The following is a 144,179-nucleotide window of genomic DNA, read 5'->3' on the forward strand; positions in this document are numbered from 1 at the left end:
TGAACAGGACCCCGTGGTGTTGCCTCTAGATGAACAGGACCCCGATCGATCGAGCCGGTTGGGGCTGGATGAACAGGACCCCGTGGAGGGCTGGATGAACAGGACGACCCCGTGGAGGGCTGGATGAACAGGACGACCCCGTGGAGGGCTGGATGAGGAGTAGACGGTGGAGGGCTGGATAAACAGTAGCCCGTGGAGGGTGGTTGAACAGGAGCCCGTGGAGAGGGCTGGTTGAACAGTAGCCGGTGGAGTAGCGCGCCGTGGAGGCTGGATGAACAGGAGCCCGTGGATGAACAGTCGCAGGTGGAGGCTGGAGGAGGTCGACGGCGGATGAACAGTAGCCCGTGGAGGCTGGAGGGGGTCGACGGTGGAGATGAACAGTACCCTGTGGAGTCCCGTTTTGCGGTACGCCACACCCCTCCCGATGAACAGGACCCCCGTTTCGACCGTAGCGCTCCAACACAAGTCTGTTTCCTTCGTTTTGCGGTACGCCACACCCCTCCCGATCAACAGGACCCCCGTTTCGACCATAGGAGGTCCGTTTCCTCCATTTTGCGGTACGCCAGACCCCTCCCGATGAACAGGATCCTATTTCGAACGTGGCCGGTCGAACACAAGGCTGTTTCCTCCGTTCTGCGATACGCCAGGCCTCGTTTCCATCGGCTGTTCCGTCCAAGCCCTCCCGATGAACACGACGATGCATCCCGTTCCGACCCAGCCGGTTGGCTCCCCATGAACACGACGACGATGACACTGTTTCTCCGTTCCGAACCAGCCATGTACACGAGCCCTGGCCGTACGTACGCGCGAGTAGGCGTTCGAGACCCGCCCGTATGTACGTATGTGGCCGTATTTACTTTCTTGCACCCTAGCCGCTATACGTACGTGTACATGCTACATTCACGCCTCTGTTACGACACGTGCACGCCTCTACATTGACAAGTATGACAACGCTACGTACGCTTCGACCAGGTGGGTCCCGACCGTCAGGCACTTCCTTGCGTGCGAAGATGTAGCTGGTGGGTCCCAGCAGTCAGGGGGGCGAATCGTTTTTTTTTGGACGCACTTCCTTGCGTGCGAAGATGTAGCTGGTGGGTCCCAGCAGTCAGGGGGAAACGGTTTTTTGCAAAATATGGTGGCCCGTCCGGTGGGTCCCCACTGTCAGGTGGAGGAATAATTATTTTGCGCGTAATAAGGAGGCACTTCCTTGCTTTGGCCGTGGACCTAGCTGTCAGCCTCTCCACGTACAGTCCAGGTCCGATGGAAGCCGTTCCTTGACCACATTGACCACGCCGCGCAGAGAGCACCAGGGCGGTGGACGACGGCGAGGCCTAGGAAGGGGACGACGCGGAGCCGGGGAAGACGCGACAGTGGATGCCCACGCGTAGAGGAGTATGAGGGTTCACTGGTTCGCTGCGGTGTGAGGCTGCCGTCGCCACAGAATAACAGGGGGTGTGGGTGAGTAGAGGGATGGCCTGGCCAGTAGTGGGAATAGTAGGGGGCGGTGAGGCCTCCGTGGCAGCACAACCGGCCACGGGAGGCAGGAGCATGCAGCACGACCGGCGCTGCTTTGGGCGGCTGGAGCAAGAAGACCAGAGGTTGAAGAAGAACTACGGCCGTTGGATGGACATCGTACGGTCACTGGAGCTAGAATCGTTCATATTGACTAAGTTGACAAAGCACTCCGTCCCCGTCAACTTAGTAGGCCCACAAGTCAGACTCCCACCAAGGTGGGTCCCAACCAGCAGGGGGAGTATTCATTTTTTTGTGCGTAATAAGGAGGCACTTCCGGTGGGTCCGAGCTGACAGCGGGGGGAACGTTTTTTTTGCGAAATACGGTGGCCCGTTCGGTGGGTCCCGGCAGTCGGGGGAAAACATTTTTTTCGCGAAATACGGTGGCCCGTCCAGTGGGTCCCTGCTGTCAGGTGGAGGAATCATTATTTTCCGCGTAATAAGGAGGCACTTCCTTGCTGCCGTCGTGGACCTAGCTGTCAGCCTCTCCACGTACAGTCCACGTCCGATGGAAGCCGTTCCTTGACCATGTTGACCATGCCGCGCCGAGAGCACCAGGGCGGTGGACGACGGCGAGGCATAGGAAGGGGACGACGCAGAGCCGGGGAAGACGCGACAGTGGAAGCCCGCGCGGAGAGGAGTACGAGGGTTCACTGGTTCGGTTGCGGTGTGAGGATGCCGTCGCCACAGAATAACAGGGGGAGTGGGTGAGTGAGGGATGGCCCGGCCTGCGGTGGGAGTAGTAGGGGGCGGTGAGGCCTCCGCGGCATCACAACCGGCCACGAAAGGCAGGAGCACACGACACGACCGACGCTGCTTTGGGCGGCTGGAGCAAGAAGACCAGAGGTTGAAGAAGCACTACGGCCGTTGGATGGACATCGTACGGTCACTGCAGCTAGAATCGTTTATATTGACTAAGTTGACAAAGCCCTTGGTACGCGTCGACTTAGTAGGCCCACAGGTCAGCCTCCGAAATGGTGCGCCCCAGATGTCAGGGGGAGGAATCATTTTTTGGGCGGCTAAAGCAAGAATATCCAGGATTGAAGAAGAAGCACGACATCCGACGGATGGACATCCAACGACCACAGTTGCCAGAACCGTGTGTTGTTGACAAAGCCTTGCATACACGTCAACTTAGTTTTTTTTAGAGGACGCATCAACTTAGAAGGCCCACAAGTGTGTGGCAGAGAACATATAGCCCATGTGCGATTTTAAGAATGTACAACCCATTTTTTTAATTCTAATGGAATTTACTACAGCCCGTTTACAGTTTGTTAAAAGTACAGCCCATTTTCTAGCTAGGACAACGATTAATAATTTCAACCAACCACTCAAAACAGAATTCAAAAAAAATTCCCACATTTTTACGGGATCCGAAATATTTTTATCCGAAATTTCTAGTCAGATTAAATATAATTTCAAAATAAAGTTGTATTACGTTAAAATCCAACGAAATATTGCGCGCGTAACAAGTAATGAAATTAAAATTTTCAAATTCCAAAAATAATATATTTTTTAAACTAATTACGCGTTTGGTGCATTTTTTTATAGTTACTGCCCAGTTATTATAATTACATCCCATTTATATTTCTTAAAGTCCATTTTCTTGTTAAGCCTAATGCATACCTCCTAGGAAAGTTTGCAGCCCAGCGGGGCGGAGAATAACAAGTTGACCCGGATATTGTGTACAACTGTCGACCCAGTTGCATTGCTGATGTTGAAAAAAAGGCCTGTGTAGTACAGTACAACCTAACATGGCTACTCAGCCCACATTCAGCGATGCCGAAAAGGCCCAAACAAGGCTTCTATAAAACTTTTTGAAGTCAATGAGCTCAATTAATAACTTAAGAAAAAAGTTAGATTACAGTGGAACCTAATTAAAAGCTGTCACGAGCAAAGAAATAATTCAATGGGTCCCACTTGTGCGTGTGTGCGTGTGTGAGTGTGTGTGTGTGTGAGAGAGAGAGACCCATCGGTCGATGCTCGTAAATACATCTTTCAGCGATATGCATTGCTGATGCTCAGTAAAAACTTATATAGTTAACACAATCATATAGTACATCATAGCACACTGAACTTGCATACAAAAATTTCACGCAGGCGGCACAATCAGGATGGAAGCAGTGGATCGCTACGGGTAGGGCTATGTTGAAACCAATGAACTCGTACATAACGGTTCATCATCTTTATCAATGAGAGGGAAATATCTTGAATGCTGTGCAAAGAAAACAAACAGACAACACAATAAGTTCTACTAGCACATTAAGTTGACGTACAACCCTTTCTAAAAAAAATTCAGGTACAAAATTAGAACAGGTCATAATCAAATGTACTGGCACATCAGTGCTTCACACCCATAGCTCGGATTTAACTAGTATCTAAAAAGATTCAGTTGCTACCTCAAATTAGAGCACATCCAGGCAGCCAACCCTGCCTCTTCTCCCAAAGAAGCACTGGCCTCCGTCGCGCGACGGAGTAGGCCCTGTGCCATCCATCGTTCCAAGCAACACGGGGAAAGTCTGACGTTGACTCCTGTAATGGATGTTGTCGACGGACCCTGGCATCAGCGGCGGCGGCAGGACTTCGATTGATGGATTGACCACTTCTTCGACATGCACGAACACTCGATACAGGCACATCCCTAACGTGGTCCGCGGCGGCCTTGGTGGCGACGAATAGTACAACCCCGGTTCCTGCACCGGTATCTCAACACCAATCACCTTCGGTATGGTGGACGGCTTCTTCATCCATGCCATAACCGTCAGAGCCCAGCTGTCTGGAGGAACAAACATACTTACGAGCTCACCTCCAAGGTCGTTGATAAGCTCATTCATGGACTCGCTATTCCAAGCACGTCGAGGCATGCCGTGGAAGGTAAGCTTTGTTAAAAACTCAAGCTCAGAGGGCACCGAGCCCCATCCTGGGTGCCACCGATCAAAGCTCACCAGGGCGCCATCACAGAACAAACGCCGGGAAGATTCGAACACACGTCTGCAGTCAAAAGTTGTCCGAAACCTGACGAAGAAATCAGCCGGTGGCGGACAGACTTCGACGAGCAAGTCACTTATTTGGATGCCGTGCGCAATGCTAAGAGCTTTGACAAGGTCGTCCGGCGAGACGGGAGGCCGGTCGCCGTTGATGTTACCATCAACACTTTGCTGGCAAACTGGTCGTCAAGCGCCGCCATGCCACTGTTGAGCGACAGCATGCAGCGACCGAAGGCAGGACGGACCTCGGGATCTCCGGCTCAGAGATCCGCATTGACCGACGACATGATAGTGAGCTTGAGCACAGGGAGTAAAGGAGGGGGATTTGGGGGAACTGGAGTAGGAATCGAGATTCCAGAGGTGGGGGAGGGGCGGGAGATTGGGGGTGAAAAGGTAGCTTGAATTTCGAACACACGCCAATATGCTCTCGGCGCGCAAGCGCACGAAAACACCGGTGGCGCCCACATGTCAGCCTAAGAGTCCTTATTCTTTCTTTTTTGGAGAGCCCGACCTTTTTTTGAGGATCTTTTGAGAGCCCGGCCTGAGAGTCATAATTGACCTGTTTGGCATTGCGTTACTACTCGGCCCATATTCAACGACACCTCACTGGCCCAAACAAGTGTACATCATCGAAAAGACACTGAGCTCAAATTATATAACTTGAAAAAAGGAGATACACTCTGAACCCTGGAGAATGGTGATGCCCTCATTTAGCCCACCAGTAGTTCGAGACAATAAACAGTTCGAAACAACGATATATACAACATTCAAACACTGACTAGTGACTACTACTGACATAAACAGCAAGACATGATAGTGCATAAGAAGTCTTGCTACACCACCAAAACGCACCCATCTGCAGTGCTCAGACTCTCGTGATCCAGACGAGAATGACATTCTAAACAGAGGCAACTATTACATAGTAAGAGTGACATAGACGAGGATGACCAAATGACAAGGAATATGCATAACAAAAGAAAGAACTACCCATCCAGAACAAGCAGCAAAGACAATAAAGTCATTCGAAGAGATGATCCAACACCATCATAATTTGCAGCCCCGCTTCAGCGACCAATGATCCGGAGACACCAGTACTCCACCCTTTCGACGCAACAGCCCAATTACCTATCAACCTGAAGGCTTGAACCACATCACTGCCTGCCGTAATTGAGACTTCCAAGGATCAAAGTTAACCCGGATGCCTTTGTAGTTCTCACCTTCTTTTGGCTGCAGGCTGTATCGTTGACAATCAGGGGAGTTTGCTCCCGAACTCCTAGGGCTCGCCGTGTAGACATAGTTTTGCATAGCAAATAGAGCCTCTCTGCCATCAAGGTCCTTGCCAACGGTGATCTCCTGGTTAATCGGATAATTGAGTCTGAGAAACAGAGAGTGTGAACCAAGGCTGTTTACCCGCCTCCAACTAAAAAATCCTGAAGGCCCCAACAACCTGGTATCCTGCTCATAGACGTAACAGCCACTGTCCGGATACTCACGTATTTCATGATGCTTGTATTCAGTGGGGATTTTGCAATATAACTTTTCCGGCTCATGTGTTCGAATGATCATCAGTCTTTGACGTCGTCTGATCGAGCGAGGAACCAGTTGTGCTTCCCTGGTTTTGGCAAAGGTGGTGTGATTACAAAGGGCAGTAACTGTAGGGACACTACATCATATCAAAAAGGACAGGCATTGTTAATGTAAGATCGGCATTGTTCAGAGTATGAGTAGGATAATGCAAGAAACAACATTGATATGTCCCAGTTGGAACTGGAGGGAAAATACAGGGAAATGTATACTGGGTTCAAAAATATAGAAGTGCCATGCATGGTTATACTCATGTTATCTCGCAATCGATTCTTCACAGGAAACTACCATGTCATGCATCTTATGTAATCATGTTCTGTCCTCACAAACAAATTCTTCAAGGTAACTAACAGACCATGCATTGTTATATACTCATGTTCTGTGGGCAAAATTTTTGTGAGGATATTATTCTAGCCATTGATTGCTGAAGGGCGAATATAGGTATGTACACATGGTAAGCATTACAGGATTCCACTACTTTCAAATATAGAGTTCTCCGTATGCACATTTACTTCCCTAATGTATGGTTAGATGAAACCAACAGTGTGGTGCATGTTTCTACATCATGAAAATGAGGAAACTAACATGGCCATTGATACACACTCATATTTAGTAGTAGTATATAGATTACTGTAAAATAAGGAGAATATCCATATATTCCTAACCATTTGATTATTCAGGGGTACAAATTGGCTGTAATGACATGCTCACAATCGCATGAATTAACTCATTCCAAATATAGCTGATTTACGGCGTCTCTAATACATTGCCATAGTTCTACTCAAATTCTGCTCAAACAGGGATATGCCAATCATCACAAAAAGTTCAAACAGTGTCATGGCGTCATCATTAACATGAGAAGGAAACAACTTACACGCGTTGTCCCAGCAATACGTGGTGCCATCTGCTTTGTCGATCGCGTAGATGATGCCATTGTATTCAATAGCATCACAGAAGTGTGTATCAGCTTTGACGATGATCCACTGCGAGCTGAGTTGTCTCCAGCTAAAGAAGGCACCGGCGTAAAGATAGGCGAGTCCGCGGTCGAACAAGGAACTTAGTTTGAAGTCTTCGTAATTCGCATGTCGAGTGGGCACTTGGCAGATTACAATCTTCTGCAAAACAAGGTCCGTCCAACTGACGTGGTAATCTAGATGACTAGGACCGCGATGGTAAAACTCTATATAATCCAACGGAGGAAGGATAATCTCATGGGAGGTATGGAAGTTCACGAGCACCAACTTTTTACCGTCTTCTCTGAAGGCAGCCATCCAGTGGGAGTTCATGCCGACCCAATACATACCTGCCAAGAAGTTTCAGGCGATGGTGATTGGATCGAAGTCGAGGGAAATGATGTACGGCGAGCCACTACATACCTGCAAAGCAGTTTCGGCTAATGGAGATTGGACTGAAGTCGAGGGGCATCATGTACGCTTCCGTATCATGGTGAGCCAATCTCGCAAGACCAGATACAGCAAGCAGGGTGTCTTGAAAAGCTTTGGCCTCACTTCGATGATGGCCGTGTGCATGCCCCTCGAGCATCCAGCCAGCCGCAGGGCGCTCAACATATCCATACACGAACAACAAAGGTTGAGGACGTCACTAGGGAGATTGCTCCAATCGCGGCTCATATGGATCCTGCGCGGTTTGCGTTCGGCCATGGTGGAGTTTGGATGGTGGGGTTTTGGGGGGCTTGATTTACGGTGGAGAAGGCTGTCAGTGCTGGAGCGGCTAGCGAGGGAATAGTGGTATTAGGGGAGGCGAGCGAGGCGAGGGTATGCGGGGGCATAGTGAGATAATGAAGAGTGACCTCAGGATCTCCGGCGAGACGGAGAAGGAGATGGAGTGGTGCTAGGGGAGAGGGAGACGAGGCGAGGCATGCTATACAGCGGCAGTGACAGTGACTGCACAGTGCACAAGGTGAGGCTGACTTTGGTAACCCGGACACGCTGCCTGGACTGGTGTCACCTCGGGCACAGGGCCTTGTCACTTCACTGTGAGGACCGGATGAATAATAGTATTTTCACCATCAAGTGTACCACAGTTGTAGTACTACTACTAGTAGGAGTAGTAGGAACATGAGTACACTCCCGTGATAGCATGCCTCTGGGTTCACTTCATCCTCCAGCTATCATCCATATTGCAAGCAGAACCAAATTCTCGTGCATGCGGAAGCGCGAAGAAGGACTTTTCTTTTTTGAGGATAACCGCATATTCCTTAACCGTAGTAGGAACATGAGTAGTACTCTCTCCGGTCCTCTTTTGTCTATGCATAACTTTTTTCAGTATTTCTCTAATTATTCTGCGTATATACCCTTTTGCATGCGCCCATTTCCCTCCATGCCCCGCATTCACAGCATTAATTAGCGTACGCATGAGCAGCAGCAGCCAGACTCGAGCCAATAAACTGCAGCATGCAAGTGGGCCATTCTTTGTGCGTGGGAGAGAGAAAAGGCAACGAAAGAGCCCGTCCAATCCATTGCATGCAGCTGCCAAACCACCGCAGCTCTCCTCATGCATGCGCATAACTTCTCCCGTTAACTTCTCCATCGGGAACCGATTTTCCTCGGCTTTTTCACTAATCCTTGATCCAAACCACACTGCATTCACATTGTTTTAACCTCTTCACATCCTCCTGGAGTAATTCCGAAGCCCCTATAAATAATCTTCTTCTTCAGTTAGACTAGCCATCTAATCCTAATTCTCGAAACCATACCCTCCGGTCCAGCGGTTCCAAATGGCGAAAGAGATCGAGATGCAGGTTTTTAGCGTCCAACATGTCCTCGTCGAAGGCTCGTTGAGCATAGTTGCCACAGTCACCGACCACCCAAGGGTTGTTCGGAAGTGGATCAACAATGTATCCAACTCCCTCCAAAAGGTGGAGATGAATATCATCCGTCTCGACGCAGAGTACACGGAGCGTGCCACTGGGAAGATCCAACGCGCCGCTGTCCTTCAGCTGTGCCTCGAAGATGATGTTTTTGTGTACCACATCATACACGCGCCCTCCATACCAGGTGAGCTTTACGATTTCTTGTCTCGGGAGGACATACACTTCTGTGGGGCAGCCATCGCAGGGGACAAACAGAAGTTGGAGCCGTACAACCTTGATTTGAAAAGCATCGGTGACCTACAAACCAAAATAAAAATTCCTGTAGAAGATTGTGATAAACCGACACCATCCCTATTCGATGTAGCAAATTTTGTGCTAGGAACAAATCTTCAGAAGGGTGATGAGACGCTGGCATTAAGGTCGTCTGGATGGGAGAATTATCCCTTGACGTACGAGCGGATGAAATATGCTGCCCTCCATGCCCGTGTGAGTTTTGAGATAGCTGCAAGGTCCAGAGAGCTTGTTGCGAAGCCATCTCCCACAGAAAATGAGAACAACAACAAGAAGAAGAAGATGCTGCACCAGCAGCAGGGCATTATGGATGGATGAACTATTTCCTCTCTTGTAAAAAAATATTCCCTCTCTATGTATATTGATATAGATGGATTATTTCGATGGTGTGCATGTCTTTGGAACAAGTAGTAGCATGGGTCCGCTTGACTATAAGGAACTATTTATCCGCCTAGCTTTCTCTACTACTCCTTCCAGTGATCGGTATGCAATGCATCTGTCCGTAGACATGACAGCTTGTCCATGGAAGTTCAACTACGGCGACCATCATGTTTCATCCACTGCCACTCGCGATTCCCACGATGCAGCTCCAACCCACGACACCACGTCCCCCGACGTGCACCTCACCCCTCTCGGCCGCACCGCCCCTCTGCCTTTGTGTGCATGACATGTGGGCCACCTTAAATGCGGCGAGCATCAAGTTTCTACCACAGCCACACGCGATTCCCACGACGTCGCACGAACCCATGACACCACACGTCCCCCGACCTGCGGCTCACCCCTCTCGGCCCCACTGCCCCTCTAAATTTGAATTTGGAACTTATAAAATGAAAAGATTCAAAACAAATAAACTGGGAGAGAGGGAGTATATCGTAGGATGTGTCCCATACAAAACAAGTCCCCTGGTTTGTCACCGCGAAGATGCGGTTAGAAAGGAGCACAGCGTCTTCGTACTCGTACGGCAACAAATCGGCCGCAGACAGCATGGTCCACCTTTGACCGCCATGTGCAAGGTTCGTGCTATCTTATTCAATCTCACCGTGGTTCTATCTTACCAAATCATGCGGTGGCCCGTTGCATGGCTGATCCCAATGTTGGACAAAGGTTCTACGGGAACGGTGTCACCATTGTAAATGTTGTGCAAATTGATGTTGCTACCCTCCTGTACATATGCAAGCCAATCTCCACTCGCACCGAGCCTAACCTGTGAAACAGTGGGCAGGGGGAGAATTAGGAAATGGACACGGAAGTAGTCTTTAGAATGCATTTACTATGTGATCAAACTCATCTTACCTGCTCATCGGAGGAAATCCGAGTGCCCCTCAACGTCGGCATCTCAAGGGGCGTCAACTTGCAAGTACGGCCACACCGCGCTGGAGAGACCCCCAAGGAAACATCCTCGTGTGTTCCACGGAACATCGAGATGCATTTGTATGAGTAGTTTATCTTGTGAGAGAAAAGGATTAACGAGGGAAGGCCTCTAGAGATAGAGATAGACACTACTACTACCAATGTGCTTGCCCGTGCGTTGCAATGGATCCAAAGTAGTAGAATAATACTTGTTCACGTGCTTGAAATATAAACACTCTAGTTTTGATATACATGTGTCAGCAGACATGACAGCTTGTCCATGGAAGTTGAACCACGACGACCATCACGTTTCTTGTTTCTACCACTGACACACCCACACGCGATTCCCACGACGCCGCTCCAACCCTACCTGTAAGCACGACGTCCCCCGACGTGGACATGGATCCTCTGACGTGGCTATCACTGCCTTACCCTGCCTTTCCTTCGCTGACTGGTGGGACCCACACTTGTGGGTCCCACATGTCAGTGATAGAATCGTAGGATTGTTCATGTCAGGGGATCCTCATCCCCCGACGTGCGCCTCATCCCTCTCGGCCCCACCGCTCCTCTGCCTTTGTGTGCATGACATGCGGGCTAGCTGAACTGCATCGACCATCAACTTTCTACCACAGCCACACCCGATTGGACGCGGTTTGCCTGCTCCGCAGCTGTGCTCCGATCCGTACTCCCGCACCATCGAATTTTCATCCAGCGGCTGTGACACATTTCGTCCCGGGCATCAATCCTCAGCCGGAGTACTTCTGTACTACAGGTAGTACCCGCCGGTGTGGCCATCTACGCCTCGTAACGCCCCGACGCCCAGCTGTGGCACCCTCGCCACAGCCACGCCACCACCGGCCGGTTCATCTCGAACGAGTGAGTCATGAACCACACCACCACCATGAGAATGACATGTGGGCCAGCCGCATTTAAGGTCCGCATGTCATTGACTCATAGGCCAGGCACTAAGCCACTGAAGTTCGGTCCCATGGGCCCCGAGAGGGAAATGTAACTCCTGCGGCAGGCCTTGTGGTGCTCTCGCAGTACGAGCTCGTGCCAAACCCGGAATTTGTTTCTTACTACTACCAACTACTAGCAAGGTACACGTGCATTGCACGCATGAGATTCTGGTGGTTTGTGCATTATGCTTCTACATGTGGAGTCTTCTAGATTCTACATGTGGCAAAATCTGGTGGAATGTAGATGATATCCAACGGCCAGTAGTGCTCGGATTTGCCATCTTTGTACCGTCGGATTGGCTTCATCCAACGACTAACTTTCAAAGTTATGGTTTGGTTTGCAGCCTAAGGTTGCCACGCCTAAGCTTAGGCATGCCACAAGTGTGTTTGGTTGCATTCTCATCTCAGCATAGTTGTTCCCTCTTCATGCATGCTCAACTCAACACCCCTCTTCATGTATGCTCTCTTCATGCATGCTTCTAGTGTATTTGTGCTAATCTAGTGTGGACTCATGCACCCTCCATACACTCTACCAAACACCCAAAAGTGGGTCGAGAAGGGAACTCTTGGGATCATGCACCCTTCATACACCCTACCAAACACACTAGGCATGTGTTTGGTTCATTGCTACACTTGTGGCTTGCCACACTTTTCTAGCTACAAGTTCCACATGTCATAGACTCAACTTCTTGCCAAATCTTGCCACACTTGTGGTGGCAATTTTGTTAGCCACATTTTTTGTGGCAGACACACTTTTCCTAAGCTTAGTTGTGGCAAAGTTAGTCATGAATGAAGTTCAACCATGGAGTCTTCTAGATTCTACATGTGGCAGCATCTGGTGGAATGTAGATGATATCCAACGGCCAGTAGTGCTCGGATTTGCCATCTTTGTACCGTCGGATTGGCTTCATCCAACGACCAACTTTCAAAGTTATTCACACACTATATAGGGGGTATAGATATAGATGTGCCGGCCCGTTGCAATGGATCCAAAGTATATCTGTTTAGTGGAGTGCACTCTAAACACGTTATCTATTTATTTTTCTCTAACCTTTCGTAGCCATGCAACCAAGCCACATAAGCTTCATGGGTGCCCCCCACATCATATTATTCATACTACGTTGACTGAAAAAAGATAAATCACCCAAAACAAGATCTTCCCGTTTTCTGTTCCTACGATGCTGTGCCGTGCACGTACCTACTAGTTGTATAGTGCTAGTACTAGTTGTATAGTACAAACTTGGTACTAGTAGGAGTAGAGTAGTACGGAAAGCTCCTACTCTATCAACGAGCCCCATCTGACACCAAATTTCTTGGCTTCGGTGCTACAGCTAGATCTTCCCCTCGTTTCTGTTTTCCAATCCGGCGGCGGGCGGGGTGCGGTTTGCCAATAGTCGGTTTGCTCAACGGCGGTCCCACATGAAAGTGAAAATGCTAGGCAACACGCCTTCCCTAAGCTATGTGTCGTGCCAGACGAGCCGTGGAGTACTCCCGATTCCCGGGCATGTGTGGGGGGAGTGCGACGCGAACGCGGCAGGCCTTTTCCTTTTACTAGCAATGTGCCCGTGCGTTGTGATGGATCCAAAGTAGTAGAATAGTAGTACTTGTTCACAAACTTGAAAGAAATCACTCTTGTTTTGACATACTCCTAATATATTATTCCCTCCGTTCCTAAATATTTGTCTTTTTAGATATTTCAAATGGACTATCACATACGGATTATATAGACATATTTTGAAGTGTAGATTCACTCATTTTGCTCCGTATGTAGTCACTTATTGAAATCTCTAGAAGGACAAATTTTTAGGAACGGAGGGAGTACTTTTCACTCAAAAAATATTTCTCAGGCTGTTTTGATGAGGTGAGGGAGGGATGTGGTTGCTTTCAAGATAATAAGGGGTTTTCTACAAATTGGAGCAGAGAAGTGGGCTATTGTTGCAAAAATGCCACAACTTACCTCATAGCCGTTAGATGCAGATCTAATGGTCAGAAACGACGGATGGCAGACACACCACCATCACCAACTGAGTCTTTTATAGGAGTAGGAGTAGAGAAACATGTATAAATTGTAACATTTTGGTTCTGCTCCTTGGCACGATCGATAGATAGAAATAACGATTGGAAACGCTAGGGCGGGGCTATTTCCGCCAAATAAGCAAGGTACGTAGTAGCTAGGTTGGCGCATCGTCGGTTTGGTCACACGCGGTCCGACATGTTCTAGTGTTTCTAGCAAGATGCCCGCGCGTTGCACGAAGTTGATGGAAAAGGTAAGCACAACTTATAAATTGACGGATGGAGTACTAGTTACAGTGATGCATATAATTAAGCAACGGGATCGCACATGTCGGTATTGACTGGAACGGGAATGCAATAGCACAATAAGAATTAAGGCCACGATGATGATGCGATCGCAGTGGTGTTTACAGAAGGCAAGAAGAAAGATGCATCCATCAACGTACGACCTCCTCCTCCTCAACTTAGTGCGCCGGGCCACCGACCGGCGGCTAAGGAGCGGCGGCTTTTGTGGCGTGGTCGAGGTGCTTCTCAGCAAAGGCATCCAAGGCTTCCAGCCGGTTGAGGAAGGCCAACGTCATAGCGTCCTCACTGGCCTTGTAGATACCTATGTACACGATTTGCTCGTACACGTGGATGTGTAGGTTGACGAAATCTTGCAGGGCGAGGCGCCTCGCGGCGAGCGCGACCTCCAGGTGGACATTCTTCGTGGCGTCGGCGGGCAGTCGCAGGGCCACCAGTGCTTGAAAGAGGTTCTGGCCATGGAGGCCGATTAGGGTGGCAGGCAATGAGGAGCCCGGGCGCGCGGGCTGGGGGAGTACGGCGATGTCGTCCGCGAGCTTCTTGAGGACGGTGAACTTCTTGGTGGTGGCAACGATCATCTGGTCCAACTGAGAGTCGTAGTTGGCGTCGACGGCGGCCATCCACCAGCCGGTCTTCAACACCATCTGGAGACGATCCTCGGCGCCATGCCGCAGGCCGACGTCGTGGACCATCTGGCATAGCCGCTAGCCGCTCGCGTGCATCGCCGCCATGGGTCTGGAGTGAGCTCTTTTGCGCTTAGTGTAGGTGCTTAGGTGCGTACGATGTGGTAGATGCATTGGAATGGAGGGGCGCCTTTATATGAGGGCAAACTGCGTTGCATTCACATCGTGCAGCCTCTTTTCCCGGTCCTCCTCCCATTACTTCCCTCATGCATCAATTGAAGGAGGATGCACTGGCCGTTCAACATTTCAGGAACCGCTACTCCCTCCCTCGTCTGCATTAAAGCCGTATCGGGAACTGCGCCGCCCGCTGTCAAATCGAATAGTACTGCATCGCCCGCTGCACGCCCGGCTGAACACACCTCCTCGCCTCCATCAAACCCCTCTGTTAAACCCGCATGCAAACCGAGAAACCTACTTCGGCCACACGTCCGTTCATGAGCGGGCTGGAATTAAACGCAACATAGGCCGAGCTCCTCCCGTCCGCCCTCAGTTTAAACGAGGCCAGACGTCGGCCAAGCTCCTACCGTCCGACCTCTATTTACACGAGGCTAGACAGACAGCAGGCAAGAATCACACACCTCCGCTGCTCCCCCATCTCCTCCTTCACCATTTTCTCCACTCTTCCGATGGCTTCTGAGGAGCCGTTCTCCGGCATATTACCCGGCTGGGTGGCCCGCCGAGCCCTCCGGATACGGGCGAGGCCGCTCGGTGCTTCACCAACCTCGCTTGGCCCGATGGAGCCAGTTGCCGCCCCAAGCAGGCGCGTGGTTCAGCAACTCGCCGCTCCAGTGCAGTTCGATGAGGAGTGGCGAGTTGCTCCACGCTGGCACGGCGGCGAGCACACCGGTATGGGCGTCGTCGCTGCCGCGTCGTACCGCGCCACCAGTGTCTACAGTGTCGCGCCTCCCGTGTCTGTGGGCGCGCCTCTCGTGCCTGCGGAAGTGCCATGTAGGCAGAGACAGAAGCCGGGTGCCTGGAGAGCGACGAGTCGGTGGCCAGCTTCTCCGTGTCCGCCGCCATCATCGAGGAGAAGTAGAACACGGGAGGCCGCCGCTACTTGGGTCCCATGAAGGCCACCGCCGATGCGACGACTACGCATTCAGGTGGTTGCTTTGCATCTTCGTCTCTTCCGAGGACCTTCGTCGACCCCCCAAAGTGTCTGCCGGACATGAGGAAGAAAAAGGGATCCGCGGGCGGCCATTTAGATTATGTACTCCCTCTCCAGCTGGCGGAAATTTTTTGTTCTAAGAATGGATAAATTGTATGTATCTATAACTAAAATAAGTCTAGATACATCCATTTCTAGGACAAGTATTTCCGGACGGAGGGAGTATTAATTATACCAAGAGAGCCGGATTGGCACCGCTTAGTTCATGTAAATGTAATGAAATCCATCATGCTTATATGAAGATCCGGCTTTTTTATACGAAATCCTTCATGCTTATATGAAATCAGTCCGTGTTTGCATGAATTTCATCTGGTTGGTTAGAGTTGTGAAAATGTATGCCGTTGGCGTTTGATGTCGTCCTCCGCGGAAGGAAGCGGGAGGAAATTTGCCGGCTGTCGTTGGAGATGCTCTTATGCTGGAAATAATAGTGACATCCAATCCATTTGAGTTAATTGCGTGTATGATTGTCCCTCTATAAAAAGTTAATTGCATGTACAGTGTACACGTGACTTGCAGGGTGGCTACAGCTTCGTACAGAAAGTTAAAAAGAAACAAGTCCATCCTTAATCTTGTATTCTAAGTACTCTATGGGTTCCACTGTCAGTACAATAGCAAAAGAAGTATATATTAAATAAGTAATATATAATATAAAAATCTAAAGTTAAAGACGGAATTCGAACTCATGTCATCGCGTTGCGAGCATCCGGCGCTAACCAGTCCAGCACATTTTTGTTGTAGACCATGCTGGAGATATATCTCCATGTCTACTCTTATACTCCATCCGTTCCTAAATATTTTTCTTTTTCAGATTTCAAATGGACTACCACATACGGATGTGTATGTAGACATATTTTAGAGTGTAGATTCACTCATTTTGGTCCATATGTAGTCACTTGTTGAAATCTCTAAAAAGATAAATATTTAGGAACGGAGGGAGTAGAAAACAGAGTTGGTGATGATGGTGTGCGTGCCATCCTGCAATATAGGCCGTCGGATTTATATCTAACGGATAGGAAGAAAACTATGGCAATTTTGCAAAAATATACCCACACCCCTCTCCACGTTCGCAAATACGGCCTTCCCTCGTTCATCCTTTTCTCTCACAAGATAAACTACTCATACAAATGCATCTTGATGTTCCGTGCAACGCACGGGCATCTAGCTAGTTTCTTTTAAAATAGTTACTGCGATAATTGGGTTGAAGTGATATATTTTATGTCTACCCCGAATGATTTTAGATTCACTAGTAGTAACAAAGAAAAGGTTGCCTTGTTAATTAACAGAAAACAGGGTGAAAACTATCACATGAGGCCGGTAAAAATGAGGCACACTGGGTTCAGCGTCATCATCACTACAGCTGTGCGCGCGCGAGAAGTCTACATATCGAAGGGGCTAATGAGCGAGGCACAGAGACACAATGTTCGAGAGAGAAACCAATTGACAGATTACGATCAGATCGAGTTGTCACCCTTCTGCTGTCATTGCTGGGGTGGGGGGGGGGGGGAGGGGGAGGGAGAGAAAGACGTATCGAGAGTGTGCGCGGTAGGCACAGAGGCACAACTAGCGAGTGTGTGTGTATGTGTGTGTGTTTGAAAGAGGAGTAGATAGATTACTATCAAGATCGAGGTGCCGCCCTACTCCTTCGGTGTCGGGTAGTGTGTGTGTGCGTGTGTGTGTTTGAGAGAGAAGCCAGTCAATAGATTAGTATCAAGATCGAGGTGTCACCCTACTCCTTCGATGTTGGGAAGTGTGTGTGTGTGTGGTTGTGGGTGTGTGTGGGGGGGGGCCAGTGACACTTACATATCCCTACTCTTATAAAAAACAGAGTTGGTGATGATGGTGTTCCTGCCATCCTGCAATATAGGCCATCCGATTTATATCCGACGGATAGGAAGGAAACTGTGGCAATTTTGCAAAAAGATACCCACACCCCTCTCCGCATTTGCAAATAAGGCATTCCCTCGTTCATCCTTTTCTCCCACAAGATAAACTACTCATACAAATGCATCTTGATGTTTAGTGCAACGCATGGGCATCTTGCTAGTAGGGAGAAGGAGTTTGTGTGACACATATCTAGCTATATTAAGGGATAGGTAGATAGCATTTGTGCGAGGCATACTTAAAGCATCACAAAGATAAACAAAATTGTGTGCATGCAAGTGCCGGAAAAAATGAAGCGAGAAACAATGTGTGTGTGCACGCGCGCGCGCGTGTGTGAGAGAGAGAGGGGGGAGAGAGAGCGAAATCTCAAAACAAAAGGTGCTCTGCTGGAATCCCATTGTATGATTCATATGGTTCCGGAACTCGAGTTAACCTTAGGCATATGTGTGAGAGACATTATTATATTTTGAGACATTAGTGGCTGTGGGTGGGCGGAATTAAAGGGGTGGGCGTGTTCGACAGAGAGAGCGTGTGTGTTTCTATGTGAGAGACTTGTAGGACGGGGTAGAAAGACGAATTCTAACCTTGACGAAGGGTGAGAAATACACGAAGTGCGCGTGTGTGATTCCGATGCCCACAGGGAAATGAGATATGTATGCGTGTGAGAGAGATTGCACAATTCATTCACGTATCACTATCTAGCGATCGTGGATGTGCATCGCTTGAACATAAATCAATATCTACTTCGTATCGTGGCCAAAGGTACAATATCGATTCAACGCTATAAAGATTGGACACTCACATATCACATTTTTTTCTATTTAAATAAACCTTTTCAGTTGTGCATGCCAAAGTTATAGTGATGTTTCTTCAAATAACCAATGTAGCTATCATGTACATGCACCATTGTTACTCTTGCATTCAAAATCATTAGTCTGGGATGATTTAAGGTTCTATTATGAAGTAATATATGTAATATTCATATATGAATTCAATGGGTACGCAATTTATGAAATGGAGGCTATGTAATCATATGAGGTAACACTTTTAAGTAGCGGACTACAATATCCATTTCTTTTTGTGCGCCTCTACACTAACACGTCAATGCATTATGTTTAAAGTAAATAACCAATTGCACTAAATTATCTATTTACACGAGAAATACATAGGCTGAGCGTTTGATCCCTTTTTTTGTGAACGCACCACTACACCCGTATGATTGGCCGCGCCCGTGTGAACGTCCAAATTATCGGCGCATCATCCTGAGTTATTGTCTTTTTTCTGGGGTGGACTTCACACCAGTTATTAACTACTGACGCGTGCCCCGTGTACACAGTCTCGCATGACCTTCCCGCTAGCACGGTCCGAAATTAGTTGAAACTGGATACGAACGATCCCGCGAGCGGCAAAATCTCCCGCCTCCTTCTAAAATTTCCGCCACCTTAGTATTTAGCATGCGAAATTCCCCTTTTGTCCTTGGTGCACGGAGACCAACAGTTACAATACCGCCCTCATCTACATAATAGGTCGGGGCTGCTTTGGTAACTTCCGGTTCCCCCCACTACACGTGTGACGCCCCCGGTTCGACTGTACATTAATCATACACGCAAATGTGTACGATCAAGATCAGGGACTCACGGAAAGATATCACAACACAACTATAGACACAAATTAAATAATACAAGCTTCATATTACAAGCCAGGGGCCTTGAGGGCTCGAATACAAGCTTGATACACAATAGTCAGCGGAAGCAACAATATCTGAGTACAGACATAAGTTAAACAAGTTTTGCCTTAAGAAGGCTATCACAAACATCAACGATCGAAGAGGCAAGGCCTCCTGCCTGGGACCTCCTAACTACTCCTGGCTGTCGGCAGGCTCCACGTAGTAGTAGGCACCCTCAGGGTAGTGGCAATAGTCGTCGGGGGTGGCATCTAACTCCTGGGGGCCACCATCTGGTTGCATCAACCGGAAAGGAGAAGGAAGAGGGAAAAGGGGGAGCAAAGCAACCGTGAGTACTCACCCAAAGTACTCGCAAGCATCAGATCTATACTAAGTATGCATTGGTATCAAATGGAAGGGTTGTATCTGTGGACTGAACTGCAGAATACCAGAATAGAGGGGAAGGCCTAGCCTATCGAAGACTAGCATCTTCAAGAAGGTCCAAGCATCTTGCAGCATGTAGAAGAGTAAAGAATAGCAGTTTATGATTAACAAGCATGTTGTAGAATTAATGCCCAGAGATCCTTCCTCGACTCCCTGCGAGAAAGCAATCCCGGAGCCACATATCCATCACATATCAAGTATCCATTTCTAGTTGTATAAGATCAGGATACAAGTCTGAACGTCCATTACCGTGGACACGGTATTCAAATATATATCTTCCCTCTAGGGGTGCACCACGTTTTCCAACACGCTCGATCACTCTGGCCGAACACACCTTTCTGTGTTCAATGCCCGGCCTCGAAAGATCAACACGTCGTAGCCCTACCTAGGCTCAGCAGAGAGGTCCCCGCCGGTCTACATCCTAAGCACTCCGGGGTCTGGGCCCATCGCCCGTTGCACTCCGGGTCGTTACGTGCAGGGCGGGTCCAGGCTCCACCACTACAGGATGGTGCCGGCCTAGCCGTGCCGCAATGCTGAACTGGACATCTGACAAAGCTTCGGCTGATACTGCGACGTCGAGGCCCATAACTATTCTTGCGTGGTGGTTAGTGTGTAAAGGCCAAAGGCCAATTCAGAACAAATACCCAAACCTCTTAGTGCATTAACAATTAAAGTAGTGACGGCTGTCGGGACAAGTCCGGAGCTATCACCCCTCTTGGGTGATACCGCTAAACAGCCAGCCACCACCGTAACAACTCCTCGGGTGCTCTCCGGGCCCGCCCGACTTTCACAACGGTCTCAAGCAACGTCAAGGTAACTGTGTGTCCAGACATCAAGGGGAAAACCCGAGGAATCACCCCCGGTGGATTCCACTCGATGTAATCATCAAGGTGAACGTATGAGGAAACCACCCTCGAGGTTCACACTTGAGGTGTTGCACGACAGAGCCGTATCAGGAATGGTGAAAGAGGAAATCACCCTCGATGACCACGACCGAATAGCTACACTACAGAATTATCATCAAGAGTGCGTTATGATGGATCACCCTCGGCACTCGATAGTAGCTCTGCAGAGTCGAGCAACAAAAGGGGCGTGATGTGATGTGAGGTGTCGGGCTCTGGTCGTTGATCGAGTCGGCGATGATGAAGCAGGGGCAACAAGGACAAGGTGGGGGTCACTGATGGATCACTAACCAACCTATACTAAGTAGTTTAGGATAAGCAGATAAGGTACAATGAGTAGGTTACAAAAGCAGGCTATGCATCAAAATAGCAGCAATCAATTACAATAGCAAAATCTAATGCAAGCATGAGAGAATGGAATGGGCGATATCGGGATGATCAAAGGGGGGCTTGCCTGGAAGCTCTGCTGAAAGGGAAGAAGGGTCGTCGTCGACGTAGTCGATCACAGGGGCATCAGCAGCGGTCTCGGGGTCTACCGGAGAGAAGAGGGGGAAGAAATAGTAAATACATAGCAAGCAAGAGCATAACAGGATAACAGGCAGAGCTAGACGTGTTCTAACGCGGTGCTACACGATACTGACGAAGAGGGATAACATCCAGAAATGCTTTCCCGGCATTTTTGGATAGATGAAACAGCGGGGGAAGGTTGCATGTTCTCTATGCTAGGGACATGTGACAGATGAACGGAGAGCGTATTCGGATTCTTCTCGTCATTCTGAGCAACTTTCATGTATAAAACTGTTTCATCCAAGTTACGGATTATTTTCTATGATTCTTTTAAAGATATAAACAATATCCTCAAAGTGCCTGAAATTCTTCTAAGGCTGAGAATTCGCCAGTTTTAAACATCTTTAAGCTGTTTTCAAAAGGCTACAACTATGGATCTGTACCTCCTATGATTTTGTGCCTTATATCAATTTTGAGCATTTTTCTGTGATCTACAAGATGATAGCACTTTCATCTCTGTTAGAGTTCATTTGCTTGATCATTAACAGCTCTAAAGTAGCTAAGAAATTAAAACTGTTTTCGGATTTTCTATTAACAGAACATTGAACTTTGTGATTTCGTAGGAATTAATCCATACATCAAGAGGATTTGGTCCAGTGGGATAAAATGGAGCTTGTCATGTATACTTTCTACTCATATTTTTCTTAACCTTATTAACAGTTGTTTAACCGCAGTTTAGGGGCTGCCCAGGGGGTTACTCAATGTAAAATCTTAAAAGCTAGCTAGTAGCATCTACAGTAGCAATCAACAGCAGCAGCAGTACAACAAGCAGCGACGCAAGCAGTAACTGCAGCAGTGGGCGTAGCAGAGGAGCATGTAGCGGACGGCAGCGGGCGCGCGTAGCGCAGGGGACAGCAGGGGTGGTGCAGGGTGCGGGCGCGGCCAAGCAGTAGGCGGGGAAGAAAATCGTATACGACTAGGTCGTACAGGCACAAACGTGAGACCCACCTCTCTGTGCAACACGTGGCATCCCGAATCTCAAAGCAGCGGCCATGGTTCATCGATTCCAAGTTTCAACCCACCCCGAATCCCACGACCATACACACCATCGTCATCTCTACCCATCACGCCGGCGACGGACAGAATATAGCAGAGCCCAACAATGGCAACGGGTCACCGGAGCAAGGAATGCAGATGGCAACTTGCCCACCGAAACCTCCTCTGCCCACATCTTCTACTAGCCGACGGGGACAAGCATCAGGGGCGGTGCCGTGAGCTACGCAGCGGACGAGCCTAGACGTTGCCGGCGGTGAGGGAGCGCGCCGAGCTGGGGAGTTGCACCTGTCTTCGACGAGCGCACCGGCAATGATGCGGCGAGCACCGAGGCACCGGCTGGAGTTTGAACATCGAACCTGGGCTATAGAAATTGGGATTTGGCAAAGGGGATTAATGGCTACTTTGAGATTCGGTTTGCCACGTGTCGCACAGAGAGGCGGGAGCAGGAGGGGGCCGCGGTGGTAGGAAGCAGCAGCCGCACACGGGCGCCGGCGACAAGCGGCACGCGCGGAAGCAGACGGCTTCAGCCGCAGGAGCAGCAGCAGCAGCAAACCGCGGCGGCTCGCAGGGGCGCGCGGTGGGGTGCGTCGGCTGCGGCATAGGGCAGAAGTAGCAGACCCACAGCGAGTAGGGGGCGACAGTGGGCGGAGCGAAGTTCCAGCGCGTCCACGGCGATCGAGACGGACGGTGCTACGGTGATGGAATCAAGAGGAAAAAACGGGGAAGAAGAGTGCATGCTCACAGTGGAGAAGGGGAGCCGCACGGGGTGGTCGGGGATGCGGTGATGGCGAGGGGATCGACGTCAGTGTCGCGCTGGCCGGAGGTGGAAGAAGAGGGCGTCGGTGTCGATGTAGGGGCTCCCAGCCGCAACGGTTGGCGTACGGCGATGTAGACGAGGCCGGCGATTCTTGTGGACACGCCGGTGGGTGCGGGGAGGTCAGTGGCGCGGCTGCGATGGGGGCCGTCGTCTTGGAGGTCCTCGGCGCCGTCACGGTGGTGCAGACGGGGCCGCATAGTACGGCGGTCCTTCTGGACACACGAGCGGGGCTCGGGGTTGTCGAGGAGCACGCGGACGACGAAGGCGATGGCGGCGCGTCGGGCGTAGCGGCTTCGGGCGCCCGAGGGCGGAGGCGAGTCTAGAGGGGGGGAAGAAGTGGATCTGCGAGAAGGCGGAGAGGGGGAAAGTGGAGCGGGGAGGCGAGGGGACCGAGGGGAGGGCGACCTTATCCCCTCCTTGTCGGCGCCGGCGAGACGGTCGGGGGCGACCCGCCCTGTAGCGACTCGGTCGCACGAACAGGAGAGAGGGGAGGGACCGGGGATGGTGGGCTGGCCTCGCGGTCCAGCTGGGCCGAGGCCCAGTGAGGGGGGGGGTGATTTGTTTTATTTTGTTGTTTGGGTTTTATTTTTCTATTGTTTATTTTTTGCTCTGTTTTCATTCAACTTTTAATTTATTAAAGTTCTATAAAATATATAATTTGTTCCTAAATTAGTATTCCTAATTATACCAACGCCACAAAAAGTTTCACCCAAAAATAAAATATTTTAACATTTTAGAAATTACAAAAGCCATTTAAATAATTATTTAAGCCACTGTTTTATTTATTTTTGAGCACCTAAACATTTTATAAGAATTTGGTTTCTTCACCAATAATATTTATGAATTATTTTCCACAGCTTGCACATTTTTGTTTTGACATTTAAAAACTTATATTTTTGACTTTATTTTAAATTTGAATTCGGACCGGATTCGAACCAGCGCGAGTTTAACAACAGTAACAGTGATGACGTGGCATCATTAGCAGAGAATTACTGTAACGTAATTATCCGGGCATTAAAACACGGCACCCCCAGTTCCTCCCCCCTCCCGCAAAAACGACTAAATCCACAGCACTAGAGCATCTCTCATCACGCCGTCCGTACTTCATCGGCCTTTCTCCCCTCCCCTCTCAAAACCCTAGACCGCATCCACCGGCGTACAAGAGCCCATTCACTGCTAGCGGCGTCCACCTCGCCGGATCTGCTTCTGCGGCCGGATCTACCCCTCCCACCTCCCCTAGAAACAAGTAGACTGCTCATCCACCACTGTACCACAGCCCATTCAGTGCCGGCCTTGTCCACGGCGCCGGATCTGCTTCGCCGGTACTCTTGTCAACCGCAGTGCATCTGCAACGGCTCATTCATACTCCCCACCGGAGACACTTCGTCCCCCCCGGAGCCGCCCCACCGACGCCCCCGTCGATGGCCTCTGATCCTCTTCGCCGAAACCTTCCTCAACCCTACCGGATCCGCTTCGCCGACACCATCGTCAACCCCACCGGAGTAGCTTCGCCTATACCATTTTCAACCCTACCGGGGCCGCTTTGCCAACTCACAAGTCCACGGCCTCAGATCCGCTTCCTCGCACCCGCATCCAACCTACCGGAGCAGCTTCTGACGCCCCGTCCACGGCCGCAGATCCGCATCGTTGATACCATCCTTAACCCAACCACCGGAGCAGCTTCACATACGCCCTCGTCCACGGCCACAGATCCGCTTCGCCCACACCGTAGTCCACCCTACCGGAGCCGCTCCACAAACACCCTATTCGACGGTTCTAGATCTCCTTACCGGATCCCGACAGCCAGCGCAGCGTCATCACCCTTGACGTTTCTAACCTGATTCCCACCGTCTGGCAAGATGCCAAGCACCCGCCACGGCCTAGGTACTTGTCACCTTTAAACCCGTGCAGCATCACCTGCCCGATGTACTTCAAATATACTAACATGTCGCTCTTACCTGTTATGCAGCTGGCAAAAACTACAAGGACGATGTTTCTTCTGGATCTAACAGCTTGGCCAACCAAGATCCTAGACCGAGGCATTGCTATGATCTTGTAAGCGTGTCTCTCTCTCTCTTGTATTGTTCTGTGCCTGCCAGCATGCTTTGCTAGGATTTTCGACCAGTAATCCCTTTGTGCAGGCAATGATTTCTACTACTGGCTGCTAAATTAGATATGTAGATGTCATACATGATACTACCTCGTACCTCCGTTCCTAAATATAAGTCTTTCTAGAGATTCCACTATAGGCTACATACGGAGCAAAATGAGTGAATCTACACTCGAAAATGCATATATATACATCTGTATGTGGTCCATACTGGAATCTCTACATAGACATATATTTAGGAACAGAGGCAGTACATTACACAAAATCGTAGGTGGCATGTAGGAATTCTAGTAAAGTACATTAGGCTCTCTTAGAGTGCCTGCTAGTCCAGCATGCAGAGTCATGGCTAGTTTATGCTACGCACACAATCATTAATTGGTGGTTTAAATATGTGGAAAGGATATGCAATGTATTATCATGTAGAGATGTCTGAAATTAGCCGTGTCAACTTGCAGATAGGGTTACACAATGAAAAAGTACAAGATGTATGTGGCAATTTCATGGAACATCGCAAAAAAAGGAGAGCAAGCGGTGAGCCTATACAGTGTGCTATGGTACGTCACTCCTCCATTGCAATCATCGTGACATGTTATTTGTATGTCAGTTCTATTGGCCAAGTTTCTTAGGGACAGTTATTACGAGTTATCCTAAGAAAATAAGCACTTGTGAATATAAGCTCCATGTAATAAGCCAACCAGTTCTTTTCATTGCGTTTTCAGCTTATCTTTGGTATGATCAGTGAAAAGTCTAGATTGCATTATATTTTTTCATTTTGCTGCCCATATGAAAATTAATTTGACTTGCAAACATCACAAATTGAACCCAGTGCAGTAATTAATATGATAGGAAAACAGACCATCACTATTTGCTCAAAATGCAAATACAAAGATACCATCTACTTGGCACAATCTGCTTTGGTCAATGTTTTCCATAGAGATCCCATTGCCTAATTTAAACGAAAAACGCATGACCCACATTTAAATGAAGAACAATTATTTATTGAAATTCGATGGTCCAAGTGGCTGGTTATTATCATATAGCAGCACCACCTGAAAGCATCATATAGCAGCAGCAGCTCATAGCAACTCATCAAATAGCAGCAGCAGCAGTGTGCAATTCATCATATACCAGCAGTAGCTCATAGCAATTCATCATATAGCAGCAGCAGGAGCAACTCATAGCAATTCATCATATAGCAGCAGCAGGAGCAGCTCATAGCAATTCATCATATAGCATCAGCAGGAGCAGCTCATAGCAATTCATCATACAGCAACAGCAGGAGCAGCTTATAGCAACTCATCATATAGCAGCAGCAACAGCTCATAGCAATTCATCATATAGCAGCAGCAGCTCATAGCAATTCATCATATAGCAGCAGTAGTAGCTCATAGCAATTCATCATATAGCAGCAGCAGGAGCACCTCATAGAAATGCATCATGTAGCAGCAGCAGAAGCAGCTCATAGCAATTCATCGTATAGTGGATCAGAATGAAAATTTGGCAAAAAATCAAAGGAGATCCTCACCTTGTTGGATGAGCTCATCCTTCAACAGCACCTCAAGGCCACGGCCTGGGAGGTGGGGAGGGGGAATAAGGTGCCTTCTGCCACAGTGTGGCATTAGCCGTAGTTGTGCAGCGCCTGCCGGAGGTGAGACGCGGGCGTCAGCAGTTGCATTTTGAGTGTAATATAGGCAGACAACAGAGTCATTTCACTATTCCCCTTCCCTTCAATTTTTAGTGAGGTTCTACCCGAAACACCCCCCTCCAAAGCGAAATTAGTTAAGCCCAAGCCCATAACTCAAAAATGACTTCTTTACATCTTTTATGGCTTATTTTGACAATAAGCCCTGAATAGGCGGAATAGAACTGGCCCTTAACCTGAATTCAATTGTGCGTGCAATGATGAATCACTCCTGCCTGCTATAGTGTACATTTAGGCATCATCATACATGGCATAACCTAATACATATGCATTCCATTGTAGAATCTGGAATGTGCAATGTTTATGTTAGTTCATACGTTGCACATGATGTTTAAATGCCCCTTAAATCTGGTCAGTCAAGTGATGGTCTTTAAGCCTCCTTCTTTGCTTCTTTTCTTGATATGTAAGATTTGCTCACACATCTGTTCAATTGCTTGTTTGCATCAGCCAGCCATACTAGGACTGTTTGCTTTGATTACTTGCTGTTCTTGACCTAACACTCTAACAGAGCTTGTCAACGATTTAAACACTAAGGGTTGCTGTAGTGGGGCCATTTCTAACTCATAGGTGACATAAAGGTTTGGCTGTACACTGAAGTAGGCTCTCCAAGAGTACCTGGAGATCCAGTTCGAAGGTATGCCTAGTTTTTACATAGTGCAGACATAGTAAATGCTCATTTCATTGTGTGCAAGTGGAAGAGATGCGATATGTTTCATTATGTGGTGTTGTTTTGTTATAATCTCATCCTTTTGTGTTCACAGACTGGAAAGTATGCATATTTATCTTCCAAGGAGACGAGTAACTAGTTTGTGTCACCTTGCAGAGGGGGTGCAATGAAGATAAGATTGAGGATTTCCAAGTACAAGATGTTAGGAAGGAGCCTTGCAAGAGAAGTAGGAGCTGCGCTAAGCCTCTTCAACCTGTTAAGGTAAGTCACTGTATCCAACTCAACAGTTCAATTCCTTGTTTGTTTCAGGCATAGTTAATTTGCTCTTTTCAATTGCTTTATTTGTCCTCAGTTAATGTGATGCCCAAAGAATGATGTCTGATGTTGGGTACTTCTATAACTATTAGTTGACATAATTAAAGGCCTTACCATTTAATTACTCTGCCGAAGTGCGCCTGAAGCTTTGAAGTCTATTAACCAACTATTATTGCATGAGGCTCACAATCTAGTTTATACTAGGCTAATGATTGCATAGTTTTGCTTCTGTAGTATGTTTGTATGAAACCCTCTCCTGTTCATTATGCTCCCTAAGACTTTAATTGAGCTACAGAATGGCCAACTGCTTGCTTACTTCTACGCAACGTGTTGTCTAAATTTGTAACTTGTCTGTGTTTTGGATTGGGCCCCAACATCATGCTCCTCTGGTGAGCTAAGAGAGATTTCTGTATGCAGGCTGCACAGACTACCTTTTTTATAATTTTTAAAATATCACCTACTTATGCTTCATGACGTGTAACATTATTGTTAGTCCTGTTTTGCCATGTACAAAATTGTCTGTCTTGCTCGCTTCACTGTTGTAACTATATATTTGCCCTAGTCATGCGTACTTACAGAAACATTTCAGGATGAAGTGACATCAACACAAAGATCTGCGAGCAGTACGGCATGGCCGTTACCGAATGATTATGGATTGGAATTGGAATGTGCTGATGTTCTCAAGCATCAACTAGAGGTGGCAAGACAACGTGTACATGATTCTGAACGTACAATCAACAAGTGGAGACTGCACATGCAGGTATTAGATACAGGAGTGAAAAAAATGAAACAAGACACTGAGGTAACAACGAAGGAATTGGAGATTTTGCAGACTGAAATTTGTGCTATCTAAATCCGGCCAATCCTATTTTCTGAAGAAATTATAGTTCAAATGGTAAGTTATGTTGATGCGCGTCCATGATGTATTAGCTGTATTTGCCCAGTGTATGTAATTTGCTGTTTGTGTATGCTTCATTATCACTGGTGCCGAACCATAATGCCAAGTGGGTATAATCAGCTGTAATTTCTTTATTGTATAGTGTAGGATTATTCTACGTTTCTATGCCTAGTGTATGTTTTTTAGAGGTGATAGTATAGAGTAGGATAATTCTTTGAATATGCTATATCGTTCAAACGGGGGCCAACTCGCCCAAACGTTGTAGTGACCATGGCCCTCCACAGGCCGTACGATCCATGGGCCATCTACGGGACGGACGATCCATGGCCTTCTATGGCCGTCGGATCCGTGGGCCTTCTATGGGCTGCCGGATCCGTGGGCCTTCTATCGGCTGTCGGATCCATGTGCCTTCTATGGGCCCTCGGATCCATGGGCCTTCTATGGCCCGTCGGATCAATGGGCCTTCTATGGGTCGTCGGGTCAATGGGCCTTCTACGTCCCGTAGGATCCATGGGCCTTCTATGGGCCGTCTCATCTATGGGCCTTGTAGAGGCCGTATAAGGGGCCGTAAATGGGCTAGAGTGGAAATCGTACGTTTTATGGGCTGACCATAACGGGTCGTTAATAGGCCGTATTTGATGATGCTATGAAAATGGCCCAACAGAGTAACGGGCCACAAACGGGCTGACTGTATCCACGGGCTGAATTTGGCCCACAAGCAGAAAAGGCCAGTAACGGGCTGTAAGTAACTGAATGCTGGAAATGAGCCCAAGAATAAATGGGCCCTCAGAAGGCCGAAAGGTAACACGGGCTGGAAACGACTCAATGGAATAATGGGCCGCTAATGGGTATAAAGCGATACACTGTTCATTACGGGCCGGTTTCACCACGGGCCATTAATGGGCCAAGAGTTACAAAGGGAGTCATATGGCCGAAATACGTCATGGGCCATACATGGGACGGAAGTTAAAATGGGCTGGAATTATATTGGACGGCCCAGATGACGCTACTGGGCCTAATTCGGATAGGCCGTCAACGGGCCCTGGGTTAGCGGGTTGTAAATGGGCTATATGCGAACATGCCGTTAACAGGCTTGCCGTGGGCCGGCCCGCCACCATTTGACCAAGTCACACGGGCCGGCCTTTTGCACAAGAATGGGCCTCTGTTGGGCCGTGCCACGTGTCGACGTATCATAGGCGCTTTGGGTCCAATGAGTGGATGACATCTATCCCAACGGTGAGCCGACACATGTTTCCTCCAGCCAATGATGATTTTACACGTGGAAAATCCCCATTGGTTGGGGCTGTTAACGGGTTATCGGATCCAAAAACGGACCCGGTAGCTTAACGGCGTTCTGTTACGGTGGATGGCACGTGTCGGTCACCCTTGACGAAAGCACTTCTGTGACGCGCAATTTATCGTCATGGAAGTGGACACTTCCGTGATGATAATTTTGGTAATGTCATGGAACACTTCTACGACAGCACAGGTATGACTATCTTGATTCTGTCATAAAATTGTCATGGATGTACATGCATGACAGAAAACGTGACCTACTGTGACAAACACGTATCATCACGGAAGTGTATTTTTTTTGTAGTGAATAGTTGCAAGAGCAATAGTTGGCGAGACGACCATGTGACGACACGTTGATAGAGATCAAGGTGATGGAGATCATGGTGTCATGCCAGTGACGATGGAGATCATGACGGTACTTTGGAGATGGAGATCGAAGGCGCAAGATGATCATGGCCATATCATGTCACATATTTTGATTGCATGTGATGTTTATCCTTTATGCATCTAATTTTGCTTAGTTCGGCGGTAGCATTATAAGATGATCCCTCACTAAATTTCAAGGTATAAGTGTTCTCCCTGAGTATGCACCATTGCGATAATCCTTCGTGCTGAGACACCACGTGATGATCGGGTGTGATAAGCTCTACGTTCACATACAACGGGTGCAAGCCAGTTTTGCACACGCAGAATACTCGGGTTAAACTTGACGAGCCTAGCATATGCAGATATGGCCTCGGAACACTGAGACCGAAAGGTCGAGCGTGAATCATATAGTAGATATGATCAACATAGTGATGTTCACCTTTGAAAACTACTCCATCTCACGTGATGATCGGACATGGTTTAGTTGATATGGATCACGTGATCATTTAGATGACTAGAGGGATGTCTATCTAAGTGGGAGTTCTTAAGTAATATGATTAATTGAACTTTAATTTATCATGAACTTAGTCCTGATAGTATTTGCATAACTATGTTGTAGATCAATAGCTTGTGATGTAGCTCCCCGTTAATTTTGATATGTTCCAAGAGAAAAACTATGTTGAAAAATGTTAGTAGCAATGATGCGGACTAGGTCCGTAATCTAAGGATTATCCTCATTGCTGCACAGAAGAATTATGCCCTTGATGCACTGCTAGGTGACAGACCTATTGCAGGAGCAGATGCACACGTTATGAATGCTTGACAAAGCTCGGTATGATGACTACTTAATAGTTTAGTGCACCATACTTTACGGCTTAGAACCGGGACTTAAAAAATGTTTTGAAATGTCATGGAGCATATGAGATGTTCCAAGAGTTGAAATTGGTATTTCAGACTCATGCCCGAGTCGAGAGGTATGACACCTCTGACAAGTACTTTGCCTACAAGATGGAGGAGAATAGCTCAACCAGTAAGCATGTGCTCAGAAAGTCTGAGTACTACAATCGCTTGAATCAAATGGGAGTTAATCTTCCAGATAAGATAGTGATTGACAGAGTTCTCTAGTCACTATCACCAAGTTACTCGAACTTTGTGATGAACTATAATATGCAAGGGATGATGAAAACGATTCCCCGAGCTCTTCGCGATGCTGAAATCGGTGAAGGTAGAAATCAAGAAAAACATCAAGTGTTGATGGTTGAAAAGACCACTAGTTTCAAGTAAAAGGGCAAGGGAAAGAAAGGGAACTTCAAGAAGAATGGCAAGCAAGTTGCCACTCCCATGAAGAAGCCCAAAGCTAGACCCAAGCCTGAAACTAAGTGCTTCTACTGCAAAGGAAATGGTCACTTGAAGTGGAACTGCCCTAGATACTTGGCGGATAAGAAGGACGGCAAAGTGAACAAAGGTATATTTGATATACATGTTATTGATGTGTACTTTACTAGTGTTTATAGCAACCCCTCGGTATTTGATACTGGTTCAGTTACTAAAGAGTAGTAACTTGAAATGGAAGTTTCAAAATGAACAGAAACTAGTTGAGGGCAAAGTGACGATGTGTGTTGGAAGTGATTCCAAGGTTGATAAGATCATCATCGCACACTCCTATACTTTCGGGATTGGTGTTGGACCTAAATAAATGTTATTTGGTGTTTGCGTTGACCATGAATATGATTTGATCATGTTTATTGCGATACGGTTATTCATTTAAGTCAGAGAATAATTGTTGTTCTGTTTACATGAATAAAACCTTCTATGGTCATACATCCAATGTAAATGGTTTACTGAATCTCGATCGTAATAATACACATATTCATAATAGTGATGCCAAAAGATGCAAAGTTAATAATGATAGTGCAACATATTTGTGGCACTGCCGTTTAGGTCATATTGGTGTAAAGCGCATGAAGAAACTCCATGCTGATGGGGTTTTGGAATCACTTGATTATGAATCACTTGATGCTTGCGAACCATGCCTCATGGGCAAGATGACTAAGACTCCGTTCTCTGGAACAATGGAGCGAGCAACAGACTTGTTGGAAATAATACATACTGATGTATGCGGTCCGATGAGTGTCGAGGCTCGCGGCAGGTATTGTTATTTTCTGACCATCACAGATGATTTGAGCAGATATGGGTATATCTACTTGATGAAACATAAGTTAGAAACGTTTGAAAAGTTCAAAGAATTTCAGAGTGAAGTGGAAAATCATCGTAACAAGAAAATAAAGTTTCTACGATCTGATCATGGAGACGAATATTTGAGTTACGAGTTTGGTCTTCATTTGAAACAATGTGGAATAGTTTCACAAACTCATGCCACCTGGAACACCACAGCATAATGGTGTGTCCGAAGGTCATAACCGTACTTTATTGGATATAGTGCAATCTATGATGTCTCTTACCGATTTACCACTATTGTTTTGGGGTTATACATCAGAGACATCTGCATTCACGTTAAATAGGGCACCATCTAAATCCGTTGAGACGACACCTTATGAACTGTGGTTTAGCAAGAAACCTAAGCTGTCGTTTCTTAAAGTTTGGGGTTGCGATGCTTATGTGAAATAGTTTCAACCTGATAAGCTCGTACCCAAATCGGAGAAATGCGTCTTCATAGGATACCCAAAGGAAACTGTTGGGTACACCTTCTATCACAGATCCAAAGGCAAGATATTTGTTGTTAAGAATGGATCCTTTCTAGAGAAGAAGTTTCTCTCGAAAGAAGTGAGTGGGAGGAAAGTAGAATTTGATGCGGTAATTGTACCTGCTCCCGAATTGGAAAGTAGTTCATCACAGAAATCAGTTCCAGTGATTCCTACACCAATTAGTGAGGAAGTTAATGATAGTGATCATGAAACTTCAGATCAAGTTACTACCGAAACTCCTAGGTCAAACAGAGTACGTTCCGCACCAGAGTGGTATGGTAATCCTATTCTGGAGTTCATGTTACTTGACCATGACGAAGCTACGAACTATGAGGAAGCGATGATGAGCCCAGATTCTGTGAAATGGCTTGTGGCCATGAAATCTGAGATGGGGTCCATGTATGAGAACAAAGTGTAGACTTTGGTTGACTTGCCCGATGATCGGCAAGCCATAGAAAATAAATGGATCTTCAAGAGGAAGACGGACGCTGATAGTAGTGTTACTATCTACAAAGCTAGACTTGTCGAAAAAGGTTTTTGACAAAGTTCAAGGTGTTTACTACAATGAGATCTTCTCACTCGCAGTGATGCTTAAGTCTGTCTGAATCATGTTAGCGAATTGCCACATTTTATGAAATCCGGCAAATAGATGTCAAAATTATCCTTAGTGGAATAAGGATATGTTTCTCGATTATGGAGGTGACAAAAGGTTCGTCGTAAAGGGTTACATCGATGCAAGTTTTGACACTGGTCCCGATGGCTCTAAGTCTCAATCTGGATACATATTGAAAGTGGGAGCAATTAGCTAGAGTAGCTCTGTGCAGAGCATTGTTGACATAGAAATTTGCAAAATACATGCGGATCTGAATATGGCAGACCCGTTGACTAAACTTCTCTCACAAGCAAAACATGATCACACCTTAGTACTCTTTGGGTGTTAATCACATGGCGATGTGAACTAAGATTACTGACTCTAGTAAACCATTTGAGTGTTGGTCACATGGCGATGTGAACTATGGGTATTAATCACATCACTACAAAAAAATACACTTCCGTGATGATACGTGTTTGTCACAGTAGGTCGCGTTTTCTGTCATGCATGTATATCCATGACAAATTTATGACAGAATCAAGATAGTCGTACATGTGCTGCCGTAGAAGTGTTCCATGACATTGCCAAAATTATCATCATGGAAGTGTCCACTTCCATGACGATAAATCGCGTGTCACAGAAGTGCTTTCGTCAAGGGTGACCGACACGTGGCATCCACCGTAACGGAACGCCGTTAAGCTATCGGGTCGGATTTTGGATCCGATAACCCGTTAACAGCCACGACCAATGCCGATTTTCCACGTGTAAAATTCTCATTGGCTGACGGATCCACGCGTCAGCTCCGTGTTGGCACAGGTGTCACTCATCCAACGGTCGAGATGGGCCTATGATATGTTGACATGTGGACCGGCCCAAAAGTGGCCCACAAAGTTTAAATAGGCCGGCCCAACCGAAGTCCCATAAGATTTAGCGGACCATAATGGGCCGGCCCAGCTAAAGGCCCACAAAATTTAGCAGACCATAATGGGCCGGCCCAGCTAAAGGCCCACAGGATTTTGCAGACCATAATGGGCCGGCCCATCTAAAGGCCCACAAGATTTTGTGGACCACAATGGGCCGGCCCAGCTAAAGGCCCACAAGATTCTGCAGACCATAATGGGCCGGCCCAGCTAAAGGCCCAACATTCTCTGTCAAATCGGCCCGTCAACGGCCTGTCCTAAACTTGTCATCAACGCGGCCCATGGTCACTTCTGGCCCATTAACAGTCCGCTAAGTAATTGGGCCGAATTACGGCCCGGTGTATTTCTGGCCTGTTAAAGGTCCGGCTTCATTTGGGCCCATTTACAGGCCATCAAAACTTTCGGCCCATAAACGACCGTGAAGGATTTGGGTCATATTCGGCCATGTCTGACATTCGGCCTGTTAGAGGCCCACTATAGCTTTGGGTCACTTTTGGCCTGTTGTCATTTTCGGCCTGTTAACGCCGGACGTAAACCATGGGCCATATGTGGCCCAACATCATATCGGGCCCATTAACGGCCCATATAAAAATGATGATAATCTAGCCCGACCGAAGTTCCGGCCTATTAAAGGCCCGTGTATTAGGTCGGCGCATTTACGGCCCGTCCGAATTTCGTCCTGTCAAAGATCCGCATCGTAAATGGGCCACCATTTCGGCCTGCTAAATCCATTGGGTTATTTGGCACAATCAGGGCCCAATCTCACTTTCGGTCTATTAAAGGCCCATGTTTTTTATGGGCTCGAGATATTTACCTGTAAACGGCCTATTTTTACTGAGGGCCCAAATTATGTTTAGGCCTGTTAAAGGCCCACTATGGGCATAGGCCTACCAGAAAAATATGAAAGCTTATGCTGATTTAGGCCCAGATATTTTTAGTGGGCTACATGCCAATTTCGGCCCGTAATCGTTTTTAGCCCAATTGGAATGGGCCCGGCGAATGTTGGCATGTTGAGCTCCTACGAAGCTTTCGGCCGAATACATTACTAAGATAAACCTACACTATACAAAAATAGTGTCGTAATTACTTCAGCCTGAGGCAGCATCATAAATGTTGTATCACAACAATATAAATTCCAACCATACAACAAAAGGCCTGTTGGCATAAAGTTTACAGTCCTTACAGATAAAAGCACCATCAGATGTATAGAAGCACATATCATTTGACCTGAGTGCTAATGTTTCAGGCTGTAGAATCTGATGGAGCAGCACGATCTCCACCTTTTTTCCGCCATTGCTCTTGAACAACGAAGCGAATGTCTGATAGTCTGGTTTCAAAACCATTCATATCTTGACGACATTTCTCAACGACTATTCTTGTTTCCGAAACAACGTCCATTAGGGATTGGACTTGTGTCTGGAGCACAGATATATCACTCTGTCTAGCAGGAAGATTTTGCTCAGTAGGCGATTTGGACGAGGTTACCTTGACAACCAACCCAGAATTACGCAGGAAGGTGCTTTTTGCACTGTTAGTGGAGAGATACTGACGCACTGCAGCAAGAGGTGACATTGTGCCTGTAGTAGCCTCGTCACCTTCAGGTGGTTGTGGCTGTTCAATCATTTGTTCCATAGCTTCCTGAAAGTTTGAACTTGTAGATTAGTGTACCAGATAAGTTACTAATGAGACAAAAACAAACAAAGTAGGTTAAACGTTTATACGTAACTTATTTTGGTGAACTAATGTAATACATTAGCATGTATTGTAGTGCCAACTACATAATAAAATCACTTTCGGAACATATGTCCATGTAGCATGCCTACTGTATTGTCTATTTCCTCACATTCGTTGACATCTAAGGATAAAGAGACATGGTTTAAAGTAGGATGAACATAGTATGACATCATTCATATCATGGGCAAACAGATATAAAACAAACAGGCTATTTTATCATTGTGTGCGCACGTGAACATAACAACTATATTACAGATCAAGACCAAAAGAATATCCTTCATCTCTTTTAAACCATGTAAGGTGAAATGATACGTTAAGACAACTGTGAATAAAAGTGAACTGAGTAACTGATATTGGCTGCAAACCAAGTAGTTAAATGAACACATCACAGTACCAATCAGTTCAAGGCAGGACGAGTAAGGACTTACAACAGCGGCTTGAACTGGTGTGCTCATGCCCTTCATCTTGCTGGTGTGGCAATCCTTGAAGATTTGCACTGCATTCGGTTCAGGTTCTTTTTGGTCCGCACGGGCTTTCCTCTGTATTTGGAACAAGTCAATATAGATACGATAATATGGCACAAAAAAGAAGGAAGTAGCAGCTATTTACAAGAGCCTCGCAGTGTGCAATATAGCTACGAGATCCTGTTGTTTGTTGGAATTTCACTTTAGAACGGTTGGTTTTGTTCTTCAAACAGTTAGCCTAGAAGAAGATACACTTGTAAGGCACATACATAAATACAAGTTCAATATGTGGTCTGATCAAATACATATAGCCTACCTGATACTTTGGATCAGACCAGTGTTTAACGAGGGTTGTCCAGTCTTCATCTGTAATATATTCCACTGGAGATGTTTGGGCGATTTCATTGTTAGCCTTGCCTTAAAAGTGAGATTTTCTAAGGTGGTACCGATACTGTCGCAGAGCAGACTGAAAACCATGAGTGCATGCTTGTTTAGTTGCATCATCTTTTGGATCCAACTTGAACCTCATCTGTTGAAAAAAGAATGTGAGTCTTATTAGGAGGAAGCTAGAAAGTATGGGACAGAGCAAGACAATATTACTAATTGCGATGAATAACATTACTTACGGATAAATGGTCAAGGAAGGTGTTAAACTGGGTATTGTCTTTCTCATTCCTGTACTGAATCCACGTTGGGAGGATACGTGCATGACACCTAACGGCAACGGCTGCCTCTAATACTAACTTGGCTGACTCTGTAGCATCACGTGGCCTTTTTAAGCCTGCCTCAAAATGGATCTCCATTCTTCCTCCTTTAGATTTTGTTAATCTGTCAAGCATTATCCCTGATGTCTGTTTCCGCTTGCGCCGTGGTGCTAGTTCAACAACGAATATGGAAAGTGTTAGTGTACATCAAACTGTGAGAGTACATATAAAGGAGCATGCAACAGCAACTTGACTCGGTCAGGTACCGTCTTGGTGTTGATGCTCATGAGGTTCATCTGATCTTGCCAAGTCCTGTTGTGTCAGCTGTGCTTTGGAAGTAGTGTTAGGTGTGAAGGCATCTTGGGAACTGACCAGTTCCGGAGCAAACGAACGAGTAACTGGTTGAGATGCTGGTACAGTTGAAGCGGATGCTGCAGCTGGTGGAGCAGGTGATACTGTGTTTGTAGATTTAGCCGGTGGACTTGGACCTTCTACTGCACTATAAGTACCAACAAAATCTCGACGGCAGAACCTTTTCCGTTTCACCCGACGAGTAACAGCACTCCCTACTATATTATTTTCCTTGCTCTTTTTTGACTTTGCCATGTCAAGCTGTACCCACAACACAAAAGAATAAAATCACTCTTCAGAACTCGTTGATGCATGATACAGACAAGCAATACTTTGATGTAAGACAACCGTATGAGGATGGAATATGTAAGATAAACAGGACGGCATGACATATTCACAGCTACGATGTGCAAACTAAGCAGAAGGATTTTCAAGAAAATACAAGTAATGCAAGCTAGACACCATATGAAAGATGCAACCAATATTACTCTGCCAAGTTAAAAGTGTCTTGTCATAAGTGGCAATTCGAAAAATTAGAATCAGTACAACATAGAAATCAATGCAAGATGCAACCACTATCAAACTGCCATGTTAAAAGCGTCCAATCATGAGTGACTGATGCGGGATACACAACAGCAGTACTTTGATGTAAGAACATGGTATGATAGATAGATGCAGTGTATTCCAGACACAGAAAGCCATGTCATATGCACATGTATAACATATAAACTCAGCAGGTGCAAATTAATCAAAATAGAAGAAATACAGGCTAGACAACTTATGCAACATGAAACCAATTATCACACTGTCAACTTAGAGCAAGCACCTGCGATGGTGGAGTACGGGAGATGAACTCATCATGTAGACTTGGGACTTCAACTTCATTAGCAGTAGCAGTGGCAAATCTAGAGAGTCTCTGTTTGCGTCGGTGCGGAGGACCACCAACATCCCCTAACTTACTCTCTTCCTTCCTATTTTCTGATATTGCCTTATGAAGTCAAAACCACAAGAAGATGAATAAAATTAGCTCTGCATAACTGGTTGATGCATGATACAGACGAACACTACTTTGATGCAAGGCAAGCGCGGGATAGGAGGATGGAATATATACAAAGAAAGACATCGTTTCATATTCACACGTACGATAGGAGGATGGAATATGTATGAAAAAACAGTAAGCGGAAGGCATTTCAACAAAATTAGAAGAAATGAAAGCTAGGCACCATATGAACATGCAACCAACATCACTCTATCAGGTAAAAAGTGTCTCGTCGTAAGTGCCATTTTAAGAAATTAGAAGCAGTACAAGCTAGAAGACAATGCAAGATGCAACCTACATCACAGTCCCAAGTTAAATGTGTCTTATGGGCAAGTGATCGTTGCAGGTATAAGTTGTAAGCTATGCAGATGTAATTCAACATAATCAGAAGCAATACAAACTAGACATCATACGGAAAACACAACCACGTATAACAGTTCCAAGTAAGAGCAAGCACCTGTGATGGTGGAGTAAGGGAGATGTGCTCATCATGTACACGTATGTTCTAGAAACAGGAACACGTGTCATATTCACAGTTTATGTGTAAAGTAAGCAAATGCAATTCAAGTTAGAAGCAATACAAGCTAGACATCATACGCAACATGCAACCACATATAATAGTGTCAAGTTAGAGCAAGCACCTGTGATGGTGGAGTAGGGGAGATGTGCTCATCATCTACACAGCTACGTTGACTGTCCAGCCTTGTGTTGTCTTGCGAATCTTGTTGGGAGGATGGCGGAGTAGAATCTATAGAGACCCCCTGTTTGAGTTGCTCCGAAGGACCACCATCATCCACTGCCGGACTAATTTCCTTCAGCTGTAATGATTTTGCATTGTGAAGTCAAACCGATAAGAAAAAGGAATAATTCGCTCTTCAGAACTCATTCATGCATGATAGTGACGAACACTACTCGGATGAAAGGCAAACACATGATGCGAGGATGGAATATGTATGAAAAACAGGATGGTGTGACATATTCACACCTATGATGTGGTAACTAAGCAGAAGGCATTTCAACAAATTAGAAGCACTGCAAGCTAGACACCATATGAAAGATGCAACCAATATCACTCTGCCAAGTTCAAACTGTATGGCGTTTCAACAAATTAGAAGCAGTACATGCTAGAAATCATATGCAAGACACAACCAATATCACAGTGGCGACTTAAAGGTGCCTTATCATAAGTGACTGATGCGGGATATGTAAGAATAGTAGTCTGATGTAGAAACAGGAACACATGTCATATTCACAGGCATTATGTGTAAAGTAAGCAGATGCAATTCAACAAAGTTAGAAGCAATACAAGCTAGACATCATACGCAACATGCAACCACATATAATAGTGCCAAGTTAGAGCAAGCACCTGTGATGGTGGAGTAGGGGAGATGTGCTCATCATCTACACAGCTACGTTGACTGTCTAGCCTTGCGTTGTCTTGCGAATCTTGTTGGGAGGATGGCGGAGTAGAATCTGTAGAGAACCTCCGTTTTAGTTGCTCGAAAGGACCACCATCATCCAATGCCTTGCCAATTTCCTTCAGCTTTATTGATTTTGCATTGTGAGGTCATACCGACAAGAAAAAGGAATATCATTCGCTCTTCAGAACTCATTCATGCATGATACTGACGAACACTACTCTGATGAAAGGCAAAGTCATGATACAAGGATGGAATATGTACGAAAAAATGGATGGCTTGACATATTCACACCTATGATGTGGTAACTAAGCAGAAGGCACTTCAACAAATTAGAAACACTGCAAGACACCATATGGAAGGTGCAATCAATATCACTCTGCCAAGTTAAAACTGTCTCGTCATAGGTGGCGTTCATCAAACTAGAAACAATACATGCTAGAAATCATATTCAAGACGCAAACCAATATCACACTGCCAACTTAAAGGTGTCCCATCATAAGTGATTGATGCAGGATACACAAGAAGAGTAGTTTCATGTAAGAACATGGTGTGATAGACAGATATGGTATGTACCAAAAACAGGAAAGCGTGTCATATTCACATGTATCATGTGTAAGCTAAGCAGATGCAGTTTACACTAATTAGGAGCAATACGAGCTAGACACCATATGCAACATGCAACCAGATATCACACTGCCAAGTTAGAGCAAGCACCTTGGATGGTGGAGTAGGGGAGCGGAGACTTGGACCTTGTAATGCACTATCAGTACAAGGAGAATCGGTACAGATGCTCTGTTTACGTTGCTGTAGAGGACCACCATCATCGCCTTCCTTACTCTTTTCCTTCCTCTTTCTTGATTTTGCCTTGTCAAGTCAAACCCACAAGAAAAAGGAATAAAATTTGCTCTTCAGAACTCATTGATGCATGCACTACTTTCATGTAAGGCAGCCACATGATAGGAGGATGGAATATGTATGAAAAACAGGACGGCGTGACATATTGACATGTATGATGTATAAAGTGTAAACTAAGCACAAGGTGCTTGAACTTGTTAGAATCGATGCAAGCTAGAAACCATATGAAAGATGAAACCAATATCACTCTGCCAAATTAAAAGGGTGCCCTAACAAATGTATTTGACCAAATTAGAAGCAATACATGGCAACAGGCTAGAAATAATATGCAATATGCAACGAATAAAGGTGACTCGTCGTAAGTGATTGATGCAGGATACAGAAGAGAGGTAGTTTCATGTAAGAACAAGGTTAACACATAGATGTAGTGTGTACCAAAAATAGGAAGGCGTGTCATATTCACAGGTATAGTGTGTAAACTAAGCAGATGCAATTTACCCTAATTAGAAGCATTACAAGCTAGACACCGTATGCAACATGCAACCACATATCACACTGCGAAGTTAGAGCAAGGACCTGTGATGGTGGTGTAGGGGAAGTGCGGTCTTCAGGTACAGAGCTACGTTCAATATCTTCATTTAGGCTTGTTGTTTCTTGAGAATCATGTGGAGAGGATGAAATTGCATTCTTTATAAGAGTATTGCGTCTCATATTAACCCACGCGCGTGACTGTCTCATCATAAGCGATAGACGCAGGATACACAAGAACAGTAGTTTGATGTAAGAACATGGTGTGATAGGCAGATGTAGTATGTACCAAAAACAGGAAGGCGTGTCATATTCACATGTATAATGTGTAAGCTAAGGAGATGCAATTTAACAAATTAGGAGCATTGATGAGGGATACACAAGAAAAGTAGTTTGATGTAAGAACATGGTTCATAGAAAGACGTAGTATGTACCAAAAACAGGAAGGCATGTCATATTCACAGGTATAATGTGTTAACTAAGTAGATGCAATTTACCCTAATTAGAGGCATTACAAGGTAGACACCATATGCAACATGCAACCACATATCACACTGCCAAGTAAGATCAAGCACCTGCGATGGTGGTGTGGGGGAATTGCGGTGATCAACTAGAGAGCTACGTTGACTATCTTCATTTAGCCTTGCTGTTTCTTGAGAATCATGTGGGGAGGATGACACTGCACTCTATAAACGAGTAGGGCATCTCACAGTAACCCACTCGGGTGACTGTCTCATCATAAGTGATTGACGAGGGATACAAAAGAGCATTAGTTTGATGTACGAACATGGTTAATAGACATATGTAGTATGTATCAAAAACAGGAAGGCATGTCATTATCAAAGGTATAATGTGTTAAGTAAGCAGATGCAATTTAACCAAATTGGAAGCAATACAAGCTAGACACCATATGCAACATGCAACCACATTTGACAGCGCGAAGTTAAAGCAAGCACTGGGATGGTTGTGTGTGTGGCAATTGAGATCATCAACTGCAGAGCTACGTTTACTGTCTCCAACTACTGACACTGCACCCATTAGAGCGCTGAAACGCTTAGTGCTTATCTTCAAATTACACTGGAGCGACTTCTGTCTTTTCTTTTCTGCATTCATCAACACTGCGTCAGAGTCTGAAATACCCATGCATAAAAAACAATAGTGTGAGTATGGGTGAAGTGTGTGCACAATTAGTACAGTGTAAAGGTAGCAGATAGCAGGTCGGTGAGAAATAAATGACGGGAGACATATGATAGCTCTACAACATGCATGGCACACTAAATTACTACATGATTCTATGAAAATAGCAGTCAACTGAAAGCAAATAGGTCAGTCCATTTTTTCTGCACCGTCCGATGTACAAAGAACGGGCAGATCGCCTTCATCTACCTCCAGCCAGTCAGTGTTGACGATCTTCCTCGAAACGCCAGCGACCACCGGCCCAGTATTCCTCCCCTGCCTGCGCCCTCCCCTCGACCTCACCGCACCGCCGTGCTTGGCACCACCACCCCGGCCATCCATTCAAGCCCCGTCGACCTCCAGATCGGGCGCAAGCAGCTCCTGTGCCCCACACCCCTATGATAGACACCTATGTGCCGCTTCCTCAGGAACAGGTGGACTAGGTGCTCCGCGCGCCTAAGCGGGTGCTGCTTCTTTTAATTGCGGTCGACTGACCCTAAATTGAAATCCAGGCGGGCTACTGACCTCTAGCAAAGGTGAAATAGTAAAAGGGAGGAAACCTTGTGCATTTAGTATCACGAAGAAGATGCAGTAAGAAGCACTCAACTAGTTTCTTTCGTGGGATGAATACGGTGTGAGCGGAGACGTAAGATTTGCACGAATAAGGGAAGAGGAGTACCTCTTTCTGCTGGCAGTGTTGTGTCCTCCTTCTGTTTTTCCGACGATCTTCTTGTTGTTCGCCGGAAACCAGAAGTTGTGGAGGACGGTGCAGCCTTGGACGAACCCATGGCCAAGTTGTTGAGTGTGGTGCGGTGGCCGTCTGTCGGCGGCGGGGAAGCAGATCCGAGGCGGCGAACGACGGCGTAGCGGGAACAGCTCCGGTGCGGTGGACGGTTGCGACAGTGGAGCCGCAGCAGTGAAGCGCAGGACGGCGTGGTCGGAGTGGTTCTGGTACGGAGCACGTGGCGTCGGCGTCGTGGAGGCAGCTCTGCCTCGGCTTCAGCTGCTAAGTCCTTGAGGGTGTTGCGGTTGCGGTTGCGTTGGACGACGACGTCGGGGTACCGGCTCCGGCGTGATGGACGAGGGCGGCGGTGGATTGGCCGCTATGGGGTGGAGGACGGAGGAGGCTGGGGTTTCGCGGCTGGTGGAGAGGGCGTTTTCGCGCCCACGGAGTATGAATGGGGAAACGGAGGGAGGCGGGGAACTAAGGGGGAACAATGTTTCGGTTTGAGACGCGCTTGTTTGAAATTTGGGGAAAGTTACAAACTTTGCCCCCATCTAAAATTTCGGACATATTGCGGGTTGGGGGTAGGACAGTCATGTCAGGTGTCCCAAATGTGGGCGGGATAGATTTCGGCCGAGCGCATGGGTAGGCGCCCACGGTGTATGAATGCTTCTCGGAGGCGGTTGAGACTGGTGTCTTGGTGAAGTTACAAACCTACCCCGATTTAGACCTTTGGACATCGGGCCGATAGGCTACATGGGCCAGAGTCAGGATAGTAATTTCCTACCACCAAAACATTAGTCTCGCGCGGTTTCGGGTGACCAGAGGCCTATTTGGCGCTTCGTTCAATATTTGGGAATAGAAGCATTAACGTTTTCGATTCTCTTGAATTGAACTTTCAGGATTTGTCAAACTTCACAAATCTTTACTCTTGAAAATCCTAAAGCTACGATTATTTTGGAATGGAGGGGGTACATTTGAATATACATTGTACACGAGTATATATTAAAAAATATGCAACTTACCTCAGTTCATGCATGGTTCCAGATATAATCTCCTTGGTTGCAAAAAAAGTTAGATATGCATATGAATACATATAGCATGTTCAAACTCACAACAAAGATTGATGCCCCCTTTTACATCTGATTTACAAATGCCATTATCTCGGGTTCAAATAGATGAATGTACTTCCTATGAATTCGAATCTTCGAAACCCTCCTTATGTTGAATTCGACATGTATTCTATTTCGTAGCTAGCAATTTGGAATGTATCCATGCAAGTGACAAATGTATAAAGTGCTTCACACTAACAACATGGAGTGCACTAATTAATGTTTATATATGAATTGCAAAAGCATCCATTGCCTATATTTCAAACCGCTCTCACTCTATGGATCGATAATATGAAATAAACACATGCACATGCTAGAATTCAATAGAGTATGGGTGTCTGATAGACCGATTTTCGTCCATACACAATTTGCAAAATTCATGATCGCATCCAAAAATAATAATGCCATTTATATTTTAATTTAATGCGTAGAACCGCCTTTTACACGTAGATGCACTATGCCTCGCCCCATTCTCACAAACGCGTTATATATCTCTCTATCTAACGCATAAGTGCTCACACTTTATATGCATCGGCATTTCTCTTTCACACATGCTCACAATCTCTCTCAGGGTGTCGGGGTGTCTCACGCACATGCTCTCTCTGTTTCTCTCTCTCTCTTTCTGACTACTATGTACCACTCTTTTCACTAATCTCAGTTGGAAAACACTATTTCTCTCACATGCATATATACACATGCACGGTCTCTACTAGCCCTCTATATGCACATATATGTGCCTACGTGTCTCCCGCATGCACATTATCTTTAGGCCTCTCTTGCACACATTGCCCCCCCCCGACACACCTCTCTCTTAGTAGTTGGCAGATATGATTTCATCATATCATTCGGTAGGATATCCCTGGCTGTTAGGCTGGATGGTAATACGAGGCAAAGTTTTACCCTAGTTCGGATCGGACCCTTGCAGTTGAAGAAAGAGCCTACTCCTGGTACTGTATATTAGTGATAGGGGTGTGTACAAAGTACACGTGAATACCAGGCATTGTGCATGTGTGTATACTATCGACGAACTAGCCCCCAAGCTTGTATAACATACTAAGGGCCTAGGGTTACAAATCATATATAGTCGGCTTATCACCAGTGGGGATAGAGTCCTCCGCGACTCTGGTAGCTTCGTGTTGTACGCCGAGTCCTCCACATGGGTCTTCGTATAACACGTCTCGGTCCAACCTATATGTGGTGCAGGATGGAACCGACCCATGAGTCTTCATGTTGACCCACCACAACTAGAAATGATGTGCCCACCACACCACACACGCAATCGGCCACTAAGAAAATAAGCATATACAATAGTACAACGGTATCTAGCTCACGATACGTCTCCATATTTTGTTGATGACACTGACGGACTTTGCATTTGATGCGTGCTCCGTATTTTGTTGTCGACACTTACGGTCATTGTATTTGAAGCGAAAGCATGATATGGTCACTAGACTTCAGAATAAGCTCATCACGATCACCACATACATTTTGTCGTGCTAACCAACATGTGGTTGGATGGTTAGAGGACAGTGGTTTCTCGAGCCCACCAAGGTTAAAGTCCCGGTGCTTGCATTTATCTTGTGTTAATTTCAGTATTTTCCGGCGATGTACGTTCAGTGGGAGGAGACGTTCCACTCGACTACGAGGCACCTATGGTGACTTCGTAAAATCTCAAGATCATATATGCTGGCCCACTCTCTCGAAGGTGCTCATAGGGGTAGGGTTCGCATGTGTGCGCTTATAGCGGTGAGTGGTTGCGCGTATATATGAGCCCTTGCGTCTGTACCGTGTTAAACAAATACATATCATGATTATACGGTCATTGGCTCACCCGTACAACTCCGTATTTTGTTGATGACACAATCAATTGACCAGTCAAACGTTCCACGCGGCGCAACTAGTGTTGCACCATCGGGGTGCGTAACCGTGGGGCCCACCTGTCAGTCCGTATATGAAAGAAAGAAATGGTAGTTTGAGTCTGTACTATGTTAATAAAATAGGAGTACATTTTAGGGTGATCATATGGTCACTGGCTCACCATACAGCTCCGTAATTTGTTGATAACACGATGAATTGACCAGTCAAACGGTCCACATTCAGCAGCGCACATTACCATAGGGCCCACCCGTCAGCGCGTATATGAAGGACATAAATGGTAATAAATTAGTGGTCGGTGGGTATTCGAAGTCGTGAGACCTCTGGTTGGCAGTCACCGGCGGTTGGGGGGCGTTCATTGGGCGGTGGGGTGGGGATCCCCAGAGAAAAAGCTCGGCAGGTGGGGCTAGAGGGATGGCCGGTGCGGCGGCGGACTGGCGGTGGGGAGTGGTTTCGGGGAGGGCCGGCCGGCCACAGGCGACGGGGGCTGGCGGTTCGGCCGGTGATGGCTGGCGGCTCAGGGGGGTGGAGTTTGATGATAAACAGGAGGCCCTTGATTTCGTATCCAACGGCTGGAAAATCTAATGACCGGAGATGAAAAAGTCAGTCGACTGACGTGTAGCCTCACCCCGCACGTACACATGCATGCACGCATGTAGGCGTGCAACACTGACACGTACACATGCACGCATGCTGGCGTGCAACACTGACACGTACACATGCACTCACGAACACACACACGTACGCACCCATGCATGCAACACTGAAACGTACCCTTGCACGCACGCAACACTCGCACGCCTGCATGCACACAGCACACGACGCAAGACACACGCTCAACCTATACGTGCATGCACACTTTGTTAAGGACATGGATTGTTATGAGTATTAATCAATCTTATCTGTGATAAGCAGAACATTGATGTTTGCAGCGGTCTTTATGAATCACAACGTATCGAACGGGCTATCAACATAGTTGGCTTATCTACATGAAAAAGATGACGTCACACTCAATGAACAATCATCGGTTTATGAAATGCCCGCTTCTGACCGCCCTGGCCCACCAAAGGTTCCTCTACTGTGCGCTGCCTGCGTTGGGTCACTGATATGCAGGCCATGCACCCAAAGAGCCCACACGTCAGTGGAAGAACGGTGCGGTGTCCTAGGTCAGAGTCGAGGGCGCCACTCGCGGCACGCCCAGCTGAACACGCCTCCGTGCCGCATTCAAATGCCTCCATGAAACCCGCCCGTGTGGAAGCCGAGAAACCCACTCTGGACACACGTCCGTTCATGACCGGGCCGGCGTTAAACGCAACGCCGGCCGAGCTCCTCCCGTCCGCCGTCTATTTAAGCTCCTATTTAAACGAGGCCAAACGCCGGCCAAGAATCGCACACCTCCGCCGCTCCCCTATCTCCTCCACCATTTTGTCCACTCTCACAATGGCTAACGAAGAGTAGTTATTCCGCATCCAAGCCGGCTGGTTAGCCCGCCGGATACGAGCTATGCAGCTCGCTGATCCACCTCCCTCCCCTCGCCCGACGGAGCCAGTTGCTGCCCCAAGCTGGCGCGCGGTTCAGCAACTCGCCGCTCCAGGCCAGCTCGACGAGGAGCGGCGCACGGGCGTCGTTGCTGCCGTCCACGCCGCCGCCTCGTACCGCGTCTCCCGTTTCTGTGGCCGAGACTCCCATGCCGGCGGCCGCGCCATGCAAGCAGCGACAGAAGCCGGGTGCGCGGAGAGGGACGAGTCGGTGGCCAGCGCCTCCACGTCCGCCGCCATCATCGAGGAGAAGTAGAACACGGGAGGCCGCCGCCGCTTGGGTCCCATGAAGGCCACTGCAGAGGCGACGCCGGCGTACACAGCAGGTGTCTTGCCGGATCCTTTTGTTGCGAGGACCTTCGTCAACCCCGCATGGGCTCCACGGAAGAGGGGAATGTTAGGATGAACTCGAGCCGGTGCCGGCCATGGCGAAGTAGTGGCCGGTGATGAACTCGAACCGGTGCCGGCCACCATCATCTTCGGCACCAGCCACTGATATCAGTTGGGCAGTGGGGAAGCGAGCCATCCTTTGCGCTGAAGCATATACCTCCGGGGCTCCCGGTAGTCCGGTGATCGTGCTGCCGGACATGAGGAACACAAATCGACCGGCGGGCGACCATTTAGGCCAGGTATTATATACCTGTGCTGTCCAGAACTAGCACCGCATAGTTCATTTGAATGTAATGAAATCCGTCATGTTTGTATGAAAATCCGGTATTTTATATGATTTTCATCGTTGTTTATATGAAATATCAGTTTGTCTACGTGTTTGCGTGAATTTCGTCCGGTTGGTTGAGTTGCTGTCATAATGTGTGCGGCTACGGTTGGATGGCGTAATTTGCGGGTCGCCGGTCGGTCTGCGGGCGGCTCGGGCGGCGTTGTGGGACAAAAAAACACAGCTCGTGCGAGCTCGTCTCCAACGTGCGCGCTGGAGGATGCATGACAGCATGAGCACCCGAGCCATTCCTCGTTCATCGGTGGCAAAGGCACCGGTGGACAAAAGGGTCGCCAATATTTTGGCTACCCCGGGCAAGATCCAAACAGCCCCTCCCAACAGATTCAAATCCCTCATTCGCCGTGGAATTTTGCCATGTGTTGTTTTGATGGACTAGCAAGATGCCCGTGCATTGGACGGAACATCAAAATGCATTTTTTTACAAACTCCCGCATGCATGCAAGGGATAATTAATGTCCTCCTTTGCTAGTACCATGAGGCAAACATCATTAATATTGCATCGATTAGTGTTAGTGGCCTTGTATATCTGCAAATTGTAATTTTGATAGTGGCCCCTTGTATATAAAAATGGAGGGAGAAAGATGAGAGATAAGGTGAGGAGGAGTGGGGCGTGGTGGTGACTGGTGGTCGGACTGGGCGGACGCATGGGGATGGACGGCGCATTATGTCTAGGTTTGTATCTCTCTCACACACACCCACGTAGGTGGGGGACGTGCACGAAGAGAAGAGGTGCACGCACGGCGCACGTACTCCCGTCTCTTTCCCAACCACACTCGCGCGGGTACACGGTGGAGCTCATTTCTGTACGAAAAAGGCAGCCCATGTGGTAATTTGGCATGTGTACTGGTTGTCCACTTGGTGGAGGGAGGATCGTCTACCACGGGTGAACAAACAAATTGCGACTTGACGCGTTATGTTAAATTAAAAAAGAGGCAAACCATGTGGGGCCTACCTTAGAGGCAAGGCTCTATACACTGGAGTACTTTTGATGTGTCCCATCAACTCGCAGAACGAGGAGAAGCTTGCTTAGTACGCCGTCTCCCCCGCCCACGGGCGCGGTGGCTCGCAGGATGAGGTGAAGCTTGCTTACGAGTAGTAGTAGTAGTAGTAGTACTACTACTGTACGCCTTTACGCCCGCTCCCTCGCCCACGCGTGCGGTGGCTCGCAGCACGGGGAGAAAATTTTACTACTCCCTCCGTTTACTCCTCGTCCCTACTACGTACTTTGGTTAGTACTCCCTCCATTTACTTATACAAGGCCACTATAAAAAAATACATTTTGCATCTATACAAGGCCACAAATAGTAATCGAGACAAAAGTTACTACTCCCTCCTTTCCAGTGTATGGCTCAATTTCAAAATCTCTCCAACCAAGGTAGACGGTGAGTGGTCGAATTAATTTCGTAGTTTGCACAAGTAATTAGTACGCTCGTTTTTCTCAAGAAGTTATGTTTACCGAGGCATTAATAAGAACGAATGCATGAATGACCACTAAATTTCCATGAACTTGTACATGCATTGGTTAGTTTCGTCTTGACACTGCTTGCGTCGGGTGATCTAACGCACCTCGAAATCCAACATGTAATGGTACTACTACTAGTATAGTAGAATTGAGACTTATCAAACAGAAAAAAGAATGTTTTTTAGATGAGCCCTATAAACCCTAGTGGGTACGTACTCCGTAAAAACAGATTTTTCCAAAACTAAGTCGCTCCCTTTCATGAATTCTGTAGTATACTCGTCCGTCGACGCTCCCTTTCATGAATTCTGTACTTCCTGTTGCCGACATGTGGGACATATAGCAACCGGGTCGACGTGTCAAGCACCAAATAACAGTGCAGAACAGCAGGGGGGACGCACCCCACTCGTACCGGCCCAGTAGTAGTAATGAGCAATGAGACGTCAAATCACAATGCCGCACCTTCCCAGACGGACGAAGCAACCATTATTTCACACTTCGGTTCGCCATCATCTCAAACCACGTAGTATTGCTTCTGCCTCAAGAGGGACACGCGCATCACCTTGGTACATCATGACACGTGGGACCGCATGACAGGCCATGCTCCCCTGCCGATCGCTCGGTAAAATCACCTCATTTTTACTATACTTCCTCCGTATCGGTTTACTACATGGCATGCACGTTGTTCTAGGTTGAGAATTTAACTGGCTATATATGTGATGAACATTACTCTAGCCTTTTAAAAAATGTATACTTTTGTACAGTAGTACTATCGATGGATTGCGCCATGGAGCAAAATTTGAAATTAAAAAAAAGGTGGTACATATAGAGAGCGCTCGTCGCCAAATTATGCATATAGTACTATTAAAAAAGCTAGTACGTGCTTAATTGGGGTGCTAAATTCTATTAAAGAAATACTAGTAGTATGTACATACTGAAGAGTTAATGTAACGAGAAGAAACATAACATAGTTCTGTTGGGGGCTCAGCACAACACACCCCTCAAATTAAACTAAGCACACCTGAAATTAAACTATGCAACTAATCCAGTAGACACTGCATTAGAAGTTTAGAACCACCATGAGCAACAACACTGCCACCTTACTCGGAGTCCTCGTCCACGTCCTCGACTTCATCCTTGTCCCTCTTCCTCTTGGCCGATACTTCTTTGGTTGAACCGCACACTTGGCTGTTGCTCTTCATCCAACCCTTGTAGATATTGAAACAAAGGTAGCCATCCATTGCAGCGTAGTGGATGTGGTCTATATCTAGTACATTCCGCTGCCATGCATGACGATGAAACGTGTAATGAGGTTTCTCCAGTTTACGGTACGAAGGGTGAACCATGGCTCCTGCTAGGGTCAGCATTGAAGGCTGACGAGAGGGCACCAGCCGATTCTTCTGGAGGTCGAAGGGGTTGCCTACAACGAGGCCTATCCGACCCAGGACTTCTTTGTCATTCTTAAAGTCTACAGTAACGAATTTCACTGTTTTGTCCTTGAGGAAGTTCTTAAAATCTTGGCACTCAACGTCGGCATGTCATATGTGGTAGACCAAGCAAACGTTATGTACGCAAACCTGGATCACGGCGGGCTTCTTCCTCTCTTCGTCCTTTAGATCCTTCTCTTGTCCTAGGACTGTGGTGTACTCAACATCTAGCCCAGCGACCCACTCATCATCTGAGTTTTCGCACATGCGTCTGAAGCGAGAAAGGCATCCTTTCACCGTCGCGGAAGAACGGGTGTAGATGACGTCGAACTCATCGCCGGTGATGGTTCTAACCTTGTACTCACCGCCGATCGTGGAGATTTGGGATGCCATGGATTTGGGAGGAGGGTTAGGATTAGTGGAACTGCCGTAATGTGAATGGACGGGACGACTAGGAGCGAACCGCCGTAGTATTGAAGGACGTGCGGGGACGAGTAGGAGCGAACTGCCAGCGTGCGAACGGAAGGGTAGTGGCTTTCCATTGTCCCATGATATGGGCTTCCGAGAGCCCTTGGATCTGAGATCGAACGGTTGCATGGCGTGATTCTAGACCTATGGGTGAATATCCTATCCTGGAGGGTTATTCTGCAAATTTTCAGCAACTTAGCATGCGACCGTTTGATCTCAGATCCAAATGCTGCCAGCAGCCCATATCATGGTTGCGCCTACCACGACCATCGCGTCGCTCGCACCCTTGGAGATTTAACACGGTGCGTTAGGCTATCTGATATTGGCATGTCATACATAGTCATCACTTAGTCACTCATACTACAACAAGGTTGGCTATAAATGTATTTTTTTACTCCTCTCTTTCTCTTTCTTCGTACTCCCCCCGTCCCATAATATAAGAACATTTTTTACACTAGTGTAGTGCCAAAAATGTTCTTATATTATGGGAGACAGGGAGTACTAGTATTTATTGCATTTGCCAAGGAGTGACCTCTTCCAATGAAATGGTGTTGCTAAGTTTGCTTCATTTAATTAGCTACAGACTCAAAATTGTCTTTTCACCTAGGTACACGCGCTTAGCACCTTTTCTTCCTTGGGTCACCAAACTAGTCTCTCTCTTCTTGATTAACTTGCCACATCAGACTTTATGCCTATGTGTCAAGCTTAAGCACCTGTAGGAGCAAGTAAAAGTAAGTACAATAGTGCGCTTTACATGGCATTTTTGCATATGTGGAGGAAAGAGAGGCAAGGAAAAAGTGGAGAAGTGGGCTCTCATGCAAGAGCCAGCCTCTACTACATGGTGGAGCATTGGGAGAGGCACCTGTATGGAGGTGGTCAGGAATCGGGAGACTCACGCCGGTCGTAGCGCTGAAGTTAAAATGATAATGGCAAGTCAAATCACGGGGCCCCACCTGTCCAGCAGTAACTCGCTGTCAAATCACACAGCCCTACGTTTGCAGCAGCCTACTCCCTCGTCTTCTCAAGTCTCTGTCGAACCGACTAGGCGGAACTGCCCCGCCTACCGCGTAGGAAAAGCCCCGCCCTCGACTTTTAAATACAACTACATCCGCTTAAGAATCCAATGATATACTTTTTGTGACATAGTAACTCATATTTAGTTAGTCAAATGGATGACCTAGAACTACGTGCAGGCCCTATAAACCGAGACGCCTAAAAATAAAAAACCGAGACGGAGAGGGTAGTTCAGCACGTATCTTTTTAGATCAATATAGTCGGGATTCACCAAGGAGCAAAACCAAGTGGTAGGCTGCTCCTGTCGTGTTGGCGTAGCAACTCAAGCAGGGTCAGTCCGCACACGAAATGGCGACACACTTAACAGGACCCCTTTGGCCGACATGTGGCTCATCCACCGTCTTGTTCCACGTGCGATGCACCAAATTACAGTTTGGAGCAGCGGTTGGAATTGGAGGCACCCCGGTCGTAGCACCGCAGTAGTAGAAAATGAGCGATGAGGGGTCAAATCACAAAGCCCCACCTTTCCCGCATTAAGCTGGACGGACGAAGCAACCATCATTTCACTCTAGGGCGCAAGAACATAAAGAAAAGAGAAAACAATGATGCGTGCGGCAGCTACCTAGGGCACCCTAGGGTAGGGGTCTCCACTACAGATCCTTTTTTTGAAAGCGCCTCCACTACAAATCGGCTTCTCCCTCGTCCTCTTGAAGAAAACCGATGATGAGTGCGGCGGTAGGGTTTGTAGGAGTACTACGGCGTGCGGGGCCATGTCGTAGTAAACGGGTTCGATTCGACGCCTTAAATATGTGTGGGCCGCTTGGTTTTACGGGAACGAGGCAGCATTTTGGGTTCGGGGACCAGTGGAGATATAGTACGTACAAAAAATTGTGGACGTAGGTTCGACCGAAAGGCAATGATGCATGGGCCCTGCATTTTGATATACCTGGGGCCGCGTGAAATTTGCTACTCTACTCAAAACTAGTAAGGTACACATGTATTGAACGCATGAGATTTCGAAACCAAAATATGAATAAATACACACTATAGCATGTAAAGCTTTGAGTCATATATGCATGATGTAGATGCTCGTTTAGTTCTTATAGTTCATCTCATTCAAAATCAATTAGTTTTATAAAAATGTTAAGATTCATGGGGTTGTGCATTGTAAATCATAAAGTAAAAAACAAATAATGGCAATTCATTTAGAAAATAATAATCAATTATGATACAGAAGATTCTAGAACAAAGGAGAAGTGCTTGTGTTTTGAGGTTTGTGCATTATGCTTAAGTTCAACCATGGAGTCTTCGAAATTGTACATGTGGCAGATCTGGTGGAATGTTGATGATATCCAACGGCCAGTAGTGCTCGGATTTGCCTATCTCTGCACTGTCGGGTTAGCTTCATCCAGCGACCATCTTTCAAAGTTATTGGCACACTATATAGTTCTTGTGCCATAGTTGCATGTTTTGGAAAAAAGCTACTAGTGGGTTGTACTATCTATTTAGGAATAGAAGATGTATACATGGAAGTTGTAGGGAAAGAGATGACATGGAGCATCTCAATTCCTATGAGTAGGGATTGGAAAAGAGATGTCATTTGGTTCACATCATAGGAACTTTTCTATTGAATCTAGAGATGACATGTATCTCAATTCCTATGAGGAGGGATTAGAAAAGAGATGTAATTTGGTTCATATCATAGGAACTTTTCTATTGAATATACGCTAATGTTTATTTTCCTTTGAAATTAAGGGAGTATAGGAATCCATTCATATGAACCAAGTGGCTCTAAAGCTATAGAAATGATATCATGTTTATTTCCTTTGAAATGTGGAGTATATGAATCTATTCCTATGAACCAATTGGCTCTAAAGGAAAAATTCCTATAAAAATCATATCATATAGAGTTCCTATGATATTCCTCGACACTAAAGGATGCTTGAAATTGCTGCGGGTGATACGATGGTCTTTCTTTGTAGACTCCTCACCCATCTTTATAGTTACCTCTCGAAGATGAATGAAATGATATATACATGGTATTCTACATGTGCAATTTGGTACACGAAAAACTCGGTAAAAGTTTGCGAGGTTCGAATTTTCAATAAAGCTATATGCACTGCATTTTGGAACGGAGGGAGCATACGACAGTTGCTAACACTCACGTGGAAGATTTGTGTGTAGGAGGAGTGGCTGTTCCGTTAAATGACATTGCAAAACTGACACTGTCGGATGCCGATCTAACGGTTCTTACGGCGTTCGTCAGGAAAAGGTTTGTGGCGAACGTTTGTCGGATAATGATTTACGAACACATGCATTGCATCGATACGTGCCCCCCTCTCTCACGCACACGCACCCTCACGAGTCACGACTCTCCCGAGCCCTCTCGCAGACTCGCACGTCGCACCCACCGTCTATCTGCAGGTAGACGTCACGCACATATGTGCTCTTCGCACCCTACCCTCAGAACTTCTAAAAAACAAAACACGGCGCGCACATGTTATTTTAGCTCACACGTCACACACTTATACTATTACTCTTGCGGCGAACGTTCTTTGGGCATAGTATATTGTACTCTCACGAAGAGAAGCGGTGCACGCACGCACTAGTTCTCTCACACCCACTCGCAGGTACATGTAGGAGCGCATTTTTTTGAAGCTGGTACAACAAAATCACTCCACTATATATATAAGCAGGAGCCTTAGCGCTTGCTTTACTAGGGTTCCTCTCGTTCACTCTCTCATGCTCTCCAGATCTAAGCAACACATAGGTGGCCACACTCTCTCTCAGCTCACGGCTGGTCACAAATCCGGCCGGACAACCTCGACCGGGGCAGGGGTGTAGGTGCATCGTTCACGCTATCATCGGCGGCGAGGGAGGAGACCAACGGCTGCCCGCGCGTCCTGATCGGCGGCCGTGCCGTTCTCTCCGAGAGAGCGCCGGCTCGGGAGGGACTCCGACCCCTTCTTCCTCCCTGCAATATTGTGGCCAAGATGCGGCCTCCCGACGCCGTCTTTGCCACATGCCGACGACCCTCAGGTATATATTCCTTCGAAACCTGTCTTGCTCTACTGCCCCAGCTCCCTTCGTGTGGATCCTTTTCTGCTTCCGTCCGCTGTTCCAAAGCCACCTAGACTTCTACTATTATTAGAAGTAAAGCTAGTTCATACAGTCGACTCAAAGCGTTGGTTCAAACAGGGAAGAAAGTGGGAAAGCTATAGCATGAATCTAGGACTTGGTTCTAAGAGGAAACGGGGGAAAGTAGTAATATCTGTCACTGTTTAAATAACCGTATTTCGTATTTGCACAAATAGGGATGTCTGTCTCCATATCGTTTCGGGATGTCTGTCTCCGTATCGTTTCTATCCGCGCAATCAAAAGCACACACCTCAGTTTTAGTACAACTGCGCAAAATGAGATGTCTATCCCTCGTTGCCGTCGTCTAACCTCCCGTCTTCAAGGTATCCCTACATTGGTAGTAACTAAGGTAGAATGACCAACGCAATCTAAAAGAAGTTGATTCGTACGTTTTACTTCCTGATTGCAGTGCAGGGACGAGCAAAAACAACTGCATCCTAGTCCGGAATGCACTTTCTACCAGTTCATCCATGGACCGAGGACTAGCTGGCACGGCTGCACGGCGGTTTTTTGGACAGGTGCGCGGACAAGAGGCATTGTGGTCTGCTTTTTTCTGCAAATAGCGGTGCTTAAATTTAGTGGAATGCACAAGCATTTCAGCTGGTCAGTACACTGCATGGTTCAGTTCAGCATTCCAGCTGAGACCACAATTATAATTGGTTATTCTGGAATGAGAGAACCTAACCCTGGATGGTGGCAACAAGAAAAAACCAGAGTGAACTCCAGGAAATTTAAGCCTGCCGGGAGGCCCTTTGCTCAGAGAAGCCTTGCTTGTTTTTTCCTGATTTGTAAACCTTCTCACAACTTTGTCTTTTGCTGTGAACTAGTATATGTTTGTTATGTTCTATGAATCATTGAGATGTATAAAATTGCTTAACTTATGCTTTTCAAGTTTTTTATGAAGACGAGTTTAATGTGAGTGTTCCACATGAGAGCTGGACTAGCGTGTGAACGTTTGGAATTTATTACATTGTGGCCTCAATTAACTGCATGAACCACTGTAACAAGATACATAGTTGCTTATATGTCAGACAGCAGATTGTTGATTGTTAGCTGGTCGATAGCCTAGTGTTGAAGCGAGCTGAGCCAATGTGCCGTGTTTTGCACAACTGCTTACAAGTGGGGTAGCACCAACAGTGTTTACAAGTACTTATGTATACGTCGGCGCACGGTTCTCGAACGAGTGCTCTGTTTCATCAAAACACACACTACTCGTATGATAAACCGTGACAACTTATGTCTTACCATGCCATATTCATGAAAAAACTAGTGAGGACGCATCTGTTTCGGCAACTTACGATGGTTCTCACATGATTCATGGGCACACAAAAGTAGCAGCAGTTCCCATAGATGGATTCAAACAGAGTACTAGCCCCAGAGGGGTCGATAACAGGCAAGGTTCGGATAATTAGACACAATCCAAACTACTATTAAACACTAGCTGGGGCAACTATTTCATGCCTCGATCTAATTTGGGCTGGACACAAGACGGACCTTGCCATGAACATCATCGAGGACGTCTCGCAGCAGCTCAATCCTGTGAACCTTCATGAAGACAACCTTGTGGCCTTGCCACTGATAAACTTGTTTGTGGAGGCATGCCACGTCATCTTCCTACGTAAGCGTGACAAGAACAGTATGCCTCACAAACGAAGGAGTAGCTTTGAACTTCTTGTGCTTCAGTACACCCTGGACAACACGCCTGACAACAGTGAGGCTGGAATACAACTCTTCATTGGTATAACCGCAAATGGCTTCCAGGATCCAACAGCCTAAGAACTCTGTTTTCCCAGTGCGTATATTCAGGTCGTCCGCCTCATAGCGAGTGACATGTACAACCACATAATCCTTGTCTGCATCAGGGCTCTAATTGAAATAGAAACAAATTCTGAATTACTTTTCAGTATAAGAAACACAAGTTATTTAAACCACTATGTATAGCATGGCATCGAAGCTAATAAAATTTTGCATTATTAATCACCACATACTTCCTTTTCTATAAAAAATCACCACATACTTAGATGAAAAACCACAATCGAGATCGGCAAAGAAGGAAATCACCTTGGGCAGCTCAGCGGGGGGGGGGGGGGGGGGGGGGGGACACATCCTCGAAGGGGGAAAACTGCTCCTGCAGTGCCACGGGGGCTGTAACCTCAAACGGGGCGTTGACCATCTCAGTAGTGGCCGTGAGCGTATCTGGGGTCGGCTCGATTGTTGCCTCCATCTTCTTGGAGCTCTCTGTCTCGTGGGGATCAGCCTCCCGCGTCTGCTCCAATATCGGCAGATCTTTGCCTGGTTCTCTTTGGTCCATCATGAAACTGACGAATACTAGGAGACCACTGAAAGGAAAACACAATCGCAATGACAATGAAACAAAAAAGAGAGTGAGGATCGGTTACTGCTTTGCAAAAGTTCTTTTTTTTCTCTGAACGAAAATATACCAACATCACGGATCCGCTTACCTTCCCTTCGTTCGGAGAGAAGAACAGTGGCAGATGCGAGTATTGCCTTTCTTGAAGACGGTGAGGGAGAAGGGGATTCAGCAAAGAGTGAAATGATGGTTGCTTCGTCCATCAAACTTAGACTGCGGGGAGGTGGGGTTTTGTGATACGACGGCTCGTTACTGCCGCGCTACGACCGGGGTGACTCTCCGCCTGCATACTGCCTTCTAATTTGGTGGATGGCATTTGGGCCCGCGCGCTGCATGGCCCGCATGTTGATGAACAAAAGTATAACGACATTCAGTAGAGGGAGACATTTCAATGACCTAGGAGGAGCCAAAAGCGGTAGAGTGTCTCCACTGTACTAGTAGTAATTGTTTTTCTGGGTAGCTGTAGAGTGTCTCCACTGTACTAGTAGTAATTGTTTCTCTGGGCCCAAGACAAAACAGCCCATCCACACTAGTAAATAGTAAAATCAATTCAAAAGCCCATATATTTACTGAATGAGAGGCACTACCCACACCCAGCACACCGGCCCCCCCCCGATCTGAACAAGATTATTGGCTTGCTGCAATGCTTTCCATGTCTGGAGAAGTTGTATATAAAGGTGATAATTTCACGCACAATGGAAGCCCGCATATAGTGTACTAGAATTAACCATTCAGCTGTTGCTCTTTCGACACTCTTCTTTTAGACCTTAACTGTTTTCAATCTTCATGTCTATTTAGGCAACAGGACGGGGTAAGAAAGTTATAACCAATCGGTGGATTCGTAAGCATCGGGATTTTCTCACTTCTCATGAGATTCGATTGAAGACAATAACGCTAGAATGATATGTAGCCAACCGTGCAAACACAAGATTTGTCACATTCTTCCTGCTGAATGCGAGGTTACTATTGTCCATCAGGCTTAAGTTTATCAGCAGCATGGTTTTGACGGATGGGTATGTCGAAGAGCAAAAAAAGGAGTTTCAGGTGGGCAAAAGAGCTTCTGAACGTGTCGGGCTTCTATTTACAACATATTGTGGTCATAATCCAGTAAATTTTACGACCGAGGATGTTCATTCTATGGACCTGACCGATCCATTTGACTGTGACTGCCGAAAATAGTGCTGGAGTTAGATGTTGTTGCCCTTTTCAATCTGGTTTTTTTTGTAAACTTGATGAACAATTAACCCTCGTGCTTTTGTACCGTTTGTAAGCTGGAGTTAGATGTTCCTGCCCTTTTCAACTCGGCTGTGACTGTCATGTTTTCTTTGAAACAAGGCAAATAGCTTGCCATTCGTTTAATTTAGAGTGAAATATTGTAACAAATCCCAACCAAGGGAAATAACATCACTCTCACCGGCTGCTTGAGCTCACTGTGCATTACAGAAGCCAAGTGATTAGCCCCCACCAGCACCCACAAACTTATTTCGAACTAGCACATCAAATGGGCTGTAAATTTTCATAGGAAAGGCTGCATGACCGTGACAGATTTGGATTCTGAAATTTGGGACCCGCGAGGAAATAGCCTATCCAAGGTGGTGTCGACTTACTAGCCAGTCAACAAACGATTCTGCCTACCAGCCGTTGGATTGACATCCAACATCTGTCGTGTATCTTCTATCTCTTGTCTTCTTCTTCCTCCAGCCGCCCAAACCAAACCACCCCGCCGGCTCCGCCTGCTCCCGCCTCCCATGGCTAGCTGCGCCTCTGCCGCCCTACCGTACGTACCCTCCAACGTTGGCCAGTCCCTCCCTCTATTCCCCCACACGTCCTGTTATTCTCCGGCGACGTCAGCCCCAACACGCACCCGCGCCCGAACCAGTCAACCCTCGTACTCCCCTCCGCCTGCGACTGGACCGGCGCATCTTCAACGGCTCCTGTTCGTTCCGTCCGAGGCCTCACCATCGTCCTCCGCCTTGCGGCCTTGGTTCGCTCGCCATGCGTGGTGCGCCGCCCTCTTGCGTTGTCAACGTTGTCAACAACCGAGAGGAACAAGGAGATGACTGTACGTGGAGAGGATGACAGTAGGGACCCACCAGCTGCATGGCAGTACGCAAGCAAGTGCCTCTATAGTACAAGCCCAAAAATATGGTTCCTCCTAATGGTTGGACATCTGGGGCTCACGCCATTGTCAACTTAGTCAATAAATGAGAGAATTACACTACGAGCGGCTGACACCAGGGACCCAGCAAGTCGCGCAGTTTTTTTTGAGGAACAAGCAGTTGTTATTTATACTAGTTTTAGCGACGGATCAGGGTAACAACGGGGCTGTGCGGGGGCTGTGGCCCGTCTAGCCAGGGTTTTATTTATGTTTACCACATCATGAGCCCAGTTGTGTTTTTTTCTTGCTGAAAATGGCTAGCCCAGTTCTATTTTTTAAAAAGAAATACCCAAACAAGGCCAACTTGCTTTATCGGCCCTGCTGGGCTGCAAATCTTTCAAGACGAGGAGAGTTTCATTCGGTTTGCCCAGAAATGGGCTGTACATTTTTAAAACACATCAAACCGGGAATTAGTTTCAATTTTTTTCATTACAAGATCTTAAATTCCATTGATTTTTATGCGTGGACAATTATTTGGATTTTATATTTATATAAATTATTTTTCAAAATAGTTTGAATGTGAATCGATATTTCTGGATTAAAAACAGTTGACCGCACCGAAATATGCAAAATTTCGTATACTTTTTAACCGTGGCCACAATATGGGGTGTAATGCTAACAAAAAGAAGCTGGGCTCCAAAAAAATTCTTAAGAATTAGCAAATGGGCTGTACATTATTAGAAATAATGGCAGATGGGCTGTATGCTGTTTTCCACAGATTTGAGGCTAACTTGTGCGCCTACTACAGGTTGACGCGTATGCTTTCATAAAAAAAAGGTTGACGCACACGCAACGCCCTGTCAACTTAGTCAACACACGAGAGCAGTGACTGTTGGATGTCCATCCAATGGCTGTCGTGCTTCTTCAATCTCTGCTCTTCATGCTCCAGCCGCTCAAACAAGCGCCGGCGGGACTGCCTGCTGCCTCCTCCTGTGGCCGGCTATGCTGCCGCGCAGGCCTCACGGCCCCACCGTACTTCCATCGCTGGCCTAGCCATCCCTCTACTCACCCACACATGATGTTATTCTCCGGCGACGGCAGACGAACCAGTAAACCCTCGTACTCCTCCCTGTGGGAAACAACTGCCGAGTATTTCCTGGCTCTGTGTCGTTCCCTTCATAGGCCTCGCCGTCGTCCACCGCCCTGGTGCTCTCGGCGCGGCCTGGTCAACGTGGTCAATGAATGACATCCATCGGAAGTGGACTGTACGTGGAGAGGCTGACAGCTGGGTGCACGGCCGCATGCAAGGAAATGCCTCCTTATTACGCGCAAAATAATGATTCCTCCAGCTGACAGCTAGGACCCACAGGAAGGGCCTTTGTATTTCGCGAAAAAAACATTCCCCCCGCTGACAGGTCGGACCCACTAGCTATATCTTCGCACGCAAGGAAGTGCCTCCTTATTACGCCCAAAAAATGAATACCCCCCTGCTAGCTGGGACCCACCATATTGTTGGGCTGACTTGTGGGCCTACTAAGTTGATGGGGACGGAGGGCTTTGTCAACTTAGTCAATACTCCAGTGACCGTATGATGTCCATCCAATGACCATAGTGCTTCTTCAACCTCTGGTCTTCTTGCTCCAGCCGCCCAAAGCAGCGCCGGTCATGCCGCCTGCTCCTGCCTCCTGTGGCCGGCTGTGCTACCGCGGAGGCCTCACCGCCCCCATACTACTCCCACCACTGGCCAGGCCATCCCTCCACTCACCCACATCCCCTGTTACTCTGCGACGACGGCAGCCTCACACCGCAGCCGAACAAGTGAACGCTCGTACTCCTCTCTGTGTGGGCATCCACTGTCGCTTCTTGCTCGGCTCCGCGTCGTCCCCTTCCTAGGCCTCGCCGTCGTCCACCGCCGTGGTGCTCTCGGCGTGGCGTGCTCAATGTGGTCAACGACCGACTTCCATCAGAAGAGTACTGTACGTGGAGAGGCTGACAGCTGGGTCCACGGCAGCCGCAAGGAAGTGCCTCTTTATTACGCGGAAAATAATTATTCATCCACCTGACAGCGGGGACCCACCGGACGGGCCACCAGTATTTTGCGAAAAAAATCGTTTCCCCCGACTGCTAGGACCCACCGGACGGGCCACCGTATTTCGCGAAAAAAACGTTCCCCCCGCTGTCAGCTCGGACCCACCGGAAGTGCCTCCTTATTACGCACAAAAAAATGAATACTCCCCCGGCTAGCTGGGACCCACCTTGGTGGGAGGCTGACTTGTGGGCCTACTAAGTTGACGGGGACGAAGGGCTTTGTCAACTTAGTCAATATGAACGATTCTAGCTCCAGTGACCATACGATGTCCATCCAACGGCCGTAGTGCTTCTTCAACCTCTGGTCTTCTTGCTCCAACCGCCCAAAGCAGCGCCGGTCGTGCCGCATGCTCCTGCCTCCCGTGGCCGGCTGTGCTGCCGCAGAGGCCTCACCGCCCCTACTATTCCCACCGCTGGCCAGGCCCTGCGGCGACGGCAGCCTCACACCGCAGCCGAACTAGTGAACCCTCGTACTCCTCTCCGCGCGGGCTTCCACTGCCGTGTCTTCCCCGGCTCTGCGTCGTCCCCTTCCTAGGCCTCGCCGTCGTCCACCGTCGTGGTGCTCTCCGCGCGGCGTGGTCAACGTGGTCAAGGAACGACTTCCATCGGAAGAGTACTGTACGTGGAGAGGCTGATGGCTGGGTCCACGGCCACAACCCAGTTTTTTTGTGATTCGCCAAGTAAGTCGCTTTGTTAGGCCTGTTGGGCTGCAAATCTTTCAAGACGAGGAGAGCTTTCATTCGGCTGGCCGAGAAAATGGCCCATCAGTAATGAGAAATGGGCTGTACATTTTTAAAACACATCAAACCGGCAATTAGTTTCAAATATCTTTTTTTTCATTTCAAGATTTTAAATTACATTAATTTTATGCGTGGAGAATTTGTTGGATTTTATATTGATATACATTTATTTTTAAAATCAGTTTGAATGTGAGTCGAAATTTCGGGATTAAAAACAGTTCCGACCGCACCGAAATATGCAAAATTTCGTATAATTTTTTAACCGTGGCCACAATATGGGCTGTAATGCTAACAAAAAGAATATGGGCTCCAAAAAAACCTTAATAATTAGCAAATGGGCTATAAATTATTAGAAATAATGGAAGATGGGCTGTATGCTATTTTCCATAGATTTGAGGCTTTCCTAAAAAAAGGTTGACGCACAAGCACTGACTGTTGGATGTCCATCCAACGGTCGTCGTGCTTCTTCAATCTCTGCTCTTCCTGCTCCAGCCGCTCAAACAAGCGCCGGCGGGACTGCCTGCTCCCTCCTCCCCGCGGCTGGCTGTGCTGCCGCGCAGGCCTCACCGCCCCACCGTACTCTCATCGCTGGCCTAGCCATCCCTCTACTCACCCACACATGTTGTTATTCTCCGGCGACGGCAGACGAACCAGTAAACCCTCGTACAGTCGTATTCCCCTCCGCGCGGGAAACAACTGCCGAGTCTTCCCTGCCTCCGTGTCGTCCCCTTCCTAGGCCTCGCATTCGTCCACCGCCGTGGTGCTCTCGGCGCGGCGTGGTCAATGTGGTCAACGACCGACTTCCATCAGAAGAGTACTGTGCGTGGAGACGCTGATAGCTGGGTCCACGGCCGCAGCAAGGAAGTGCCTCCTTATTACGCGCAAAATAATTATTCCTCCACCTGATAGCGGGGACCCACCGGACGGGCCACCGTATTTCGTGAAAAAAAACGTTTCCCCCCTGACTGCTAGGACCCACCAGCTACACCTTCGCACGCAAGGAAGTGCATCCGGGCAAAAAAACAAAACGATTCGCCCCCCTGACTGCTGGGACCCACCAGCTACATCTTCGCACGCAAGGAAGTGCCTGACAGTCGGGACCCACCTGGTCGAAGTGTATGTAGCGTTGTCATTCTGGTCGCGAACATGTACGTACATATATACTGGTGGATGTAGAGGCACGCACGTAGCATGTACACGTACGTACAGCGGCCAGGGTGCAAGAAAGAAAATACAGCCACGTATGTGTACATACGGGCGGGGTCTCGAACGCCTACTCGCGCATATGTACGGCGAGGGCTCGTTGACATGGCTGGGTCGGAATGGAGAAACAGCGCCGTCGTCGTGTTCATGGGGAGGCAACGGAATGCGTCGTGTTCATGGGGAGGCAACGGAATGCGTCGTGTTCATGGGGAGGCAACGGAATGCGTCGTGTTCATCGGGAGGCAACGGAATGCGTGGGAGCCAACCGGCTGGGTCGGAATGGAATGTGTGGTCGTGTTCATCGGGAGGGCTTGGACGGAACATGCGATGGAAACGAGGCCTGGCGTACCGCAGAACGGAGGAAACGGCCTTGTGTTCGACCGGCCACATTCGAAACGGGATCCTGTTCATCGGGAGGGGTCTGGCGTACCGCAAAACGGACGAAAAGGACCTCCTACGGTCGAAACGGGGGTCTTGTTGATCGGGAGGGGTGTGGTGTACCGCAAAACGGACGAAACGGACCTCCTACGGTCGAAACGGGGGTCCTGTTGATCGGGAGGGGTGTGGCGTACCGCAAAACGGACGAAACGGACCTCCTACGGTCGAAACGGGGGTCCTGTTCATTGGGAGGGGTGTGGCGTACCGCAAAATGGGACTCCACGGGATACTGTTCATCTCCACCGTCGACCTCCTCTAGCCTCCACAGGCTACCGTCGACCTCCTCCAGCCTCCACAGGCTACCGTCGACCTCCTCCAGCCTCCACGGGCTCCTGTTCATCCAGCCTCCACCGGCTACTGTTCAACCACCCCTCCACGGGCACTCGTCCACCGTTAATCAAATGACAACTCATGTCAATGGCTAGGAAACATAACCATCTTTGATCAACGAGCTAGTCAAGTAGAGGCATACTAGTGACACTCTGTTTGTCTATGTATTCACACATGTATCATGTTTCCGGTTAATACAATTCTAGCATGAATAATAAACATTTATCATGATATAAGGAAATAAATAATAACTTTATTATTGCCTCTAGGGCATATTTCCTTTAGGAACTCCCCAAAATTTTCCTCCCCCTCGCTTCTACCATGGTTTTTTCCGTCATGGACGGCCCAAAGAATGTCATGCAGCTGCGTCTTCGGCCCGCCCAGGACGAAAAGCCCATTTTCTGTCATGATTTTTTGTCATAGAAGTAGGAGCCCACCACATCTATGATGATACCGGGTTTTGTCACAATTATCGTCATAGAAGTGTCATATGTATGACCGAAAAAAATTCATTCGGCCCAAAATGTCACGGATGTGTCTTTTTTTGTAGTGCATGGTGATGTGAACTATTGGTGTTAAATCACATGGCGATGTGAACTAGATTATTGACCCTAGTGCAAGTGGGAGACTGAAGGAAATATGCCCTAGAGGCAATAATAAAGTTATTATTTATTTCCTTATTTCATGATAAATGTTTATTATTCATGCTAGAATTGTATTAACCGGAAACTTAGTACATGTGTGAATACATAGACAAACATAGTGTCACAAGTATGCCTCTATTTGACTAGCTCATTGAATCAAAGATGGTTAAGTTTCCTAGCCATTCACATGAGTTGTCATTTGATTAACGGGATCACATCATTAGAGAATGATGTGATTGACTTGACCCATTCCGTTAGCTTAGCATTTGATCGTTTAGTATATTGGTATTGCTTTCTTCATGACTTATACATGTTCCTATGACTATGAGATTATGCAACTCCCGAATACCGGAGGAACACTTTGTGTGCTACCAAACATCACAACGTAACTGGGTGATTATAAAGGTGCTCCACAGGTGTCTCCGATGGTACTTGTTGAGTTGGCATAGATTGAGATTAGGATTTGTCACTTCGATTGTCGGAGAGGTATCTCTGGCCCTCTCGGTAATGCACATCACTATAAGCCTTGCAAGCAATGTGACTAACACTACTAGGGAAAGGGCTATAGATGATATGGACACTAATGGCGCACCAGACATGTGGTGCGCCACTACTATATACTAATGGCGCACCATGTGTTGGTGCGCCATTAGTGTCCAAATACTAATGGCGCACCACATCCACGGTGCGCCACTAGTAACAATTTTTTTTTCAAAACTAGTAATGGCGCACTATCCCCTGGTGCGCCATTACTAGTTAAACTAGTAATGGCGCACCACATCCATGGTGCGCCACTAGTATTTTTTTTCATATTTTTTAATTTTTTTTTAATTTTTTTTCCAAAACTAGTAATGGCGCACCAGGGGATAGTGCGCCATTACTAGTTTAACTAGTAATGGCGCACCACATCCACGGTGCGCCACTAGTAAATTTTTTTCAATTTTTTTTATTTTTTTTCAAAACTAGTAATGACGCACCGTGGGAGTGGTGCGCCATTACTAGTTCAACTAGTAATGGCGCACCACTCCCACGGTGCGCCATTACTAACTTGACCCAAAAATTTCACCGAATGCACCCCCCCCCCCCTCGTGGACCGCCTTTTCAGTTTAAAAAAAATAAAAGAAAATGATGGAAATGTCAAAAAAATAAAAGAAAATAAGTTTCCCATGTGATATGTGGTCTAGTTGTTGGGAAAATTTACAAATATGAATTTCGACTTTATTTGCAAAATCTCTCTGGAATTTGTAAAATGGGCATAACTTCTGCATACGAACTCGGATTAAAAAGTTTTTTATATGAAAAATCATCTACTCGAAAAGTTACATCCGAATTTAACGGGGTAACCCTGTTAAACATTTTCAAAATCCTCAAAAACCTAACAGAAAAAAAGTTACGGGGCTTTCAAGATCTAGAGGCAAAAAAATTCAAAAAATTTCAAACTTACTAGTGGCGCACCGTTTGCTAGGTGCGCCACTAGTAACAGAAAAAAAATTGGTGTTGAATTTTTTTTTGGAATTTTTTTCAAAATATGATACGTAATATGACCGGGAAGTTTGAAATATTTTTCAAAATTTCATCATACTCATGACCATGAACAAAGTCCTAGACATCAACAAGGTTTAACAGGATTGATATGATAGATATATCAACAAGTGGCTGTTAAGTGAGGTGGTGCTAGGGTTGGATAGAACTGCGAAGTTAAGCGTGCTCGGGTTGGAGTAGTGTGAGGATGGGTGACCTTTCGGGAAGTTTGACCACTTGGTGCGATTTGACTTGAGATTAAGCATATTGACCCGAGATTAAGCCATAGTGACCCGAGATTAATAAAAAAACGAAAAAAAATTGAATTTTTTTTTTTAAAATTCTGAAAAAATATTTGAAAAAAAATTGTTACTAATGGCGCACTTCTATGTGGTGCGCCATTACTAAGTCAGATAGTAATGGCGCACGGCATGATGCGCCAGTAGTATTTAATACTAGTGGCGTGGTACTAGTGGCGCACCAGTAGTGCGCCATTAGTAGGCAAAACTGGTGCCCCACTAGTAGGCCTTTTCCTAGTAGTGTAATGAGTTAGTTGCGGGATGATGCATTACAGAATGAGTAAAGAGACTTGCCGGAATCGAGATTGAACTAGGTATTGAGATACCGACGATCGAATCTCGGGCAAGTAACATACCGATGACAAAGGGAACAACGTATGTTGTTATGCGGTTTGACCGATAAAGATCTTCATAGAATATGTAGGAACCAATATGAGCATCCAGGTTCTGCTATTGGTTATTGACCGGAGATGAGTCTCGGTCATGTCTACATAGTTCTCGAACCCGTAGGGTCCGCACGCTTAACGTTCTGTGACGATTTGTATTATGAGTTATGTGATTTGATGACCGAAGTTTGTTCGGAGTCCCGGATGAGATCGGGGACATGACGAGCAGTCTCGAAATGGTCGAAACGTAAAGATCGATATATTGGAAGGCTATATTCGGATATCAGAAAGGTTCCGAGTGATTCAGGTATTTTTCGGAGTACCGGAGAGTTACGGGAATTCATATTGGGCCTTAATGGGCCATACGGGAAAGGAGAGAAAGGCCTCAAGGGTGGCCGCGCCCCTTCGTTCCTTCTCCTTCTCCCTTCCATTTTTCCCATTCCATGTGGGAGGTGGAATCCTACTAGGACTAGGGAGTCCTAGTAGGACTCCACACTTCGGGCGCGCCCTATGAGGGCCGACCTCCTCCTCCCTCCATCCTTGATATACGTGGCCAGGGGGCACCCCATAGACACACAAGTTGATCATTGATCTCTTAACTGTGTGCGGTGCCCCCCTCCATCATAATCCACCTCGGTCATATCGTCGTAGTGCTTAGGCGAAGCCCTGCGCCGGTAGCTTCATCATCACCGTCATCACGCCGTCGTGCTGACGAAGCTCTCCCTTGAAGCTCTACTGGATCGTGAGTTCGTGGGACGTCACAGAGCTGAACGTGTGCAGATTGCGGAGGTGCCGTACGTTCGGGACTAGGATCGGTCGATCGTGAAGACGTACGACTACATCAACCGCGTTGTCATAACGCTTCCGCTTTCGGTCTACGAGGGTACGTGAACAACGCTCTCCCCTCTCGTTGCTATGCATGACCATGATCTTGCGTGTGCGTAGGATTTTTTTTTGAAATTACTACGTTCCCCAACACCCGAACCCGTAGGGTCTACACACTTAAGGTTCGGTGACGCTAGAGTTGTTATGGGAAATGGAATGTGGTTACCGAAGGTTGTTCGGAGTCCCGGATGAGATCCCGGATGACACGAGGAGTTCCGGAATGGTCCGGAGGTGAAGATCGATATATTGGTCGAAGGGTATTGGAGTCCGGAATTGTTCTGGGGGTACCGGGTAACGACCAGCGTGTCCGAAAGGGGTTTCGGAGGCCCCGGCAAGCATTGGAGGGCCTTATGGGCCAAGGGGAGGGGCACATCAGCCCACTAAGGGGCTGTGCGCCCCTCCCACCCATCTCACGTAACCTGGAGAGGTGGGGGCACCTCCCCTACGGCAGCCACCCCTCCCGTCTTGGGGGGCAAGTTTCTTAGGGGTGGGGGCGCCCAAACCCATCTAGGGTTTCCCCTGTGGCCGCCGCCCCTCCCCTAGGGAAACCCTAGGGCGCCTCCTCCTCCCCTTCCCCCTATATATAGTGAGGGAGAGAGAGAGGGCACCGGCACCCCTTCCATGGCGCAACCCCTCCCTCCTCCAACACCTCCTCCTCCTCCTCTGTAGTGCTTAGCGAAGCTCTGGCGGAGAACCACGAGCTCCTCCACCACCACGCCGTCGTGCTGCCGGAGTTCTCCCTCAACTTCTCCTCTCCCCTTGTTGGATCAAGAAGGAGGAGGCGTCCCCGGGCTGTACGTGTGTTGAACGCGGAGGCGCCGTCCGTTCGGCGCTTGGATCGGATCTTCCGCGATTTGAATCGCCGCGAGTACGACTCCATCAACCGCGTTCTTGTAACACTTCCGCTTAGCGATCTTCAAGGGTATGAAGATGCACTCCTTCTCTCTCATTGCCAGCATCTCCTAGATTGATCTTGGTGACACATAGGAAAATTTTGAATTATTGCTACGTTCCCCAACAGTGGCATCATGAGCTAGGTTTATGCGTAGATTCTATGCACGAGTAGAACACAAAGTAGTTGTGGGTGATGATTTGTTCAATTTGCTTACCACTACTAGTCTTATCTTGATTCGGCGGCATTGTGGGATGAAGCGGCCCAGACCGACCTTACACGTACGCTTACGTGAGACTGGTTCCACCGACTGCCATGCACTTGATGCATAAGGTGGCTAGCGGGTGTCTGTCTCTCCCACTTTAGTCGGATCGGATTCGATGAAAAGGGTCCTTATGAAGGGTAAATAGAAATTGGCATATCGCTGTTGTGGCTTTTGCGTAGGTAAGAAATGTTCTTGCTAGAAACCTATAGCAGCCACGTAAAACATGCAACAACAATTAGAGGACGTCTAACTTGTTTTTGCAGGGTATGCTATGTGATGTGATATGGCCAAAAGGATGTGATGAATGATATATGTGATGTATGAGATTGATCATGTTCTTGTAATAGGAATCACGACTTGCATGTCGATGATTATGACAACCGGCAAGAGCCATAGGAGTTGTCTTAATTTATTGTATGACCTGCATGTCAATGAAAACACCATGTAATTACTTTACTTTATTGCTAACCGTTAGCCATAGTAGTAGAAGTAATAGTTGGCGAGACAACTTTATGAAGACACGGTGATGGAGATCATGGTGTCATGCCGGTGACGAAGGTGATCATGCCGCGCCTCAAAGATGGGGATCAAAGGCGCAAGATGATATTGGCCATATCATGTCACTTTATGATTTGCATGTGATGTTTGTCATGTTTACATCTTATTTGCTTAGAACAACGGTAGCATAAATAAGATGATCCCTCACAAAAATTTCAAGAGAAGTGTTCCCCCTTACTGTGCACCATTGAGAAGGTTCGTTGTTTCGAAGCACCACGTGATGATCGGGTGTGATAGATTCTAACGTTCGCATACAACAGGTGTAAGCCAGATTTACACATGCAAAGCACTTAGTTGACTTGAGCCTAGCATGTACAGACATGGCCTCGGAACATGAGAGATCGAAAGGTTGAACATGAGTCGTATAGTAGATACGATCAACATGGAGATGTTCACCGTTGATGACTAGTCCGTCTCACGTGATGGTCGGACACGGCCTAGTCGATTCGGATCATGTAACACTTAGATGACTAGAGGGATGTCTATCTGAGTGGGAGTTCATTAAATAATTTGATTAGATGAACTTAATTATCATGAACATAGTCTAAATTGTCTTTGCAAATTATGTTGTAGATTAATAGCTCGCGCTTTAACTCCCTGTTCTAATACGTTCCTAGAGAAAGACTAAGTTGAAAGATATTGTAAGCAATTGTGCAGACTAGGGCCGTAGTCTGAGGATTGTCCTCACTGCTACACAGAAGGCTTCTGTCCTTGATGCAGCGCTCAGTGTGCGAAACCCTCTGGCGTCGTCTGTGGATGTTGTGAACATCTGGCAGACACGTTCTCATGACTACCTGATAGTTTAGTGCTCCATGCTTTACGGCTTAGAGTCGGGGCTCCAAAAGTGTTTTGAACGCCATGGAACATATGAGATGTTCCAAGAACTGAAATTGGTATTTCGGGCTCATGCCCGTGTTGAGAGGTTTGAGACCTCTGACAAGATATTTGCCTACAAGATGGGGAGGATAGCTCAGCCAGTGAGCATGTGCTCAGAATGTCTGGGTACTTCAATCGCTTGAATCAAGTGGGAGTTAATCTTCCAGATAAGAGAGTGATTGACAAAGTTCTCCAGTCACTATCACCAAGCTACTAGAGTTTCGTGATGAACTATAACATGCAAGGGAAGATGATCCCAAAGCTGTTCGTCGTGCTTAAGGCCGTAAAGGTAGAAATCAAGAAGGAGCAACAAGTGTTGATGGTTAACAAGACCACTAGTTTCAAAGAAGGGCAAGGGCAAGAAGTGAAACTTCATGAATGGCAAGCCAGTTGCCACTCTAGTGAAGAAACCCGAGACGAAATGCTTCTATTAGGGGAACGGTCACTGGTAGCGGAACTGCCTCAAATACTTGGTAGATAAGAAGGATGGCAACTTCAACAAAAGTATATTTGATATATGTGTGTACCTTGCTAGTACTCCTAGTAGCACCTGGGTATAAGATACCGGTTCAGTTGCTAATATTGGTAACTCGAAACAAAAGCTACGGAATAAACGGAGACTAGCTAAGGGCGAGGTGACGATGTGTGTTGGAAGTGTTTCCAAGGATGATATGATCACCATCGCACGCTCCCTCTACCTTCGGGATTAGTGTTGAACCCAGATAAATGTTGTTTGCATTGGTGTCTGCGTTGAGCATGAACATGATTATATCATGTTTATTGCAATACGGTTATTCATTTAAGTCAGAGAATAATGGTTATTCTATTTACATGAATAATACCTTCTATGGTCATGCACCCAATGTGAATGGTTTATTGAATCACAGTCGTAGTTATACACATGTTCATAACATTGATGCCAAAAGATGTAGAGTTGATAATGATAGTACCATTTTCATGCGGCACTGCCACTTAGGTCATATTGGTGTAAAGTGCATGAAGAACCTCCATGCTAATGGACTTTTGAAGTCACTTGATTTTGAATCACTTGACACATGCGAACCATGCCTCTTTGGCAAGATGACTAAAACCCTGTTCTTTGGAACAATGGAACGGGCAAGTGACTTGTTGGAAATCACACATGCTGATGTGTGCGGTCCGATGAGTGTTGACGCACATGGTGGATATCGTTATTTTCTCACCTTCACCGATGAATTGAGTAGATATGGGTATATTTACTTAATGAAGCATAAGTCTGAAACGTTTGAAAAGTTCAAGCAATTTCAGAGTGAAGTTGAGAATCATCATAACAAGAAGATCAAGTTCCTACGATCTGATCAAGGGGAGAGTATCTGAGTTGTGAGTTTGGCAATCACTAAAGACAAGGTGGAATCGTTTCACAGTTGACGCCACCTAGAACACCATAGCGTAATGGTGTGTCCAAACGTCATAATCACACCCTATTGGATATGGTGCAATCTATGATGTCTCTTACCGATCTACCGCTATCATTTTGGGGTTATGCAATAGAGACAACTACATTCACTTTAAATAGGGCACCATCTAAGGTCCGTGGAGACGACACCGTATGAACTATGGTTTGGCAAGAAACCTAAGTTAGGTTTGGGGCTGCGATGCTTATGTCGAAAGGCTTCAGCCAAAGCGGACAATTGTGTCTCCATAGAATACCCAAAGAAGACGATTGGGTATACCTTCTATCTCAGATCTGAGGGCAAATTGTTTATCACTATAAACATGTCCTTTCTCCAGAAAGAGGTTCTCTCGAAAGAATTGAGTGGGAGGAAGATAGAAATTGATGAGGTTGTTGAACCTTTACTTCAACCAGAGAGTAGCGCAGCACACAAAGATGTTTCTATGGCACCTACCTCAGTTGAAGAGAAAGCTAATGATGATGATCATGGAGCTTCAGATCAAGTTACTATCGAACCTCATAGGTCGACAAGGGTGTGTGCAACTTCTAATTGGTAACCCTGTCTTAAAGGTCATGTTGTTGGACAACGATGAACCTATGAGCTATGGAGAAGCGATGGTGGGCCCGGATTCCAACAAATGGCTAGGAGCCATGAAATCTGAGATAGGATCCATGTATGAGAACAAAGTATGGACTTTGGTGGACTTGCCCGAAGAACGGCAAGCCATTGAGAATAAATGGATCATTAAGAAGAAGACAGACGCTGATGGTAATATCACCATTTGTGAAGCTCGACTTGTCTCAAAGAAGTTTCCGACAAGTTCAAGGAGTTGACTGTGATGAGACTCTCTCAATCATAGCGATGCTAAAGTCTGTTAGAATTATGTTAGCAGTTGTTGCATTTTCATTTACGAATTCAGGCAGATGGATGTCAAAACGAAGTTTCCTTGACGGTTTCCATGAGGAAAGGGTGTATGTGATACAACCAAAAGGTTTTGTCGATCGTAAGGATGCTAAAAGGTATGCAAACTCCAGCGATCCTTCTATGGACTGGAGCAAGCATCTCGGAGTTGGAACATACGCTTTGATGAGGTGATCAAAGCTTTTGCGTTTATACAAAGTTTGCAAGAAACTTGTATTTGCAAGAAAGTGAGTGGGAGAATTTCTGATAGGTATATGTGAATCGGAAATGATGTAGAATTTCTAGAAAGCATAAAGGGTTGTTTGAATGGAGTTTTTCAAAGGAAGACCTGTGTAAAACTGCTTACATGTTGGGTATCAAGATCTATAGAGATAGATCAAGACGCCTGATAAGACTTTCACAGAGCACATACCTTGACATAATCTTGAAGGAGTTCAAGATGGATCGGTCAAAGAAGGAGTTCTTGCCTGAGTTGTAAGGTGTGAAGTTAAGACTTCAAGCTTGACCACGGCAGAAGAAACAGAAAGGACGAAAGTGGTCCCCTATGCCTTAGCCATAGGCTCTATACGATATGCCATGCTATGTACCGCGATGTGCCTTGACACGTGTCTGGCAAAGGGGGTATAAGAGTGATCCAGGAGTGGATCATTGGACAACGGTCAAAATTGTCCTTAGGAATAAGGAAATGTTTCTCGATTATGGAGGTGATGAAGAGTTCGGCGTAAAGGGTTACGTTGATGCAAGCCTTAACACCTATCTGGATGACTCTGAGTGGCAAACCGGATACATATAGTGGAGCAACCATTTGGAATAGCTCCAAGTGGAGCAAAGTAGAAACATCTACAATATGAAATAGAGATTTGCAAAGAACACACAGATCTGAATGTTGCAGACCCGTTGACTAAAACCTCTCTCGTAAGCATAACATGATCAAACCCTAGAACTCATTGAGTGTTAATCACATGGTGATGTGAACTAGATTATTGACTAGTAAACTCTTGGGTGTTCATCACATGGCGATGTGAACTAGATTATTGACTCTAGTAAACTCTTTGGGTGTTAGTCACATGGCGATGTGAACTATGAGTGTTAATCACATGGCTATGTGAACTAGATTATTGACTCTAGTGCAAGTGGGAGATTGTTGGAAATATGCCCTAGAGGCAATAACAAAATGGTTATTATTATATTTCCTTGTTCAGGATAATTGTCTATTGTTCATGCTATAATTGTATTAACCGAAAATCATAATACATGTGTGAATACATAGACCACAACATGTCCCTAGTAAGCCTCTAGTTGACTAGCTCGTTGATCAATAGATGGTTATGGTTTCCTGACCATGGACATTGGATGTCGTTGATAACGGGATCACATCATTAGGAGAATGATGTGATGGACAAGACCCAATCCTAAGCATAGCACAAGATCGTGTAGTTCGTTTGCTAGAGCTTTTCTAATGTCAAGTATCATTTCCTTAGACCATGAGATTGTGCAACTCCCGGATACCGTACGAGTGATTTGGGTGTATCAAACGTCATAACATAACTGGGTGGCTATAAGGTGCACTACAGGTACTCCAAAAGTGTCTGTTGGGTTGGCACGAATCGAGACTGGGATTTGTCACTCTGTATGACGGAGAGGTATCTCTGGGCCCACTCGGTAATGCATCATCATAATGAGATCAATGTGACTAAGGAGTTAGCCACGGGATCATGTGTTATGGAACGAGTAAAGAGACTTGCCGATAACGAGATTGAACGAGGTATAGGGATACGAACGATCGAATCTCGGGCAAGTAACATACCGATAGACAAAGGGAATTGTATACGGGATTGATTGAATCCCCGACATCGTGGTTCATCCGATGAGCTCATCGTGGAACATGTGGGAGCCAACATGGGTATCCAGATCCCGTTGTTGGTTATTGCCCGGAGAGGTGTCTCGGTCATGTCTGCAAGGTTCTCGAACCCGTAGGGTCTACACACTTAAGGTTCGGTGACGCTAGAGTTGTTATCGGAAATAGTATGTGGTTACCAAAGGTTGTTCGGAGTCCCAGATGAGATCCCGGATGTCACGAGGAGTTCCGGAATGGTCCGGAGGTGAAGATCGATATATTGGACGAAGGGTATTGGAGTCCGGAATTGTTCCGAGGGTACCGGGTAACGACCAGCGTGTCCAAAAGGGGTTTCGGAGGCCCCGGCAAGCGTTGGGGGGCCTTATGGGCCAAGGGGAGGGGGCACATCAGCCCACTAAGGGGTTGTGCGCCCCTCCCACCCCATCTCACGTAACCTGGAGAGGTGGGGGCACCTCCCCTAGGGCAGCCACCCCTCCCGACTTGGGGGGCAAGTTTCCTAGGGGTGGGGGCGCCCAAACCCATATAGGGTTTCCCCTGTGGCCGCCGTCCCTCCCCTAGGGAAACCCTAGGGCGCCTCCTCCTACCCCTTCCCCCTATATATAGTGAGGGAGAGAGAGAGCAGCGGCACCCCTTCCCTGGCGTAGCCCCTCCCTCCTCCAACACCTCCTCCTCCTTCGTAGTGCTTAGCGAAGCTCTGCCGGAGAACCACGAGCTCCACCACCACCACACCGTCGTGCTGCCAGAGTTCTCCCTCAACTTCTCCTCTCCCCTTGCTGGATCAAGAAGGAGGAGACATCCCCGGGCTGTACGTGTGTTGAACACGGAGGCGCCGTCCGTTCGGCACTTGGATCGGATCTTCCGCGATTTGAATCGCCGCGAGTACGACTCCATCAACCACGTTCTTGTAACGCTTCCAGTTAGCAATCTTCAAGGGTATGAAGATGCACTCCTTCTCTCTCGTTGCTAGCATCTCCTAGATTGATTTGGTGACACGTAGGAAAATTTTGAATTATTGCTATGTTCCCCAACAAGAATTGCCACAGAAAGCCCATTTGACGGTACTGCTTAATTAACAACCCAATTCTCAGCGCTTATGCCGAAGAACACTTGGCGGAGATACACCAAAGCTTGTTACCAATGGTGCCTTCATCAGATGTGGAGATGAAGGACCACACTAAGAACTACGTCGAATGGCTGAAGAATCGTTTGGCACAAGGATCCATCGATGACATTGCTACGTGGTTGGCACAAAAGCCATCACATACGGTGTTGACGTACTAAGCATATGACATAAATGGATAAACGTTCTACACTGAGGAACGTGATCAGAAGACCTCATATCAGAATAGCTGTGTTCGAATAAAATGCATGACTGTAAATGAAGCTGATAAAAGGGTATACTATGGAACCATCAAAGAGATTTGGGAGCTTGACTATGTGAAAGTTAAGGTGGCATTATTCAGGTGCGCATGGATCCCTCTTGGTCAGGTAAGGATTGATGAGTACAGGAAGACCCGTGTTAACAGGACTATGATGGCATATCACGCGGACCTATTCATTCTTGCCATCGATGCTACCCACATTTTCTTTGTGGAAGACCCCTTACATAAGAACTGCCATTTAGTGATGCATGGGTAGAGAAGGGTACTGGGTGTCGACAATGTTGCCGATGAGGACGAGTACGATGAATCTGATGAGTTGCTAGCCAAGGGATCACGCACCCATGTAACATAGAAGCGTAAAATCATCAAAAAAAACAAGTTCATTCGGGGTCAACGTAATGATCCCAGTTCCCCCATTTACATGGGAATTAAGCTGTAAGACTAGTCTTTATGCCTACCCTGCAACTTAATTCGTTCAACTTAGAACTGTCGCGTGTACTAAATTTGTGAGTTATGCCCGGTTTTCTGTTGATGTAAGAACCGTTAATATGTTGACCTTGATATGCTGTCAGCTCAGGCAATGAATATGAACTGTTTATTATTATTATTATATCATAGAGGTAGTACACTCAATTGATCTCACTACAGTATGTGTGAAAAAAATATGCAATCTGGTTTGCGAATAGCACACGGTTCGTTGATGAAAGTTGTGTTCCGACCAAACCCAGTCGTGCTTTCTAATTGGCCAGAACCCAAACCTCACGGATCGTAAGTCTGCACCATTGAATGCTCCCAGATCGAACGGCGATCCTCATCCCTTTCAACAGCACATGCAGTTCCAGTTGTAATTTTATTTTATGCACGAAATGCACGTTAATCTCAAAAAATGTCTTAAATATAGCTAACGATACGTGAAATGCGCCAGAAAATCAAACCCGTGGTATAATGGTGATTGCGTACCGTGGAAATTTTTATGAGGACAAATGATGAAGTCACCGGCCACAGGAGTTTGAATTGACACGTCTCCTTTTGGAAACCATGACCCTTCATGTGAGATGCTCCGGTTTGGAAGGAGCGGTCATCAAAACTTGTGCCAAAAACTTTACCAATTTTTTTCCACGGGGTCGTGAGAGCACACCACGGGCACACATCAATTTTGATGATGTCCAAACTCCATTGAATTTCCTGTAATTGAAATACCAACTAGGCCTACGCCAGTGGCCGCACCTCGCGACCAAAATGTTTGAAACTTCTCCCCACTTCTCGAACAAACGGATGAAAACTCACAAAGCGACGCACAAATGATCTGTACACCTTCTTTGCTAGGCTTATAGTAAGGGGTATCATAGCTAGTATCATGCATGCCAACTAGGAAATTTTGATGAGCTGTCATGGAATTAAATGAAGAAAGAGAGGGTTAAGTATCATATCATGAAACCGTATCATAATAAATGCTATGCTACTATGTGTCATGCATGACAATAAATAAAGTACTACATATGATACTACTCTATGATACTATGCTGTCGGATCACGGGTTCCGGCAAAACCCTTAAGGTTCGAACTCTGGGGTGCGCGCGAAGTTCTTTCCCTCCTACCGATCCGCGTCCTAACTAGCTAGGATCTCAAGAATGAGCTCGACGAACTCACAATCACAAAGACACGAGATTTATACTGGTTCGGGCCACTGTTGTGGTGTAATACCCTACTCTAGTGTGGTGGTGGTGGATTGCCTCTTGGGCTGATGATGAATAGTACAGGGGAGAAGAACAGCCTCCTGAGGTTGAGGAGTTCTTGTGCTCGGTGTGTGGCTAAGGGTTGGCTCTAGATCTGATTAGCCTCCTCTTTGCTGTGGTTGCTAGTTCTACCTATATAGGCCCTGGTCCTCTTCCCAAATATTGAGCGGGAAGGGAGCCAACAACGGCCAATTTGAAAGGGGACAGCTAGTACAACTTATCCTAACAAAAGCGGTCTTCGCCTGCAAAAGGCTCTGGTGGTGACGCCGCCTTGGGCTCCATGGTGACCTCCGTCTTGCCGTCCTACTAGTCTTGGTCTCGTTGCACCGATATGGAAACCTTTGCTTGATGCCTCGGTACTCTGCACCTGCGCTTGCCCCCTTAGCACCAAAGAGGAAACGAGGACGCTACGCACGCTGGCGCCCGCCTGGCCTCGATCGTCATGGCTCACGTCACGAGAACCTCGCGAGGTTTGCCTTGCCTTGATCTCTCCACCGCTCGTGAGCCTACCTGGCGTGGCCGCTCCCGAGGAGGTCTTGCGTCGTCCGCCTCACGAGGCTTGGCCCCTCGCGTGGGTCTTGAATGCCTTGTCGATGAAGATGGGCCATACAGGCCTGCTAGCACAGCCACGCCGCGGGCCGCAGGCAAGCAAGTCTGGGGACCCCCGTTCCCAGAACGCCGACATATGCATTGGACTAGCCACAGTGGGAGTAACTTCAGCAGTAACATCGAGTCCACCTCAACAAATTTGCTTATGTGGCAATGAGTTAATGAGGAGGTAGTTTGAGTAACTTTGCTAGTTACTGTATAACATCACATGTCCCAATGCAATATGAGTCTATAACCTAATAAATGAGGATTTGCATGTTACCATACTTATGTTACTACCCACTATGAAAGGTAGTAACATAGTCTAGGGACATGTGTATCTTACTAGTGTATTTTACTCTCCATTGTGGCTAGTCTTAGAGCAAGTACAATAGAGTGACATAAGCAGACTATAAGGAATAGAATAATATATATGTGCTTATTAGTTGGAGGAAGTTAAGAGAAGAGGAGAGAGAAGATAAGCGGGCTCTTGGTTAGTAGAGCCAGCTGCAACACGAGACACAAGATACTTTGTGAGGATGTAAGGTGGGCTAACTATTGATAAACTAGTACGTATTTAAAACATATTATTGTACATGCCGGCTAAGAGGTTGGTTGTATATGACATGTCAACTTCCTATAGCCGACCGTTGGCTGTATTATTAACCATGCTCTTAGTGAGGTATCTAGTATATCATAGACTAGCTAGTATCATACTCCCTCCTTTCCGGTTTATAGGGCTCAATTCAAAAATCTCACCAACCAAGGTAGATGGTGAGTGGTGGAATACTTTTTGTAGTTTGCAAAAACACCCAATTAATGCTTTTGTTTTCCTCAAAAAATTATGTTTACCAATGTATTAATTGCAATACATGCATGCATAAAGTACATGCATTGGTCAATTTTCTCTTAATACTTGCATGCAATGATTTAATGCACCTTGGAATCTGAACATGTGATGGGGAACAACCAAATTGAGCCTTATAAAATGGAAAAACTAAAATTTTGAGATAAGCCTATAAACCAGAAAGGAGGGAGTATATATGCATGATACTAGTATATGATCGGTAATACCTTCATAATGTGCGCATGCATAGCATCATAAGTTAGTATCTTAGGTTGCCTTATTAATTGCCATGCATGACACAAAGTAGTACAACATTTAATATGATACGGTATCATGATATGATACCACACCCTCTCTTTCATGATTTAACTGTGTGCCACGTCATCCAAAAAGTCTAGTTGGCATGCATGATACCGCTTGATACTCCCATATTATGACCAGCCTTAGGGTGGCCATAGTGGGGGTATCATAGCCGTCATCATGCACTCGGGAATAGCAAATATGATGATGTGGCAAAGAAGCATAGGTAGATACCGTAACATATATATATATATGTATATGTATGTATAATAAATGCTATACTACTTTGTGTCATGCATGGCCATAAATACGGTCATCTATGATATATACTACTCTATGATACTATATATGCACTATGAAGGTACGTACGTAGTATCATACACTAGTATCATATGCATGATACCATATATAGTATATGATACTCCCCACTATATAAGGCCGGCCATAGTGGTGGTATCATAGCCGCCGATGTCATGCACTCGGAAATAGCAAGTATGCTGATGTGGCAAAGAATTAAATATATATAGAGAGGGTTAGAGTAACATATAGGTAGATATCGTATCATGTTAAATGCGATGCTAATTTGTGTCATGCATGGCAATAAATATGATCTATGCTACTATACTCTATGTATTATACTATGCCTATAATTAATTAAAGGTAGTATCATATATATATATATATATATATATGTGTGTGTGTGTGTGTGTGTGTGTGTGTGTGCATGATACTAGTATATGACACTCTCCAATATGAGTAGCCTAAGTATATATAGCCTAACTAAAACACCCACATGTAGTTGTAGTAGGGGCTTTGACATTAATTAATTATATGCACTAAAATGCAATGCAAGGTAAGTGCAAAGAATGACTTAAACATAGCAGACGACCGGAAATGGGCCGAAACGATGTAGCTAGTAACTGAAGATTTGTAGTCCGAAGTGCCGCATCTCCTTTTGGAAACTATGATCCTTCTTGTGAGATGCTCCGGTATGGAAGGTGCGAGCACCAATACTTGTGCCAAACTTTACCAAATTTTTTCCATGCGATCGTGAGAGCACGCGACAGTGACACAATGTTTTTCGTTATTTTCCGGACTCTATATGCATTTCCTGAAATTAAAATACCAACAAGGCATAGGACTCTGGCCGGACCCTACGGCCGAACTGTTTGAAGTTTTTTCCCGTTTCTCGCACAATGAATGAAAACTCGCAAAGCGACACACAAATGATCTTGCTAACACGCACGTGTAGTTGTGACTATGTATATATATACATACAAACGAGATCTTTTTTTTGCATATTCAAAGTTTGAGATTGCTAGCGAGGCTTGCCGCCTGGTAAAATGTACTAGAAAATCAAACCATAGGGCACAATCGTGATTTCTTACCGTGGAAAAAAATTGGAGGCGAAACGATGAACTCATGTTTTCATTCAAACAAAAATAAGATGTAGCACACGGTTCACTCACGAAAGCCGTGTGTCCACTAAACCGTGGCCGATGCCCCCCTCTGCCACGCGCGCGATCTGAGTCATGCGTTCTGATTGGCCAAAGCCCAAACCCCACGGATCGTACGTCTGCACCGTTGGATTCTCCTTGATCGAACGACGATCCTCATCCCTTTCAACAGCACATGTAAATGTTTTCAAATAGCCCCTCCAATTTTTTTTTCAAATAGCACACGGTTCACTCACGAAAGCCGTGTGCCTACCAAACCGTGGTCGATGCCCCCCTTTGCTGCGCGCGATCTGAGTCGTGCGTTCTGATTGGCCAGAACTCAAACCCCACGGATCGTACGTCTGCATGTTGGATGCTCCCAGATCGAACGGCAATCCTCATCCCTTTCGACAGGAAATGCAGTCTGGCTAGGAATTGATTTATATGCCAAAATGCACGGTAAATGCCAAAAAATGTCTTACATATAGCACAAGAGACCTGAAATGCGCCAGCAAATCAAACCCGTGGTATAATTGTGATTGCTTTAGATGGGAAAATTTAGAGGTGAAACGATAAACTCACGTCTTCATTTCAAAATTAGTACGTCTTCATTTCAAACGAAATTATTCTGTTTGTGCACACGAGCGCTTAGAGGCAACTGTTTGCATAGGTCTTTCCGCGTGCGCGGCGACCGGGGATATTTTTCACCCTTTTCACCTAGGCCGCCAACACCCCCCACCGTCCGCCCGCGTTTCACTAAACTAGTCCACCGAATCTCCATCGCCAGCTCCCCCCTCCCCCAGATCCATAGCAGAACCCTCTCCGGCGCCGCCGTGCTCACCCCGGACGTGTGCCCGCTCTGCGGTGTCAAGCCTACCTGCACTGCCATTCCCAACACACGGCGGCCCGTGCCTCGCCGTCTTCGTTTGCTCGCCAGCCACCCTCGAGCATATCGATGCAGTAACCCTCGCCTCTCCTGTGGTCCAGCCGGGTTTGCATTAAGAAGCCTACTAGTTACTGCTCTCCATCGCGGTGAGGCATATTTCCTTGCAATCCCTCTTCCAATTTCGTTCCGTATGTTCCCAAATTGGCTATAAAATAACAGAGAGCGTATATATGTTCATTATCTACCTTCCTTACTACATATAAGTTGTATTTGTTCCAATAAGTTACTGCCTATTTACATATCGCGGGTGCCCAAGTCACACAAACTTAACAAATTAGTCATACATTTTCTAAATTATTGCATGTCATGTTAAGAAAGCTTGATACCAAGTTGTTAGTTTTATGATGATCCTCCTTTCCTGAGTTTCGCATGTGTTCTCTATAGATGCCGAGTAGCAGTGGCAGCACTCATGCTTCAGGCGATGTATCTTCATCTGATTCGGACAACCCTAGGTCTTCAGCAGATTGTGAGGGATAGAGCTGCAGCAATTACCCTTCCGGCCAGGACACAGAGGAACGCTCCAAGGAAGCCCACACACCAGCTTAAAGTCTTGGGCTCCACCTAAACCAGATAAAGCACACACGAGGTTCAGAAGTGTGTGTGGATTTGTTGGCAGGGCAAGGCTCAACATTAATCTGCCGGGGTTTCAGAAGGCTGACACAGAAACACGGCGAAGGATAGTCCGGGAGATCATGGATCACTTCAACGTTCCAGAGCAGTGGAGAATGCAGGTGGAACACGCTGCACTGAAGAAGGCTAGGGATGCTTGGAGAAACTGGAAGCACGTGTTGTACAAGAAGTACTTGAGTGAAGGCAAGGACCCAATCCAAGCATACCTCCAAATTACAAAGGCAGACTATGCAGAATTCAAAAGGGTCAGGGCAACTAAAGAGTTTGCTGAGAAGAGTTTCAAGCAATTGGAACTTCGGAAGAAGAACATACACCCCCACCGTATGGGTGTGGTAGGATACTACGGTATGAAACTGATATGGGACCAGGAGGACAAAGAAGCAGTAGCGGCGGGTGGGAATCCGGACTTTAGTGAAATCAGGCGCGAACGCGCCAGAGACTACTTGCGGGCACGTGCAAAGAGGCGTGATGACAGAACTTATTACTTTGAAAACTCACGTGACGCCGAACTGTATCAAGTGATGTTAGAGGCTTCCAAGATCCCTGGAAAGTTCTACAGGAACTCAGGGCCATGTGGCATTCTGTCTGTTGCTCTGGAAATAAAAGAGCCCCTGGCCATGCAAAGGGTATAGGTGTTAATGTCCCGCACAAGAGGGCTTTCACACTCAGCAAAGAAGAGAGGCTCGGCATGAAAAAAGCAAGGAGTGAAATGAAGGAGAATGCATTGTATGAAAGGTTGAGGAAGGAGATTTATCCGGCTATTCGAAAGGATGTTGAGGAGTTAATGATGATGCAGAAGACTCTAACACTGACAGATAGCCAGCAGATGGGAGGGGAGGCAGGCATGGAGGATGTTGCTTATTGTGCGACAACACTGCACAAGAGTAGCTGTGCATCAGCTGGCCCCAGCGACAGTGAGACTACAGCTGCTCGTGATGATGCTATATCTGATCTATCTGGAATGAAAGACAGACTGAAGGGCGTGCTTACACATTATGAAGGTACATTAAAATGTGCAACAGCCTGGGTTTGCCCACCCTTCTTGGAAGATGGCCTCTTGTTGGACAATGTGCCATTGAAGCTGGGCTGTGTGAAGTGCTACGTGTCTGAAGTAAAGCCTGGATTCAATGAACTTGCCCTGAAGAATGTCCTAGGAGACTTAGATGAGCAAAGGACCTTGGGAGAAACACTGTTACATCACATCTGGTGGCCACGAAAGGAAATAGAGTTCATCGATGAGATCCCTGAAGCCTCGCCAAGAGCAACCACTGTCGCCCCTCAACCGGTGACGCTCTCCTTGCCACAGCAGCTCTCGCCGGCTGATGCATCAACCTGTGATCAGCCGGCTCGACTTTGTGGCGTACAGGCCATGTCATCCTCCGCCCCAAAGCAGCCAGTGGCAAGGCCTAGAACTGCTGAAGATGCACCACCGGTTCAGATGCCGACCGTTGAAGCAGTGGGGGGAGACCCAGCTGCAGAACATGAAGGAAATATGCCCTAGAGGCAATAATAAAGTTATTATTTATTTCCTTATATCATGATAAATGTTTATTATTCATGCTAGAATTGTATTAACTGGAAACATAATACTTGTGTGAATATATAGACAAACAGAGTGTCACTAGTATGCCTCTACTTGACTAGCTCGTTGATCAAAGATGGTTATGTTTCCTAGCCATTGACATGAGTTGTCATTTGATTAATGGGATCATATCATTAGGAGAATGATGTGATTGACTTGACCCATTCTGTTAGCTTAGCACTCGATTGTTTAGTATGTTGCTATTGCTTTCTTCATGACTTATACATGTTCCTATGACTATGAGATTATGCAACTCCCGTTTACCTGAGGAACACTTTGTGTGCTACCAAACATCACAACGTAACTGGGTGATTATAAAGGTGCTCTATAGGTGTCTCCGAAGGTGCTTGTTGGGTTGGCGTATTTCGAGATTAGGATTTCTCACTCCGATTGTCGGAGAGGTATCTCTGGGCCCACTCGGTAATGCACATCACTATAAGCCTTGCAAGCATTGCAACTAATGAGTTAGTTGCGGGATGATGTATTACAGAATGAGTAAAGAGACTTGCCGGTAACGAGATTGAACTAGGTATTGAGATACCGACGATCGAATCTCGGGCAAGTAACATACCGATGACAAAGGGAACAACGTATGTTGTTATGTGGTCTGACCGATAAAGATCTTCGTAGAATATGTAGGAGCCAATATGGGAGTCCAGGTCCCGCTATTGGTTATTGACCAGAGAGGTGTCTCGGTCATGTCTACCTAGTTGTCGAACCCGTAGGGTCCGCATGCTTAACGTTCGTTGACGATATAGTACTATGAGTTATGTATGTTGGTGACTGAACGTGTGCAGAACTCGGAGGTGCCGTGCTTTCGGTACTTGGATCGGTCGGATCGTGAAGACGTACAACTACATCACCGAGTTGATATAACGCTTCCGCTTATGGTCTACGAGGGTACGTAGACAACACTCTCCCCTCTCGTTGCTATGCATCACCATGATCTTGCGTGTGCGTAGGAATTTTTTTGAAATTACTACGTTCCCCAACAGTGGTATCAGAGCCAGGTTTTATGCGTAGATGTCATATGCACGAGTAGAACACAAGTGAGTTTGGGCGATATAAGTCATACTGCTTACCAGCATGTCATACTTTGGTTCGGCGGTATTGTTGGATGAAGCGGCCTGGACCGACATTACGCGTACGCTTACGCGAGACTGGTTCTACCGACATGCTTTGCACACAGGTGGCTGGCGGGTGTCAGTTTCTCCAACTTTAGTTGAACCGAGTGTGGCTACGCCCGGTCCTTGCGAAGGTTAAAACAGCACCAACTTGACAAACTATCATTGTGGTTTTGATGCGTAGGTAAGAACGGTTCTTGCTAAGCCCGTAGCAGCCATGTAAAATTTGCAACAACAAAGTAGAGGACGTCTAACTTGTTTTTGCAGGGCATGTTGTGATGTGATATGGTCAAGGCATGATGCTATATTTTATTGTATGAGATGATCATGTTTTGTCACCGAGTTATCGGCAACTGGCAGGAGCCATATGGTTGTCGCTTTATTGTACGCAATGCAATCGCCCTGTAATGCTTTACTTTATCACTAAGCGGTAGCGATAGTCGTAGAAGCATAAGATTGGCGAGACAACAACGATGCTACGATGGAGATCAAGGTGTCGCGCCGGTGACGATGGTAATCAGGACGGTGCTTCGGAGATGGAGATCACAAGCACAAGATGATGATGGCCATATCATATCACTTATATTGATTGCATGTGATGTTTATCTTTTATGCATCTTATCTTGCTTTTATTGACGGTAGCATTATAAGATGATCTCTCACTAAATTTCAAGATAGAAGTGTTCTCCCTGAGTATGCACCGTTGCCAAAGTTTGTCGTGCCCAGACACCACGTGATGATCGCGTGTGATAAGCTCTACATCCATCTACAACGGGTGTAAGCCAGTTTTACACACGCATAATACTCAGGTTAAACTTGACGAGCCTAGCATATGCAGATATGGCCTCGGAACACTGAGACCGAAAGGTCGAGCGTGAATCATATAGTAGATATGATCAACATAGTGATGTTCACCATTGAAAGCTACTCCATTTCACGTGATGATCGATTATGGTTTAGTTGATTTGGATCACCTGATCACTTAGAGGATTAGAGGGATGTCTATCTAAGTGGGAGTTCTTAAGTAATATGATTAATTGAACTTAAATTTATCATGAACTTAGTACCTGATAGTATCTTGCTTGTCTATGTTGATTGTAGATAGATGGCCCGTGCTGTTGTTCCGTTGAATTTTAATGCGTTCCTTGAGAAAGCAAAGTTGAAAGATGATGGTAGCAATTACACGGACTGGATCCGTAACTTGAGGATTATCCTCATTGCTGCACAGAAGAATTACGTCCTGAAAGCACCGCTAGGTGCCAAACCTGCTACAGGAGCAACACCAGATGTTATGAACGTCTGGCAGAGCAAAGCTGATGACTACTCGATAGTTCAGTGTGCCATGCTTTACGGCTTAGAACCGGGTCTTCAACGATGTTTTGAACGTCATGGAGCATATGAGATGTTCCAGGAGTTGAAGTTAATATTTCAAGCAAATGCCCGGATTGAGAGATATGAAATCTCCAATGAGTTCTACAACTGTAAGATGGAGGAGAATAGTTCTGTCAGTGAGCATATACTCAAAATGTCTGGGTATAATAATCACTTGATTCAACTGGGAGTTAATCTTCCGGATGATAGCGTCATTGACAGAATTCTTCAATCACTGCCACCAAGCTACAAGAGCTTCGTGATGAACTATAACATGCAAGGGATGGATAAGACGATTCCCGAGCTCTTCGCAATGCTAAAAGCTGCAGAGGTAGAAATCAAGAAGGAGCATCAAGTGTTGATGGTTAATAAGACCACCAGTTTCAAGAAAAAGGGCAAAGGGAAGAAGAAGGGGAACTTCAAGAAGAACAGCAAACAAGTTGCTGCTCAAGAGAAGAAACCCAAGTCTGGACCTAAGCCTGAGACTGAGTGCTTCTACTGCAAGCAGACTGGTCACTGGAAGCGGAACTACCCCAAGTATTTGGCGGATAAGAAGGATGGCAAGGTGAACAAAGGTATATGTGATATACATGTTATTGATGTGTACCTTACTAGAGCTCGCAGTAGCACCCGGGTATTTGATACTGGTTCTGTTGCTAATATTTGCAACTCAAAACAGGGACTACAGATTAAGTGAACACTGGCCAAGGACGAGGTGACGATGCGCGTGGGAAACGATTCCAAAGTCGATGTGATCGCCGCCGGCACGCTACCTCTACATCTACCATCGGGATTAGTATTAGACCTAAATAATTGTTATTTGGTGCCAGCATTGAGCATGAACATTATATCTGGATCTTGTTTGATGCGAGACGGTTATTCATTTAAATCAGAGAATAATGGTTGTTCTATTTATATGAGTAATATCTTTTATGGTCATGCACCCTTGAAGAGTGGTCTATTTTTGATAAATCTCGATAGTAGTGATACACATGTTCATAATGTTGAAACCAAAAGATACAGAGTTGATAATGATAGTGCAACTTATTTGTGGCACTACCGTTTGGGTCATATTGGTGTAAAGCGCATGAAGAAACTCCATACTGATGGACTTTTGGAATCACTTGATTATGAATCACTTGGTACTTGCGAACCATGCCTCATGGGCAAGATGACTAAAACGCCGTTCTCCGGAACTATGGAGCGAGCAACAGATTTGTTGGAAATCATACATACAGATGTATGTGGTCCGATGAATGTTGAGGATCGCGGCGGATATCGTTATTTTCTCACCTTCAGAGATGATTTAAGCAGATATGGGTATATCTACTTAATGAAACATAAGTCTGAAACATTTGAAAAGTTCAAAGAATTTCAGAGTGAAGTTGAAAATCATCGTAACAAGAAAATAAAGTTTCTATGATCTGATCGTGGAGGAGAATATTTGAGTTACGAGTTTGGTCTACATTTGAAACAATGCGGAATAGTTTCGCAACTCACGCCACCCGGAACACCACAGCGTAATGGTGTGTCCGAACGTCGTAATCATACTTTACTAGATATGGTGCAATCTATGATGTCTCTTACTGATTTACCGCTATCATTTTGGGGTTATCCTTGAGAGACGGCTGCATTCACGTTAAATAGGGCACCATCGAAATCTATTGAGACGAAGCCTTATGAACTGTGGTTTGGCAAGAAACCAAAGTTGTCGTTTCTTAAAGTTTGGGGCTGCGATGCTTATGTGAAAAAGCTTCAACCTGATAAGCTTGAACCCAAATCGGAGAAATGTGTCTTCATAGGATACCCAAAGGAGACTGTTGGGTACACCTTCTATCACAGATCCGAAGGCAAAACATTCGTTGCTAAGAATGGATCCTTTCTAGAGAAGGAGTTTCTCTCGAAAGAAGTGAGTGGGAGGAAAGTAGAACTTGATGAGGTAACCGTACCTGCTCCCTTATTGGAAAGTAGTTCATCACAGAAACCGGTTCCTGTGACATCTATACCAATTAGTGAGGAAGTTAATGATGATGATCATGAAACTTCAGATCAAGTTGTTACTGAACTCGTAGGTCAACCAGAGTAGGATCCGCACCAGAGTGGTACGGTAATCCTGTTCTGGAGGTAATGTTACTAGACCATGACAAACCTACGAACTATGAAGAAGCGATGGTGAGCCTAGATTCCGCAAAATGGCTTGAGGCCATGAAATCTGAGATAGGATCCATGTATGAGAACAAAGTTTGGACTTTGGTTGACTTGCCCGATGATCGGCAAGCCATTGAGAATAAATGGATCTTCAAGAAGAAGACTGACGCTGGCGGTAATGTTACTGTCTATAAAGCTTGACTCATTGCGAAAGGTTTTCGACAAGTTCAAGGAGTTGACTACGATGAGACTTTCTCACCCGTAGCGATGCTTAAGTCTGTCCGAATCATGTTAGCAATTGCCGCATTTTATGATTGTGAAAGTTGGCAAATGGATGTCGAAACTGCATTCCTGAACGGATTTCTGAAAGAAGAGTTGTATATGATGCAACCGGAAGGTTTTGTCGATCCAAAGGGAGCTAACAAAGTGTGCAAGCTCCAGCGATCCATTTATGGACTGGTGCAAGCCTCTCGGAGTTGGAATAAATGCTTTGATAGTGTCATCAAAGCATTTGGTTTTGTACAGACTTTTGGAGAAGCCTGTATTTACAAGAAAGTGAGTGGGAGCTCTGTAGCATTTCTGATATTATATGTGGATGACATATTGCTGATTGGAAATGATATAGAATTTCTGGATAGCATAAAGGCATAATTGAATAAGAGTTTTTCAATGAAGGACCTCGATGAAGCTGCTTATATATTGGGCATCAAGATCTATAGAGATAGATCAAGACGCTTAATTGGACTTTCACAAAGCACATACCTTGACAAAGTTTTGAAGAACTTCAAAATGGATCAAGCAAAGAATGGGTTCTTGCCTATGTTACAAGGTGTGAAGTTGAGTAAGACTCAATGCCCGACCACTTCAGAAGATAGAGAGAAGATTAAAGGTGTTCCCTATGCTTCAGCCATAGGCTCTATCATGTATGCAATGCTGTGTACCAGACCTGATGTGTGCCTTGCTATAAGTTTAGCAGGGAGGTACCAAAGTAATCCAGGAGTGGATTAGTGGACAGCGGTCAAGAACATCCTGAAATACCTGAAAAGGACTAAGGATATGTTTCTTGTTTATCGAGGTGACAAAGAGCTAGTCGTAAATGGTTACGTTGATGCAAGCTTTGACACTGATCCAGACAATTCTAAATCGCAAACCGGATACGTGTTTACATTGAACGGTGGAGCTGTCAGTTGGTGCAGTTCTAAACAAAGCGTCGTGGCGGGATCTACGTGTGAAGCGGAGTACATAGCTGCTTCAGAAGCAGCAAATGAAGGAGTTCATATCCGATCTAGGTGTCATACCTAGTGCATCGGGTCCAATGAAAATCTTTTGTGACAATACTGGTGCAATTGCCTTGGCGAAGGAATCCAGATTTCACAAGAGAACCAAGCACATCAAGAGATGCTTCAACTCCATCCCGTGATCTAGTCCAGGTGGGAGACATAGAAATTTGCAAGATACATACGGATCTGAATGTTGCAGATCCGTTGTCTAAGCCTCTTCCACGAGCAAAAGATGATCAACACCAAGGCTCCATGGGTGTTAGAATCATTACTGTGTAATCTAGATTATTGACTCTAGTGCAAGTGGGAGACTGAAGGAAATATGCCCTAGAGGCAATAATAAAGTTATTATTTATTTCCTTATATCATGATAAATGTTTATTATTCATGCTAGAATTGTATTAACCGGAAACATAATACTTGTGTGAATACATAGACAACCAGAGTGTCACTAGTATGCCTCTACTTGACTAGCTCGTTGATCAAAGATGGTTAAGTTTCCTAGCCATTGACATGAGTTGTCATTTGATTAACGGGATCACATCATTAGGAGAATGATGTGATTAACTTGACCCATTCCGTTAGCTTAGCACTCGATCGTTTAGTATGTTGCTATTGCTTTCTTCATGACTTATACATGTTCCTATGCCTATGAGATTATGCAACTCCCGTTTACCTGAGGAACACTTTGTGTGCTACCAAACGTCACAACGTAACTGGGTGATTATAAAGGTGCTCTACAGGTGTCTCCGAAGGTACTTGTTGGGTTGGCGTATTTCGAGATTAGGATTTGTCATTCCGATTGTCGGAGAGGTATCTCTGGGCCCACTCGGTAATGCACATCACTATAAGCCTTGCAAGCATTGCAATTAATGAGTTAGTTGTGGGATGATGTATTACAGAACGAGTAAAGAGACTTGCCGGTAACGAGATTGAACTAGGTATTGAGATACCGACGATCGAATCTCGGGCAAGTAACATACCGATGACAAAGGGAACAATGTATGTTGTTATGCGGTCTGACCGATAAAGATCTTCGTAGAATATGTAGGAGCCAATATGGGCATCCAGGTCCCGCTATTGGTTATTGACCAGAGAGGTGTCTCGGTCATGTCTACATAGTTCTCGAACCCGTAGGGTCCGCACGCTTAACGTTCGTTGATGATATAGTACTATGAGTTATGTATGTTGGTGACCGAATGTTGTTCGGAGTTTTGGATGAGATCACGGATATGACGAGGAACTCCGGAATGGTCCGGAAGTAAAGATTGATATGTGGATAGTAGTGTTTGATCTCTGGAAAGGTTCCGGAATCCATCGGAAGGGGTTCCGGATGTTTCCCGAAATGTTTGGGCACGAGAACACTTTATCTGGGCAAAGGGGAAAGCCCACGAGGTTTTTGGAAAGCGCAAAAGGAAGTTTTGCGGAGTCTAGGGGCCAGACTCCAGGGTCCCTGGCGTCTGGGTCCAGACGCCGGGAACCCTGGCGTCTGGCCCTGGAGTCCGAGAAGGACTCTTGCCTTTTGGGTGAAACCGACTTTGTGGAGGCTTTTACTCCAAGTTTCGACCCCAAGGCTCAACATATAAATAGAGGGGTAGGGCTAGCACCCAAGACACATCAAGAAACACCAAGCCGTGTGCCGGCAACCCCGTCCCCTCTAGTTTATCCTCCGTCATAGTTTTCGTAGTGCTTAGGCGAAGCCCTGCGGAGATTGTTCTTCACCAACACCGTCACCACGCCGTCGTGCTGCCGGAACTCATCTACTACTTCGCCCCTCTTGCTGGATCGAGAAGGCGGGGATGTCATCGAGCTGAATGTGTGCAGAACTCGAAGGTGTTTTGCTTTCGGTACTTGGATCGGTCGGATCGTGAAGACGTACGACTACATCAACCGCGTTGATATAACGCTTCCGCTTACGGTCTACGAGGGTACGTAGACAACACTCTCCCCTCTTGTTGCTATGCATCACCATGATCTTGCGTGTGCGTAGGAAATTTTTAGAAATTACTACGTTCCCCAACAGAACATGCTCAGCAGACCAACCTGGTGGAACGGACTGCTAAGCAGTCTGATGCTTCGGAACCGCCTGCTAAGCAGTCTGTAGGTCCAGAACCGACTCCTCATCAGTCTATCGGTCCGCAGCCATGTGATCAGCATACCAATGCATCAGCACTTCCTGGTCAGCAAACCAACGCGTTGGCACGGCCTCCTTAGCACACCGACAAGTCGGCACCACCTGCGCAGAAATCCGACATAGCTTCGACGCATGGTCAGCAGTCCGACGCCTCTGCTCCTACAGCCCAGCAGTCCATCACAGCAGCACCGCCAGCTCAGCGGTCCGACATAGATAAACCGTCTGCTAAGCAGTCCGTCCAAGCTTCACCGTCTGCTCGGCAGTCTACCTTGCAGGCAACCAGACGTTCTGCCAGAAATGCTTCAAGTACCAAGAAGGAAGTGGCCAAAAAGGCTACACCCTCGAGGAAACGCGGCGGGAAAGTGAAGAAGAAAGAGAATGATTGTCTCTTACTTAAAGCACTCATCGCCCAGAACCAAATTAACAGCAGCTTGTTCGAATCGGGGAGTAATATTATTTCTGACGCCATGGATGATGAAGAAGTACGTTTGTTGCTTGCTAAAAGTAAAGCAGACGTACTTCAAGCACGCTATTACGTCCATGGCCATCCATTTCTTGTTACTTTGATGAGTGCAACTCCAGTTGCCGCGAGTTACATGAATATTGCATGGATCTAATGTCAGCAGGTCAGCATGGTTTGCAAGTCCACTACAACAGAGATCATTTCCGACATGATGCTGGTTCCATCGATGTGAGTTTCGAGGACTTACATCTCTTCTTCAACTTCAACATGCTCGATGCCACTCTTGTTAGATGCCTGATTTTGTAAGTACTTAACAAATTGTGATCAACTTCTCCATACAAAGCTGTACATGATAAACAGCTAACTGCATTTTATTCCTCTCAGGGGATTGAACGCGCAGAGAAGAAAAAGGGAGAGTGTGTATTTCATAGATCCTGAATTAGCAAATGGCACAACAATACATGGTAAGGACCAACGGGAGTGGGCCGTTAACACGGTCGTCCGTCTCTTCGAAAACACGTCCCATGCAGAATCATTTCTCTGGCCATATCATGAATGGTAAGTCAAGTAAACAACCACGCATACACTTATTGTCTTTCAGATTTTGACATAATTCATAAGTTCATGGCTTTCTTAATATGTAGCAATCACTGGATATTGGTATTCATTGTTCCAAACAAGAACACAGTTTACTACATCAATTCTCTCAGAGAGTCAACAAACGCTCAGGATCTGACGCATCGTCAGCAATTCATGGATAGGTATTGAATTCTATGATGTTGAAATTAATTTGCATTCATATCTGGTTCAATAATTGATGTTGTCAAAATTGATCATCATTTGCAGTGTGCTCGCATTGTGGAAAACTAAACCAGGGAACCTGTTCAAGAGGGGACTACCTCTGCAGCACGAGATCGTTTCTCCGGTAACACACCGAAATCCGTTATTTTCGGAAAATTTATCCAACATTCTGCAAATACCTTTCCTTACGCTACTCAAATGTTCAAGCTTCTAAATAAACCTCTTTCTATTTTGTCCAAAGAAAAAATAATACATCTAACACCGGTTAGGTTGTTCCTAACAGGACATATATATGACTAATTCTGTAGAAAAAATTTCAGTGTCCTCAGCAAGAAGCAGGGACCAACCTTTGTGGATACTATGTTTGCAGACACATGATCTCCATCTGCAAATTTGCTAATAGTTGTGATGATCCTCGCAAATTAGTACCAGTAAGTCTATCTTAATTAATATCTTCTACTCCACTCATATGGCACATTCTGATCTTAAAAATACTGCAGCTCATCTTAAAACCGAGGACCCCTGAACCGCTCCTGGCTGGTGAATTGCTGATGGTTCGAAGATTTATCAGCGACTTCTTCCTGGATCACTACATCAATCCCACTAGTGATAATGAAGATTTCAGCATGCCTTCTCCTGACACATTGAGTAAGAGTTAGCCGCTAAACATATACAGATGGATCCATTGTTTTCCATCTGATGAGGTCTTTGTATTTCGTACACTAGGATTAATTATGTAATGCATATATGTGTGGACAAATCATTGGAATTTAGCTACCATATGTTCAATTGCAATTGTTGCAAAATCTGATGAATGTTCTTCCTGTGGACACTATTTGTTCAATTGAATATTGTGGCGAATTTGCTTTTTGCGTGCCGATTCAAAATGAGATATTTTTGTTTATTTGTTCAATTGAATATTGTGGCGAATTTGCTTTTTGCATGCCAATTCAAAATGTGATTTTTTTATTTGTTCAATTGAATATTGTGGCGAATTTTCTTTTCGCATGACGATTCAAAATGGGATATTTTTGTTTTAACCTGGCAATTGCTCCACACACGGTTCAACTAAATGAGTGTGTGAGATCCACATCGAAAAGCATACGTCAATCATAGCGAAACCGTCGGTGATACACAGCAGATCGCAAACGATTTGCAGCGCTACTACGTGTGCGTAGGGTCTTCAGAACTATTTGTGATATCGCGTTATCGCACACGAGAACTCGGAGTAAACCGTGCCCAATGTAAAATACAATCCCAGTCGTAATTTTTTCAGGAAACGTGTGGGATCCCAAACGAAAAGCACACGTCACTCTTGTGGCAACCTTCGGTGATACCCAACAAATCACAAATGGTCTGCAGCACTTGTATTTGTGCGAAGGGGCTCCTGAACCGTTTGTGATAGAACATTATCGCATACGGTAATTGTTGGGAAACGTGTGCGATGGAGTCTTGCATGGCAGACGGGTTACGCAGAAAACTCGTGTGCGATGGGGCACAAATCACACACAGTTCATATGTTAGCCCGTGTGCCTTACATACTGTTTCCCAAACGGTTCATTACGACAGACCGTATGGTTTCACTACGTCATTAGAAACGTTTAATCACCGATACCACACGTGCGAAAGAATTTAGTGTGTGCTGCAGCGCACATGATTACATTTTGGAAGGCCTCTGGATCACTGCTCCATATCCCCAACGGTTTCTGGGTCGTGTGGGAAGGACACCCTATCGCCCACACTCACTTGGCGACGGTCCCAAATGCCATCGCGGAAAGGGGTTAAAAAGCGTTTGTATAGCACCGACGCGCACCAGTGTTTGAAAAGTACTGAAAACAAAGATATGCATAAATCGCTGTTATAAATTTTGAAATGGCGCAAGGGGTAAAAACAAGGTAAAAGAGTTAGTACCATCCTATAGTTGACTGATGTCTTCTTCATTGTGCAAACAAAGATCTTGCTGTTATTCATCGCAAGTTTCTTCATCCTAACAATCTTTCTGAGTTTCTTGACTTGACTGATATTCATGGACATCTCATTTGCCCATATCCATAATGGGTCGAACAGTGGGTCTAAGCCTCTGACAGCAGGACCTACATGTGCAAGACCAAATTGTAAGAAACCTAAATATTAGAATGATTCCTGCAACTGCACAATAATGTGCTATTAGCGAAAGGACCATGCATGAGCAAACCTTGATGGTAAAATGCAGTGTCTCCCATTGTTTCCCTGCAACACACATAAGGAAGATCTTGATCAGGTTAACTGAGAGTTGCCATACTATCAGTAGAATATGTATTGAGTATAGCCAAATTGGATTTATTTCACATGCATAACAATACAAAATTGTACCCACAACAAATGAAAATCAAATTGCAGAATTGAACCAAACAGTTAAATGGACAACAGACCAAATGAACCAAAATAGTTAATTGAGCACAACATTGCAGAATAGAAACATGTACTAGAAGATAATATAGTTAACAGAACAAAGAATGCTTGAGAACAGTACTACGAAATGTAGCAATTCTTGGACCAAACTGTTAACTGAACATTACATTTTAGAGGACCAAACTGTTAACTGAACATTACATTTCAGAGGACCAAACTGTTAAGTGAATATCAGATTGCATATTAACATTACAGAGAAAAAATCACTAGAAGGCACTGGCGGTGGCCTCGAGAAAACAACATGAGCTGTATTTTAAAGTAGACAACTGCATGGCGGCGTTGATGGTGGCCTCGAAGACGAGGTGCTCCTCCAAGATCTGGCGATCGGCACACATGGCAGCCATAGCGACCTCGTGCACGCGTGCGGCCGCGATTTGCTTCTCCGCTGCCAGATGCTACTGAGCTCCACGTTATACTGCATGGAAAATGGCTGTGGGCGACGCTTAATTGGAGGAGGGGGACGGTGATTTCGGCGGAAGGTGTCGCACCGTTGGTCGGGGCATGTGGGACGGGGAAGTAGGAGGATGGTGTGGGTGGGGTGTGCATTACCTGACCATATCGACGAGGCCGCATAGCAAGAAGAAGGGTCGGCGGCGAGGAGGCCGCCCAACAAGAAGAAGGGTCACCGGCGAGGAGGCGGCGCTACAAGAAGAAGGGTCACCGGCGAGGAGGCGGTGCTGCAAGAAGAAGGGTAGCCGGCGAGGAGGCAGCGCTGCAAGAAGAAGGGTCACCAGCGAGGAGGCTGAGCTGCCAGTAAGTAGCAGTGAAGGTTTGAACTTGGAAAGGAAGGAGGAACAGTGGAAATGTGTCTTTTGGTGGGAGGGAGGGGCGGGGAGATAGATATTTCCGCGGTAGCAGAAAAGTTTTGCTCGGTGCCGCGAGAAACTAGCACGCAAGTGTGGTTCAAGCAGGGGATGGACTGTAGACGACGAAGCTTCCTCCACAAGCCAGACAAGACGGTGCGCCAAGATATTTTATATCGCATCCCACACGATTCTTTCTAGTAAACTGTTTCTGGTATACCTGATTTTTTCATTATGTTTTGAAAGACAAAATGTTGTTACGCAGGGAAAGGATGGTGTTTGAATTGCTAGAACATTTATGTACAGTGAACATGCAACTACATGAGTATCGTGTTTAAATTTGGAATTATTCCTGGTTCGTTTGGCATTTTTATACATTAATTGAGTTTCTAGGCATTTAATGTGCATAATTCGAATTTGAACTACAAGCACATGTTCCAGTGCACCAAAGTTTGTTGAAAAATCAAATGTGTGTCTTTGGGTGAACTTATAGGTCCCATGCAAGAAATGGGAATGAAATTCAAACATCTGGGCGTCGTAGCTCGGCCGGGAAAATTGAGAAACTTGGTTTTAAAATTCCTGGAAATTCAAAACTCGCCTGAAAATCATGAAACTTGGCATGGTGTCATTTCATGGCACCAACATGCCGTGGTAAAAAAATTGGCCACATTTGGACAAGTTTTTGGTATAAGCTTCCTGCAAATCGGAGCTTCTCTCGAGAAGACTCATGGTTCCCGAGGGGGGGCAAGTCACCTTTGTGTGCGAAACGGTTTATGCTGCCTCCCCCCTTGATTTTTTTACAGAGGCAACATAGAACTATATGAGCGCCGTGTTAAAATTTGGAATTATTGCGGGTTCGTTTGGAGTTTCTTATACATTAATTCAATTTCTGGTCATTTAATGTGCATAATTCGAATTTGAACTACAAGCACATGCTCCAATGCACCAAAGGTGGTTGAAAAATCGCATGTGTGTCCTTGGGTGAATTTCTAGGTCCCATGCAAGAAAAGGGAATGAAATTCAAACATCTGAGCATCGTGGCTCGGCCGGAAAGATTGAGAAACTTGGTTTTTTAATTCATGTAAATCCAAAACACGCCTGAATATCATGAAATTTGGCATGGTGTCATGACATGGCACCAACATGCTCTGGTAATTTTTGGCCGAATTGGGACAAGCTTTGGTATAAGCTTCTTGCAAACCGGAGCTTCTCTCAAGAAGGCTCGTGGTTCCGAGAGGGAACGTACCACCTCCGTGTGCGAAACGACATACGTACACTCCCTTCTCCCGCCTTAATGTTTTTACACAGGCAGATTAGACCAAATAGAAGTATCATGCTAAATTTTGGAATTATTCCGGGTTCGTTTGGCCTTTTTTATACATTAATTGAATTTCTAGGCATTTAATGTGCATAATTCAAATTTGAACTACAAGCACATGCTCCAGTGCACCAAAGTTGGTTGAAAAATCACATGTGCGTCCTTGGGTGAATTTCTTGGTCCCATGCAAGAAATGGGAATGAAATTCAAACATCTGGGCGTCGTGGCTCGGCCGGAAAGATAGAGAAACTTGGTTTTTTAATTCCTGTAAATCCAAAACACAACTGAAAATCATGAAACTTGGCATGGTGTCATGACATGGCACCAACATGACGTGGTAATTTTTTTGGCCGAATTGGGACAAATTTTGGTACAAGCTTTATGTAAACCGGAGCTTCTCTTAAGAAGGCTCATGGTTCCGAGAGGGAACATGTCACCTCCGTGTGCGAAACGACATACGTACACTGCCTTCTCCCGCCTTAAATTTTTTACATAGGTAGATTAGACCAAATAGAAGTATCGTGCTAAATTTTGGAATTATTCCGGGTTCGTTGGCCTTTTCTATACATTAATTGAATTTCTGGTCATTTAATGTGCATAATTCAAATTTGAACTACAAGCACATGCTCCAGTGCACCAAAGTTGGTTGAAAAATCACATGTGTGTCCTTGGGTGAATTTCTAGGTCCCATGCAAGAAATGGGAATGAAATTCAAACATCTAGGAATCGTGGCTCGTCCAGAAAGATTGAGAAACTTGGTTTTTTAATGCATGTAATCCAAAACACGCCTGAAAATCATGAAACTTGGCATGGAGTCATGACATGGCACCAACATGCTGTGGTAATTTTTTTGGCCAAATTGGGACAAGCTTTGGTATAAGCTTCTTGCAAACTGGAGCTTCTCTCAAGAAGGCTCGTGGTTCCGAGAGGGATCGTATCACCTCCTTGTGCGAAACGACATTCGTACACTGCCTTCTCCCGCCTTAATTTTTTTACACAGGCAAATTAGACCAAATAGAAGTATCGTGCTAAATTCTGGAATTATTCCGGGTTCATTTGGCCTTTTTTATACATTAATTGAATTTCTAGGCATTTAATGTGCATAATTCAAATTTGAACCACAAGCACATGCTCCAGTGCACCAAAGTTGGTTGAAAAATCACACGTGCGTCCTTGGGTGAATTTCTAGGTCCCATGCGAGAAATGGGAATAAAATTTAAACATTTGGGCGTCGTCGCTCGGCCAGAAAGATTGAGAAACTTGGTTTTTTAATTCCTGTAAATCCAAAACATGCCTGAAAATCATGAAACTTGGCATGGTGTCATGACATGGCACCAACATGCTGTGGTAATTTTTTTGGCCGAATTGGGACAAGCTTTGGTATAAGCTTCTTGAAAACTGGAGCTTCTCTCAAGAAGGCTCGTGGTTCCGAGAGGGAACGTGTCACCTCCGTGTGCGAAACGACATGCACTGCCTTCTCCCGCCTTAATTTTTTTACACAGGTAGATTACACCAAATAGAAGTATCGTGCTAAATTTTGGAATTATTCTGGGTTCGTTTGTCCTTTTTATGCATTAATTGAATTTCTGGGCATTTAATGTGCATAATTCAAATTTGAACTACAAGCACATGCTCCAGTGCACCAAAGTTGGTTGAAAAATCACATGTGTGTCCTTGGCTGAATTTGTAGGTCCCATGCAAGAAATGGGAATGGAATGCAAACATTTGGGCATGGTGCCTCGGGTGGAAATATTGAGAAACTTGGTTTTTTAATTCCTGTAAATCCAAAACATGCCTGAAAATCATGAAACTTGGCATGGTATCATGACATGGCACCAACATGATGTGGTAATTTTTCTGACCGATTTGAGAAGGCGCACACATTAATAATCAACAAAGTCGTTTTGGAACAAGTGTTGTCACGTTACAAATCGGAAACACAAGTATTATTGAAACCGTGGGCGTTCTACTTACCACTTACGTGCCGCCACGCATCCCATTTTTTATTGGCGAGGAGGTGCCGTGCGGGGTAGCTATTTGAGTATGGGAGGCGTGCGATCAGACCCCTTCACGTGCTCATCGGGAGGAGAGCCCTTTGACCTCTATCCGCCGCGCACCTCCCTCCCAGCGTCTCCATTAATGGTGCCCGAGCCCCTATTTCACGGCGTGGCTATGTCTCACTGGACTGAGATTTAAGAGAGAAAAAAGAAAATCTGAAAAGAAAGTTTTGCACGGATCTTGATGTAAGATCCGACGGACCTATATAGCATCGACTGCGACTTATAGCAAGACTGATGAATATAAGGACAATGACAATGGATAATATTGTCTTACATATTTGGGAAGATAATTAAAAAAGCCACATGCGGCAACGCCCAAAATACACAATGGCAAAAGAAGAAGGAAGACATTGATCTGGCTCGCTGCTCTCTACTTTCTTGATGCGTTGCTGCAGGCCACGGGAACTAGTCTCTGCCGCGAGCGGCGATGAGCTCTTTCGTGTCCTCAAGACGCTGCATGAGAGCATCCACAGATTCCTCCACCAGACTTTGGCGCTCGATGCGGAGTATGTCATTCTCGTCCATAAGTTTCTTGACGATGACGCCGGTCCTATTCAACAAGGCAGTGGTCTCCTCTTGCTGCAACGCACTTCCGACGATCTTCGCCCTCAACAGGTCGCGCTCAGCCCGGAGCTTCTCCTTGCCCTCCCTTAGTTGCCGAATGACGCTGGTAGCCTGTTCAAATGAGGCTTTCATGTCGTCCTGCAACCTTGCCCATAGGGTGCGCCGCAATAGGCAATGTCAGCACACATCTTGTTCCAACAACCATGCGCGCTCGTTATTACCATCGCGCACGCTTCTTTTAATTAGAATGTGTGCCCGTCTAGCACACACACGTTGATCTGTCTAACTGTTTCTGTTTGTTGTGGCTAATCGCTAACAGTTCATTCATGTGAAGTGTATGCCATCAATCGCAGACACTTTGATCTGGCTGACCATTTCTGTTCTGTTTCCTAATCGCAAACAATTAATCCTTCTGAAGCATCTGCCCTCAATCGCACACACCTTTATCTAGCTGCCCGTTTCTGTTGTTCCTCCTCATCATAAACAGTTAATCCGAGTGAACTATATGTCGTATATCGCACACGCCTTCATCTGGTTGCCCGTTTCTATTCTTCTTCCTCATCGCAAATAGTTCATTTAACTGAACCGTATGCCCTGCATCGCACACGCAACTAAAATCAGAACCGTGTTTGATGCATCCGTCATCACAAACGTTTTGCACCTTTTTGACGGGTTTTTTACACTACCATTTGCGCTAAATGCATCGAACACAATTTCGTCAAAGGGTCTCTGATCGTAGTGTCGCATTAGCAGCATCCTGCAGTAGTGCATGCTCATGTATTGCGTGAAAGTTGAAAAGTTTGAGAACATCAAAAGTATGAAACAATTGCTTGGCTTATCATCGGGGTTGTGCATGATTTGAATATTTTGTTTGATGAAGATGGAGCATAGCCAGACTATATGATTTTGAAGGGATAACTTTCTTTGGCCATGTTATTTTGAGAAGACATAATTTCCTTGTTAGTATGCTTGAAGTATTATTGTTTTTATATCAATATTAAACTTTTGTTTTGAATCTTATGGATCTGAACCTTCATGCCACAATAAAGAAAACTTACATTGATAAATATGTTAGGTAGCATTCCACATCAAAAATTCTGTTTTTACCATTTACCTACTCGAGGACGAGCAGGACTTAAGCTTGGGGATGCTTGATACGTCTCCAACGTATCTATAATTTTTGATTGTTCCATGCTATTATATTATCTATCTTGGATGTTTTATATGCATTTATATGTTATTTTATATGATTTTTGGGACTAACCTATTAACCTAGAGCCCAGTGCGAGTTTATGTTTTTCCTTGTTTTTGAGTTTTACAGAAAAGGAATATCAAACGGAGTCCAAATGACGTGAAAATTTACGGTGATTTTTTATGGACCAGAAGAAGCCCCCGAAGCAAAAGAGTTGGGCCAGAAGAGCCATGAGGCCGCCACAAGGGTGGAGGGTGCTCCCTACCCCCTGGGGGCGCCCCCCGGTGTTGTGGGCTCCTCGTGGACCCTCCTGACTTTTTCCCAACGCCAAAAATTCCTATAAATTTAGAAACCCCAAGAAATAAACCTAGATCGAGAGTTCCGCCGCCGCAAGCCTCTGTAGCCATGAGAAACCAATTGGGAGCCCGTTCCAGCACCCTGCCGGAGGGGGGAACCATCACCGGTGGCCATCTTCATCATCCCGACGCTCTCCATGACGAGGAGGGAGTAGTTCAGCCTCGGGGCTGAGGGTATATACCAGTAGCTATGTGTTTGTCCTCTCTCTCTTTCTCTCTCTCTCTCTCTCTCTCTCTCTCTCTCTCGTGTTCTTGATATGGCACAATCTTGATGTACCGCGAGCTTTGTTATTATAGTTGGATCATATGGTGTTTCTCCCCCTCTACCTTCTTGTGATGAATTGAGTTTTACCTTCGAGGTTTCACTATTATCGGATTGAATACTATTATGGATTTGAGAACACTTGATGTATGTCTTCCCTAGGATACTCGTGGTGACAATGGGGTATTCTATTGATTCACTTGATGTATGTTTTGGCACTCAACTCGTGGATTCCCGAGGTGACATTGGGGTAATCTATGCATAGGGGTTGATGCATGTTTTCGTCCTTGTTTCTCCTGTAGGAATCTTGGGCACTCTTTGAGGTTCTTTATGTTGGATTGAATATTATGAATCTGAAGTTGTTTGATGCATATCTGTAGCGACCAGACCTCAAACAGTCTAATCTCTCTGCATAAGTGTCATCCCTGGATCGGTAATGCTGACACACAAAGTACTTGAAGGATTTATAACAGAGTAGCAATCACACACTTATTACATCGAATTTCTCAAAAGAGAACTTATTACAATTAATATGGCTTAAGGCCATCTAATACGATAACAGCGGAAGGTTTGGAAGATAAAGTGAGTCCATCAACTCCAACGGCATCACTGAGTGAAAGACCACGACCAAAGGCTCCTTACTCGTCGTCTGAAAAGTCTGCAACATGATACGTTGCAGCCCGAAAACGGGTCAGCACATGGAATATGCTGGCAATGTAACACAAGAGAGTAATGAACAGAATAATGCTATCACTACATACATATATGGCTGGTGGAGGCTGTATGGTTAATATGTTTTGCGAAAAGCCAATTTTTCCCTACCGCAAAGGAATATATTTTATTTAACTACAAAGTTTGTTGAAAACATTGAGAAGGTAAACCCCCTCTCAATCCCGATTAAAAGTAATCATTAACAACCCATCAAATTAATTATGTAGTGATGAGATCAACATGATAATCCAAGAACCAGATACTCAAGATGTCCATAACCGGGGACACGGCTAACCATGATTAGTTTGTACACTCTGCAGAGGTTTGCGCACTTTTCCCCACAAGACTCGATCTCCTTCGTTGGATTTCTCGCACTACATGGTGTTTGAGAAATGGATGACCGAGACACAGTCTTTCAGAAGCGTTAGCACCTTACGATGGGTAGACAGTACCACCTACATCCCCTACATCTGCTAGTCTACCACTGTAAGAGTTCACACGACTTAATCAACTATGCTAGAGCCCATAATAGCTTGTGGCTGCACACGGAAGTTTATAGTATGAATAATCTCATGATCCCTTTGAGCCTAGGTGGCAGTCCATAGGAGAATCACACGGTACCCCAGGATTTCCAAAAATACAGGCAATCACTGGGTTCCCCAGGTGCCTCAATCCACCCAGATGTGTATTTAAGTTGTCACCTTAAGTTTAACCATTAATTAACAATCTCACATCTGTCATGGATACACTCAAACCCAATCCACGTCTACGAGCATAGCATAGCAATATAAGCATAACGTAGAAGTAACTCCCAGGGTTTGATAATAAACAGGTGAATAGGTACTACCTTAGCTACTTCCCAACCCAAAATTTAATTCAGATACTAACCATGCAATTATTTGAGGATTGATCTAATGCAATAAAACTGGGTAGAAAAGAGGTATGATCAAAGTGTTACTTGCCTTGCTAATGATCCGCGAAACCTAGAGACTCGTAGTAGCACGCTTCGCACTCCGGGTACTCTATCGCAAACAAACAAGCATACAATAAGCCATCAAGCAAGGGCACGGGTAAAACTCAAATAAGAGATCTAACCAGAAAGTTCAACTTAAGAACTCCGGTTTGCAAAAAGAATCAAATCAAACGAAGCAACAAAACTCAACGGCGAAAGAAAAAAGCTTCGTTTACTAATCTGGACTAAAGTCAAATTTTACGGTAGCAAAAACTTGTTTAAGTTGGCTAAACAGAAAGAGGGTTCCGAGACAAAACTCTAGGCGCTTGAATCGCCTGATTCCGATAAACGAGCGAAAAGTTATACTAGAACGAAAATCGGATCAGAAATCGCGATCGAAAATAATCACGGAAAAATCCGAGAAAAAGAAAAACTGACGAACATGCTAACGAATGAACGTTCGCTGTCTGCGACTAAACGGTGAAAACGGTTCGTTAAAACGAACGCACGGACGAACGTTCGCTAAATAACTAAACCAATAAAAAATAAACCGAACCGATCTAAACAAAAACGAAACTAGGGTTTACGAAATAAAACCGATCGGTTTTTTAAACAAACCGGCGGCTACCTCGAACTCCGGCGGGAGGCGGCACGGCGGCTCCGGCGGCGGTGGTCGGCGGCGTGGCGGCGCGGGGCGACAGCGGCGGCGAGCGGCGGCGGCGGGGTTAAGGTTTGGGCGGCGGCGGCGGGGCTGGTTGGGCTGCGGGGTGCGGGCGGCAGCTTATAAAGGGGCCGGCCCGAGGTCTCCTGGCCGGGTACGGCCCAAAGTCGGTTTGACTTTTTTTTAAAAATAATTTCGACGTGCAGAAAAACAAAGAAAAGAAATACTAAATTGACTCCAAAAATCCCGAAATAAAATTCCCCCGTCCTCTAAAAATAGGCCGGACAAGGTGAACATTTATTTGGGCCTAAAATGCAATTTTGAAAAAACGCATATTTTTCCTAATTCAAATAAAATAGCGACAAAACTCCGACTAAAAATCTTATTTGATTTTAATATTAAATCTCTGATATTTCTTTATTTTGAGTAAGTCATATTATCCTCTCTCTTTTATTTTTAATAAAAGTAATATTTCAGAGAAAAAATAATTAAAATCAAACGATCCTCTTTTCAAAATTCGAGAAAGACTCGAATATGAAAATAATGAAATCCCCAACTCTCTCCGTGGGTCCTTGAGCTTCGTAGAATTTCTAGGATCAACCAAAATGCAATAAAATATGATATGCAATGATGATCTAAAGTATAACATTCCAATTTGAAAATTTGGGATGTTACAATATCGTATAATTGACCCACGAATACTTGTGGTGACATTGGAGTATCTAGGTGACATTAGGGTTGATTGATGTGTGTCATATGGTGTTATTTTACTACGAACTCTACGGTTGTTTGTGACACTTATAGGAATAGCTCAATGGATTGATCGGAAGAATATCTTTGAGGTGGTTTCGTACCCTACAAGCAATTTCATCTAATGTTCTCCGCGATAGGAACTTTGGAGTGACCTTTGTCGCACGTTGAGGGATTGCCATATGATCTAATTATGTTACCATTGTTGAGAGAACTTGCACTAGTGAAAGTATGAACCCTAGGCCTTGTTTTCAAGCATTGCAATACCGTTTTCTCTCACTTTTACCACTTGCTACCTTGCTATTTTTATATTTTCAGATTACAAAAACTTATATCTACTATCCATATTACGCTTGTATCACCATCTCTTTGCAAAACTAGTGCACCTATACAATATACCATTGTATTGGGTGTGTTGGGGACACAAGAGACTCTTTGTTATTTGGTTACAGGGTTGTTTGAGAGAGACCATCTTCATCCTACGCCTCCCACGGATTGATAAACCTTAGGTCATCCACTTGAGGGAAATTTGCTACTGTCCTACAAAACTCTGCGCTTGGAGGCCCAACACGAGTCTACAAGAAGAAGGTTGCGTAGTAGACATTAATAAGGAAGCGAACATTTACATCGATGCTACATAATCAAACAGCAATGAGTGTAAGTATACTGATAAAGGGCAAGAGGTACCGACAAGAGCAATGCAGTGCCCAGTATTGTTGTGAGATCCTATGATCATTTGAGAATGGAGATTCATCTACAAGAGAGATGGTAAGGCACATGCAGAAAAGTAGGAGTTCAAATTTTGAATTGATATCATAGACAATACCTGATGCTGGGCTCTCTGCAGTTCTAATAGGGCTTTGGCCAGTGGAGTAGGGGTAAAGTGTTCTATAGTTGGGCCTGTGTTTTCTGGTGCTGCTGATCTATGTGATTTATCAAGTATCACTGTCTTTTCCAAATACTTAGTTTGTACTCCTTTAGGATTTGCACTCACCCTCTTCCTTTTGGACATCTATTATGAAAGAACAATATTTGACTGGAAAAACATGGTAAGATGACACATGGAATAGGTACAGAAAATGGATAGGCATGGCATATACTCATATATGATGCTTAAACTAAGCAGATGGTGGTGTAACAATGTAGAAGTAATGCAAGACATCATATGCAAGATACGTGCGACCAATACAACCTTGCCAAGTTAGAGCAACCACCTTGATGGGTGAATAAGATAGGTCATCCTCCACCATGCAAAGTAGTTTAGCCAGTGGATTGTTCCACAATATTGCTCTCGTGCGCCCATTCTCATATTCATTATGATCATGTTCAATACCTAACATGCATGAAAACATAAAAATAAGTGAGACTATCTTTGTAATGCATAAGTGATTCTAATCCAATAGTGCCTCCCTGTAAACCCCTATGTGCTATCTGTGCAATTCTTCCGAGAGATGCCATGTGTGCTGTAATTTTGTGTGTGCATTAATATTATGTGGCCTACTACTCAAAATATGAGAGCTCTAGAAGTAATGATACTTCGCAGATGATAGCTTCAAAATATACTAAGGAAGAACAACTTGACCTGACCTGTCAACCGCAAATGTCTCTGCTACTCTTTTTAACAAGGAACATACTGTACTTATTAAAGAAGAAGAGAAGAGGATCATGTAAAGGGAAGAGCAGAAAAGCAAGCAGATTGAAGATATTACAAGTCTTTCTATACAATGTCTGTTTCCCACCCATGATGAACCAGAGCGCACAGACAAATACTATTCCTTCCTATCTCGCCATATGTGGTTCACATGCATTTCCAAACTAAAGTAGGGACATTTAGCTGACCAATTAAATATGTCTCTGTTTTACTAATATCAGCATCATATCAGATTTGAATTTGTATAACTAAGCTTGTTTAGCTTGATGGGTGGAGCAGTGCTATTACAACACGAATCACGTAGGCTGATCGTGGTGATCATAGAAGTGGGAAACTGTCGGACCCGTGGGACTGGGGGTACCCAGGTCCATTTGCCTTAAGCCTAGGATGCGGCGCATAGCAAGAACCCAATGAGTGGCCCACCAGCAAGCGCCATGAGCAAGACTCCTCACGAGACCCTCACCTCACGAGGCCCCCATCAGCAGGTGTCCCGAGCGGACTAGGCGGTTCCACCAAGAGCCTCGCGAGGCCCTCTAGTGAGGCGGCCTCCCGAGGTTGCCTCCCGAGGCACCCTCTCAGGAACGAGCAAGCCAAGGGTTGTTCAGCCAGGTCGCGCGGCCCCGTGCCCTCACATGGGTGACGTGCGCAGCGATGAGGAGAACTGTTTGGTGTGTTGGGGACATAAGAGATTCTTCGCCGAACTAGTGCACCTATACATCTCTTCGCCGAACTAGTGCACCTATACATCTCTTCGCCGAACTAGTGCACCTATACATCTCTTCGCCGAACTAGTGCACCTATACAATTTACCATTGTATTTGGTGTGTTGGGGACATAAGAGACAATTTGTTATTTGGTTGCAGGGTTGTTTGAGAGAGACCATCTTCATCCTACGCCTACCATGGATTGATAAACCTTAGGTCATCCACTTGAGGGAAATTTGCTACTGTCCTACAAAACTCTGCGCTTGGAGGCCCAACACGAGTCTACAAGAATAAAGTTGCGTAGTAGACATCAAGCTCTTTTCTGGCGCCGTTGCCGGGGAGGTGAGTGCTTGAAGGTATATCTTTAGATCTTGCAACTGAATCTTTTAGTTTCTTGTTTTATCACTAGTTTGGTTTATAAAAAGAAAACTACAAAAAAAATGAAATTGACGTTGCATCATATTATTCATCTTTATAATGTCTTTCATGAAAATGATGGAAAGAAAAACTGTGCTTAATTGATAGAAGAAGAATTTTATAAAATGTTTGGCATAAAATATCTGAATGATGAGAATGGTTGCAATGTTACTAGAATGAATTCTTTGAATATCCATGATGCTAGTGATATGCAAAGCCGTAAGCTTGGGGATGCTATGTTTGATGAATATGATATTTTTAGTCCCGCAAGTTTTGATGAGAAAATTTATGATGATGATAGCATGCCTCCTATTTATGATGATTATATTGATGAAAATGGGTTTGTAAGAGTGTCAACTTTAGATAATAATGATCCCACTATTTTGGAGGGTGTTGAATCTTATAATAATTATGAAAGTGGATTTGGAGAGGTCATGACTTTATTTAGTGATGAATCCACTATTTTGGAAGAGGTTACAATTGGTTATGACAACAAAGTTGCTATCTATGATGATGAGGGTGATGACATGTATGCTATATTAAATGATGATAACCATGAAACTTGTCATCATGATTTTAATTTTCAATCCCATGATAGTTATTTTGTTGAGTTTGCTCCCACTACTATTGATGAGAATAAATTTGCTTATGTGGAGAGCAATAAAATTTCTATGCTTGTGGATCATGAAAAGAATGCTTTATGTGATAGCTATATTGTTGAATTCATTCATGATGCTACTGAAAATTATTATGAGAGAGGAACATATGCTTGTAGGTTCTCACTAATCTCAAGTTTCCTCTCTATGTGTTGAAATTTTTGAAGTTATGCTTGTTTTGCCTTCCTATGCTAGTTGATTCTTGCTCCCATAAATTATTTGCCCACAAAATCCTTATGAATAGGTAGTGGGTTAGACTTAAATGTGCTTGCCATGTGTTTCATGATGCTCTCTTTACGTTTCAATTCTTATCTTTTACGCGAGCATCATTGAAATCATCATGCCTACTAAAAAGGCATTAAAGAAAAGGGCTTGTTGGGAGACAACCCAACACTTTTACCTACTATTTTTATCTGTTCACATGATTAGGCTGCTGTAGTTATCATGTTTTATAGCTTTTGTTTCAATAAGGTGCGAAGTAAAGCCTTTGGGATGGTGTGGATGATAGTTGACTTGATTCTGTGCAAAAACAGAAACTTTTGCTTCCAGTGACAAAAAATTTTGAATTCACTGGAACGTGATAAAATTATGAATTTTTTACAGATGATTGATATACAAATTGTCTATGTTTTCCTAACGTTTCAGAATTTTTGGAGTAGTAGAAGTATGGTAGTTGTCCAGATCATTACAGACTGTTCTGTTTTTGACAGATTCTTTTTTGAATGCATAGTTTGCTTGTTTTCTAGTCTCTATGGCTTATATTGCTCAATATAAATTGTGCAAATGATATGGTCCAGTAGGCATTGTGTGAGAACAATTATGACTCTTGTCTTTGACAGTACCAAAAGTGAATGGTGTGCTCTTTATCATACTAACCCACCTCACGAAGTTCCATTAAGTTTTGTGTGATTGAAGTTTTCAAGTTTTGGGTGAGATATCAATATGAGGAGAATAAGGAGTGAAAATACCATAAGCTTGGGGATTCCCAAGGCACCCCCAAGGTAATATTCAAGGAAGATCGAAGCAACTAAGCTATTGGATGCCCCGTAAGGCATCCCCTCTTTCGTCTCCAACATTATCGTACCCTCACTTGGAGCTATGTTTTCATTCGTCACATGATATGGGTTTTGCTTGGAGAGTCATTTTATTTTGTTAGGATTTGCTTGCTGTTATTTAGAATAATATTTTGCATCTTTCATTTCAACAAAAATGTCAAGTATAGCCTTTGCCATGCTTATTTTGCAAGTCTACATGTTGTTGTTTCAAAACAGAAATTTTACCGCTGTTGCAAAAATTCCCAAGAAAAGTCAGTGTGATAAAATGTTGAAACTTTTTGCACAATAAGCTATGATAAATTTTCTACAATGTGGTCAATTTTCAGAAAATTTTGAGTTACAGAAGTATGAATATTCTTGCATTCTTTACAGACCGTACTGTTTTGACAGAGTGCTGTTATGTTTGCATTGTTTGCATATGTTTGCTTGTTTAATGATTCTATTTGAGGATGGGAGTATTAAATATGCAGAGGCATTTAGTATGAAATGTTAAATAATAATTTTAGTGATTTGCTATAGTTGATAATGATAAGGTTATTGCCTTGATTTATACTAACTTATCTCATGGGTTCTTGTTGAGTTTTTTGTGGATGAAGTTTTTAAGATTTAGGGAAACCATGATATAAAAGGAATTAAGGAGACACAAAAGCTCAAGATTGGGGATGCCCAAGGCATCCCAAGATAATATTTCAAGAAGTCTCAAGCATCTAAGCTTGGGATGCCCAGGTAGGCATCCCACCTTTCTTCATCAACAATTATCAGTTAGCCTCGGTTGAGCCTAAGTTTTTGCTTCTTGACATGAGTTGTGCTATTATTGGAATGTCATTTTTTTGTTTTGCTTGCTGTTTTAATAAAATTATTAGATCTGAAAGTTTTTAAATAAGAGAGAGTCCTCACCTAGCTACCTATTTACTTAACTACTCACCTGATCCTCGCTTATATCTTTTTGGAGTAGTTTGTCATTTGCTCTAGTGCTTCACTTATATCTTTTTTAGCACGGTGTGCTTTGGAATTTTTGAAGAAAAACTCTCATGCTTCACTTAGATTTATTTGAGAGTTAGTAAATTTTTGAAGGAATTCTCTCATGCTTCACTTATATTATTTTGAGAGAAGAAAATTTTATGCTCATGTTCTTCACTTAAATTTGCTTGAGCTTGTCAAAAGCAATTGCAACTTATGAAATTAGTCCCAAAGTGATAGATATTCAAGAGGAATATAATAAAAACTTTCATGAATATCATTGGACAAAATAAACTTGATTCTTTGTAATAGTTTTGAGATATGATGATAGTGATATGTGATCATGTTGGTGAGTAATTATGCTTTAGTAAGAATATTGATGTTAAGGTTTGTGATTCCCTATGCAAGCACGAAAGTTAATAGTTATGCAATGAAATTATATCCTACTTCTGTTGCATTATTCGGTGTTAGTTATGCTTAATGCTCGCTTATGTGATTTTTGTTTCTTGGTTGGTTGCTTCTCAATCTTTTTGCTAGCCTTCTCTTGTACTAAGTAGAAATACTACTTGTACATCCAAAAACCTTAAACCCAGTTTTGCCATATGAGTCCACCATACCTACCTATATGCGGTATTTCAGTGCCATTCTAAGCAATTTGTATTTGCCATCGCTGATTTTCAAAATAAATTTTCTTTTTGTGTGTTCGTACCGCTCATGAAATGGTAGGGGGTGGCCGATATTTTTCATGCTAGATGTGTTATTCTCACGATGAGTGTTTAGTCACTTGTCATTGCACGAGTGTATGGCAAAGGTATTAGGGATGCCCAGTCCCGAAATGAAAAAAATTTACTTTATGTTGTCAAATAATAAATTCCTTGGAAAGTGTTGGTATGGAAGGTACCCGTAGATACGGCTAGCCGTGGAATGTGAAAGAATGGTGGAAAAGGAATAAACTTTATTTTCTGTTTGGGAACCGCCTATGATGTATCTAGCATGGAAAGTATTGGGAACTACTAGATCATTTTCGTTGACGGGAAAAGCATGCCACCCAAAATATTTTATCTCTCATTTTTTCGCTTTGAGCTCTGGCACCTCTACAAATCCCTACTTCCCTCTGCGAAGGGCCTTTCTATTTACTTTATGCAATTTTTATTTTTATTTGAGTCTCCATCTTCTCTTATAAAGCACCAACTAAGGAGCACTATGATCGTATTTTAGCATTGGATGTAGCTAATATGAGAGTGTGTTTCATGAATGGACCAATGATTGAGCATGATGGGCTAAGGATAACTTTCTTTAGTGTTGATATTTTGAAAGACATGGTTGCTTGTTGATATGCTTGAGTATGGAAATCTTCATGTCAAAACTAGACTATTGCTTTGAACCATATAAAAGTCCAAATGTCCTTGCTACAAAAGAAAAGAATATGTGATGAACATGTTAGGCTGCATTCAACATAAAAAAATTCTGTTTTTATCATTTACCTACTGGAGGACGAGCAGGAATTAAGCTTGGGGATGCTGATACGTCTCCAACGTATCTATAATTTTTGATTGTTCCATGCTGTTATATTATCATTCTTGGATGTTTTACAATCATTTTATAGCAACTTTATATCATTTTTTGGGACTAACCTATTGAAACAGTGCCCAGTGCCAGTTGCTTTTTTTGCTTGTTTTTTACTTCGCAGAAAATCAATACCAAACGAAGTCCAAACACAGCGAAACTTTTTGGAGATTTTTTCGGACCAGAAGACATCCAGTGGGCCAAAGAAGTACTAGAGGGGTGCCACGAGGGGGCACAACCCACCTGGGCGCGCCTGGGGGCCTAGTCGCGCCCTGGTGGCTTGTGCCCACCTCGGTGGCTTCCCGCACCGCCTCTTCGCCCTATAAATTCCCAAATATTCCAAAACCCCAGAAGATAACCCTAGATCAGAAGTTCCGCCGCCGCAAGCCTCTATAGCCACGAAAAACCAATCTAGACCTTGTTCCAGCACCCTGCCGGAGGGGGAAATCATCACCGGTGGCCATCTTGATCATCCCGGCGGCCACCACGAAGAGGAGGGAGTAGTCCACCCTCAGGGCTGAGGGTTTGAACCAGTAGCTATGTGTTTAATCTCTCTCTCTCTCTCGTGTTCTTGATGGCACGATCTTGATGTATAGGGGGCTTTGTTAATATAGTTGGATCATATGGTGTTTCTCCCACTCTATCTTGTTGTGATGAATTGAGTTTTCCCGTCGAGATTTCGTTTTATCGGATTGAATACTTTTATGGATTTGAGAGCACTTGATATATGTCTTGCATATTTATACCCGTGGTGACAATGGGGTGTTATATTGATTCATTTCATATATGTTTTGGCATTGAACTCGCGGATTCCCGAGGTGACATTGGAGTAATCTATGCATAGGGGTTGATTCACGTTCTCGTCTTTGTTTCTCCAGTAGAAATCTTGGGGCACTCTTTGAGGTTCTTTGTGTTGGATTGATTATTATGAATATGAAATTGTTTGATGCGTATCGTATATTTAACTCATGGATACTTGTGGTGACATTGGAGTATCTAGGTGACATTAGAGTTGGTTGATGCGTATCGTATGGTGTTATTTTAGTATGAACTCTTGAATAGATCGAACGTAAAGAATAACTTTAAGGTGGTTTTGTACCCTACAAACAATTTCTTCTTATGTTCTCCGCTAGATAAGAACTTTGGAGTGATTCTTCATCGCACGCGAGGGATGCATATACGATCCAATTATATTAGCATTGTTGAGAGATTGCACTAGCGAAAGTATGGACCCTAGGCCTTGTCTTCATGCATTGCAATACCGTTTGTGCTCACTTTTTTACTTGCTACCTTGCTATTTTTATTGTTAGTATTACAAAAATCAATATCTAGTATCATTACTACACTGGTATCACCATCTCTTCACCGAACTAGTGCACCTATACAATTTATCATTGTATTTGGTGTGTTGGGGACACAAGAGACTCTTTGTTATTTGGTTGCAGGGTTGTTTGAGAGAGACCATCTTCATCCTACGCCTCCCACAGATTGATAAACCATAGGTCATCCACTTGAGGGAAATTAGCTACTGTCCTACAAAAATATGCGCTTGGAGGCCCAACACGAGTCTACAAGAATAAAGTTGCATAGTAGACATCAAGCTTTTTTCTGGCGCCGTTGTCGGGGAGATGAGTGCTTGAAGGTATATCTTTAGATCTTGCAATTGAATCTTTTAGTTTCATGTTTTATCACTAGTTTGATTTATAAAAAGTAAACTACAAAAAATGGAATTGAGGTTGCATCATATTATTCATCTTTATAATGTCTTCCGTGAAAATGATGGAAAGGAAAATTGTGTTCAATTGATAGAAGAAGAATTCTATAGAATTGTTCCCCACCTCTTATTCTTCATCGGGAGGGCTCATCTCGTCGTCATCATCAACCTTCCTCCATCACCAATTTCATGATGCTCACCACTAGTGAGTAATTCCTTCGTAGGCTTGTGATGTCTACTACACAACCTTCTTCTTGTAGACGTTGTTGGGCCTCCAAGTGCAGAGGTTTGTAGGACACTAGCAAATTTCCCTCAAGTGGATGACCTAAGGTTTATCAATCTGTGGGAGGCATAGGATGAAGATGGTCTCTCTCAAATAACCCTGCAGCCAAATAACAAAGAGTCTCTTGTGTCCCCAACACACCCAATACAATGGTAAATTGTATAGGTGCACTAGTTCGGCGAAGAGATGGTGATACAAGTGCAATATGGATGGTAGATATAGGTTTTTGTAATCTGAAAATATAAAAACAGCAAGGTAACTAATGATAAAAGTGAGCGTAAACATTATTCTAATGCTAGGAAACAAGGCCTAGGGTTCATACTTTCACTAGTGCAAGTTCTCTCAACAATAATAACATAGTTGGATCACATAACTATCCCTCAACATGCAACAAAGAGTCACTCCAAAGTCACTAATAGCGGAGAACAAACGAAGAGATTATTGTAGGGTACGAAACCACCTCAAAGTTATTCTTTCTGATCGATCTATTCAAGAGTCCATAGTAAAATAACACGAAGCTATTCTTTCCGTTCGATCTATCATAGAGTTCGTACTTGTGACGCCCCCGATTTGACTGTACACTAATCATGCACGCAAACGTGTACGATCAAGATCAGGGACTCACGCGAAGATATCACAACACAACTCTAAGACATAAATAAGTCATACTAGCATCATAATACAAGCCAGGGGCCTCGAGGGCTCGAATACAAGTGCTCGATCATAGACGAGTCAGCGAAAGCAACAATATCTGAGTACAGACATAAGTTAAACATGTTGCCATTAGATGGCTAGCACAAACTGGGATACAGATCGAAAGAGGTGCAGGCCTCCTGCCTGGGATCCTCCTAACTACTCCTGGTCGTCGTCAGCGGCCTGCACGTAGTAGTAGGCACCTCCGGTGTAGTAGGAGTCGTCGTCGACGGTGGCGTCTGGCTCCTGGGCTCCAGCATCTGGTTGCCACAACCAGGTAGAAGGGAAAGGGGGAAAAGAGGGAGAAAAGCAACCGTGAGTACTCATCCAAAGTACTCGCAAGCAAGGAGCTACACTACATATGCATGGGTATATGTGTAAAGGGCCATATCGGTGGACTGAACTGCAGAATGCCAGAATAAGAGGGGGATGGCTAATCTTGTCGAAGACTACGCTTCTGGCCACCTCCATCTTGCAGCATGTAGAAGAGAGTAGATGGTAAGTTCACCAAGTAGCATCGCATAGCATAATCCTACCCGGCGATCCCCTCCTCGTCGCCCTGTTAGAGAGCGATCACCGGGTTATATCTGGCACTTGGAAGGGTGTGTTTTATTAAGTATCCGGTTCTAGTTGTCATAAGGTCAAGGTACAACTCCGGGTCGTCCTTTTACCGAGGGACACGGCTATTCGAATAGATAAACTTCCCTGCAGGGGTGCACCACATAACCCAACACGCTTGATCCCATTTGGCTGGACACACTTTCCTGGGTCATGCCCGGCCTTGGAAGATCAACACGTCGCAGCCCCACCTAGGCACAACAGAGAGGTCAGCACGCCGGTCTAAATCCTATGGCGCAGGGGTCTAGGCCCATCGCCCATTGCACACCTGCACGTTGCGAGGGCGGCCGGAAGCAGACCTAGCCTAGCAGGTGTTCTAGTCCAATCCGGCGCGCGCCGCTCCGTTGCTGACGTCACGAAGGCTTCGGCTGATACCACGACGTCGAGTGCCCATAACTATTCCCGCGTAGTTGGTTAGTGCATATAGACCAAATGGCCAGACTCAGATCAAATACAAAGAACTCGTTAAGCGTGTTATTTTGAAGTAACCGCGGACGCCGACCAGGGCTAGGCCCACCTCTCTCCTAGGTGGTCTCAACCTGCCCTGTCGCTCCGCCACAAAGTAACAGTCGGGGGCCGTCAGGAACCCAGGCCCACCTCTACCGGGATGGAGCCACCTGTCCTTTCAGCCCCCTCATCAGAATCACTTGCGGGTACTCAACGAGCTGACCCGACTTTAGTCACCACATGTGTCATGTATATGAAGTATATAGTATATACCCGTGATCACCTCCCTAGTGATCACGGCCCGATAGTATAGCATGGCAGACGGACAAGAGTGTAGGGCCACTGATGGAACACTAGCATCCTATACTAAGCAGTAGGATAGCAGGTAAGGGTAACAACTGTAGCAACAATGACAGGCTATGCAGCAGAATAGGATTAACCGAAAGAAGTAACATGCTACGCTACTCTAATGCAAGCAGTATAGAGAAGGAATGGGCGATATCTGGTGATCAAAGGGGGGCTTGCCTGGTTGCTCTGGCAAGAAGGAGGGGTCGTCAACAGCGTAGTCGGTCGGGGCACCAGCAGCGGCGTCGGTCTCGTAGTCTACCGGAGAAAAGGGGAAAGAAACAATAAATATAATGCAAACATAAGCATGACAATGGAAGACATGTCAATGCGCGGTGCTAGGTGTGCCCTAACATGGTAGGAGGTGGTACCGGGAAAGGGGGGAAACATCCGGGGAAGTATTCCCGGTGTTTCGCGTTTTCGGACAGATGAACCGGAGGGGGGAAAGTTGCGTGTTTGCTATGCTAAGGATGTGTGGCGGGCGAACAGGCTGCGTATCCGGATTCGTCTCGTCGTTCTGAGCAACTTTCATGTACAAAGTTTTTTCATCCGAGCTACGGATTATTTATATGATTTAAAAAAACGATTTAAGGATTTTCTAAAATATTTCAATTGAAATTATATATCTAAATACTCCTGTCACAGGGTGCTGTGCTAGCCGGTGTGTATTACAGGTGGGGCCGTGCGTTGGGTTGACCAAGTCAATTTGACGGGTCAACAGGGTGTGTGGCCCACGTGTCATTTTCACAAGTGTAAAAAAACAACTAACTAATTTAATAAAGGGGAGTCCCACATGTCATCTGCTAGTAGATAACCTAGCTACTAATTAACCCTAAACTAATTGGACATGGCCGGAAATTAGTCACGGCCGGCCACACACGGAGAAAACACACACGCACACACACCTAGCAGTCTAGCACACACCACCCACGGCCATGGCTAGCTGCAAGCAACAATGGCAGTATAAGCCGCAACACGAAGCAGTAGCAAGGAACAACTATTTGTAGTAGCTGCTAGCGACAACTGGAGAAGTGGGGCATGAGCAGCAACGGCAGTAGCTTCAATAGCAGCAGCGTAGCAGTCAACAGCAGCTAGCAAGCAGCGGGAGCAGCAGCAGTTCAGCGCACGGGAGGAGGTCAGGGGCGTTGGGCGGGGCACGCATAGTTGGGCGTCGGGCTCGCGGCGAGCGCGGCCAGCGGCCGGCGGGCGCGGCCAGGGCAGGCGGGGCGCGCGACCAGCGGAGGCCGGCGCGGCCGAACACGGTGGGGCGCTCGCGGGGTCGTGGCGAGTAGCAGAGGAGCGTGGGCAGCGGCACAGAAGCAGAGCCGGAGCGGCGGCAAAGCAGCAGCAGTAGTGGCGGGGTGACCAGCGCCAAGTAGCGGCAGTAGGAAGGGGCGTCCGTGCAGGCGGGCGAGTGCCAAGCCGGGCGGTGGCCGCGGCGGCGAAGCGGACGACGACGACTAACTACGGTGGTAATGGAAGCAATTGTTACGGGCATGGAAACAGCGGGAAGGGAGCGAGTTTTTGACGAGGGGCTCACCATGGAGCACAAGGAAGGCTCTGCGAGGAACGGGAGCAGCAGACGGCGAGCAATTCGTCGGAGAAGCGCCGGCGACAGAAGAAGAGGGAGGAGCTCGATGCAGTGGCGTAGGTCTTGGGCTCGTGGTCGGAGTAGAAGCAGAGGGAGCAGGTGGAGCTCCTAACGCAGTATCTGCCGGCGAGGACGACGGTGGCCACAACGGGGGAGGTAGTCCATGGCGGCGATGGTGGCGGGTGCGCGTGGAGCGGCGGATCTGGGGCGAGAGGGGAAGAATCGCGAGGGAGAGTGGACGAGGCTGAACCCTAGGGCGTCGGGGACGGTCTTATACTTGCCGGGGAGCTCGGATGGCCGGCGCGTGGCGATCCCTGGCCATGGACGCGCCCCCTCTGTCCACGAGGCTTCCGTGAACAGAGGAAGGAGCTGGGGAGGTGGGCTGGGCCTCCTAGCTCCTATTCATAGTGGGCCAAAAGTGCACTATGATTTTTTTAATTTCTATTATACATATACCTCTCTGTTTTGCCTTTTATATACTTACTAAAAGAGTTTTGTTAAATATGATAATTTTCCCATAAATATTGTGCAATATTATGGGGCTGTCCACAAAGCTTGGTGGTCAATTTAAAAACATATGAAATCATGTTTATATTTAGAAGGTTATTTAACTTCTGTTGGACCACTTATTAATTTTCTAGGAATTAATTTGTGAGTCAAATAAAGTTGGTTTCAACATGACAAAGGTCAGAGGAATTTTTAGAATAATGTGAACATTATAGTTTTAATGTTTGAAAACTTCTATCGTTTGACTTCCTTTCAAATTTGAATTTCGAATCGGTTTTGGATTAACGCGACATTGACAACAGTAATCGAAGTGACGTGGCATAATTAGCAGAGGTTCACTGTAGCTTAATTATCCGGGCGTCATAGTACTAGAATAACACCTTAAGACACAAATCAACCAAAACCCTAATGTCACCTAGATACTCCAATGTCACCTCAAGTATCCGTGGGTATGATTATATGATATGCATCGCAGAATCTCAGATTCATCTATTCAACCAACACATAGAACTTCAAAGAGTGCCCCAAAGTTTCTATCGGAGAGTCAAGACGAAAACGTGTGCCAACCCCTATGCATAAGTTTACAATGTTATGGAACCCGCAAGTTGATCACCAAAACATACATCAAGTGGATCACGTGATATCCCATTGTCACCACAGATAAGCACATGCAAGACATACATCAAGTGTTCTCAAATCCTCAAAGACTCAATCCGATATGATAACTTCTAAAGGAAAACTCAATCCATTACAAGATAGTAGAGGGGGAGAAACATCATAAGATCCAACTATAATAGCAAATCCCGCGATACATCAAGATCGTAACACCTCAAGAACACGAGAGAGAGAGAGATCAAACACATAGCTACTGGTACATACCCTCGGCCCCGAGGGTGAACTACTCCCTCCTCGTCATGGAGAGCGCCGGGATTGTGAAGATGGCCACCGGTGAGGGATCCCCCCTCCGGCAGGGTGCCGGAACAGGGTCTCAATTGGTTTTTGGTGGCTACACAGGCTTGCGGTGGCGGAACTCCCGATCTATTCTGTTCCCCGATGTTTTTAGGGTATATGGATATATATATAGGCGAAAGAAGTCGGTCAGGGGAGCCACGAGGGGCCCACGAGGGTGGGGGCGCGCCTCCCTGCCTCGTGGCTTCCTCGAAGCTTCCCTGACGTCTACTACAAGTCTCTTGGATTGCTTTCGTTCCAAAAATAACTCTCCCGAAGGTTTCACTCCGTTTGGACTCCGTTTGATATTCCTTTTCTTCGAAACACTCAAATAGGCAAGAAAACAGCAATTTGGGTTGGGCCTCCGGTTAATAGGTTTGTCCCAAAAATAATATAAAAGTGTTTAGTAAGGCCCATAAACATCCAAAACAGATTATATAATAGCATGAATACTTCATAAATTATAGATACGTTGGAGACGTATCAGCTTGCTAGACGGTGATGGGTAGGATGAGATTTATCATGTAATCGAGTTAGTTTTTTTAGGGCTTGATCCCTAATATCCATTATGTTCTGAGATTGGTGTTGCTATGACTTTGCTATGCTTAATACTTGTCACTAGGGCCCGAGTGCCATGATTTTAGATCTGAACTCTTTATGTTTTCACGAATATATTTGTGTTCTTGATCCTATCTTGCAAGTTATATGCACCTATTACATGTTATGATACACATACCCCAATGTGACAACAATTGGGATTCTTTCCGGTGATTACTGTAGTTTGAGGAGTTCATGTATTCACCATGTGTTAACGCTTTGTTCTAGTTCTCTATTGAAAGGAGGCCTTAATATCCCTTAGTTTCCTTATGGACACCGCTGCCATGGGAGGGTAGGACAAAATATGTCATGCAAGTTCTTATCGCAAGCACGTATGACTATATACGGAATACATGCCTACACTACATTGATGAATTGGAGCTAGTTCTGTGTCGCCCTAGGTTATAACTGTTATATGATGAATGTCATCCAACATAATTATCTATCACCGATCCAATCCCTATGAGCTTTTCACATATTGATCTTTGCTAAGTTACTACTGTTGCTGTTGCTGCTGTCACAATTGCTACAAAACTACTGCTACTTCTATTACCGCTACTTTTGCTATTGTTACTATTGCTATCAAACTATCATATTATTGTGCTACTGATCACTCTGTTGTAGATATTTAGTTCTCCAGGCATGGTTGAATTGACAACTCAACTGCTAATACTTGCAACTATTCTTTGGCTCCCCTTGTGTCGAATCAATAAATTTGGGTTGAATACTCTACCCTCGAAAACTGTTGCAATCCCCTATACATGTGAGTTATCAAGACCTTTTTCTGGAACCGTTGCCAGGGAGCATAGCTATATTTGCTGAGTGACTTGGGATTTATATATGTTGCTCACTATGAAGAATCTTAAGGATTATAGAACCAAGATCGTTCCCTCTAGGACGAGGGGAGGTAAGGAACCGTTGTCTAGCTCTGCACTTGATTCGCCTTCTGTTTTGAGTAAGCTTGCAACACCACTACCTGCTATTAATTATGATACGTCACAAGTAATTGATGATGCTACTTCGACTATGAATGATGCTAGTACTTTGATTGATGATATTGAGACACTAGGAGAATTTCTTGAAGAACAACTTGCTAGAGCTAAAGAACCATCTAGAGCTTTGATTCAGCAAACTTCACATACTCAACTATCATTTAGTCTTTCACAATTGCTAACACTCACGCGATATTTATGGGTTTAAAGTTTTAATCAGACACAGAGAAAGATAGGGGCTTATAGATTCGCCTCCCAACCTTTTACCTCAAGGGTAATGTCAACAATAATAGTTCATGATGCCTTACATCCAATTGGATATATATATCAGGATCTTTCCAACACAATGTGCTGCCAAAGGATAAAATGTAAAAAGGAAAGGTGAAGATCACCATGACTCTTGCATAAGGTATAAGACAAGAATAAAAGATAGGCCCTTCGCAGAGGGAAGAAGAGGTTGTCATGCGCTTTTATAGTTGGATGCACAAAATCTTAATGTGAAAGAACGTCACTTTATATTGCCACTTGTGATACGTACTTTATTATGCAGTCCGTCGCTTTTATTGCTTCCACATCACAAGATCGTATAAAGCTTATTTTCTCCACACTAATAGATCATACATATTTAGAGAGCAATTTTTATTGCATGCACCGATGACAACTTACTTGAAGGATCTTACTCAATCCATAGGTAGGTATGGGGGACTCTCATGGCAATACTGGTTTAAGGGATGTTTGGAAGCACAAGTAGTATCTCTACTTGGTGCAAAGAATTTGGCTAGCATGAGGGGGAAAGGCAAGCTCAGCATGTTGGTTGATCCATGACAATATACTTTATTTCAGATATAAGAAAACATAACCCACTACGTTGTCTTCCTTGTCCAACATCAACCTTTTAACATGTCATATTTTAATGAGTGCTCACAATTACAAAAGATGTCAAAGATAGTATATTTATATGTGAAATCTCTCTTCCCTCAATATTCTTTCATGAATTGTTCAAGTGACCAATACAATGTTTGCTAACCTTCAATAAATTTACAACCTCTACTTCTTATATGTGAAGTCATTACTCCCCATGGGAAAGGCATATGAAACATATATAATTTCAGATTTATGACATTCAAATCATTCAACTATTTACTCATAGGATATAAGTGAAGCACACGAGTAAATGACAAACTACTCCAAAAAGATATAAGAGAAGATCAATGAATAGTTAAATAATTATGTAGCTTTGTGAAGACTCTCTCTCATTTAAGAATTTCAGATCTTGGTATATTATTCAAACAGTAAGCAAAACAAAATAAAACGACATTTCAAGGATAGCACTCATCATGTGAAGAAGCAAAAACTTAGGCTCAACTGATACTAACCGATAATTGTTGAAGAAAAAAGGTGGGATGCCTACCAGGGCATCCCCAAGCTTAGATGCTTGAGACTTCTTGAAATACTATCTTTGGGTGCCTTGGGCATACCCAAGCTTGAGCTTTTGTGTCTCCTTAATTCATCTCATATCACGGTTTCCTAAATCTCGAAACCTTCATCCACACCAAACTCAACAAGAACTCGTGAGATAAGTTAGTATAAACCAATGCAAAAACCTTATCATTTTCTACTATAACAAACACTAAAATTGTTATTCAACATTGCATACTAAATGCATCTGCATATTTAATACCCCTATCCTCAAATAGAATCATTAAACAAGCAAACATATGCAAACAATGCAAACATAACAGCAATCTGTCTAAACAGGACAGTCTGTAAAGAATGCAGCAAGATCCATACTTCCCTAGCTCAAAAATTATGAAAGAAAATTTCCACTGTAGTAAATTTATCAGAGCTTATTATGCAAAAGGTTTCAACATTTTATCACATTCTGACTTTTCTAGGGAATTTTTGCAACAGCGGTAAACTTTCTGTTTTGAAACAGCAACATGTATACTTGCAAAATAAGCATGGTAAAGGCTATCCTTCACATTAAAATAGAGATGCAAAACATTATTATAAATAGCAGCAAGCGAATACTAACAAAAGAAAATGACGCTCCAAGCAAAACACATATCATGTGGTGAATAAAAATATAGCTCCAAGTAAAGTTACCGATGAACGAAGACGAAAGAGGGGATGCCTTCCGGGGCATCCCGAAGCTTAGGCTCTTGGTTGTCCTTGAATATTACCTTGGGGTGCCTTGGGCATCCCCAAGCTTAGGCTCTTGCCACTCCTTATTCCATAGTCCATCGAATCTTTACCCAAAACTTGAAAACTTCACAACACAAAACTTAACAGAAAACTCGTAAGCTCCATTAGTATAAGAAAATAAATCACCACTTAGGTACTGTTGTGAACTCATTCTAAATTCATATTTGTGTAACATCTGCTTTATTCCAGCTTCTCTATGGTTCATACCCTCCGATATTACTCATAGATTCATCAAAATAAGCAAACAACACATAGAAAACAGAATCTGTCAAAAACAGAACAGTCTGTAGTAATCTGTAAAAAACGTATACTTCCGGAACTCCAAAAATTCTGAAATAAATTGATGGACCTGGGGAATTTGTCTATTAATCTTATGCAAAATGAATCAACTTAAAATCACTCTTCTGTAAAAAATGACAGCTAATCTCGTGAGCGCAAAGTTTCTGTTTTTTACAGCAAGATCACATTAACTTCCACCCAAGTCTTCCCAAAGGTTCTACTTGGCACTTTATTGAAACAAAAGCCATAAAACATTATTACTACAGTATATTAATCATGTGAACACACAAAAACAGTAGGGGTAAATATTGGCTTGTCTCCCAACAAGCGCTAACGTTTAACGCCCCTAGCTAGGCGTGATGATTTCAATTATGCTCACCTAAAAGATAAGGATTGAAACATAAAGAGAGCATCATGAAGAATATGACTAGCACATTTAAGTCTAACCCACTTCCTATGCATAGGGATTTTGTGAGAAAACAACTTATGGGAACAATAATCAACTAGCATAGGAAGGCAAAACAAGCATAACTTCAAAACTTTAAGCACATAGAGAGGAAACTTGGTATTATTGCAATTCCTACAAGCATAAATTCCTCCCTCATAATAATTTTCAGTAGCATCATGAATGAATTCAACAATACAACCATCACATAAAGCATTATTTTCATGATCTACAAGCATATAAATTTTATTACTCTCTACATAAGCAAAATTCTTCTCTTTCGGAATAGTGGGAGTATCATAAGAGACTCGGATACTATAAATTGTTTCCACATTAAATGAGTAATCTTCAAAAAAGGGTAATCATAATCATGACAAGTTTTATAAATATAACCATCACTACTCTTTATAGCATAAGTTTCATCACAATAATCATCATAAGTAGCAACTTTGTTCTCATCATAATCAATTGAAACCTCTTCTGAAATAGTGGATTCATCACTAAATAAAGTCATGACCTCTCCAAATACACTTTCATAAATATCACAATAAGATTCAAAACCCTCCAAAATAGTGGGATCATTACTTCCTAAAGTTGACACTCTTCCAAACCCACTTTCATCAATATAATCATCATAAGTAGGAGGCATGCTATCATAACAAATTTGCATATCAAAACTTGGGAGGCTAATAACATCATCTTCATTAAACATAGCATCCCCAAGCTTGGGTGTAACATCCCAAATTTTCAATTTGGTATGTTATACATAGATCATCATTGCATATCATGTTTTATTGCATTTTGACAAATCCTCGATAAATCCTAAGCAACTCAAGGACCCTCGGAGAGAGTGGGGATTTTCTCGAATTTTCATATTTGATTTTCATCAAATAATAAAACGAGGATTTTGGTTTTAATTATTTTCTCTCTGGAAAAATATTTCATTTTAAAAATAAACGAGAGGAGAAAATATGACTTCTCCAAAACAATTGAAATACTGGAGGAAAAGTGTTAAAATCATTTATTGGAATTTATTTGGATTTTATTTGCAATTTTAATTGCATTAAAAATATTGCATGTTTCAAAAAATTTATTTTGTGTTAAAAAAATGTTCACCCTATTCTAGATTTTCTAACTAGACGGGGAAAATTTGTTTTATCTTTTTTTTGGACCTTTATTTATTTTTCTACGAATTATTTTCCGCGGAATGTTTAAAAAAAATTTGCACTGCGCCCGACTGGGCCAAGCCCAGCCGAGCCGCAGGCCGGCCCGCCCCGCGTCGTCCTCTCCTCGCACGACGCCGCCGCCGCGCCGTGTCCATGGCAGACACGGGAACGCCGCCGCCGCACCTTGCCCCTCCCCCAAGCTGCTGCCCCCCCTATATATATAGCCCCCCCTCCTCTCACCTCACCTCGCCCGCCGCTCGCCGCACCCGCCTCACTCGCCGCCGCCGGAGCCGAAGCCCGAGCCGCCGCCGCTCGCCGCACTCGCCGCCCCTCGCCACCCCCCCCCGAGCCCCGCCGCACCCCGCCGCCCTCGCTGGAGCAGCCGAGCCCCGCCGGAGCCCCGCCCCCGACGAGGTACTGCCCCGTTCGTTGCCGGTTTTTCTTTAAAAAAAACCATTCGTTTAAAAAAAAACCTAGATCGGTTTTTTTCGGTTTTATTATTTTGCGAGCGTTCACCGAACCATTCGTTTTAACGAACGCGTTCGTCGGTTTTTCTCTGTTAACGAACGTCCGTTCTTTAACCGTTCGTCCGTTTTTCTTTTCGTCGGATTATCCCGCTATTTTCTCAGATTCGATTTCTGATCGAATCTTCGTTTCTGTTTAACTTCTCGCTCGTTTATCGGAATCAGGCGATTCAAGCGCCTAGAGTTTCGTCTCGAAATTCTCTTTCCGTTTAACCTACTCAAACAAGTTTTTACTACAGTAAAATTTGACCTAGATCCAGATTAGTAAACGAAGCTTGTTTCTTTCGCCGTTTGACTTTCGTTGCTTCTTTCGAGTTGATTCTTTTTGCAAACCGGAGTTCTTAAGTTGAACTTTCTGGTTGGATCTTTCATTCGAGTTTTACCGGTGCATTAGATGAGTGCTTATTGTTTGCTTGTTTGTTTGTGATAGAGTACCCGGAGTGTGCCGCTTGTTACTTCGAATCGCTAGGTTTTGCGGATCATCAGCAAGGCAAGTAACACTTTGATCATACCTTCCATACCCAGTTTTTATTGCATTAGATCTATTCCTCAAACATTGCATGATTAGGATCTAATTAAACTGTGGGTTCTGGGAAGTAGTTGAGGTAGTACCTATTACTTGTTTAATTATCAAACCCTTGGGAGTTACTTCTATGTTGCTATTATCTTGCCATGCTATGCTCGTAGACGTGGATTTGGGTTTGAGAGATATTCATGACAGATGTGAGATTGTTAATAATGGTTTACCTAAGGTGGCAACTAAAACTCACATCTGGGTGGATTGAGGCACCTGGAGAATCCAGTGTTGTCTGTTTGTATAAGGACCGCCACCCAGGCTCAAAGGGATCATAAGATTATTCATGCTAGAAACTTCCGTGTGCAGCCACAAGCTATTATGGGCTCTAGCATAGTTGAGTAGGTTACATGATCTCTTGAAGAGGTGGGCTAGCAGATGTAGGGGAAAGTAGGTGTACCGGTCCATCCAGAGTAAAGAGTGATTGTTTCTGAAAGACTGTGTCTCGGTCATCCGTTTCTCAAACACCATGCAGTGCGAGAAATAAAACGGAGGCGATCGAGTCTTGTGGGGAAAAGTGCGCAAACCTCTGCAGAGTGTATAAACTAATCATGATTAGCCGTGTCCCCGGTTATGGACAACTTGAGTATCTAGTACCTGGATTATCATTTGAATCTCATCACCATGTTACTTTTAATTAATTTTGTGGGTTAATGATGACACTTAATTGGGATTGAGTTGGAGGTACCTTCTCAATGTTTAACAACCACCATGATAGTTAAATAAAATTTATTCCTTTGAAGTAGGGAAAAATTGGCTTTTCGCAAAACTGTAACCATAGAGCTTTCCACCAGCCTTATATGCATGTAGTATAGCCTTGTTATTGTTCATTATCCTCTATGTGTTACTTTGCCAGCATATTCTATGTGCTGACCCGTTTTCGGGCTGCAACGTTTCATGTTGCAGACTTTTCAGACGATGAGTAAGGTGCCTTAGGTCGTGGTCTTATACTCAGTGATGCCGCTGGAGTTGATGGACTCACTTATCTTCCAAGTCTTCCGCTGTTATCGTTTTTAGATGGCCTTAAGCCATGTTTATCATACTTAATCTCTTCGGAGATATTCGATGTAATAAGTGTGTGATTGCTGCTCTGTTATAAATCCTCCATTTGTACTGTGCGTGTTAGCATTACTGATCCAGGGATGACACTGGTGCACAGCAGCACAGACCATTTGAGGTCTGGTCGCTACATTGGGACAAACATTAAACTCAGCAAATATATTCTCAAACTTGTCATTCTCATCAAGCATAGCATCCCCAAGCTTGGGCCTTTTCATATCATAAGCATAATCACTCTCATCATTAATAGTATGAATAGCACCAATAGTATATCAATTATCATCATCACAATGAGTAATAGGAGCAACATCATCTGGGAGGGATACCTCTTTACCTTTGTTTCTCCGTCTTTTCTTTTTCTTCTTCACATCATGTGTGGGTTTAACCCTCTTTTTTGAGCTCCTTATTGATGAGATTGGTTGGATAGAAGGCTCCTCCTCGTTACGTGATTCATCATAAGAAATAATAGGAGGATATTGGGAAGTCTCTTCCCTTTCATTAGTATTATCTTCATCTTCTATTTGTTTTCTTTTCTTTATGTAATTGGCAATATAAGGATTTTCAATGCAATTCACCGCACAATACATATAAATTTCTTCTAGATCAATATCGAGGAATTTCTCAAGGTTATATTATGGAATATGCATAGTTGTACGTTTCATTTCTTCATAACCCAAAAGCAAACTAAGTTCATTATGATGTGCAAGGGAAATCAAATCATCACAATTTCTGGACACGATACGATCATGAAAAAGTTTGCATTGGAGATTTAAATGACCATGTTCACTGCAAAGTTCACAAGTATGGTGAAGAAATTTTAAAATTTTAGCACAAATATCTAGCCTTTCTTGCAACCATTTAGTTTCCAAATACTTATGCCTCTTGCAAAATCTATTTTCCCTAATTGGTGTGTACTTGCAAGCTCTATGCACTCCACAAAAATTGACATGCTTATAAGAGACATTCTCATCATGACCAGTGCAATCATCATTAGTACTATGGATATTCAAAGAGTTCATACTAATAACATTGCAATCATGCTCATCATTCAAAGGTTTAGTGCCAAACATTTGATAGACTTCTTCTTCTAGCACTTGAGCACAATTTTCCGTTCCATCATTCTCACGAAAGATATTAAAAAGATGAAGCATATGAGGCAAACTCAATTCCATTTTTTGTAGTTTTGTTTTATAAACTAAACTAGTGATAAAACAAGAAACTAAAAGATTCGATTGCAAGATCTAAAGATATACCTTCAAGCACTCACCTCCCCGGCAACGGCGCCAGAAAAGAGCTTGATGTCTACTACGCAACCTTCTTCTTATAGACATTGTTGGGCCTCCAAGTGCAGAGGTTTGTAGGACAGTAGCAAATTTCCCTCAAGTGGATGACCTAAGGTTTATCAATCCGTGGGAGGCATAGGAGGAAGATGGTCTCTCTCAAACAACCCTGCAACAAAATAACAAAGAGTCTCTTGTGTCCCCAACACACCCAATACAATGGTAAATTGTATAGGTGCACTAGTTCGGCGAAGAGATGGTGATACAAGTGCAATATGGATGGTAGATATAGGTTTTTGTAATCTGAAAATATAAAAACAGCAAGGTAACTAATGATAAAAGTGAGCGTAAACAGTATTGAAATGCTAGGAAACAAGGCCTAGGGTTCATACTTTCACTAATCCAGGTTCTCTCAACAATAATAACATAGTTGGATCACATAACTATCCCTCAACATGCAACAAAGAGTCACTCCAAAGTCACTAATAGCGGAGAACAAATGAAGAGATTATTGTAGGGTACGAAACCACCTCAAAGTTATTGTTTCTGATCGATCTATTCAAGAGTCCGTAGTAAAATAACACGAAGCTATTCTTTCCGTTCGATCTATCATAGAGTTTGTACTAGAATAACATCTTAAGACATAAATCAACCAAAACCCTAATGTCACCTAGATATTCCAATGTCACCTCAAGTATCCGTGGGTATGATTATAGGATATGCATCACACAATCTTAGATTCATCTATTCAACCAACACATAGAACTTCAAAGAGTGCCCCAAAGTTTCTACCGGAGAGTCAAGATGAAAACATGTGCCAACCCCTATGCATAAGTTCACAATGTTATGGAACCCGCAAGTTGATCACCAAAACATACATCAAGTGGATCACGTGATATCCCATTGTCACCACAGATAATCACATGCAAGACATACATCAAGTGTTCTCAAATCCTCAAAGACTCAATCCGATATGATAACTTCAAAAGGAAAACTCAATCCATTACAAGACAGTAGAGGGGGAGAAACGTCATAAGATCCAACTATAATAGCAAAGCCCGCGATACATCAAGATCGTAACACCTCAAGAACACGAGAGAGAGAGAGAGAGATCAAACACATAGCTACTGGTACATACCCTCAGCCCCGAGGGTGAACTACTCCCTCCTCGTCATGGACAGCGCCGGGATTGTGAAGATGGCCACCGGTGAGGGATCCACCCTCCGGCAGGGTGCCGGAACAGGGTCCCGATTGGTTTTTGGTGGCTACAGAGGCTTGCAGCGGCGGAACTCCCAATCTATTCTGTTCCCCGATGTTTTTAGGGTATATGGATATATATATAGGTGAAAGAAGTCGGTCAGGGGAACCACGAGGGGCCCACGAGGGTGGGGGCGCGCCTCCCTGCCTCGTGGCTTCCTCGAAGCTTCCCTGGCGTCTACTCCAAGTCTCCTAGATTGCTTCCATTCCAAAAATAACTCTCCCAAAGGTTTCATTCCGTTTGGACTCCGTTTGATATTCCTTTTCTTCGAAACACTGAAATAGGCAAGAAAACAGCAATTTGGGCTGGGCCTCTGGTTAGTAGGTTAGTCCCAAAAATAATATATAAGTGTTTAGTAAGGCCCATAAACATCCAAACCAGATGATATAATAGCATGAATACTTCATAAATTATAGATACGTTGGAGACGTATCATCTTGCTAGACGATGATGGGTTGGATGAGATTTATCATGTAATCGAGTTAGTTTTTTAGGGATTGATCCCTAATATCCATTTTGTTCTGAGATTGATGTTGCTATGACTTTGCTATGCTTAATACTTGTCACTAGGGCCCGAGTGCCATGATTTTAGATCTGAACTCTTTATGTTTTCACGAATATATTTGTGTTTTGATCCTAGCTTGCAAGTTATATGCACCTATTACGTGTTATGATACACATACCCCAATGTGACAACAATTGGGATTCTTTCCGGTGATTACTGTAGTTTGAGGAGTTCATGTATTCACCATGTGTTAACACTTTGTTCTAGTTCTCTATTGAAAGGAGGCCTTAATATCCCTTAGTTTCCTTATGGACACCGCTGCCATGGGAGGGTAGGACAAAATATGTCATGCAAGTTCTTACCACAAGCATGTATGACTATACGGAATACATGCCTACACTACATTGATGAATTGGAGCTAGTTCTGTGTCGCCCTAGGTTATAATTGTTATATGATGAATGTCATCCAACATAATTATCTATCACCGATCCAATCCCTACGAGCTTTTCACATATTGATCTTTGCTAAGTTACTACTGTTGCTGCTGTCAGAATTGCTACAAAACTACTGCTACTTCTATTACCGCTACTTATGCTATTGTTACTATTGCTATCAAACTATCATATTATTGTGCTACTGATCACTCTGCTGCAGATATTTAGTTCTCCAGGCATGGTTGAATTGACAACTCAACTGCTGATACTTGCAAATATTCTTTGGCTCCCCTTGTGTCGAATCAATAAATTTGGGTTGAATACTCTACCCTCGAAAATTGTTGTGATCCCCTATACGTGTGGGTTATCAAGACCTTTTTCTGGAACCGTTGCCAAGGAGCATAGCTATATTTGCTGAGTGACTTGGGATTTATATATGTTGATCACTATGAAGAATCTTAAGGATTATAGAACCAAGATCGTTCCCTCTAGGACAAGGGGAGGTAAGGAACTGTTATCTAGCTCTGCACTTGATTCACCTTCTGTTTTGAGTAAGCTTGCAACACCACTACCTGCTATTAATTATGATATGTCACAAGTAATTGATGATGCTACTTCGGCTATGAATGATGCTAGTACTTTGATTGATGATATTAAGACACTAGGAGAATTTCTTGAAGAACAACTTGCTAGAGCTAAAGAATTTGAGAATGTTGAAATTGATGAAATTATTGAAACTGAAAATTATGAAACACCCATTCGACCTAGCTCTCCTAGAATTCAAATGCCTAAGATACCCTAGGGATTTGTTGTTGGTGAGGAGGTAACTAGAGAACTCCTTTCTTGTAATGATAGAGATGGCCTTAAGAAACTACTATCACTACAAAAAAACACTCCCGTCATGATACGTGTTTGTCACAGTAGGTCACATTTTCTGTCATGCATGTACATCCATGATGATTTTATGACAGAATCAAGATAGTCATACCTGTGCTGTCGTAGAAGTGATGACAATACCAAAATTATCATCACGGAAGTGTTCACTTCCATGACGATAAATGACGCATCATGGAAGTGCTTTCGTCAAGGGTAACCGACATGTGGCATCCACCATAACGGGTCGCCGTTATGCTATCGGGTCGGTTTTGGATTCGATAACCCATTAACAGCAACGACCAATGGCGATTTTCCATGTCTAAAATTCTCATTGGCCGGAGGAAACACGTGTCAGCTCGTCATTGGGTCAGATAGGCGCCTATGATATGTCGACACGTGCGACGGCCCAACACTGGCCCAATTAGCTTACAAAGGCCAGCCCGTTTGACTTGGTCAAAAGCTAACGGGCCAGCGCATGAAAAGCCTCTTAACGGTCTGTTCGCATATAGCCCATTTTATGACCCAGTAACTCATGGCCCGTTATGGCGTTCCCAAAATCGGCCCAACAACGTCATGTGGGCCGTCGAGTATAATACCAGCCCGTTTCATTTTCGGCCCATGTATGGCCCACGACATCTTTCGACCCATACGAGGCCTTTCGTATCTTTAGGCCCTTTATTGGGCCGCGGTGACTCTGGCCCATAATAAACAACAAATTTCTTTACACCCAGTAACGGCCCATGATTCACATGGGTCGTTTCTAGTCCGTGTTAGCTTTCGTCCTACCGACGACCCATACATTCTTGGGCTCCTTTCCGGCCTCGATTACTTCTGGCCCGTTACTGGCCTATTCGGCTATTCCCATAATGGGCCAAATTCGGCCCATGGTTAGAATCGGCCTGTTTGTGGCCTGTTAACCCGTTGCGCCGTTTCCAGCCCGTCCTGTATTCTGGCCCATTAACGACCCGTTATGCCTGTGACAGAATTAAGCCTTTGTTGTCTTCCGGCCAGTTAGCGGCCCGTTACCGTGCTGGCGCGATACCAATTACGCCCGTTTACGACCCATGTAGGCCCATTTATCCGACGGCCCGAGGCCCACTGATTCTACGGCCTGTTGGAGGCCCATTTATCCGACGGCCCTTAGGAGGCCTATGGATCCTACGGCTCATAGAAGGCTCAAGGTTACCATGGTCTGTATATGTGATGCGGCTTGAAGCTACGTTGGTATTTCCCCAAAGAGGAAGGGAAGATGCAGCACAACAGTGATAGGTATTTCCCTTAGTAATGAAACCAAGGTTATCGAACCAGTAGGAGAACCAAGCAACACAATTTAAACAACACCTGCACACAAATAACAAATACTTGCAACCCGACGTGTAAAAGCGGTTGTCAATCCCTTTCGGGTAGCGGCGCCCAAGGTAGGCAAACGGACGTGAGAGAGTTGTAAATATTGATAGATCGGATGCCAAATAAAATAAATGCAGCAAGGTATTTTTGTATTTTTGGTTTAATAGATGTGAAAATAAAAGCAAAGGAAAAATAGATCGCAAAGGCAAATATATGAGAAAGAGACCTGGGGGCCGTAGATTTCACTAGTGGCTTCTCTCGAGAAAAATAGCAAATGGTGGATGAACAAATTACTGTTGGGTAATTGATAGAACTTCAAATAATCATGACGATGTCCAGGCAATGATCATTATATAGGCATCACGTACAAGATTAGTACACCGACTCCTACCTGCATCTACTACTATTACTCTACACATCGACCGCTATCCAGCATACATCTAGTGTATTAAGTTCATGGAGAAACGGAGTAATGCAATAAGAATGGTGACATGATGTAGGCAAGATCTATTTATGTAGAAATAGACCCCATCGTTTTATCCTTAGTAGCAATGATACATACATGTCGGTTCCCCTTCTATCACTGGGATCAAGCACCGTAAGATCGAACGCACAACAAAGCACCTCTTCCCATTACAAGATAAATAGATCAAGTTGGCCAAACAAAACCCAAATATCGGAGAAGAAATACGAGGCTATAAGCAATCATGCATATAAGAGATCAAAGAAGACTCAAATAACTTTCATGGATAAAAAGATAGATCTGATCATAAACTCAAAGTTCATCTGATCTCAAAAAACACACCGCAAAAAGAGTTACATCATATGGATCTCCAAAAGACCATTGTATTGAGAATCAAACGACAGAGAGGATGCCATCTAGCTACTAACTGCGGACCCAAAGGTCTACAAAGAACTACTCACGCATCATCGGAGAGGCACCAATGGAAGTGGTGAACCCCTCCGTGATGATGTCTAGATTGGATCTGGTGGTTCTGGACTATGCGGCGGCTGGAATTGATTTTCGTCGACTCCCCTAGGGTTTCTGGAATATTGGGATATTTATAGAGCAAAGAATCGGTTCAGGGGGCACCCGAGGTGGGCACAACCCACCAGGGCGCGCCTGGGCCTCCTGGCGCACCCTGGTGGGTTTTGCTCCCCTCGGAGCACCCCCAGGCGCTTCTTAGGCCCACTAGATGTCTTCTAGTCCAAAAAAATCTCCAAGAAGTTTTGCTGAGTTTGGACTCCGTTTGGTATTGATTTCATGTGATGTAAAAACATGCAGAAAACAGCAACTGGCACTATGTCAATAGGTTAGCACCAAAAAATGACTATAAAACATCCAAGAATGATAATATAACAGCATGGAACAATAAAAAATTATAGATACGTTGGAGACGTATCAATATGGCCCATGGTTGTTGCGGCCACTAGCAAACCAAGGAAAAAAAGACTAGGGAAATAAATAAGCCAGAAACTAATGCTAGGCTATTTAGGCGATTGCACATATCACATCCATTGGGCATGAAACTTCACCACCAGTGGAAATATAGGGAACACCCTACACTATAAAAAATGGCTTGTTGTTTTCTTCAGCCGGTCGCTGCACGTCAAGAAATTTTTTTGTATCGCAACAAAGCAAATTACAACCATAAAACAAAAGGAAGGTTGGAATAAAAGTTAATAGTCCGGCAAATAAATGCACCACCAGAAGTTCAGAAGCTCAGTTCATTTGACCTGACTGTTACGTTTTCATGTTGTACTGTCCAATGGAGCACCATAACCTTCGCCTTCATTTCTCCTAGGCTCCTGAACAACATAGCAAATGTCTGATAGTCTGGTTCCAAAACCATGCATATCTTGACGACATCAAACAATGGTTGTCCTTGTTTCACAAAGGGTCTTTGTTAGGGAATGGACTTGTGTCTGGAGCGCAGATATAACATTGTTTTGAGCTTGCATATCTTGATCATGAGGCAGTTTGGACGAAATTGCCTTAACAACCAACCCAGTATTACGCAGGAACGTGCTTTTGGCACTGTTAGTGGACAGGTACTCACCCACGACAGCAAGAGGTGACATTGCGGTTATAGTTGCCTCGTCACCTTCAGAAGTTGGTGGTTCCACCATTTGTTCCATAGCTTGCTGAAAAGTAGAGTTTTTACATTAGTAGTACCAGAACAGAAGATATTAAGGAGGCAGCAAAACCAAACAAAATAGCTTTGGTCTATATACATAACTTATTCTGGTGAACCCGTGTAAAATATTAGTTGTATTTTACTGCAAAGTACATAATAAAACCAGGTTCCAAACATATGACCATATACCATGGCTAATGTATTGTCCATTTCTTCACATTGTATTGACAGCTAAGGATAAAGAGACAAAGTTTATAATATGGTAAGCATAGTATGACATCATTCAAATCACAAAACAACTGAGAACAAACAAACAGGCAATTGTAACGTTGTGTAGACAAGTCCAGCACGGAACTAGATTACAGATCAAGATCAAAGGAACATCACTCCTCTCTTTTAAACCTTGTAAGGTGCAATGATACGCTAAGACAATTGTGTATGAAATTGAAAAGAGTAATAGACATTGGCTGCAAACCGTGTAGTTCAATGCACAAGTCAGAGTAAGTAGTAGTTAAAAGGCATAAGGATTAAGGACTTACAACAGTGTCTTTGACTGGTGTAGTCGTGCCCTTCGTCTTGCTGGTGTGACAGTCCTTGAAGATTTCCACATCATTTTGTTTAGGTACTTTTGGGTCCTTGCGGTCTTTCCTCTACATTTGAAACAAGTCAATATAGATCTAATAATATGGCACAACATAAAGAGTGAAATAGCAACTAATTACAAGAGCCTCGTGGTGTGCAATATAACTACAAGATCCTGTCATCTATTGGAATTACACTTTCGTACGGTTGGCCTTGTTCTTTGAATAGTTCACCTACAAGAAGATAGATTTGTGAGGCTTATGTGTAAATAGGAGTTCAACATGTGATCTGATCACATATATATATAACGTACTTGATACTTTGGATCAGATCAGTGTTTAACGAGGCCTCTCCAGTCTTCATCCGATATATTTTCCACTGGAGATGTTTGCGCAAGTTCACTGTTAGCCTTGCCTTCAACGTGAGTTTTCTTCAAGTTATGTCGATACTGTCGCAGAGCAGACTTGAAAACATGGGTGCATGCTTGTCTAGTTGCATCATCTTGGCTATCGAACTTGAACCTCATCTGTTGAAAATTATGGGAGTCTTATTACCAGCAACCTAGAAAGTATGGGACAGATCAAGACGATATTACTAATTTACATACATAACCATACTTACAGATAAATGGTCGAGGAAGGTGTTAAACTGGGTTTCGTATTTGTCATTCCTATATTGAATCCATGTTGGGAGGATACGTGCATGACACCTAACGGCAACGGCTGCCTCTGATACTAACTTGGCTGACTCTGTACCATCACGTGGCCCTTTTAAACCTGCCTCAAAATGGATCTCCATTCTCCCTCCTCTAGATTTAGTTAACCTGCCGAGCATTGTCCCTGATGTATGTTTCCTCTTGCGCCTAGGTGCTAGTTCAACAAAGAACATGGGAAGTGTTAGTGTACATCAAACTGTGAGACTACATATAAGGAAGGATGCAACCGTAACTTGACTTGAGCAACTACCTTCTTGCTATTGAAGCTCACAAGGGTCATCTGATCTTGCCAACTCGTCTTGTGTCAAGAGTGCTTCGGAAGTAGTGTCAGGTGGCAATGGAGCTTGGGAACTCACAAGGTTCATCTGATCTTGCCGACTCTTGTGTCAAGAGTGCTTCGAAAGTAGTGTCAGGTGACAATGAAGATTGGGAACTTGCCGCTCGCAGACTTACCGAACGAGTAACTCGTGCAGCTGTTGGTACTGTGGAAGGTGTTGCAACAACTAGGGCTGTCATTGCTTGTTTGGTGACAGCTATTCGTTTATGTTTGGATTGTTTTGTAGCTGGTGTAGTAGGGGACACTGGTGCACGTCGGTGCTAAACAAACGGTTTTTAACCCCTTTACGCGACGGCATTTGGAACCGTCGCCAAGTGAGTGTGGGCGATAGGGGGGTCCTTCCCGCACGACCCAAAAACCATCCCGGTTAGGGCCCCTACAGAACTCCTACTCGTTTCTGCTCGCATTGCCATCACAGTCGGTATTTTGTGGTGCTACGTTTACGATGCGCGGCCCATCACAAACGGTTCACTATTATAGAACGTGTATGATGCGCGGCCCATCACAAACGGTTCACTATTAAGAAGATTAGCTAATCGTCATATGAGTGTCGAACAGGATTACGGAATGTCATACCATCGTAACATCGTCGTACACGACAACTATCGCACACGCTATTGTGTGGTGCAACATTTACGATGCATACTTCATCAGAAATAGTTCATGGTTGCGAATCGTGTATGATAAGGCAATGATACGTCTCCAACGTATCTATAATTTTTGATTGTTCCATACTATTTTATTATCAATCTTGGATGTTTTATAATCATTTTAGTCATTTTATACCATTTTTTGGTACTAACCTATTGACATAGTGCCAAGTGCTAGTTGTTGTTTTTTCCATGTTTTTTACATCGCAGGAAATCAATATCAGACGGAGTCCAAATACCATGAAACTCCATGATGATGTTTTATGGGCCAAAAGAAACACATTGGGCCCTGGTTGCACCTGGGGGAAGTCCCGAGGAGGGGACAACCCACCAGGGCGCGCCATGAGGCCCAGGCGCGCCCTGGTGGGTTGTGCCCACCTCGGGTGCCCCCCGGACTGCCTCTTTGCTCTATAAATACCCCAAAAATACCAGAAACCTATAAGCATCGACGAAATATTCATCCAGCCGCCATAGAGTCCAGAACCACCAGATCCAATCTAGACACCATCTCGGATGGGGTTCACCACCTCCATTGGTGCCTCTTCGATGATGCGTGAGTAGTTCTTTGTAGACCTTCGGGTCCGTAGTTAATAGCTAGATGGCTTCCTCTCTCTCGCCGAATTCCCAATACAATGGTCTCTTGGAGATCCATATGATGTAACTATTTTGCGGTGTGTTTGTTGGGATCTGATGAACTTTGAGTTTATGATCAGTCATATCTTTTTATATCCATGAAAGTTATTTGAGTTTTTTTTTATCCTTTATATGCATGATCTCTTATAGCCTCGTATTTCTTGTCCGATATTTGGGTTTTGTTTAGCCAACTTGATCTATTTATCTTGCAATTGGAGGAGGTGCCCGGTAGTGGGTTTGATCTTACGGTGCTTGATCCCAGTGACAGAAAGGGAACCGACATGTATGTATCGTTGCTACTAAGGATAAAAAGATGAGATCTATATCTACACAATAGATAAATGGATCTTGTCTACATCATGTCATCGTTCTTATTGCATTACTCCGTTTTTCCATGAACTTAATACACTAGATGCATGCTGGATAGCGGTCGATGTGTGGAGTAATAGTAGTAGATGCAGGCAGGAGTCGGTCTACTAATCTTGGACGTGCTGCCTATGTAATGATCATTGCTTGGATATCGTCATCATTATTTGAGGTTCTATCAATTGCCCAACAGTAATTTGTTTACCCACCGTTTGCTATTTTTCTCGAGAGAAGCCACTAGTGAAACCTACGGCCCCCGAGTCTTCTTTCTCATATATTTGCTTGCGATGTACTTTTCCTTTGCATTTTTATTCAGATCTATTAAACCAAAAATACTTTGCTGCACATTATTTTATTTGCGATCTATTATTCCAATCTACTACAATTTTCTGGCATCGTTACCCGAAAGGGATTGACAACCCCTTTAACACGTCGGGTTGCGAGGTGTTGTTATTTGTGTGCAGGTACCGTTTACGTTGTGTTGCTTGGTTCTCCTACTGGTTCGATAACCTTGGTTTCTTCACTGAGGGAAATACCTACCTTCGCTGTGCTACATCATCCCTTCCTCTTTGGGGAAATACCGACGTAGTCCTAGCAGACAGGAGTTTTCTGGAGCTCTAGTAAGAGAGCGATCAAAAGGAATAGTGTTGAGATATGATGATGTGATATGTGAGTTATGTTGATGAGTAATTGTGCTCTAGTAAGAATATTGGTGTTGAGGTTTGTGATTCCCTATGCATGCACGAAAGTCAATAATCATGCAATGAAAATTATATCCTACTTGTGGTGCATTATTCGGTGTTAATTATGCTTAATGCTTGCTTATGAGATTATTCGTTTCTTGGTTGGTCGCTTCTCAATCTTTTTGCTAGCCTTCATTTTGCACTAAGTATGACCTCTACTTGTGCATCCAAAATCCTTTAAACCAGTTTTGCCACATGATTCCACTATATCTACCTATATGCGGTATTATTTTGCCCTTCTAAGAAAATTTGGATGTGCCATCTCAAATTTTCAAAATAAACTTCTCTTTTGTGTGTTTGTTTCGCTCGCGGAACGGTAACGGGTGGCTAATATTTTCCATGCTGGATGTGTTATTCTCACGATGAGTGTTTATTCACTTGTCATTGCACGAGAGTAAGGCAAAGTTTTTAGGGATGCCTAGTCCCGAAATGCAAAAAAATGAATTTACTTTATGTTCTCAAATAATAAATTCCTTGGAAAGTGTTGGTATGGAGGGCACCCGTGGATACGGTTAGCCATGGAAATTGAAAAAATGGTGGAAAAAGGAATAAACTTTATTTTCTGTTTGGGAACCGCCTATGGAATATCTAGCATGGAAAGTGTTCGTAGCTCTGAGTCATTTTTGTTGGTGGGGGTGATACACCTCCCGAAATGTTTTTATCTCTAATTTTTTCGCTTTGAGCTCTGGCACCTCTACAAATCCCTACTTCCCTCTGCAAAGGGCCTTTCTTTTACTTTATGCAATTTTTATTTCGAGTCTCCATCTTCTCTTAAAAAAGCACCAACTAGGAGGCAATATGACCATACTTAAGTATCGGGTGTAGTTAATATTCGAGTGTGTTTCATGAATGGATCAATGTTTGAGCATGATGGGCTAGGGATAACTTATTTTAGCGTTGATATTTTGAAAGACATGGTTGCTTGTTGATACGCTTGAGTATCTAAATTATTATGTCAAAACTAGACTATTGCTTTGAATCACATAAAAGTCCAAATGTCCACGCTATAAAGAAAAGAATATGATATGACATGATGAACAACACTCCACATCAAAAATTGTGTTTTTATCACTTACCTACTCGAGGATGAGTAGGAGTTAAGCTTGGGGATGCTGATACGTCTCCAACGTATCTATAATTTTTTATTGTTCCATACTCTTTTATTATGAATCTTGGATGTTTTATAATCATTTTATAGTCATTTTATATCATTTTTTGGTACTAACCTATTGACATAGTGCCAAGTGCCAGTTGCTGTTTTTTCCATGTTTTTTACATCGCAGGAAATCAATATCAGACGGAGTCCAAATGCCACGAAACTCCATGATGGTTTTTTATGGGCCAGAAGGAACACATTGAGCCCTGGTTGCACCTGGGGGAGTCTCGAGGAGGGGACAACCCACCAGGGCGCGCCAGGAGGCCCAGGCGCGCCCTGGTGGGTTGTGCCCACCTCGGGTGCCCCCCGGACCGCCTCTTGCTCTATAAATACCCCAAAAATACCAGAACCCTAGAAGCGTTGACGAAATATTCATCCAGACGCCGTAGAGTCCAGAACCACCAGATCCAATCTAGACACCATCTCGGATGGGGTTCACCACCTCCATTGGTGCCTCTCCGATGATGCGTGAGTAGTTCTTTGTAGACCTTCGGGCCCGTAGTTAGTAGCTAGATGGCTTCCTCTCTCTCTCTCGCTGAATTCTCAATACAATGGTCTCTTGGAGATCCATATGATGTAACTCTTTTGCGATGTGTTTGTTGGGATCTGATGAACTTCGAGTTTATGATCAGTCATATCTTTTTAGATCCATGAAAGTTATTTGAGTTTCTTTGGTCTCTTATATGCATGATCTCTTATAGCCTCGTATTTCTTCTCCGATATTTGGGTTTTGTTTGGCCAACTTGATCTATTTATCTTGCAATGGGAAGAGGTGCCTGGTAGTGGGTTCGATCTTATGGTGCTTGACCCCGGTGACAGAAAGGGAACCGACACGTATGTATCGTTGCTACTAAGGATAAAAAAGACGAGATCTATATCTATGTAATAGATAAATGGGTCTTGTCTACATCATGTCATCATTCTTATTGCATTACTCCATTTTTCCATGAACTTAATACACTAGATGCCTGCTGGATAGCGGTCGATGTGTGGAGTAATAGTACTAGATGCAGGCACGAGTCGGTCTACTAATCTTGGACATGATGCCTATGTAATGATCATTGCCTAGATATCGTCATAATTACTTGAGGTTCTATCAATTTCCCAACAGTAATTTGTTTACCCACCGTTTGCTATTTTTCTCGAGAGAAGCCACTAGTGAAACCTACGGCCCCCGGGTCTTCTTTCTCATATATTTGCTTGCGATCTACTTTTCCTTTGCATTTTTATTCAGATATATTAAACCAAAAATACAAAAATACTTTGCTACACTTTATTTTATTTGCGATCTATTATTCCAATCTACTACAATTTTCTGGCATCGTTACCCGAAAGTGATTGACAACCCCTTTAACACGTCGGGTTGCGAGGTGTTGTTATTTGTGTGTAGGTGTCATTTACGTTGTGTTGCTTGGTTCTCCTACTGGTTCGATAACATTGGTTTCTTCACTGAGGGAAATACCTACCTTCACTGTGCTACATCATCCCTTCCTCTTTGGGGAAATACCGACGTAGTCCTAGCAGACAGGAGTTTTCGGGCGCTGTAGTCAGAGAGCGATCAAGCAACTAACACAAACGTTTAGTTTGCCCGCACCGTTTGTGATATTGTCTGACATCGCACACGCTTCGCAAACGGCAACTATGTGCATGCTTGCACACGTTTCCTCTCTCTGAACCGTCTCGGATTATGGTGCTTATTGCAAACGTTTGTGTTTATAAACCGTGTGTGCCGTAACAACCTGGAGAGCGTAATTTCACCGTAATTTAATTGCTGCTTTTTCAAATTGTACCGGATTTGGATTTGAATTTGAATTTGAATGTATTCTACAGCTTTATTCATATCCATCAGGTTCAAACAACCAATGCATTATTCGATTCATAGGTACATATGTTCAAGAATTACATAAGAACCAAATAAATAATGATGAACCATAGTCGTATACTTGTACTATTAAAGACGGTAAAGAAAGAGGCGAAATATATTCTGGTTGCTGAACAAGGTGAAGCGAAATGCCCATATTGCGCCCTCCTCCATGCAGAAGGCACGCACGACTCTAGTCCAACCCCTTGTGATGGCCGACCGCCCATCCTTCACAGTCTTCATGAAAACATCTAGATAATCATCGTGTTCTGGTAGAAATACTTTAACCTTTGCATTCCCACCAATCATGTAGTTTGAGAGGTAATCTTGAGTAAACTGCTTTGGCAACCACTGCAAAGG

At 44.8% G+C, this 144,179-nt stretch overlaps 1 long non-coding RNA gene across 1 annotated transcript; it reads right to left on the minus strand.

Moving 5' to 3' along the window:
* Positions 1-116,595: 116,595 nt before the first annotated feature.
* LOC141042400 (uncharacterized) lies at positions 116,596-119,897 on the minus strand. The gene is made up of 3 exons (XR_012204984.1): positions 119,591-119,897; positions 118,231-118,308; positions 116,596-116,900 (listed from the first exon to the last, which is right to left on the minus strand). It is a non-coding gene; the product is annotated as an uncharacterized lncRNA (long non-coding RNA).
* Between the last annotated feature and the right edge of the window lie 24,282 nt (positions 119,898-144,179).

Source organism: Aegilops tauschii, chromosome 3, assembly GCF_002575655.3.
Source record: "Aegilops tauschii subsp. strangulata cultivar AL8/78 chromosome 3, Aet v6.0, whole genome shotgun sequence".
In the NCBI taxonomy this organism is placed as follows: Eukaryota; Viridiplantae; Streptophyta; class Magnoliopsida; order Poales; family Poaceae; genus Aegilops; species Aegilops tauschii.